We start from the raw sequence: 122,114 nt of genomic DNA on the forward strand, positions 1-122,114 counted from the left end.
CAATTCATTCATGCTTCCAGTTTTTGTGGTTATAAATAAGCGTATGAGAAGTCCCTGTGCATTTACAAATGATGTCTTCTTAATTTACTTCTAGAATGGGCCTGGTGAACACACATATTTCTAGTTGTCTTAAGAAATCATATTACTTACTTTCTGTTGCTCTGATAAAATATCCTGACTACATGAAATTTAGAGGAGAAAAGTGTTCTTTTTCTTATAGATCCAGAGGATTTGAGTCTATAGCAAGCCTTTCTCTGTCCCACCTGCCAGCTCCCAATTAACTACATGGAGACTTCTTATTAATTATGAATGCTTGCCCTTTTGTTCCTAATAGCTCTTATAACCTATGTTGACTCATTTCTTGTAAATTACTTGCTGCCACAGCTCATGATATGCTCCCTCATCATTCAGTACTCTCTCTGCTCTGAAAACCCTTCCTCACTATTGGACATTTAGCTTTTTATTAAAGCAATAACAGTGACATCTTCACACAGGGTAAAGGAATATTTAACAACATTTCCCCTATTTTCATTTAAATAAAAAGGAAAGGTTTTAATTCTAACATACTAAAAAAGTGAGGTGTCAATGGCCACTGGAATGCTGGTCTAATCCCCAACAGGATAGCAAGGAACAGTGGGACTCTGGAGAAAGGGTCAAGAAAAATCACCCTGTGATTGATTTGGTTGACCCAACGGAACCACATCCAGGTGAGGTTTGGTTTCTAGAGCTGGAGGATGTACTTGTCACCCTCACATGGAGTGCAGTTTAGCTCTAACACCTTACTTGGCCAGCAGGCTCATGAGGTAGGTAAAAGTATTGGTGTCCAGTCTCAGAGGAAGCACTGAGTTGTAGGTGACTGCATGGGATCAGTAGTGGTTGTAGTAGTACAAGTCTGTGTGCATTGGTGATCTCAGTCAACACCACTTTCCCTTGCACCTTAGCTACTGTAATCATGTCACCAGTCAGGATGCTAGACACATTGTCCAGGTAGATGGGACAGTGGGTCCTATTTGCAATACTGATGACACAGTGAGTGGCTTTGGTGTCCAGCTCCTCTGGACAGCTGATATCAAATCCCTCTGGGCCTGTGATACCCAAATCTAGAGCCTCCTTAGCACCCTCATCCACAAGCATCCAATTTTCAGCATGGACTCTGGGGATCATGTCAATATCCCTGCAGGTATGAAATACTAAGTAGCCCCATGTCTCAAAGCTTGTACAAATCTTTATAGGTCATGAACATCTGGAAGAAGTTGAACACCTTCTCCCTAACCAGTGTCTCCATTTCTGCCTTCACCATAGGTGCCCACAAGGTGAGCCCCACATGGAGGACATAGTCACAGCAGACCTTGAGGTCAGTCAAACTCCTGCGAGTCTCATAGGCTTCCACAATGGTCTCCTTGTCTGGAAGGACATGTCCAATGATCATGGTGCTGCCACCAATGAGTGCTGCATTGGTCCAATGGTAGAAATCATCCACATACATTGCATTTATGATGTTCTGGTGTAAGTGGATGCCGGTGTCAGTCATTCCAGAGGTCATCAGTTTCCTAGTAGCATCAATCACCTTGGCCCCTCCAGGGATCATGAGCTCATGGCCCACCTGCTGGATGATGCCATCTCAATGTAGGCATCATCTCATGGGTTCAGTCATGGTTTACCACAATGTGTCCATTAATGAGAATCTGTGCACTGGTTGAATTGGCAAGTATGTTCTCCTTAAGGATGCTGCAGCTATGTGGGTCCCTCTGGGTCTGGTGGTGCTGCAGATGCACAGGGTGGGAGCAGCTCTAGAGCATTGACTCAGTGGCCACCTTGTGTGCCTGGAGCTACAAACCAAAGTGGCCTAATCTGCATTTCTTAATTATACTTTACATCTTCAAATGAACTACATAAGCCTAACACCCCAAACAAGAGTAGAAATATACATTAAGTATAACAAAAATAATTTTAAATTTATATGAATGTATTAAATCTATACCAATGTGATATATCTGAAGTTAATAGTTGTCTCTTTATCCTTTATTTTGTTTCTATATCCCCCCAAACAATGACAAACATTCATGACCCATCAAATAACCAAAGCCACATACCCCATTTATTGGGAATGTGGGTATTGTGTTCACCACACTGCTTCCTATTTTCTTGGGGTGCTGGCAATTTAAGGGATGCTAAAAATTTTGAGATAATGGTATAGTACTGTCTAGAATAGTTTGTGATGCTAGACCATCTCAGCCAGCAGCCTTGAAGCTCTTCTGGTTGTAGAACTCTGAGGAAACTGCAACAGAGGTACTCTAAGAGGCCGGATCACATGGGCCACTCATTTTAATTGGGGACTGGGCCCTGTGCTCTGAACACATACAAACTTTCAGCTGTAATATACATATTTGATTAAAACAAGTATAGACTGATGTTGTGCATTAGCCTGCCGAAGATGACGTTTTTTAATGTTTGAGCAGGTAAAATATACATCACATGTGTTGTAGTTTTTCTAGGTTTATTTCTTTATGCATATAGACAGGTTTTTCAAGTGGTCTGCCTGATCAAATCTGGTCTTCTTTAACCTTGAATGAATCCACAGCCTTTTGTTTTCTATGAACACTAAAGCACAATGCACTGTTTACTTCCATTTTGAAGTTATGACTATTTTAAACATATAAGTTGGTTTAATTTAGTGGTTTCCACAATCCAATGTCTGTCAGCAGCTATAGTTTGTTAATCAGCAATGAAATAATTCAAAGGCAACACATAACACAGGATCCAGATTCCCTGTGCATTTCCCATCTCTATGTGCCTTATTCTTTCTTATTACTTTATTCTTTTTTAACTAACTATTCATTTTATGGTTGTCTGTACTCCTTTATTTTTTTCTTATGCCTAACCTCATTGTTAACCACACTGTAACTTATTTAGAGTTTCTTTTTCTGTGCATGCTTTACTGCATATTGGTAATCTTTTCTGTCTGCATCAGCAATGTCTTGAATCGCCAAACAGGTGAGTTTGTGGCTCAAGTCCAGAGTGGCCAGGAAGTACATTTCTGTATCATAGGCTGTATGAGAGAATTCAGTATTAGGAAGTCACATTTGGCTCCTTTTTCATCTGTTTTGAACCTTTTTTTAAAGCTTTCTATTGCCTCATGTGCAAATATGTGCCTGGACATTGGGTGACAGAGACTTCTTGTTAATTATAAAAACTCGGCCAATAGATTAGTCTTGTTTTTAACTTGCTCTTACAACTTAAATTAACCCATTTCTACTCATTTCGTTTCTGCCCTGTGGCTCATGATCTGTTACCACATCTCCCACATCTCTTACTTCCTCCTCACACAGGTGGTGACTCTGCTCCTTTCCAGCATTCTGTCTGCCTAAAATTCTGCCTAGTTACTGACCGTTTAGCTTTGTATTAAACCAATCACAGTGACACACCTTCACACAGTGTAAAAGGATATTCCACAGCAGGATTCTGTCATGGGATGGAAGGTGGATTCAGGGAAACTCTCAGGAAAAGTGTGGAGGGAGGAGAAGGAAAATTGTTGATGACATGTTCATGCACACAGGAAGAAGAAAGAGAACAGCAAGTGGGGTCAGGCTGTCGGCCATCAAAGTTGGTTCCCTCCCTCCTAGATTAACTGCATTCAGTAAGGTTTAACCTCTCAAAGGTTCCACAAGCTTCCCAAACAGCACCACCAATTAGGAGGAACTGTACAGATATCATAGTCTGTGGAGGACATTTCTCTTTCAAACAACAGCAAGTAAAAGTCTGTTTCTGAATTCCATTGACTCAAATAAGGAGAATGCCCAGCACCTCCTAGAAATGGACGCATGGGTTTCCATTAACTTAAACTGGGGAATGTTGTTCTTCATTCAGACCACTGCTGGGATCCTAGCCAACTCCTTCCTTTTTCATCTCTATAACTTTCCACTGTCCACTGCACAAGTGATGAGACCCACAAACCTGATTCTCAATCAGCTGGTCATATCAAACAATCTGGTTCTTTTCTCCAAAGGGATCCCTCAGACTGTGGCCACTTTTGGGCTGACATCTTCCCTGGGGGAGTCTGGGTGCAAACTTATCCTCTACTTACACAGAGTGGCCAGAGGGGTCACCCTCAGCACTACTTCCCTCCTCAGTGGCTTTCAGGCTGTTAAACTTCACCCAGGTACTTCTGCGTGGCTCAGTTTTAGAATTATATCCTCCAAATGTATTGGCATCTGCTGTTTCCTTTGCTGGACTTTACAAATCATGCTCAACCTTCATGTTACTATGACAACAGGTAGTTCAAAATATAGCAAAAACCTGAGTGCTAAAGGAATCTACATATACTGCTCCTCAACCAAGTCTGAGAGATTGACTTTCTTTCTAACAGGATCTATTTTATTCCTAAGTGATATCATGTGTCTAGTCATCATGGCCTGGGCCAGTGGCTCCATGGTCCTTCTCCTGCATAAGCACAAGCATCGAGTCCAGCACATCCACAGCCACAGCCTCTCCCCAAGGGCTTCCCACGAGGACAGAGCCACACGAACCATCCTGATCCTGGTGACCATGTTTCTCTCCTTTTACTCTCTAGCTTCACTCTTATCGATTTGGATAACCAATACTATGAACCCAAGCCATTGGCTACTGAACATCTCTGTGCTGGTGTCATTGGCATTCCCGGCATTCAGCCCCTTTGTGTTCAGTTTCAAGAATATGCATGTCCCTCAGTACTGCTGTGTATTTTGGAGAAAGAAGGCAAACCATCCAACTATGGTCTCAGAGATTTGATTCCATCCAGAGCCATTGTTCTCACCCTTCCCATGCTGTCATTCTTTAATACACTTCTTCATGTTGTGGTCACCCCCAGCCATAAATTATTTTCATTGTTATTTCATAACAGTAATGTTCTTACTGCTGTGTATCATCATGTAAATATCTATGTTATCTGATTGCCTTGTGAAAAGGTCATGTAGCCCCCAAAGCTTGAGAACCACTGCTCTGGAATGTGCCAACCTTTTTTTATTACTTTCCCATCTTGTCTGTGTTGTTTTTCTGTAAATCTTTGGGAATTGGTATTAATAAAAATGATAATTGTGCTTCATTCTGCATAGCAGACTTGAAACAGAAAATGTGATGTTAAATTCAGACACATGTTTGGCTATTCCTAAATAAACACACACATATGCATGCACACAATACACACAGTGTTGTAGACTAAGATTCTAATGTCAGCACTCGAGTTCTACCGCCTTTGATTTGTAGTTCAAATCTGTTTTCAGATACTTAGACATTCAGATGTCAGCCAGAGCTATATGAAACCCTCTCTCAATCCACATTCCCATTCAAATCAGCAGTATTCCTTGGGATAATAGCACATAACTGTAAGTCCTGCACTCGGGAGACAATGGCAGATGGATAAAGAGTTCAAGGTCATTTAAGCTACACATCAAATTCAAGCTTTAACTTAGTCTATAGCAAACTCTGTCAAGAAACAAGAAAAGCAAAAACAATAACCAAATTCAAACAACCCACTTGTGGATGAGAACTTGAAGCTATGTCTGCAGAGACAGATCAATGGATTAGGATTTCAGTACTATGAAGTGACTGAAATGTTGTAGGTCTAGAGACTACTAACTTATCTTCGGCTGGCTGTGTCCCCCCCCCAGTAAAGCCATTCCTTGTCCACATCTGTGTCTTCTTATGGAGTAGTTACCAGGGAAGATGCTTGTACATGAGTTTAAGCCAATAGAAAGTCTTTATTTGTTGTCTGGTGACTACACTGGATGTCTGGGATATACAAAAACAATTTTCTGGCTGACACACTTGACTTAACAAGAACAGTTACCTAGAAGTGGAAACTCAGAACCCACAAGCAAGATTAGCACATTCAGAGACTTCACCAGATGTATGAACTTTGATGGATTAGGCCTTTTTTATTACTTTAATTTTAAATAGCTAGCTTCACATATCAATCGCAGTTCCCTCTCCCTCCCCCATCCCGCACCTCCCATCATCCTCCCAGCCTCCCACCCTTTCCCCACTTCCTTCCACATAGGGGATATCCAGAGTCTGTCATCTCACTCAGGGCAGGGTACAGGCACTCCCCTAAGAGTCCAGGCTGAGAGAGCATCCCTCTTTGTGTTATGGACACACGAAGTCCATTTGTATGCCAGGGATAAACACTGATCTACTGCCCAGGACCCCATAGGTTTCCCAGGCCTCCTCACTGACTCTCACACTCAGGGGGTCTGGATCAGTTGCATGCTGGCCTCCCAGCAGTCGGTCAGGGATCCAAGAGCTCTCCCCCATTCAGATCAGCTGCATGGCCTACTCTCTATTCCTCTTCTCTCCCTCTCTTCTTCCCAGCTCCCTCTCCCCCTACCCCTCTCCGTGTTCCCCATCTGTTCAGAGGATCTTGCCTCATTCCTCTTCTATTTGGTACTATGCATATCTTTTAGGTTCTTTCCTGTTTCCCAGACTCTCTGTCAGTGGAAGTGCAGACTGGCACTATCCTGATCCATGTCTAAAATCCGTGTAAAATTATATGAGTGAGTACATACCATGTTTGTCTTTTTGTGACTGGGTTATCTCACTCAGGATGGTTTCTTCCAGTGCTATCCATTTACCTGCGAATTTCAAGATTCCATTGTTTTTTTTTCTGCTGAGTAATACTCCATTGTGTAAATGTACCACATTTTCTCTATCCACTCTTCAGTTGAGAGGCATCTAGGTTGCTTCCAGGTTCTGGCTATTAAAAATAATGCTGCTATGAACATAGTGGAGCAGATGCCCTTGTTGTATGAATTTGCCTCTTTTGGATATATGCCTAAGAATGGAATTGCTGGATCTTGTGGTAGATTGATTCCCATTTTCCTGAGGAATCTCCATATTGATTTCCAAAGTGGCTGTACGAATTGGCACTCCCACCAGCAGTGGAGGAGTGTTCACCTCTCTCCACATCCTCTCCAGAATAAATTGTCTTCTGTGTTTTTGATTTTAGCCATTCTGACAGGAGTAAGATGGTATCTCAGAGTTGTTTTGATTTGCATTCCCCTGATGGCTAAGGATGATGAGCCTTTGCTTTTACTTTGGCAGGTGGTATTGTCTATGTGGTCAGTTTTACAGCCTGAATGACACTCCCATCATGGAGTCAGTTGTGCTAAGGTTTGGGGACCCACTGAGTTCTGGAGTCCTACCCCAATATGAAGTAACATCTTGTGACTGTTTGATTGAAACCTTTTGAATCTGTTAACTTAGAAAACCACCAACTTCTACCAACTCAAAAGCTAAGAATGTCATCAGCGGGCATCTTGGGCCTGTAGAAAAGCCTTCCCTTTCTTGCTGTAACTATCTCTCTTGTGTACCCAACATTGTATTTTAAACTTGAATTTATTAATGAATTTCCTTGTTGTATAAAATTAAAACCTTCATAAACTGCTTCCATGTTGACACATGGACTTTGAGGTAACATATTCCTGGCCCATGGTCACTCAAAATGGCTACAGAATTAAACTATTGATTAGGTTGCAGTTTGTTTTTTACACTTATACTGTTTTGCCTTTTTGCGGGGGAGGACCACCCAGCTCCCAAATAAAGCACACACAGAGGCACTGATTTTTAGCTATGAATGCCCAACCTTGGCTTGGCTTGATTCTTGCCTGCTTTTCTTAAATTATCCCATCACTCTTTGGACTTAGGGCTTTAATCTTTTTCTATTCATGTATACCTTCTCCTTCCTTCTTTTTCCATGTCTGGCTGTGTAGTTGGGTGGCTGCCCCCTGAAGTCCTCCTCCTTCTGTCTCATTCCCTGATTCATTTTTTGCTTCCAGATTTCTCCTCATATTTGTCTTCTCTGCCTTCCCGCCCTGCCTATTCCTGTCTCCTGCCTTGCTATTATCTGTTCAACTCTTTATCAGATCATCAGGTGCTTTAGACAGGCACAGTAACACAACTTCACAGTGTTAAACAAATGCGGCATTAACAAAAGTAACACACCTTAAAAATAATATTTCCCAACACTTTTATTCACTTCAAGATGAGAGCTGTGGTTTTGTGTCCACAATTATGATACCACAATGTTGGACTCTGAGAATGATCTATTTTTCACCAGAGGGATCACCTTAATAGAAGCCAGGTACCTTCATGAACTAATAGAATGCAGGCCATCTGGTGAATTTCCTCCAATGGATTGTTGAAGAGTTATTCCAGGACTGTGGACTTCCTTTGGTTTGGCTGAAGGTATAATTTGTTTATTCTCTGTTGGTTAATCAAGGATCCTAATTTGATAGAAAGCTTTTATTGGTATGTTTTCCAAGTACTTGCTTTAAAATATCAAGCTTGTTTGCTTTGGTGTGAATATTTGGTTTCATTTTGGAAACACTTGTTTGTTTGCTTGCTTGCCTGCTTTTAGATCTCTAAAGGCACTTTGCATTTTGTTTGGTTTAGGAACATTGAAGGCATATTGAGTTTCATTTTGTTTGTCTTGGTTTTCTTTGTCTTTGAAATGTGTTTGATTCATTCTCAATTGGCCTGTGATCCTGACCTTACTCCTCAAATGCATCATTCCACATGCAGGGGGATTACAAGCTGGCACTCCCCTGATCCATGTTTAAAATCCATAAATGAGTGAGTACATACCATGTTTGTCTTTTTGTGACTGGGTTGCCTCACTCAGGATGGTTTCTTCTAATGCCATCCATTTGCCGGCAGATTTCAAGATTCTATTGTTTTTTTCTGCTGAATAGTATTCCATTGTGTAAATGTACCATATTTTCTCTATCCACTCTTCAATTGAGGGGCATCTATGTTGCTTCCAGGTTCTGGATATTACAAATAATGCTACTATGAATATAGTGGAGTCGGCATCCTTGCTGTATTAATGTTCATCTGATGGGTATATGCCTAAGAGTGGAATTGCTGGACTTGTGGTAGACTGATTCCCATTTTCCTGAGGAATCTCCATACTGATCTCCAAAGTGGCCGTACAAGTTGGCACTCCCACCAGCAGTGGAGGAGTGTTCCCCTTTCTCCACATCCTCTCCAGCATAAATTTTCGTTGGTATTTTTTACTTTAGCCATTCTGACAGAAGTAAGATGGTATCTCAGAGTTGTTTGGAGTGTTCCCCTTTCTCCACATCCTCTCCAGCATAAATTTTCATTGGTATTTTTTACTTTAGCCATTCTGACAGAAGTAAGATGGTATCTCAGAGTTGTTTTGATTTGCATTTCCCTGATGGCTAGGGATGTAGAGCACTTTCTTTAGTGTCTCTCAGTCATTTTAGTCTCCTCTATTGAGAATTCTCTATTTAGTTCTGTACCCCACTTTTTAATTGTATCCTTTGGTGTTTTGGAGACTTGCTTTTTGAGTTCTTTGTAAATTTTGGAGATCAGTCCACTTTCTGATGTGGGGTTCATGAATATCTTTTCCCATTCTGTGGATTATCTTTTTGTCTTGTAGACTGTGTCTTTTGCCTTACAGAAGCTTCTCAGTTTCAGGAGGTCCCATTTATTAATTGTCAATCTCAGTGTCTGTGCTACTGGAGTTATGTTCAAGAAGCGATCTCCTGTACCAATTTGTTCAAGGGTACCTTCCACTTTCTCCTCTAAGTGTTTCAGTGTGGCTGAATTTATGTTGAGGTCTTTGATCCATTTTGACTTAAGTTTTGTGAATGGTGATAGACATGGTCTATCTGAAGTCTTCTCCAGTTATGTCAGCATCATTTGTTGAAGATACTTCCTTTTTATATTGTATAATTTTGGCTCATAAGTGTTCATACATGTATGGATTAGTATCAGGATCTTCAATTTGATTCCATTGATCCACCTATCTGTTTTTGTGCCAACAGCTGGCTAATTTCATTAGTGTAGCTCTATAACAGATCTTGAAGTCAGGGTTAGTGATGGCTCCAGAAATGCCCTTATTGTACAGGGTTGTTATGGCTATCCTGGGTTTTTTTCCATATAAAGTTAAGTATTGTTCTTTCAAGGTCCATGAAGAATCATGCCGGTATTTTGATGGGGATTGCATTGAATCTGTATATTGCTTTTGGCAAGACTGCCATTTTTCATATGTTTATCCTACCTATCCAAGACCACAGGAGGTATTTCCATTTTCTGGTATCTAATTTCTTACTTTAAAGATTCAATGTTCTTATTACACAAGTTTTTCACTTGTTTGGTTAGAGTTACCCCAAGATAGTTTATGTTATTTGTGGTTATTGTAAAGGGTGATGATTCATAATTTCTTTCTCAGCCCGTTTATGTAAAGTAGTTCTGCTCGTTTTTTAGTTAATCTTGTATCCTGCCACTGTGCTGAAGGTGTTTATCAGCTGTAGGTGTTCCCAGGTGGAGGTTTTTTGGTCACTTATGTAAACTATCATATCATTGCAAATAGTGAAAGTTTGACTTCTTCCTTTCCAATTTGTACCCTTTGATCTCCTTTTGTTGTCTTATTGTTCTAGCTAGAACTTCAAGTACAATATTGAAGAGATAAGGAGAGAGTGGACAAACTTGTCTTGTTCTTGATTTTAGAGCAATCTCGTTACGTAGTTTGACGTTGGCTGTTGGTTTACTGTATATTGCTTTTATTATGTTTAGGTATGTTTCTGTTATTCCTGGTCTCTCCAAAACCTTAATCATGAAGGGGTGTTGGATTTTGTCAAAGGCTTTGTCTGCATCTAGTGAGATGATCATGTGGCTTTTCTTTTGCAGTTTGTTTATATCGTGGATTACATTGATGGATTTTCATTTGTTGAATCATCCCTGCATCCCTGGGATGAAGCCTACTTGATGATGGTGTGTGATTATTCTGATGTGTTCTTGGATTCGATTTGCTAGTATTTTATTGAGTATTTTTGTATTAGTGTTCATGAGAGTTATTGGTCTGAAGTTTTCTTTTTTAGTTGTGTCTTTGTGTGGTTTGGCTACCAAGGTAATTGTAGCCTCATAGAATGAGTTTGGCAATGTCCCTTCTGCTTCTATTGTGTGGAAAATTTTGAAGAGTACTGGTAGAAGCTCTTCTTTGAATTCCTGGTAGAATTCTTCAGTGAAACCATCTGGACCTGGGCTTTTTTTTCAGTTGGGAGACTTTTGATGACTGCTTCTCTTTCACTAGGGGTTATAGATCTATTTAAATTGCTTATCTGTTCTTGATTTAATTTTGGTAAGTGATATTTATCCAAAAAATTATCTATTTCCTTGAAATTTTTTAATTTTGTGGAGTACAGGTTTTCAAAGTATGACCTGATGATTCGCTGGATCTCCAAAGTGTTCATTGTTACATCTCCCCTTTCATCTCTGATTAACATGCTCTCTCTGCCATTTGGTTAGTTGGGATTAAGGTTTGTCTGTCATATTGATTCTCTTGGAAAACCAACTCTTTGCTTCATTGATTCTTTCTATTTATTGTGTTCTTTTTTCTACTTTATTGATTTCAGGCCTCAATTTAATTATTTCCTAGCATCTACTCCACCTTCTTTTTGTTCTAAGGCTTTCCGTTATCACTTTTCTCTAGTTTCTTCATGTGGGCACTTACTGCTATGAACTTTCTTCTTAGAACTGCTTCCAAAGTGTCCCATAAGTTTGGGTATTTTTGTCTTCATACTAATTGAATTCTAGAAAGTTTTTAATTTCTTTTTATTTCTCCCTTGACCCAGGAATGGTACAATTTTGCACTGTTCTATTTCCATGAGTTTTTAGGATTTCTGCAATTTGTGTTGTTGAATTCTAAATTTAAACCATGGTGATCCAATAGGATACAGGGAGTTATTCCAATTTTTTGTATCTGTTGAGGTTTGCAATGTTGCTGAGTATGTGGTCAATTTTAGAGAAGGTTCCATGTGGTGCTAGAAGAAGGTATATTCTTTTGTGTTTGAATGAAATGTTCTATAGATGTCTGTTAATACCAATTGGGACATAACTTCTCTTAGTTCCTTTGATTCTTTGTTAAGTTTCTGTCTGGTGATCCTGTCTCATGGTGAGAGTAGGGTGTTGAAATCTCACACTATAAGTGTGTAATGTTTTATGTGTGATTTGAGCTTTCATACTATTTCTTTTACAAATGTGAGTGTCTTCGTCTTTGAGGCATAAATGTTCAGAATTGAGACTTCATCTTGATGGACTTTTCCTGTGATGAATATGAAATGCCCTTCTTCTTCTCTTTGGATTGACTTTACTTTGGAGTCTAATTTGCTAGATATTAGGATAGCTACATCAGCTTGTTTCTTGGATCCATTTGATTGGAAAAATCCTTTCCCAACCCTTTCCTTTGAAGTAATGTCTGTCTTTGATGTTGAGATGTGTTTCTTGTATGCAGCAGAAGGACAGATTCTGTCTTAGTATCCATTCTGTTAGCCTATATCTTTTTACAGGTGTGACCATTGACTTTGATGGATATTAATGACCATTGATTATTAATTCTTGTTTGTTTTGAATTCATTGTTGTTGTTGGAATTCTGTGTGTATTAACCCCCCTCCACTTTTTCTTTATCTATTGCCCATGTTTTTGTAAGTGTAGTTGTCTTTCTTGGGTAAGAGTTTTCCTCCAGTACTTTCTATAGGGCTTGATTTGTGGATATGTATTGTTTACCTCAGGTTTTGTCATAGAATATCTTGTTTTCTCCATCTATAGTGATTGTGATCTTTTCTGGGTATAGTAGTCTTGGCTGGCATCCATGTTCCCTTAGCATTTGTAGAACATCTATCCAGGACTGTCTGTCTTGCATATTTTCCATTAAGAAGTCAGGTGTAATTCTGATAGGTCTGCCTTTATATGTTACTTGGCCTTTTCCTTAGCTGCTCTTAATATTTTTCTTTATTCTGTAAGTTTGGTGTTTTGATTATTATGTGGCAAGGGGACTTCTATTTGTGGTCCAATCTATTTGGTGTCCTGTAAGCTTCGTGTACTTTCATAGGCATGTCTGTCTTTAGGTTAGGAAAGTTTTCTTCTATTATTTTGTTTAATATGTTTTCTGTATCCCTAAACTGTATTTCTTCACCTTCTTAGGTTTAGTCTCTTCAAGGTGTCCCACATTTCCTGGATATTTTGTGTTAGGGATTTGTTGGAGTTGAGATTTTCTTTGGTCAATGACTGTATGTCCTCTGGTGAGTCTTCAACACCTGAGATTCTCTCTTCCATCTGTTGTATTCTATTGGTTATACTTTCATCTGTAGCTACTGATTGTTTACCCACTTTTATATTTCCAGCATCCCCTCATTTTGTGTTTTCTTTATTGTTTCTATTTCAGCATTCACGCCTTGAACTGTTAGTTGTTTCTGTCACTTTTTTGGTTGTTTTTTTTTCTTGGCTTCCTTTGCATTCTTTAAGAGATTTGTTAATTTCTTGAATTTCTTGGTTTTTGTTTTCCTCCATTTCTTTAATGTATTTTCTCATTTCCTATTTGAAGGTTTCTATCTTCTTCATAAAGTTGTTTTTGAGGTCCTTCTCTTCTGCTTCTTCTTAGGATGTTCAAGTCTTGATTATGTAGAGTTCCTAGATTCTGATAGTGTCATATTGGTCTTTCTGTTCTTGAGTGTGTTCTTATACTGTCATCTTCCCATTCCTTCTTCAAGTGGGTGCAGGTGGGATCTCTCCCTCTCCTCTCATCTCCTAGTGGGCATAGGGGACAAGACTTCAATGATGGTAGTTCTGGGTTGTCTGGCCTCTCATGGTGTTCTCCTCACTCAAGCGGAGGGCATGGGGGTGGGCAAGATTCAAGAGGAGGGCATTGGGTGGAGGGTGGAGGGCAGGAGACATAGGGAGGGCCAACACTGAGGTGTGGCCAGACTCAGGGTGATCTGTCCTGCTGTGGCAGGTCCTCTATACATGTCACAGACCCAGGAGGTTCCAAGGAGGGGAAGGGGAGAGTTGGGCTTAAGCAGAACCCACATTCACCTCAAGCAGAGGGCAGAGGGTTTTATTGATTCTTGTATTCTTTTGTTTCTACTTTATTGATTTCAATATTGATTTTGATTATATCATGCCTCTACTCTTTTTGGATGTGGTTTCTTCTTTTTGTTCTAGAGATTTGGGATATGCTGTTAAGTTACTAGTATGAAATTAGCTCTGATTCTTTTTGCTGTGTAGGTACTTATTGTGTAGGTACTTTATTGTGCTATGTTTTGCCTCTTAGAATCACTTTCATTTTTTCCATGTGTTTTGGTATGTTTGACATTGGTTTTCATTCAATTCTAGATGGTCTTTAATTTATTTCTTAATTTCTTTATGGAGTCATTTTTCATTCAGTAAAGAGTTGTTCAGTTTCCATGAGTTTGAAAGCTTTCTGTTGTTTCTATTGTTCCAGCTTCAGTCTGTGGTGGTCAGGTAGGATTCAGGGTGCTATTTCACTTTTCTTGAATCTTTTGCTTTATATCTGAGTATGTAGCCAATTTTGGAAAACATTCCATCAAGTGCAGAGAAGAAGATATATTCTTTTGTCTGGATGTGAAATGTTCTGAAAATATCTGTTAAGCACATTTTGTTTATAGTCAGTTAGCTTTAGCATTTGTCTGTTTAGTTTTTATCTGAGTGGCCTATATATTGGTGAGAGTGTGGTATTGAAGTCTTCCACTGTCAGCAGTGTGTGAAGGTCAATGTATGATTTCAGATATAGTAATGTTTCTTTGATGAAGTTTGGAGGCCTTTATGTTTGTAACATAAATATTAAGAATTGAAATGCCAGTTGGACAATGGCAGTGCATGTCTTCAATCCCCACATAGAGGCAGGCAGATCACTATGAATTTGAGGCCGTCTTGGTCTACAAAGTGACTTATAGGCCAGCCAGAGCTGAAACCCTATCTAGAAAACCAAAACCAAAACAAACAAAAAATTGCAATGTCCTCTTGGTAGATTTTTCCTTTGATGAGTATATAGTGTCTTTCCCTATCTCTTCTGATTAGTTTTGGTTTGAAGTCTATTTTGTCAGATATTAAAATGGCTATGCGAGCCTTCTTCTTACATCCATTTGCTTGGAAAATCTTTTTCTGTCCTTTTACCCTGAGGTTATGTCTATCTTTAATGGTACGGTGTGTTTTTTGCAGCAGAAATATGGATCCTGCTAATTGCATCCATTCTATTAGTCTGTGTCATTTTGTTGGGAAATTGAGACTATTGGCACTGAAAAATGTCAATAAGCATTGTTCATTGATTCCTCTTATTTTGTTGTTGGTGCAGTGGTGGGTTGGTGATGGTAGTGCTCTCTCTCTCTCTCTCTCTCTCTCTGTGTGTGTGTGTGTGTGTGTGTGTGTGTGTGTGTGTGTGTGTGTAATTCTCCTCTTTTGATTTGCTGGTCTTGGATTATTTATTCTCTGTATTTTCTTTGGATGGAGTTAACCTCTTAATGTTGGTATTGTCATTCTAGAGCATTCTATAGGGCTCACTTCACATAAAGACCTTCCTCCAGTGTGAACTCTTTCATGTTTAATAAACTAGAGTGGTAACTAAAAAATATCTTACATTCACTGCATTCACAAGCCCTCTCTTCAGTGTGACTTCTCCAAGGACTTCCCACATTCATTACATTCATAAGGACTATCTTCAGTATGAATGCTTTCATTGATAAGAATAGATTTGTTGCTAAATAATTTTCCACATTTATCACACTCATGAGATCTTACACCATTGTGAATTCTCTGATGTAAGAAGAGATGAGACTTCTATGTGAAGGATTTCCTACATCCGTTACATTCATAAGGTCATTTTCTACTATGAATGATCTGGTGCTTAATAAGTGACCATTTTTCCAAACACTAGGTGGAGCTCAGGGAATCCTATGAAAGAGAGAGAAGGAACCAGAGAGGTCAAGGGCACCATAAGAACATGGCCCACAGAATCAACTAACCAAGGCTCATAGGGGCTCACAGAGTGAAGTGACAATCAGGAAACCTGCATGGGTCTGACCTTGATCCTTTGCAAATATGTTATGGTTATTAGTTTGGTGCTTTTATGGGACTCCTAACAGTCGGACTGAGGGTATCTTTGACACTTTTGGCTGCTTTGGGAACTCTTTTCCTCATATCGAGTTGCCTTGTCCGGTCTTGATATAAGAGTATGTTCCTAAACTTATTGTAACTTGGTATGCCATGTTGGGTTGACATTCCTGGGAAGTCTGCTCTTTTCCTGATGGGAAATGGAGAAATAATGGATTCAGGGGTGAGAGGAGGTTGGTGGAAAGACCAGGAGGAGAGGAGGGAGGAGAAACTTGTAGTGGAGTGTAATATATGAGAGAAAAGAATAAAAATAATAAAAAGTTTAATACAAAGGATTTCCCACATTCACACACTTGTAAGAACTCTGACCCATGTGAATTTTCTCTTAAAGAGATCATACTTCCTACTAAGTAATTTTTCATATTTGTCACATTGGTGAGGTCTTATTCCCATGTGAACTTCTTTGTGGGTAATAAAGCTAGGCCTTTGCCTAGAGGATTCGTTGCATTCTCCATATTCATATGGCTTCTCTGAAGTATGAACTCTTGATTAAACACTGAGGCTAGTGATTGTACTGTAAGATTTCTTACATATACTGCACTGACACAGTCTTTCCCTGTTAATGACAACAGCATGTTGGCAGCTCAACCCAAATGTTGCATCAATGTGTAGTTCCAATGCATGATGCTGGTTTTTTTTGGCCAAGTACAAAAGTTCTCTTGAGACTGAACTACATTTCAAGGAGGGCCTCATAGGGAGAACAGCCCTTGAGAAGTCAAAACTATGATACTCTGGGAAGTAATATTCTGCTTCCCCCAAAAAAATTGGTATCCTCCACCTCTGCTCCATGTGAACATGAGAGGAAATACTAGTTAACTGCCTAATGCATTTTAGAGGAAGATAACCCACAGGAAAATGTGTGACTGATAAACTCATGAACTGAGCACATGGAACTATCTACAAAATCAGGGATCTAGGTTCTGATGCAGGGTGGAGTTGCCTAGAAATTTTTGCTTTATTTAAAAATAGAGCCATGGAATACAAAAACAGGAAGAGGGTCTATAGTTTGTTCTACTGGAACAACTGTCAGCTGGGTATTATCTTCTATTGACATATTCTGGGTCCAAGAAAATTTGACAACAGAACAGCTGCCCTTTAAGGACTGTATTTGTATAGAGCAAAGGAAACAAAAGTCACAGGAAAGAGACTACCTACAGAACTGGGAACTGTGAGAAACCATGCTGCCACTTCTGAAAGTCTTCAAGTCTCCACAGTGACTGGAACTTACAAACAGAAGCCTCTACAGCTGCCTATTACCAGAAATCCACTATTAACTATAGGCTTTGCCATTTATGGGTGTTTTATGTAAACAAAATCACACGGCAGCTCTCTGGTTTCTTACACTGAGTACAATGTTTTTATTATGAACGCACATATGTGGGGTATACACCAGACTTCACCCCTTTAATTGCTGGAGAAATATTCAGTCATATAGATAAGTTGCAGTTTGTTCATCTGCTTACCAGTTACTGAGAAAACATTTCACTCTATAGCCCTGGCTGACCTCAGACTCATAGTCTTACTATTACTACCTCCCAAGTGCTGGCATATGCTCTCATGTTTGGCTATATAATGCTGTCATAAACATGTGCAAATTTTTGTATGGATATATACATAGGAGTAGATATGCTTGGTCATGTAGCAAGTCGGTATTTATAGGAATGTCTAGATTGTTTTTCAAAGCAATTGTCCTCAGGATGGCAACAAATGGGAACCAACACAAAACTGTTGGGTTGTACTTAGCAATGTACTTAAAATGTACTAACTAAAATGGACAATGTACTAATAAATGTGCTTAAACTCTAAGATATTTGGTGATATTTTCTTTCATTATTTGATTCTTCAGCATGAACTAGTTCCCTCATTGGAACTGAAAACCAACAGAGATGCCAATGTCTAAATCTAATGGCATATTTATTAAGATATCTTCAATGTCTTATTGTGTAAAATTGAGATAAATGACTTATTTGATAGTAATATCACTTAGTAAGTTTTTAATGAAAATATTTTGTTATCACAGTCATGAGGACTCCCCCAAAAGGACTAAGCTTTGTTTCTGACATGGAGCCAAAATACAAAAAAAATTTGTCTTCATTGTTAGTGAACTTGAATTGTTTTCTATATCCTACCTAAGTTATAATTATTCATGGACTATCATAACTAAGAAGCAAGAGTCTCTGTATGATATGAATTTATTTTCAGGTATATATTTCTCACATTTCTTTCTCTAGCATATTCTTCTACAAGGTTCTCTGGAAGTAAATCCTGTTCATGTTCTTAGTCATCTGTTATCCACGCAATTTGGTCTCTACATTGTCCCAAATATGTTATACCTTCAGTTTTCACAGATACCCCCCTTTTTCATCTTTCTCCATTTCATCTTGACTCTCCGCTTTTTCAGTATAATTGTAATCCTCTGACATATTTTCGTTCAGTAGGTTTTGCTCTCCCTTCTTCTTCTTTAAAATGCTTTCCCTTCTTTTTGTTCTAATAACTGAAATATAGAAATTGTATTGTTGAGTTTAGAGTCATTTGAGTATAGAAGTGAAGACAAATGGGTGAGGGGGAATCATGGGAAAAGAAAGGCATTTTCAGAGAATAAAAAATGTTACTTATAAAGAGAGTCTTTAAATTTCATTTTGGTTTAGGGTTTTTTTGGAAACAAAATTTTACAATGCATCCGAAGCTGGCCTTGACTTCACCATCCTACTACCACCTCCCAAGTGCTGTGATTCCAGGTGTAAGCCACCACACCCTCGGCTGAAATTTGAATTTTAAAAGTACTACATTCTGTGTTCAAGCCTTTCAAATACCCAATAATAACCCAATGTAACAAAAAGACACTGTAAAATATTTTCTGTGAGTTACAAAGGCTGTCAGCCTCAGTAGGCATCAATCATCCCTTCTGCTCTTAGTCTCTGTCTCTTTCTGGATGGGTACATCTACCATTGTTTAAGAATGAAGTGAAGGATGTTGTTGCATTTGGACCAGACACCAAATTTTACATGTTGAACCTGAAAGCTTTTACAAAATCAAGCTTATGAAGTATTTATGTCATCCACTCTTCACAAAGACATGAAGGCACCTATCACAAGCCTGTGTCTCTGATAGGGTCCATCCAGTGGGAAAAATGACTTCCATTGTTTGGACCTGAAACCCATTTCTACCCCAGCCTGAGGCAAATGGCATGTCAGCCTGTAGATGTTATGAGTGCAGGATCAATGCACCAATAATAGGTATGTTCAAGTGAATATTACATTCAAAATAAAGGTTTCTTTTTAGATTTGGCCCACATTAAAAATCAAGAAATTGTGGACAGTCACCCACTGGTCCCTGGGGTTCAATGAGAATGGTTCATTTCCACATAAGCATTCAACTTTCTTAGCTCAGACTCTACTTGATCCCAGCTACATTTTTTGTGGGGGGAAACCCAGCCACCATTCCCAGCCTTGGATCCGACAGGACAAAGTACCTGAGCCGATGAACTTCCCCAGCTCCTCATTCTCTGGGTGTGGTTCAGAAGACTCATCCTGGCCTTCATCTTCAGAGGCCTCCTTTTCATCTAAAAGTGGAATCTCTAGATTCTCATACAACATTGCAAGCTGCTGTTTTTCCTCAGCTTTCACCAGCCGACTAGAGAGATGAATGTGAGGGCAGATTTTTTTAAACAGTGAATCATCCGGTTATATACTTCGGGTTTTATGTTTTATTTATATGTATGTGTATAAGACAGAGGGGAGGTGGTAGCAGGTGTCTGTGAAGACCAGGGAAGACAACATCAGAATCACTGGATCTGGAGTTACAAGCAATTATGAGCCACCCAACCTGGATGCTGGAAACTAAACTCCAGTCCTCTGCAAGAGCCTGGAATGCTCTTAACCCTGAGTCATCACTCCAGTCAAGATACAGAATTTTTTTGACTCAAGAGGAATTGCTTATTTGTGAAGGTAGATGGAGAACAGAAGCAAAATACACATTTATGTGAGACTTCAAATTTCTGATTTGGCCCAGCTGATTTGTATCAACAAATACTCTGATAGTTCCAAACTACATAACTAAACAGGACTGAATGTGAGTGACATACTTAGACTAGATACAAAATTCAAGGAATTTAAAACAGAAACCAGTATTGATGCAATATGATACAACATAAAATTAATGCCAAGAAAGCCACAATGAACAAAGTATCCAGATTTTAAATATATGTGGGATATTATTAATAGTTCCTCTTACAGTGTGGGGACACCAGACCTTGAGCAGAGACCCACTTCCCCTTCAGCCTGGGAGTAGGCAGCTGTAAGACAATGTTTACTAAAACATGTTTACTAAGAACAATACAATGCCTGGGGCAATAAGGTCCTGGAAAAGGCCTGCCCACGGAAACCGCCCTGACCTCGACTTTGTCCAAAGACTAATCGCCTCTTCTGACACGCCCAGATCAGTTTTTGGTGTCAGAGCAGAACCAGCCAGGGTAGAGGAGAGAGCAGAAGCTTCTCTGGTGGAAGCCTTTCTTAGGAAGTTTTCTTGAACCTTTCTGGGGCCTGCTTAAAGTTTTCTTTATATCGTTGAACGAGTCTCTGTATTGTCAATCCCCGACACCCTCCGCACGTTCTCGGACACAGGCGGCACAGCAGACGCGACAAGTTCCTCTTACAGAGCCTCTATATCCTGGCTTCACCCATCACAGATCCTGTACTTAATTGGAGCTGAGGACACAGATTGGTCAGCAAACAGCTTGTCACGCAAGGGTGAGGACCTGAGTTCAATCTCCAGTATCTACATAAAGAGTCAGATGTGATGATGCACACTTGTAACCCAACAGTGGGCAGGCACGAAGCTCATTATGCCACCCGTCTAACCTAATCGGTGAGCTCTAGTTCCCAGAGATGTCAGAAAACAAGATGGATGGCACTGAGGAATGACACCCAAAGTAGACCCTGGCCTCCAGCTATGGACATCAGCAACTCACTCATACAGAAAGATGTCATTTTTTAAACTGGGGCTATTTTGGAATTGATATTTTATAATACTGCATTAAAATAGCATTCATCCTTGTGGTTTCAATGAGAAATGGCCCCCATAGGCTCATAGGGAGTTGCACTAATAGGAGGTGTGTCCTTGTTTGAAAAAGTGTGCAGGGCCTGGCAGGGGGTGGGGGGATAAGGAGGTTTTGAGCTTTGAGCAATAGAAACCCTAACTAAGACAGATATCAGGGATTGGGGTATTGCTGTGATAGGCCACACCATGTTTTTGTTTGAAGGAATGTGGGTTTGGGGACTTTGGGTTAGGATTGCACTGGAATGCTTTAAGCATTGCTTATTGGACCATACTAGTAAAAGCATGGAAGACGGTGGTGCTAAAGGTAATTTGAACTACAGGGGACAACTCAAGAGTTTTCAGGGAGTAGAATGTGGTGAATTGAATGAAAAACAAAAAGCCCATACAGAGTAGCACTATTAGGAGGTGTGGCCTTGTTGGAGTACATAGGAAAAAGTGTGTCACTGGGGTAGGCTTTCAGGTTTCAAGAGCTCAAGGCAGGCCCATTGTCACTCTTTCTTACTGCTGCCTACAGTATCCAGATTTTGAATGTGCAGCTCCCTCTCCAGCACCCTGTCTGCCTGTGAGCTGCCATGCTTCCCACCATGACAATAATGGACTAAATCTCTGAACTGTAAGTAAACTCCCATTAAGTACTTTCCTTTATAAGATTTGTCATGGTCCTGGTGTCTCTTCACAGCAAGAGAAGCCCTAAGACAATCCTGATTAGTGAAATTTTAAACATTCCCTTAAAATTTATAGTTGAAGTAGTGTCCCCCCTCTTGCCACTGTCAGTCTGAATGGATGGCAGTAGAAATGGATGGCAGTGTTTTACTTTCACCTGGCATACTTATCTGCCTAGCTCTATGTGTCTTGGGTAATAAAAAAATACTTGGATGATTAACTTAATTGTATTCTGAGGAGCAGTGGTAAAGGAAAACTAGGGGGATAATCCTAGAAACAGGCTTTAAGATGGTGACAAAAAACCTATTCTCACAAAATAATTCATTAAATGCAGTAAACATGGTGATTCAGAAAGAATGAGGTAAAAGACCTGCTAGCGGCCTGAAAATCCAGCAGCTGACACCAATGGAGCCTTGGCCCCTCACCTATTGGGAGAAGTGAGTACTGGGCCTTCTCCTGCCCCTCCCACCCCTTGGAGGCCCTTGGCTGGGGTACATAGGTTCTTCCCACCCACTAAATCCCCCGAAGACCTTCTGGTCCCCAAATGATCATCCAGCATCATCCACCAGGAAAGAGACCTAGGGAAGCCGCCCACAGCGAGAGCTAGAGCCATTGAAACCTTGCTTCCACATACACCAGTAGAGACCCCGACTGCACCCACTGGAAGAAGAAATGGGAAGACAACAGCATAATAATGCATTCAACAACATAGAGAGTAATATGACACCATCAGAGTCTAAAGGTTCTACACCAGCAAGACTTGAACATCCCAACACTAATAAAACAGAAGAAAATGACCTTAAAAACAACTTCATGAAGATGAAATAAGAACTCAAAGAGGAAATAAAAAAAGCCCATAAAAGAAGTGGAAGAAAAGACAAAAAATGGAAGAAAAGACAAACAAAAATGGAATAAAGAAATCACTTAAGGAAAGCCAAGAAAAAAAAACAATCAAACAGGAGAAGGAAATGATTCAAACAGTTCAGGACTTGAAAACTGAAATAGAGGCAACAAAGAAAACAAAAACTGAGGGATTTCTGGAAATAGAAAATCTGGCAACAGATAATCTCACATTACCAAAACCCAAAAAAGGGAAACACACACACACACACACACACCACCTCCTGCAGGGGGAGATCTTAGGTACCTGTGCTGCTGACTACGACTGCTTTTGGCATGGCTACAGGTGCATAGGGACATGGGAAATAAAGGGCTGTGCACCAGGACCCTCACAATCTTTTTCGGGGTTCTAGTCGGGTCTTGGAAGTCACTGAGACCAACCTGGGATGCCGGTTTCCCTTATAAGTACCTTCCCACAATAAATAGTCACCCATACCCTTCATCAAAGTATACAATTTATATTTCAGTGACAACCAACAACAACAACTACAAAACTAACAAGAATCAACAATCAGTGATCATTAATTTCTCTTCATGTGAATGGTCTTAATTCAGTCATAAAAAGGAACAGGATAACACAATGGATACAAAGACAGAATCCATCATTATGGTACATTCAAGAAGCACACCTCAACTTCAAAGACAGACTTCACCTCGGAGTAAAGGGTTGGGAAAAGATTTTTCCAATCAAATGGACCTAAGAAGCAAGCTGGTGTAGCTATTCAAATACCTAACAAATTACACTTCAAAATAAAATTAATCAAAGAAATCAAGGTCATGTAATGTTCGTCACAGGAAAAGTCCATCAAGATGAAGTCTCCAACCTCAACGTTTATGCCACAAATGCAAACGCACCCATATTTGTAAAAGAAACATTACTAAAACTCAAATCACACACACTTGTAGTGGGAAACTTCAACAGCCCACTCTCACAAGGAAATAATCAAAATGAGGACTGAAATCAATGAAGTAGAAACAAAGAAAACAATACAAAGAATCAATGAAACAAAGAGTTGGTTCTTTGAAAACATCAACAAGATAGACAAACCTTTATTGAAAGTAACCAAAAGGCAGAGAGTGAACATGCAAATTAGCAAAATCAGAAATGAACAGAGGGATACAACAATGGCACTGAGGGAAACACCTAGAATCATCAGGTCATGCTTTGAAAATCTGTACTCCAAAAAGTTGGAAAATTTAAAGGAAATGGACAATTTTGTGGATAGGCATCACCTAAAAAAATTAAATCAAGTACATATAAGCAATTAAAAAGACCTATAACCCATAATTAAACAGAAGCAGTCATCAAAAGTCTCACAATTAAAAAAAGCCCATGGTCAGGTGGTTTCAGTGCAGAATTCTACAAGAAATTCAAGGAAGGGCTAATATCAATACACCTCAAAGTGTTCAACACAATAGAAGCAGAAGGGACATTGCCAAACTCTTTTAATGAGGGAACAATTACCTTGGTACCCAAACCACACAAAGACACAACTAAGAAACAAAACTACAGACCAATCTGCTTCATGAACAATGAAGCAAAAATACTCAAGAAAATACTGGCAAACAGTATCAAACAACTCATCAGAAAAAAATCATCCACCATGATCAAGTAGGGTTCATCACAGAGATGCAGAGATGGTTCAACAGATGAAAATTTGTCACTGTAATCTACCATATAAACAAACTCAAAAAGAAAAACCACATGATTGTTTCATTAGGTGCTGAAAGAAATTTGACAAAATACAAAACCACTTCTTAATGAAGATCTTGGAGAGATCAGGGATAAAAGGAACATATGAAAACATGATAATGGCATATACAGTAAGCCAACATCCAACATCAAACTAAATGGAGAAAAGCTCAATGTGATTTCTATAAAATCAGGAACAAGACAAGGTTGTCCACTCTCTCCATATATCTTCAATATTGTACTTGTAGTTCTAGCTAGAGCAATAAGACACCAAAAGGAGATCAAAGGGATACAAATTGGAAAGAAAGAAGTGAAGCTTTCACTATTTGCAGATAATATGATAGTTTACATAAGTGACCCAAAAAAATCTACACGGGAACTCCTACAGCTGATAAAAACCTTCAGCAAAGTGGTAAGATACAAGATTAACTTAAAAAATCAGTATCCCTATTATACTTAGACAGTAAATGTGCTGAGAAAGAAATCAGAGAAACATCCCCCTTTACAATAGCCACAAACAACATGAAATACATTGTTGTAACTCTAAGCGAACAGGTGAAACACCCGTAAGACAAGAACTTTTACTCTTTAAAAAAAGAAATTAAAGAAGATACCAGAAAATATAAAGATCGCCCATGCTCTTGGTTAGGTAGGATCAACATAGTAAAAATGGCAATGTTGCCAAAAGCAATCTACAGAATCAATGCAATCCCCATCAAAATACCGCCACAATTCTTCACAAACCTTGAAAGGACGATTCTCAACTTTATGTGGAAAAACAAAAGATCCAGGATATGCAGGAGAGGACATGGAGAAAGGGGAACACAACACTGCTGGTGGGAGTGTAAACTTGTACAGCCACTTTGGAGATCAGTATGGAGATACCTCAGGAAAATGGGAATCAGTCTTCCACAAGATCCAGCAATTCCACTCTTAGGCATATGCTCAAAAGATTCACATTCATACAACAAGGATGTCTCTTCCACTATATCCATAGCAGCATTATTTGTAATAGCCAGAACCTAGAAGCAACCTAGATGCCCCTCAACTGAAGAGTAGATAGAAAAAATGTGGTTCATTTACACAATGGAGTACTATTCAGCAGAAAAAAAAAAACAATGGAATCTTGAAATTTGCAGGCAAATTGATAGTGCTAAAGAAACTATCCTGAGTGAGATAACCCAGTCACAAAAAAGAAACATGGTATGTACTCACTCATTTATGGATTTTAGACATGAATCAAGGGATTGCCAACATACAAACCCACTGCCCAAGAGTCTGGGAAAAGGAACCTTCATCCAGTGACTGATGGAAGCCGAGTCAGACACCCACAGCTAAACACTGAACTGAACTCCTGGAATCCAGTTACAGAAAGGGAGGACTGATGAGCAAAGGAATCAAGACTAGGCTGGTTTAACCCACAGAAACAGCGACCTGAACAAGGGGGAGCTCTTGGACCCTAGACTGATGGCTTGGATGACAGTATGGAACTGATCCAGTCCCCCTGAATGTGGGAGGCCTAGGCAACCTATGAAGCCCTGGGTAGTATTTATCTCTGGCGTACAAATGGACTTTGGGTGCTCATTCCACAATGAGGGATACTCTCCCAATCTGGACTCTTGCAAGAGAGCCTAGGCTCTGCCCTAGATAAAATGATAGACTCTGGAGATCCCTCATGGAGGGCCTTACCCTCACTGGGGATCAGAGTGTTGATTGGGAGGGGGACAGGAGAAGCCTGGTATAGGAGGCGGTGGAGGAGGAGAGGGAGCTGGGATTGACATGTGAAGCAAGCTTGTTTCTAATTTAAATTTAAAAATTGAAAAGAAAAGAAAAGAAATGTCCTCCTCTGACACTAAATAATTTCCTTGTGTATTTCCTCCCTTACTAGTTAGTAATAGGTCATATGGCATATACTTACTATATCATATAGGAGATCATTAGTCCACAAAACAGGGCAATGACAAAACTTATACTCGAAACTGAAATTACTTGAACAAGACCAGGTCTACGTGGAATTATTGCTAAAAAATGGAAAGAAAAGAAGGTTGTTACAAAAAAGGAAACAAGCACTAAATTGGAAACAATTTTACAAACAGCATTCCTAATTTTGAAAAATACTGGCATTAGAGGCATCCCATTTAGGGCTCAGTGCTCCAAATTCTCTTAGTCTCTGTGCATCGTTCAGTTGTGGGTCTTCATATTCTTCCTCATCTATTGTAAGATGATTGTCTGATAAGGGCTAAGTGATGCTCCGATCTGTATGTCATTTTGTTTCTGTTCCTTGAGCAGATTCACAGTAGTAGGTTTTCAGATAGGACCAACGACCCATCAAGTATCTGGTCCTTAGCAGCGTCCAGGATGGGCTCCATCTCATGACATGGGACTTAAACCCAATCAAAAAGTTGTTGGTTAGTCCCATAACATTAGTGCCACTATCACACCAACATGTCTTGCAAGCAGGTCACCATTATATAAGTAGTATTGCAGTTATCATAGCTGAGTGACCCTGATGATTGTGCAGGAGAGGAGGCAGAAAGATTGTAAAAGCCAGATGTGACACATGACCCCTGGAGACAATAGAGCTGATATACATATGAACTTACAGATACTGGGACAGCAGGCACAAGGTCTATCCAAGTCAGGAAATGAGAAGAGGAAGTGGACACAAAGTCCCACACCTCTCCAAGAACTTATTTGCAACCGATATCTGTTAGGGAAGGGAAAACCAGTTCCCTCCAATGAAGTGCCACTGTGCTATATCACCCACACTCCAAAGCAGGCCCCATGCCCAGGAGAAGCTGGCCAATGCAAGACATACTTACTCAGTGTTTTTGTCAATGTGCTTTTTGATTGTTTTCTTTGGGTATTTTTTTTGTCTTGTCTGGTTCGGTTTTGTTGTTGTTGATGATAATTTTGATTTTCAGTTTTAGATTTTGGGGACTTGGCAGGTTTTTGAAGGACAAGGGAGGAGGGGTGGGAGAGGGAGCTGGGATTGACATGTGAAGTATTCATGTTTCTAATTTAAATAAAAACATATATTGAGGAAAAAATAAATTTTCAACAAATTCTGAGGCTATCTCTCTGTGTCACTTTTGCAGTGATAGATGTGATCTCTCTCTCCTCTTCTCTGTCTCTCTCCTCTCCTCTTCTCTCTCTTCTTTCCTCTTCTCTCTCTCTCCCCTCTCTCCCCCCTCTCTCTCCTATCTCCCCTCTCTCTCCTCTCTCTCACCTCTCCTCTCTCTCCCCCCTCTCTTCCCTCTCTCTCCTCTCTCTCTCTCCTCTCTCTCTCTCTCTCTCTCTCTCTCTCTCTCTCTCTCTCTCTCTCTCTCTCTCTCTCTCTCTCTCTCTCTCTCTCTCTCTCTGCTTCCTGTCCTGTGGATGTCAACTGTTATGCCTCCCCTGACATTACAGAATCTGCTTTGAAGCCTTAAGCCAAAATAAACTCTTCCCCCTATGAATTGATTTTGGCCATGGTACTTTATCACAGCAACAGAAGAGTATGACGAGGACTCTTCAAGATACTGATACTCTCTATAACACCTCCATTGAGGAGATACCCCCTCATTATTACTGATCTCACTTGAGGGTCTGTCTTGCTACCTAGCCTTATCTAGGATTCAATCTTAGAATTCTAAGAAACTGGAGAAAGAAGAGAAGAGACCCAAGGAATGAACATTTCTCCCTCCTTCTCCTGCACCTCCTCTTCCTCCTTCTTCTTATTCCTTGAATAAACATCATTTTTTCCAAAAAAAATACTGCCAGGCATTCTAGCACATGCCTTTAATCTCAGACCTAAGCAGGGAAAGTCAAGAGGATCTCTGTGAGTTCCCAGCCAGCTCAGGCTACATAGTGAGATTCTGTCTCAAAAGAAAATGTTAACATAAAACTGCAGAGTCCATATGTACAGAAACAATTATAAGGCTGAAGTGATAGCTCAGCAGGTAAAAAAGCACCTGCCCCCACACCTAAAAACCAGAGTTTGATGCCCCTACAGAGTGGAGGAGAGAATCAAGTCATGAAAGATGTCCTCTGATGTCCATCTATCCACAGGCACCATACACACAGACACACAAGCACATTTTAATTCATTAATAATGCAATCATTTTAATTTGTTTTCAATTCTACTTCTCCAAACCCAAGATTTTCTTCCTGTGGTCTCCTCCAATTCGAGCCCTCATTCTTTTCTTTTTGTTTGTTTGTTTTTGTTTTTTCGAGACAGGGTTTCTCTGTATTGTTTTGGAGCCTGTCCTGGAACTCCCTCGGTAGACCAGGCTCGGTCTCGAACTCACAGAGATCCACCTGCCTCTGCCTCCCGAATGCTGGGATTAAAGGCATGTGCCAGCACCGCCCGGCCAAGCCCTCATTCTTAAACTATGTATGTCACTATAACAACACCTATCACCTATAGATTTACTGACCCATAGCAAACTGTAATCTGTAGATAAATTGACTCCTTGCCCATAGATATACTAACCCTTGATAGTAACCCAGCACCTACCATGTTTCATCCTGGCTTATGGTATCAAGGGGTAAGATGTTGCAATAAAAGGAAACTACAGGGCAATTAATGATGGAACCCAGATACCTTCATTCCACGAGTTGGACCTGGGAACTGCAGAAAGTGCCACAAACTCAGAAGCGGCCTCTGTAGTCTCAGGTGTATCAGTATTCTGTGATGTTCCTGATATTTAAAAATAAAAAGAATGATTTTTGTACAGATTTTAGAAAAGCAATTGATAAAGTATGTACAGACACCTGTAAAGCCTAACCACTTGGGGTGACTACCCTTTGTGCCACACTTGACTGTTTTTCCCTTCCTGTTGCTCCACTGGAGCAGAGAAGGGAGTACTCCTAATATAACTAAACAATGCCCTGACATTTAAAGCTCAGCAGAGTCAACCAAGCCTATGAAAATGACAGGAGTGTAAAGAAAGTACTAACTACACACATGGGATATGAGGTGTATGGGGTCCACTCTAGTCCTGCCATACTTCCGGTATGCCTTCAACTGTTCACCTTGAAACACTGCAGGTCGGGGGTGGGGGGAAGATCATGGGCTACTGATCGTTTAGTTATAATAATAACTGAAAACGGGCCATTAGCATGGGCAAAGGAGGCCTTAGTCGTCTTGTGGAGAGACAATGACTAAAGCAGAGTTGAGAAACAAGAGGCAAGAGCTTGAGGTGCTGAGTTGAGGAAATTCTTATGTGATGTTTGGTACAAGTAGGGGGTGAGAAACAGGTGTAGCTTTGCAACTGCAGAAGCCCACCTCTCCTGCAGCCCCAACAAGTAAGTCTTGATCACTTAAATATGCTATTTAAAATGCATATTAAAGACACGAGTCATGATGGAAAGCAGAGAGTCAATGCATTAGAAAGTGGAATAAATAAGGGGTCCAGTGACCCCCAAGTTCATCTTTGGAGTAGTAATATCTGCAATAGGTTTAAATCAAGGCAAATTTGGAGCCAGGGGTATGTGCAATTAAGTAGTCCCAGTTGAGGTGGTCCTCCAAGAATTTTCTCGACTCTGGTCCAAGAAGGTGGGTGATGCAGGTTAGATTGACAGATGCCCCTTAGAGATTATCATGTATAAGAATCTAACCCAGAGTAAAAGATAAAAACACAATGGAGGTAAAGGTACCAGGCTTTCATCTGCCTTCCCTTCCATCATTATAATAAGTCCCAACCAGGTGTGGTAGTAGATGTCTTTATAATTCTAGCACTAGGGAGACAGAGGCAGGTATAACTGTGAGTTCCAGGTCAGCCTGGTCTACATAGTGAGTTCCAGACTTTGCCTCAGGAAAAAAAATACTAAAATAATTTTTTAAAGTAAACACTATTCTTATTTTGACACTCTGGGTAAAAAGTTAAAGCATTTTTTAGAATAAGAACCTCCGTAGTATCCCACTGAAGTTTCTCTCCCTTTGCCATGGCAGCTGGCACATCAACAGTAAGCCTTTAGTCTCTGTTCATTCCCTCTGCTGCACGAAGAATTTAAGGCAGCCTGATAACATGCAAGTATCATACCATGGAAACTTTTAAGAGGGAGAATTATGCTTTATCTGGTGGAACAGAAGTCTTCAGAACTGCACCACACACCGTGTGGCACGAATAACTCACTGTGGTAGTCTCAGTGTGAACGGTCCCCCATAGCCTCATCCATTTGAATGCTTGGTCCCTAACTGATGGAGTATGTAGGACAGATTTGAAAGTGTGGACATGTTGGGGTAGATATGTTACTGGGGGGTGGATTTTGAGGTTTCCAAAGCCCCACAAGGTCTGGCCTCCCTGTCTCTGCCTGCAATTTGTAGATTAGATGTGAGCTCCAGCACCATGCCAGCCTTCCTGCAGCCACACTCCAAGCCATGAGGACAATGGACTAATTCTCCAAAAGTGTAAGGAAACCCACAATTAAATGTTCTCATAAGTTACTTTGGTCCTTGTACTTTGGTCCTCACAGCAATAGGACAGTAACTAAGACATTCACCTAATACACCTCTTACCCTGCAGGGCAGTTCGTCTCAGATCGATCCTTTCCCTTGAACCTGTCTCCTCACTTCTTCCGTCTCCACATCTATTGACGTTGCTTGTATACTTTCAAAGCAACTTTTTGTCTCATACACTTATTACCTTGTGTGCATGTGTGTGGCTTTTTGCACTCCACGCAATTCATGTGGAAGTCAGAGGTCGACTACAGGGAGCCCACTCTTTCCTTCCACCATGTGGGTCCAGGGAACCAAACTCAGAGAGTCAGACTTGGCAGCAAGCACCTTGCTCCACAGAGCCATCTTCCAAGAATCACCTTCTGTAGAAGTTATAATCGTTACCAGTTTCCAAACAAGATTTTGGCAATAACGCCAGGAGGGTGAGGCAACAGGGTTGCAAGTCAAGGCCAGCAGTGGATCATGGAATTAAGTTCAAGACCAGCTTGGACAACTTAGTGAGTGAAACCCTATTGGGGCTGGATAGAAAAACAGGAAAATTGTGGGACATGAAAGGGAAAGGGTGCTCTCACTCTGTAGTCTGAGTAAAGGCCGTGGCCAGCTGAGAAGTAAGCACTCCAGTACAATTTATGCTTTTATGAAAGCTGTCAACCAAGCATCAACATTCCTTTTATGTATACATATTTCCTGTTAAAATAGCAATGACCTAGGCTTACAGCCTGGATGTATATGACCTTTGGAAGGACCCGCATTCCTTCCCTAGACCCTGGAGAACTTGGTTTACAGTAAAGATTTCCTACCTTCCTGTATCCCTGTGGCCTTGGTTCTTACCTTCTCAACAGTAATCTTGTCAGGTCTCCCTCAGAAACCATACAGTGATAAGACAGCAATTTCCAATGCTACCAAAACCCTACGTATGACTAATGTCAAAACTCTCCCTCGAGGAATCTCTACCCAGACTTGGGTATGTCTCTCTTCTGAGCTCCTTTCTTTCTCCTGGACCAATCATAAAATACCTTTAATAAAATCAACTCCCTTGACTGAATGGGCTACCACTAGAATGCTCGTGGATGTGTTCAGCACCAAAAGTACAAATACTGATGTGAACTGAGGCAGAGTCCCTAAAATTCTAGGGCAACTCCACAGGCTGATGAAGGAAAGTGGGGAATAGTACCTCCTTCGCCTATACCCCGAGTTACTGATACTATCTTAAAATAGTAACGATAGAGCTGAGTACAAAACTTAGTGGTAGAATACATGGTCCAACATGTATGAGACCCTAGGTCCAAACCCCAGAACATATAAGCACAGTTCTGAAACATTCTACCCACTTTCAACCTCAAAGCTGAGAAATTTGATCATTGTTTCAACACATTTCCCCCATTATGTGTAAGTCATACATCTGTCCATATAAACAAGAGCCAAGAGTTCCAGGAGAACATTGGGCACCTACTTCTTTCCTCTAGCTATTGGACCTATAGCTGAGAGCTGAAGCTCGTGGCTCAGCAAACCACTAGCACTAACTGAAAATACAGGTTGGTGTCAAAGTTGAGATGAGAACACAAGCCTTCTCATGCCCAGATACTAACCCAACCTTTGTGCTCTGATGGTAGTTAAGAACAAGCAAGTGATGTAGTTGTATCCATGCTTTAAGATTAGTGCTGCATTTGGGACTGATGGGTGTATTCATTGTATTATTTTCTGTATTTTGATACTTGGACATTTGAGGGCCTTTCTGACCCTTCATACACTACCAGACCCAATCAGTTAACTCCTAAAGATGGTAGAGATCACTTTTCGCATGCAATCAGACCGACTCAAAGCCAGTGAGCAACCCCCCACCTCAAATGACTTCCTTTGCAAGTAGTTAGCTTGCAGACTGCTGGTCAGTTGCTCTCATCACTCCAGGGCCCAGTATCAGACAAACTAGGAACAGCCATTGAGCCAACTGAAATTATTCAAACTACTACTGAAAGGCCTCTTCTCTAGCCTAAGCTTTGCTTGTGAAAATAAAAATAGAGTCTTTTTTGTCCACATGTCCTTATTCCCTCTCTTCCTCTTGATCCACCTTCCACATTCCATTAAGTGACCCTCCTGCTTGGCATTTGTGAGCGAAAAAAATCTTCCTTCATCAAGCTGAACAAGAATTCCTGAAAAGTAGCCACAATGACAAAGGCCAGTTGATAACTTTTATGATGGGGAGAAGTTGGAATGTTACAAAGTCACAGCCAGATTATGTTGGACCATCTCTACCCCTAAAATAGCCATTATTGTCCTTCTCTGGCATGACTTGATATCTTTCTGACCATTAGGTATATCTTTGAAATGAACAAACAGGCAAACCCCTAGTTTCCACCAACCACGAGGAAAAGAATGCTGCCAGCAGACATCATCTGAGGCCTGTAGCCTCAATGTATTTAAAAAGTGTCTTGATCATCCTTGTTCTAGGAATATAAAAAGTTCACGAGACTGTTATCACACTGGAACATGGAATTTGAGATAACCTGAGTTCCCCGACTATGGATACTCATATTTGATTCCATAATGATCTATCTTTGAGATTAGCATTGTTTCTTGCATTGTCTCTTTTCCATGTCTGAATCCCCAAATACCTGATTCAACCAAATCCCAGGTAGATTATAAAACAATGTGGATGAGTCTAAGTGTAGATCTCATCCCTCTCCTATGAATGCTTCTTTTTGCAGTAGATGAAAACTATTACAGAGACCCAAAACTATTTATAATGCAAATGTTAGGTGACTATCGGGTGTTCAACCCCAACTGGTACATATACGATGCAACACCTACACATAAGACTCAGTGAATATCTTGGAATATGGGGCAGAAAAATAGAGACAAAGAACCAGGATGCTGCTGGGAAATAGTGTCTTCTAGACATTACAGGGAAGCTGTAGCCATGAAGTCTCAACTATATGGCTGCCTAAACAATACCAGTTGACATACCAACCTGGACTGGAGACATTTCACAAATCCCAGCCCATAGATGTACAGCTACACGCAATCAACAGCTATGGAGATAGGCAGAATCCGAATTTTCCAGGGACCAGTCTCCTTAATGGTTATCCAATCTCAAGTGGTCAGCCTTAGGCAAATGTGCATATGAAAAGCACTAAATGAACTCAGTCCTCTGTGTGTGTGTGTGTGTGAACAATAATAATTTCAAAAGAAGTGAATTTTATAGGGAGTGACAGGGGAGCACTAGAGGAATTGGAGAGGAGGAAGATGGAAATGATGTAAATACAATGCTCATGTATGGAATTCTCAAAAATTAAAACTTATAACTATAAAAATACAAAACAAGGGGTCGGCTCCTGGCAGGCAGTTATTTAACCGGTGTGAAAAGGCCCAGAAGGAACCTCTAAGGTAGGAAGGACAGCAAGGCAAATCTAAAGAGGACTCTGCGGCAAGTGGTCTTGGGAAAGCTCCAAGAGCAAAGAAGCTTCCAGAATGTCCGCACTGGGGCTGTGAGGGCTGGTGGCATATTCTGTATCACCCAAAGGGATCTGGAGTTCATACTCAGCCTGTGCTTGTGGGCTATAGCCTCTCTGCAGATCCCTGGTGAACACTAGGTGGCACCATCACACATAGGACTATTCAAAGGGAGTGACTTATCTACTTTGCACCAAGGTCCTGACTAGACTGGTGATCACACATGCTGGCACCCCCCAGAGCCCTACATCACACCCACCTGCACTCCAATTCCCTCGACTCACCTTTTTTGGTCCAGGATTCTAGGATCTTCAGAGTTGGTCTAGCTAGAAGGCCATTGAAGGGGACCCAAGAGAAGACACTGGTTTAAGACAGATAATTCGGAGAGATAACTTGGTAATAGACAAAGGAAACACAGGGTTTCCAGATAGCTAAAAATATAAATGTTAATAAATCGAAGCCAGTATCTAGCAGATATATAAGATAGTTTGCTAAAGCATGGTATCTTATTTGTATCCGCTGCTTTATTTCGTGACTGTGGGATTCCAAAACATAACACCTTAGTTTTGCAGTCATGGGACCTGAGAAACTCCCTCCAAGACTAAGGGCTTGAAAAGACAGAGTTGAAAGCTATTGTACTTTATCACAAAGACAGAAACCTGGGACCACTGAAGCCATCAGTAATGGCCTTTCTTTGGACACAGATGACATTGACAGAGCCTTTCCCTTGTATAGAAGTGGAATTTCATCAGGCTAGGTTCCACTGTTTTAAGATATATCATTTCTTATTTTTTGTCATAGTTATTATTGCTTGGTTTTGTTTCTGTTTTTTAGAAAGAGTGGCACTAATTATCCCTAGAGAGCCAAGAACTGAAGAGAGATCCACCTGCCCGTGCCTCCTGAAGGCTGGGTCTTAAAGTGTGAACCACAAAGTCTGGCCAAATGATTTCTTATTAACTTTGAACTGAACCCTGCGGGCTAGCTTTCAAAGTGCAGGAAGAGGCTATGTACAGTGATGGGGGAGGAAAGACACCCAGCACTGGACCTTGTGTGCTACAATACTGATCTCCCATGATCTATCCACTGGTACAACAGTGACACAAGATAGATATGCCACATTCATGTCTGGCGCCCAAGGAGTCCAGAAGAGGTGCCCTGGAACTGATGTTACAGACAGTTATGAGTCATCATGTGGGTGCTGGGGATCAAACCTGGGTCCTCTGAGGAGCAGCTTGCACTCTTAACCACTGACCCATCTCTCCAGTCCTGACTTTACATTATATCCGTATGTTTGTGCTGTCCCCAACCTAAGTCAAACACGCTTCTTGATGCAGTAAGTAGTGGTTAACACACAGATGTACGACTGTTCAAACTGATAGGAATAATACCTGTAGGCACTCAGTTCTATTTGGGGTGCCTGTTATTAACACACACATGCACACGCACTCATACACATACACACACATGCATACACACACACACACACACAGGCTTACAGAATTCTGGGGAGAGGAAAGGCAGAAGACAAGAGGCATGTTGTGAAATGCTATCCTCTGGACATGGCTGTTGCACAAACAAGCTCACAGCAGCTGTGATTAATCTGCACACAAGTTAGTTAAAACTTCCAATCAGAGGAAGAATGGCTTCCAAGGCCCCAGCCCAGCTGAGGATTTTATTGGACGTTGATGTTTGTTAAGGGATGGATAATCGCTTCATGATTGTGGCCCATGTTAGGTTCCCGATACCAACGAGCACTAACTGAACTCAGAGGGTTGGAAAAATTAAATAAAATTATAATAGGAAGACATGAAGCTTGCGGGAGGGAGTGTAATGAGAGTACTGTACAGAGGAGGAGCGACAGACAGGGGAGGAGTGAGTGTGGTCAAGATAATTGTATAAATGTATGAAACTTTCATAATAAACACAAGCCTGGCGTTGGTGGCGCACGCCTTTAATCCCAGCACTCGGGAGGCAGAGGCAGGTGGATCTCTGTGAGGTCGAGGCCAGCCTGGTCTACAGAGCAAGTTCCAGGACAGTCTCCAAAACAATACAGAAAAACCCTGTCTTGAAAAACCAAAAAAAAACCCACAAATTTAAATCTACAAAGATGACTGTTTTTTGTTATTTTTTTTCCAGAGTGGAGGACCAAACCCAGAGCCATACTTTTTGTTCTTAAATTAAAAACCACAGCCCAGGAGACAAATGGCACAGTAGTTCTAGCACTTCTCTGGACATCACTACTAGCAAATACTCAAGGGGTATTCACACACACAACACACTTACATACCATACACACATATACCACATACACATACACACATACACCATATACACACACCACACACACATATACACGCATGTGTACACACATACACCATACTTGCACATACACACACACCATATATTTATACACACACCACACCACACACACAGGCACACACACATACACCACACATACACACACACACACACACTGCACATACTACACACACAATACACCACATATACACACTACATACACGCATACATATATACTACACACACACAGACACCACACCATACCACACACCACACACACACCATACACCCAGCTCTGAGCATCACCTCAATAAGCAATGCAAGGACTTACTTGCTGGTCCTGAGGTTCCAGCTGTTCCTCGAAATATTTTAAGGGCATCTCTGGGTTGTTCCATAGGAGTTTTAGTTGTTTGTAACTGTCTACTCCCTTGAAAAGAAAACTTGTAGCAGTGAAATGTAACTAACTTCTCTTTATTTCCCTGGAAACCAGTCTTTAGTCCCCCTGAAACAAGAAAGGTCATTGCTGAAGCTACCTGGTGAGCCTGCTGTCTTCTCAGCAGGAGGAACATCATCTGCATTAAGCCAGCAGACATGAAGCAGGCATTCCAACAAAAACCAAAATAAAAATGTGGAAGAACTCTGAACCTTGTTCATCGTTCTAACACTACCAGTTCTTTTTCATACATAAGAAAGAAATACTTCTCTAAACAGCCCAGCAATTGGAGCAGTGAGATGCTCTGCCTCCCGAGGAATGTTTGGGTTCTGATTTAGAACCCCTAGTGTGAGGTCAGCTTACCTTGCTGCCCTGGAATTCCTTCTGGGAACCAAAGGAGTCAAGGAGACTGACTAAATGAGCCAGGTGTCCTCTATATAGTAAGGCAAACAGGAATGAGATCAGGTTTCTGCCATCATGGAGAATGCAGATTAGGGAGGAGGAGGGCAAGAATCTTGATTCAGTGTGATAAATCAGAAGAAAGTGACAGATGCTATCTGCAGTGTCACACATGTGTAATCCCAGCATTTAAGAGGTAGAGGTGGACTTGCCCGGCGGTGGTGGCGCACGCCTTTAATCCCAGCACTCAGGAGGCAGAGGGAGGCGGATCCCTGTGATTTCCAGGCCTGGCTGGACCGACAGCCTCCAAATCAATACAAAGAAACCCTATCTCATAAAAAAAAAAGAGGTAGAGGTAGAAGGTTCAGCAGTTTTAGGTCATCCTTAGTTATGTATCAAGTTAGAATGCTCAAGGCTTGCCTGAGCTACATGAAACTTTGTCTCAAAACAAGCAAATCACAAGAAAACATTAGACAACAGACAAGGCTCCATTTCTGAAAAAAAAACGGTCTGGATTCTAAACACTTTTTAAAATCTATTCTTTCACAAATTCATATAATTACAAATATATATACATGATATATATACAAATATACCATACATAAATGTACAATTATATAATTTACCTTAAACATAATTCTGCCAACTCTTTTAAAACTTATTTTAATATACATCACTTCCCCCTTCCCTTTCTTCCCTCCAGCTCCTCCATGTCCCCCACCCTCAAACTGATATTTTCTTTATCTTTACATATAATGTATTAGTATTATATATATATATAATGTACATACATGTTATACACACGTATAGATAGAAGATAAATGAGATGAGAGGCCAAAAGTTAATAGAAGTCTAAAAATCTTGGACCCCTGAGCTAACACAAAAAGAAAGAGAACTGGAAGAAAGAATTTACATGACTAGGGACCTGAGTCCAGTTCTTGGAAAAAGGGAGTTCACCACAAGCTATATCAACATTCCTTTGTTCTGAAGAAAACCAGGTAACCACTAACTTCTGGTTGAAAAATCCCACGGCCCACAGAAGAATTGGCAAACTCTTCACCCCATGTCCCTGCCTCATGCTGCTCAAATGTATGGTTATTGTTTTACTTTGTACTTTGTATAATGCCCTTAAGTAACCATGGAAACTTTGTAATCTTGTGGCTTTTAGTCTTGGGATTTTTTCCCCTTAAAAAACCCCTTATGACAGAGGCCAAATGCTCCTCCCGCAGCTGCTATGTCAGTTTTCTGGACCAGGTCTCTGCCCTGGCTTGTAGTAGTGAGCCGGCTCCTTGGAGGTCTTTTGGGGGGTCTTACGAACTAGGCATAACGATAAATAGATAAAAATAAATAGTTGATATAGATAGATAGATAGATAGATAGATAGATAGATAGATAGATGATAGATAGATAGATAGATAGATAGATAGATAGATAGATAGATAGATAGATACAGAGAGCGAGAGACCAAAATATAACATGTTGAGTCTGTTTTGCTGTGTTTATGATTAAACTGTGGGGCTAACCACATTGTATTAGATAACTGTAGGAAGAGAAGTCCTGAGTGAATGAATGTATGTTATTGACATGGGCACAGCCATTCAAACCTCAGAGCCTCAGACAGATTGATAAATGACAGTCCTCCCGACCTGCAACCCCGTCCCAGAAGGGTAAGGCTCAGGAACATGGCAAAGCCTTCCTCTGGTCCAAGTGTGGATGTTGACTGTATATGCAGAAAATGTCCACCAGCTTTCTTCACCCGGATAGTTATGACCTGAAGACTGCTCCCCTCCAGAGACTTCACCTACCAAAATCAGAAACATTTGTCTCCTTGATTCATCCACATAATACAAACCCTGCCTCCTTAACTGTATAAAATAGTCCTATCTCCTTCCTGTTCAGCTGTATGCATTAGTAAGTTCACCACTCAGTTCAAGCCCAGACCACCTAATACCAGCTTTTCTGCACGTCCATTGTATCTGCTGTCTTCATTCCCTCACTGATCCAAATCAGGTTTGTCCCTGGAGCTGTGCTAACTTCATCAGATAAACAATTAAGGGGCACATCCCTAGCTAATTCTCCTTCTCTCAGCAGTCATTAGCTGCCTACAGCTCTTTGTCTGGGGACAGGATCTTGGGAGATTTTTTTTCTCTTCCTTGTTGGTGTGTATATTGATAACGCCATTTCTAGGAAAGATGATCTCACAGCAGACTTCTTGGTATTCTGCTTCTTACAAGTTCTCTGCCCTTCTGCGATGTTTCCTGAGCCATAGACGCAGGGACTGTGGTATAGATATATCTACTGGAACTGGAATACTCACCATCCATTTATCTCTGCAGTGTGTCCAGTGTCCAGTTGTGGTTTCTCTGTAATGAATGGTCTCTATTTGCTGTAAAGAAAATCTCCTTTGGTGAGAGGGGATAACTATAATTATCTATGGGTACAAAGCTAATATATAGAATATAATTAGGAATTATCCTAACCTAGCAAAATGGCAGTAGCACATCTAAGACAAATGACCTCATTAAATCCAGGTAGTTGGCTAGTACTAGTACCAGACATGTTTTCCTTCCTGTTGAGTGGGCTTCAAATCCAATTGTATGCAGGTCCTGTACTGATAACCGTATATGCTGTGAATGTTTTGTTCAGAAAAACATCCTTTTACAACATACCTCCCCATCCTCAAGCTTTTACATTCTTTCTATCCATCTTCTCTGATGCTTCCGGAGCCTTGGAGGAAGTGATATAGATGGTCCATTTAGGACTAAGCACTCCACCATCACTTATTCTCAGTATGTTGACCAGTTATGAGTCTCTGTATTAACCCTTGCCTGCATAAGCTTCTTTGATAAAGGCTGAGAAAGAAAGCAGGCTGAACAAGCCATGAGGAAGAAAGTAAATAAGGAACGTTCCTCTATGGCATCTGGCCCAATTTCTGCCTCCAGGTTCCTGCCCTAAATTCCCTTGTCAGTCCTTATTTATTGCTGAAGACATCATACACTCAGGACACAGGATTTGAATGATTCAGGCAACCATCTGTAATGAGATCTGATGCCCTTTTCTGGCCTGCAGACAGACAAGCACTGTTTACATAATAAAAAACTAAATCTTTTTTTAAAAGAAAAATCCTCCAGTCTCCTCCAAGGAGAATACACCTGAATGCAGATGCTCCCTAAAGGCTGCTGCCTACTCTGCCTGCATAAAGGTTTTCTCTGTGTGATGTCACAAGGCAGGGTGGTTGCCTGGGTAAAATAGTATCTTCAGAAGCCAAGGTTCTCCACCCTTCACAGATTGAAGACCAGGCATCTAAGGACACCCCCCCCACACACACACACACACTGCTACTTCTCATGTCAGTCTACAAGACCAAGGTAATTTGCTTCATCTCTGAAGTGATGACTTAATCCTTCCACCATTTAAACATCTCCCTAAAATTGCAACATACTCTTTCTGTGGTCCCACTTCACATTCAACCCTACCATCTCCTTTCTATAGAAGATAGAAGCAGATAGGGAGAACTCATGAGTCTTGGCCTAGAGGTCAAGCTGCACAAAGCCTAATCAAGAACTCAGTGCAAACTGGGGGTGTAGCTACGTGGTAGAACATTTGCCGCCATAAATGCTCTGGGTCTGATCCACAGAGCCAAAGGAGCAAACCAAAGGATCTATCATTGCAATAATATGCCACCAAACACCCACAGTGTGAAAGCTATTATTCTGGCCAACAGAGCACAGGGCTAACAACATCCCAACTCTCATGGAGTTCACAACCTTGTATGCTACTGGGGAATAGAGCCAAAGAAAAGGACCAAAAATAAAGGGTTATAAGTGGAGTTTTCCTGCGTCATGACAACTCCCAAATAATTACTCAGAAACTTCATATTAATTGTAAATGCTCAGCCAATAGCTCGGGCTTCTTACTAGCCCTTACATTTAAATTAATCTATTATTTCTTTTCTATGCTTTGCCATGTGGCTCATGGCTGATGGCTCCTCTGACTCAGCCCTTCTTCTTCCCATCATTCTCAGCTCAGCTCTCCCCCCTAACTTTATCCTGTTCAGCTATTGGAGAGCCGGCTTCATTATTAACCATTGCGAGTGATAACATATTCACCGGAGGCTTATTCCACAGCAGTAGGTTACATGGTGGCTTGTGCTATGACACAATTTTTCAGCATTGCAACGAGATGAAAGTGAACTGGCTGGAAGGTCAGAGAGGGTTGCTGAATAACCTAGGAGCTGGGGCACAAATGATAAGGGGAAGAGGCAGCCCTGTCAAGTGTTTGATCACTCAGAGGAGAAGTGAACCTATTTGCTTTTCATGACCTCCTGATTTGCATGTTTCTGTCTTGGTTTTCCTTCTTCCTAAAGAATCATCACAATTTATTTCAGTGCAGATCCCCTTTGGTTCTCCTGGGTTATCTCATCTTCATTTCCAGAAAGATGTTACTTTTCAAGGCAGAATTTTCCATTTGAGATTATCCTGCCTCAACCTTCTGGGAGAGTAGGATTATGAGACAGAGCTGGAAACTCTGAATGACATTTCTAATGAGTAAAGAATGGGACTGGAGCAGTGGCCCAGAAATTAAGAACATTTTCTGCCCTTCCAGAGGACGTGAGTTTGGTCTCCAACTCCCACATGGTGGCTTACAACTATCCATAACTCCAGATCCTGAGTACCAGAGGATCTGGCATCTTCTTCTGACTTCCTCAGGCAAGTATGTAATGAATATACAAAATCAAAATAAGGGAATCTTTTAAAACAATTCTTACATTGTATGTATCCTTAGCATTAAAAAAGCTCTTTACTTTCCATACTTTGGAGTGTTTCTTCAGGAGGTACTCACTGGGAATTGAACCCAAGGTCCTTATGCAAGCTAGTAAGCATATGGCCATTTAACTATATCCCCACCCCTTTGTGTAGTTTTAGTGTCTATGTTCACATGTATATGCATGGTTAATTCTATGTATACCTATGCACATGTGTGTAGAAGTAACTTGGTGTCTTTTTCAATAATTCTCCACTTTATTTTTTAATAGAAAAGTTTGTTGAGTACACTGCAACAGGCCAGCTGACTGGACAGTAACTATACTATCACCTACAACTGCTGTCTTATTGCACAGGACAGGGTCTCTCATTGAACCTGGAAGTTGCAAATTTGACTACACTGGCTAGCCAGAAGACCCCAGGGAACCTCCTGCTTCCATTCCCAGTTCTGGGATTATGACCACACACTACTGCATTCAGATTTTCACATGGGTTCTGGTGATTTGAACTCAGGTCCTTATGCTTGTGCAGGAAGCAGTCTCCAAGAGTCATCTCCACATGTTCCCCTTGGTTTTTTTTTTTTAGATAGTCTCACCATGTTACCCACACTACCTGTGAACTCACTCAATAGTCTAGGTAATCCTGGAACTTGCAATCCTCCTGCCTCATACCCCCAAGATTACAGGCTTGTAATCTCAGCATTTTTAACCTTCCATTGCCTTCTGATTGCCATCCTTCCTCCTGAAGTCACCTGCCAGTCACATCATTGTTACTTTAATGTGTCTGTTTTACATTGTCTGTTTGCATAGGTTATTTTATTGCTATGGTTCTTTGCAGCTGCCTATGATTAAATTTTTACATCATTGCTGTCTACAGTTAACTTGTTGTCTTTCTACAGCCTGAAGACATTTCTATCAAACGCTGCAGTACATTCATCATGGAATAACAAAGGATAAATCACTGTACACTCAGTTTTAAGTGTTTTCTTCAGAGCCACTTTGTTTTGAGGACAAGTCAAACCTTTTCAGGGCTCAACCTCACCTCAAAGTTACTATCAACACTTTCACATAATTCTTGATCCCAAAGATATGAAAAACTCCCCTTCCTAATATTCTGCCCCCTAAATTATGCCAGTCTTCTGTTTCATTGTGGAAGACTACCAGTTTGTTTCCCCAGCTCTGCCAACTCCTCCTTTCTTGGTCAGTCATCCTACAGAATCTCATTCTCCATGTGAGTTCTTCCCTCCTGTCCCTAGTGCTGTATCTTTAATATACACTGCTCATTGTATTTCCCTTTAAAGAACGTATTACTTACTTTAAATATAATTGCTATGTCTGCACATATTTGAAAGTCAGAGGACAACTTGAGTGAGTCAACTCTCTCCTTTCACCATACCAATCCCAGATATTGAACTCAAGTCATCAGGCTTGGTGGCAAGCACCTTTGCCTGCCAAGTCATCCCACGAGCCCATCACTCACTTTTTCATTTAGTATTTCCTTTACCAAGTTTTCAATGGCAAGGATGTTGTTTAGTGATGAGTATGTTCCAAGTCTCACAACATCCGCATCTAGTAGGTGCTCTGGCTCAGCTGAGCAGATGAAAGGAGCAAGTCTTATCTGTCCCGACATTGCCAAAAAACTACACCCTTCTTGTGAAGCGTGCCTGCTAAAATACTTCAGTCTACGTGGAGTGACTGTGGAGGGAAAGCAGTGACTATTAGTGTTCAGGCATCTGTACTGGCTTGTCCTTGGGGTTCTGACAGGATACGCCCTCAGCTGCAGACACTAAAAGCACCACCTATGCATATTCACTAAGCTCCCATCCTTCTCTCTCTCCATCTGTCTTCCTTTCTCCCCCCTTTCCTCTCTCCCTTTCTTTCCTTTCCCCTTTTTATGATTCCTTTCCTTAATACAAAAATAAATAAAATAAAACCCTCTGCTTGAAACTTGTCACACTGCATCTTTCTCACACGTGCTACTTTTCTTAAATTACAACAGTGACCAATAGAGTACAGTAGGGAAGGAGGCAAAGGTAATGTTGGGATGATTAAATTTGTGAAGGGACCATCTCCAGGATGAAATGTGTTAAAAGATAGTCAAACCCCCAAACCCCCAAGCCTGGAACAACACTCAAGCTGTCCATTTGTCCCTCATTCTCTTTGGCTCCCAAGCCTTTCATCTCATTCTCTGTCCCCAGCTTTCTCATTCTTGTCCTTAGGCAAACCTCACTTCTACTGTCTCTACAGCATAGCATACAATAAGAGTCAAATGCTCAGGCTTTTTGTCAAAGACACCTTGAATCTCAAGTGACCACGGACTGAAACCATCTGCCAAAATGAACTTATCTTCCTTTCCCTTGGGTATTTTTGTCACAGCAATGGGAAGCTAATACAACAATCAATGAGAACAGTGCGGGATGTTTCAACAGAAAGTAGAGGGTTCCCAGAACATCAATGAAGGGACTGTGGGAGACGGAGGGCATAAACGTCAGTGGTAGCCACAAGTATACAAAGATCAGAACATAAGATTTATTAAAATGTGTTAGAATCGAAACTCCGGTAAGCCCAGCTTCAGGTGAGATTGGGTCTCCGGGGAGACACTCCCCATCCCCTGCCCAACACCCATCCCCTCTAGCTTCCGGGGCCACTCCTGGCATCCAGAAGACCCACCCACACAGGAAAGACATCAGCCCTTCCAGCCCCCAAACTCCGGGGAGCCCAGCTTCAGGTGAGATTGGTTCTCCAGCGGGGACACTCCCCATCCCCTGCCCAACACCCATCCCCTCGATCTTCCGGGGCCGCTCCTGGCATCCAGAAGACCCGACCACACAAGAAACACATCAGCCCTTTCAGGCCCCAAACTCTGGCAACCCCAGCTTCAGCTTAAGCTGCAGTGTCAGCATCCGCAGCTTCAGCTTCAGGAAGGAAGGAGACCAGTGGAGACGGAAAGACCCCACCAGCACCGACTGGAAGAAGAGATGGGAAGAAGACAGAATAAGAGCTCACTCAGCAATAGAAAGACCAGCAAGACTCCACCAGAATCTAGGGAACCAACACCAGCAAGACCTGAAAAGCACTACATAGACGAAGCAGAGGAGATAGACCTTAAAAATTATTTTATGAAGATGATAGAGACCCTCAAAGAAGAAACGAGGAAATCCCTTAAAGAAATAGAAGAAAAAGCAAACAAAAAATCCATGAAATAGGGGAAAATTTCAAGAAATAAACAAATCTCTCAAAGAATCTAAAGAGCACCAAGAAAAAACAACCAAACAAATGAAGGAAACAACTCAAACAGTTGAAGGATTGAAAGCTGAAATAGAAAAACACAGAACGAGGGGATGCTGGAAATAGAAAAGCTGGGTAAATGATCAGGAACTACAGATGCAAGTATCACCAATAGAATACAAGAGAGAGAAGAGAGAATCTCAGGTGTTGAAGACTCATTAGAGGATATAGAGTCGTCAACCAAAGGAAATCTCAAAACCAACAAATCCCTAACACAAAATATCCAGGAAATATGGGACACCGGGAAGAAGCCAAACCTGAGAATAATAGGTATAGAAGAAGGTGAAGAAATACAACTCAAAGGTACAGAAAACATATTCAACAAAATCATAGAAGAAATCTTCCCTAACCTAAAGAAGGACATGCCTATGAAAATACAAGAATCTTACAGAACACCAAAGAGGCTGGACCAGAAAAAGAAGTCACCTCGCCATATAATAATCAAAACATCAAACCTACAGAATAAAGAGAAAATATTAAGAGCAGCTAAAGAAAAAGGCCAAGTAACATATAAAGGCAGACCTATCCAAATTACACCTGTCTTCTCAATGGAAACAATGAAAGCCAGAAGATCCTGGATAGATGTCCTACAAAAGCTAAGGGAACAAGGATGCCAGCCCAGACTACTATATACAGCAAAGCTTGCAATTACCATAGATGGAGAAAACAAAATATTCCATGACAAAGCCAGATTTAAACAATAAGTATCCATGAATCCAGATCTACAGACAGTGCTAGAAGGAAAACCTAGATCCAAGGAAGATAACTACGCTCACAAAGACACAAGCAATATATAATCCCACTTTACAAAACACCGAAAGAAAAAGGGAGGAGAAACTACACAAAATAACTTCACTATCAATAAATCAAGCACAAACAAGAATCATCAATCAATAGTCATTAATATTAGTAATAGGGTGGGAGGCTGGGGGAGGGATGGGGGGTTGCGGGAGGAGGGGGAAGAGGGAACTGGGATTGACATGTAAAACAAGCTATTTAAAATTAAAATTTTAAAAATTTTAAAAAAATGTGTTAGAATCATAAATAATTGTGCTATAAAATAATTTAGATTCTGAGGAAGAAAAAGAACACGTTAAGATTTGTAGATGATGGACCCAGAGTGTGGAATTACAGCTGGAAACAATGGGTATCCTGAGTCAAACCTGTGTTTAGAGGGAAGGGACAGAGCAGTCCAGATGGGAGAAAGTTACGAAAAAAACAAAAGCAGTCACCTTGACAGGATTCAATGGGCACAGTTGAAGCCTGCAGGTAGGCAACCGAAGAAATAATTCACATATCTGGATGGAAGTGGGTAGGGCAGGTTTCAGTTAGTGGAGGGGTGGAAGACAAGTTAAAAGGGCAATGATCTGAACCATATATAAATCATCTGGAATCAAAATAAGAAAAGGGATCCTGAGAGTGCAGGGCATAATACTACCAATAGTCTTGACAGCCTAGTGCCACATCAACGTACATAAGAAGTGCTTCCAGGGTGTGACACAGTGATCTGGGAACTCTGGAGGTGCTAGAGATTAGAACCTAGACCATGCACCTGCATGAGCTAAGCAAGCCCTCTATCCTGTACTACACTCTTAGCCCTGGAACTTTCTTTTGACTCCTAGTGTAGATTCACCATGGAAGGCCCATTTAAAAACACCTTTAAGAGATAATACTGCTTGCTAATAAGGTTATAAAATAAGATGCCAGAGTGCTTATAGACTATTGCATAAAATATACACAATCCCTTACAAGTCTATAAATCTAAAAAATGGGGCTTCTTTAAGATATTAAAATGCAAGGTCTGTATCATTTTGGTAGTATTATTGTAAATACATTTTTCGCTCTCTTACATAGGCCACATTACTATTTTCTCCACGAGTCACTGCAAAAATCACAATAAAAAGCCTTCGATTACGTTTTTCCCATAACATTCATTAGGAGACTATCAAACCCTGCAAAGGAGGGCATTAAATATTACATCCCAAGTTACCTGAAGCTTTAAGAGCCAGAAGTGAACACAGCATTTTAACACTAGTAATATATGTATATGGTGTGTGTGTGTGTGTGTGTGTGTGTGTGTGTGTGTGTGTGTGTGTGTGGCTAGTGACAGACAACGTGGGGAAGAGCTCAAGTTCCAAAGTCATAAAAACCTCAGTTTGAATCTTGGCTTTGCCACTTCCTTGTTCTTCGACCTTGAACAGGCTACTTCTCTTTTTGAAACATCAAGTTTTCCATCTATAAAAGGAGTCAACATAGTGCTTGTCTGGTGGTTACTGTACTTAAGAAACAGATTAGATGATACTGCAAAAGCCCATGCACAACACAGTGCCTTAAACACAGTATGTGCTCAGTGTGCTGTAACTAATATTGTCTTCTTCACAGAGTTTTCTCAGTACCTAAGTTCCTTGCTTGTGCGCGTGCACACACACACACACATATACGCATGCGTGTGCACACACACACATATACACATTCACATATACAAACATGTGCATTTGCATACATTTCTTCTGTCCAATTACTTCTAGTTTCCTCAAAATTAATGTTCTTATCTATAGGAACCACTGGAAGTCCTAGACCCTTGAGTGCTAGATGAAACTTATATGCCCCAAATTTCTACCCAATACCCTTGAAGACATCCAGAGACGATCTTCGCCTGAGTCTTTTCATTCCCTTTGCTCCTTTCTCCTCTAAGGGAACTTCCTCACTACAGCTGATGGAAGCAGGCAGAACTCTTCCTAAATCCTCCCTCCCACCAAGAAATCTTTTCATACAGGAAAAGATATGAAAAAGGCTAACAATGAACTCAGAGGGTACATTAACAACTGGTGTACCAATGAGCACTAACTTCCAGCATGTCAAAGAACAAATACCCTTGTCTCTGTTTTAACAGGAGAATTTCTGAATCTACATGGGGCAGTCCTTACACTTGCTCAAGTTCACACTACCCTGTTGTTTGTAACCCTCAAAGCTGGAAGCAGTAGAATTCTATGGAACCCAGGATTCAGTGGTTTCCCAGGTCCTTCTCAGAGGTGTTCACATTCCAAAGAAATCTTGGTTCCCATGTTAGTGGAAATTCTTCAGGACACAGGAACCAGGAAACTTCGTTTTTCGTTACTTAGGATTTATTATCAAATCTTTATTATAAAAACACTGAACAAAAGTGAGAAAACACAGTGGTTAAAAAACACAAACTCTGGAGCCAAACACTCTCAACTGTACCCTTACTGGATGTGTTCATTGGGTAATTTACTCAAGATCTCTGCTTCTTTCTATTTATCATTTGTAGAACTAGGATAGCAACAATGCTTGCTTTATATAGAACTGAATATAGGGAACTGAATAAGTTAATATTTTTAAAAACATTTAAAATGAAGTCTAGCACATGGTAAGTGCTTATGTAGTTATAAAACAAAAAGTAAATTAAAAAATAAAATAAACAAATTAACTAGGTTAATTTCTCCATGGATCTAAGAGGTCTTTATCCAAACACACATTTGTAGATCTTACAACAGATGTTTATATACAAGTATGTCATTTTTTATGGTTGTTCATTCAGTTATGTATATTGCCAGTGTTCACAATTATAATTTATGGTGATTGCCTAAAAGAATTATAAACTAACTGCCCAATAATTCATTGATAAGTACCAATGAACACTGACACACTAGATTATTAACTATTACTTTCTGTTTCAAAACTCAGTCTCATATTTCTATGCAACAGCCTTTCTATCTTCTATCATTAGTGATCTCCTTTACTAAGCTTTTCTAAAGAGGTTAAACCTTGATCAACAGTAGCACCCCACTCAATACTGCACTAGTTTTTTTTCTTAAATTCAGATTTAGTATTCCACATTCTACCACTTAAAGAGCACCTAGACCCTCCCTTTGTAATAGCAAAATTTGTTTCTATAATTATGCACAAAACGTTAACATAAAGCTTTCCATCTAATATTCCAGGCAGTGTCTTTCCAGCCAAACCACAATTCTTGGCAGAAGACTTTCACCTTAATAATGCACACTGATCTACAAATAAGACCTCTTGCTAGAAAGCCTCATTCTCCAATCATGTTCCTCAAATATGGATTCTTTGCGGACCATAGAAGAAGCTTAAGAGCTTTTCTCTATAATCTCCTGACAATAGAATAAGAGCCACATAACTGCCGTAAGGTTTTCCCTAGTCTTTTCACTCATGTTACTCATAAGGTTCCTTCAAAAAAGAGATTTCCTGCTGTATAATAAAGACAGTCTTACGGAATTCTTACTGAAAAACTTCCCTCTTGGTAATACTTACAGGCTTTTATTTTCTCCTAGTGTTGTATGTTTTTATTGCATGTTGTAAAACACAATAAAAGAAAAGTCTCTGATCAATTCAGTTACAGTTTCTCTTCACTATGATTTCTCTGATGTTGAAGTAAGGCCGAATGACCACTAAAGGCTCTTCCGCACTGATTACATATAAAGCGCTTCTCCCCACTATGCATTCTCTGGTGGATAATCAGGGACGAGTTCTTACAGAAAGCTTTTTCACAGTGATTACATTTGTAGGGTTTCTCTCCAGTATGATTTCTCAAGTGTACAATGAGGGAAGAACTCTCATTAAATGCCTTCCCACATTCATTACACCTGTATGGTTTCTCTCCAGTATGAGTTCTCCGATGTGCAATAAGGTGAGAGCTACAATTAAAGGATCGTTCACATTGATTACATTTATAGGGTTTCTCACCAGTGTGAATTCTCCGATGGGCAACAAGGTGACAGCTCTGACTGAAGGATTTCCCACATTTATTGCATTCATAGGGCTTCTCTCCAGTGTGAGTCCTTTGATGCCTAACAAGGTGAGCCATCTGGCTACAGGATTTCCCACACTTATTGCATTCATAGGGCTTAATTCCAGAATGGATAATTTCATGTTTAGTCAGGGCTGAGCGTTCTCTGAAAGCTTTGCCACATTCTTGACAGTTATAGGGTTTCTCCCCCGTGTGAGTTCTCTGGTGAGCAATAAGATGTGAACTCCAACTGAAGGACTTGCCACACTCAGTACATTTATATGGTTTTGCTCCAGAGTGCGTTCTTTCATGTTTACTAAGGGCTGAATAATCTCTAAAAGCCTTTTCACATTCATCACATTTAAAGGGTTTCTCTCCGGTGTGCATTCGCATATGGGCAATAAGATGGGAACTCCAGCTAAAAGACTTCCCACATTCAGTACACTCAAAGGGTTTCTCTCCAGTATGAGTTCTCTGATGTCCAATAAGATGTGAGTTCCAGTTGAAAGATTTCCCACATTCATTACATACATAAGGTTTCTCTCCGGTATGGATTCTTGTGTGTACAATAAGGTGAGAATTCCAACTGAAGGCTTTCCCACACTTGTTACACTCGTAGGGTTTTATTCCAGTGTGAGTCCGTTCATGTTTAGTAAGGGCCGAACGATTCCTAAAAGATTTTCCACACTTATCACATTCATAAGGTTTCTCTCCAGGATGAGTCTTCTTATGCTGAATAAGGTAAGAACTCCAAATAAAAGATGTTCCACATTTGTTATATTCACAGGGTTTTTCTGTGGTGTAAGTACTTGTATGTTGAGCAAGTAATGAGTCATACCCAAAAACTTTCTCCCATTCATTGTATTTATATGCTTTTTCTACACTACCAATTTTTTGATGTTCCATAAAGGATGAGAAGTAAAAGATATTCTCATATTCTTTATAGTTATACTGGTTTCCTCCAGTTTGAAGTCTTGGGTATTCATTAAGTGATGGGCTCTGGTTAAAGATTTGATGGCATTCCTTATATTCATAGAGTTTTTCTCCTGTATGTACTCCTTTATGATCACCAAAATGTATAATATGATTGAAAGACTTCAAAGCATCAGTACATTTGAAAAGATTATCTCCAGTTTGCATTCCTGCAGGGTAAACAGGCTGAAGAGACTGACAGAAGGCTTCGTCATAATCATTATTTTCACAGGTAACCTTATCTGCATACATTATGGCTGAATTACATCTCCAACTTTCAAAATGTGCATCAGGTTTATAGAAATGTTCTAATTGAGAAACTCTCTGAGACGGAACCCAGTTTAAGCTTTGGCTGTACTCTGTGCCAAGTTCACAGAATTCAGAACCCCGTTGAGAAAGTACTTGTTTTTGCATGAAGACCATTTGCCTCATACCTGTACTCTGGTTCATGTGACACATTTCTAATTGGTCTTTACATCCCAAAACTCCTAGCCTGGAGAGCCAAGGATCATCCCATATATATCTTTCTAATGTCATTCCATTGGATTGTCCTTCCTCAAAAATACTCTGTGCTGGAACCAATGCTTTGCTTTCAGCATTTCTCATCCAGTCTGAAACAGAAGCAGGGGGAGCTGTTAGTGCATAAGGATTCACTGGTGAGATTCATTATTCATACTATAGAAAAGGCTAGAGTGTGTTTCATTTTCAAGTACAGACATGAAAGCCAGAGAAATATCAACAAGAGAATAGCAAAAAGTAAGCAACTGCGAACTACAAAAGAAAGTACACAGTCACAATAATAAAACCACAGAGGAGAACTTTTACATGAAAAGGAACATCTACAGGAAAAAAGCAAACTATACAGGACTGAGATACTCAAGCCTTGCACATTACCAACTGACTTGCTTAGTTGGTTCAGCCTTAGCCAACTTCTGAGAATCAAGAATATGAAATGCTATAAATATTATTACACCTTATCATGCTCAGGGCCTTAAAGTAGACTGTACCAACTTCTCTAGATAGCTTCTAACTAGTATCATTTCTAGTGAATATGTGCTTTCTTTATAGGGACCTGAAGTATGGGGAATCTCAGTCACATGCCACTACTGCCTATATGACCAACATTGAAGAAGCACACTGGATACTGACTTAAGCTCACCCATGGTTCCTAGTAGACAATTTCACAGATCATCACAATTTCTTGCTAAAAGTATACAACTCCATTGTGAAAACACCAACAGGAACTTATATTTAGCTTCCACTGGACTTTATACTTTCTGTTCTTTTTACTGTAATAAATCATAACTCTGATGGTAGTGAGTTTCAAATTATATAAGTCATCCTAGTGAGTCAATGGAAGCCCTGGATACCCCTGAGAAAAGGACAAGAAGGGAGGGAGGAAGGGAGTCAGGGATGGAAGGGGAGGGAGGAAGGGAGTCAGGGAGGGAGGGAGGAAGGTAGGGAGGCATTAACAAATAAGCATGCAAGCCTTTGGCAATTAATATTTACTTCATTAAATAGAGCTATAATTTCCTTCTGTACCATAATGTCTTCCTGCTTCCCATCTTGATATTGGTAGGAGGTTATGAGAAAGTATCAACAAAAGATTTCAAGCCAGGATATTATTTACAATAAACTGCTACTACAATATTTATTGTTGCAAAGTCTAGTCAAGACTCAAACACATAAGACTTGGCAGCTCAAACAGAAATCTTATCACAGTTTAAAGATTCCCCTAAAGAAGTAATTCCTGTGACCACTACAGAAACATTTTTAGAGCAGTGACAAAAGAAATGGTCTTGAAATATGACACAGTATTTAAATAACATTTCAGACTTTTGTGATGAATAAATGTCAGAGTTTTCAAAACCAGCAAAATGCCTGCCAAATTGTGTGTGTGTGTGTGTGTGTGTGCGAGCGTGCTTGTGCACGAACAGAAATGTGTCATCATGGCTGGGTTATCAGTCCAATAATCAAGAGACTCTGTATTAATGTTGTACTATTATTATAATATGTTATTACATACTTAGTGACTTACACAACAGACTTATCTTAGAGTTCTAGAAGTCAGCAACCCAGAACAACCACTATCCTATCTGTCTGGGATTCTCTGAAGACTCGCAAGAAAGGCTTGTCTTTGGTTTGCCAAATAGGGAAACACACAGTCCTAACAATTTCTGGCAGGAAGCTGAGGCAGAACATGCCAGTGAGACTAACAATACAATAACCAAAAGGATAGAAAAAAAATTTAGTAACAACATGCATAGAGGCTTTATGAGTGACAACTTTTTTGGTTGTGATCCTAGTCTTTAATGGCTGAGCCATCTCAGAGATAACTTTCTTAACAGGACATCAATAGTGAAGACACTAAGATCAACACTTAATAAAAAGAATCTCATGAAACTAAAAAGTTTCTGTAAGGCAAAAGACACAGTCAGCATGACAAAACAGCAGCTTACAGAATGGAAAAAGATCTTCACCAACCCACATCTGACAAAAGGATAATTTCCAAAATACAGAAAGAACTCAAACTAGACAGCAACAAACCAAATAATCAATTAAAAAACAGATAAAGATTTAAATAGAGAATTCTCAACAGAAGAATCTCAAATGTCTGACAAACACTTAAGGAGATGTTCAACATCCTTGGCTATCAGGGAAAGGTAAATCAAAATGATTCTAAGATTCCATCTTACACTTGTCAGAATGACTAAGATCAAAATCACTAGTGACAGTTCATGCTGGAACATATGTGGAGCAAGGGGAACACTCCTCCATTGCTAGTGGGAGTGCAAACTTGTATACCCACTTAGGAAGTCAATGTGGTAGTTTCTCATAAAACTGGGAATCAATCTAATACAAGACCCAGCAATACCACTCTTTGGCATATAGCTAAAAGATGTTCAATCATACCACAAGGACACTTGAACAACTATGTTCACAGCAGATTTATTTGTAATATCCAAAACCTGGAAACAACCTAGATGTCCCTCAACCAAGGAAAGGACAAAGAATATATGGTATATTTATATAATATATGGTATATCTGGATTACTACTCAGTTGTTAAAAATACGGACACCAGGATATTTGAAGGTAAATGGATGGACCTAGAAAAAAAAATCCTGAATGAGATAACCCAGACCCAGAAAGACAAACATGGTATATACTCATTCATAAGTAGATACTGGCTATAAAGCAAGGGATAGCCATACTACAATCCACAGACCCAGAGAGACTAGGTAACAAGAAGGATTCACGGGGGTGAAGATCCTGGATTTCCCTGGAAGGGGGAAATAGAAGAAATTTCATGAGTGGACTGTGGGTAGGTGAGGATGGGAACATGCGCATCAAATTGGGTTGGGGGGGGTATGGAAAGAGATTATGGAAAGAGGGGCATTTCAGGGTCAGGAAAAACCTGATACAAGAGACTCTCACAGGAATCTACAAGGATGACTCCAGCTAACACTCCTAGTAATAGCAGATATGTAGCCTGCACTGGCCATCTCCTGTAACCAGACAAGAATTCAAGAGGAGGGAGTGGAAAACCAACCCAGCCACATAACCTTTGACCTACAGTCTGTCCTGCCTATGAGATGTGCTGGGTATGGGTGGCCTAAAGATTGAGAGTGGTCAGCCAATGGTCAATCTAGCCTAAATCTGATATCCTGAGAGTAAACGCACCCTGATACTGCCTGGAGCACCAGGATTCACAGACTGGACTACCCAGAGACTTGGATAGAACCAAACAAGACTGGGAGTGGGGGGAAATGTCAATGTAATGATGCCTACTGATATTCTGCTATACTCAGATTGGTGCCTAGTCAACTGTCATTAGAGAGGCTTCATCCAGCAACTGATGGAAACAGATGCAGACCCACAGATAAACATTAAGCAGAGCTCAGGAAGTCCTGAAGAAGAGGAGGAGAAAGATTTGTAGGAGCCATAGTGGTCAAGAATACAAGAAAACTCACAGAATCAACTAACCTGGGCTCATAGGGACTCAGCGAGACTGAACCGACAGCCAGGGAGGCTGCATGGGACTGAACTGGGCCCTCTGCACTTGTACAGTTGTTCTCTTGTGGGGCTCCTAGCAGTGGGAACAAGGGCGGTCTCCAACTCTTTTACTGACTTTTGGGACCCTGCTTCTCACACTGAGTTGCCTTGCCCACCCGTAATAGATAAGGCGGTGCTTAGTCTTACTGCTACTTGATAAGACATGTTTTGTTGATACTCATAGGAGACCTGCCCTTTCCTAAACAGAAACAGAGGAGTGGATGGGGTGGGGGTTGGGACTAGGAGAGGAGGGAGGGAAAACTGCTAGTGGAATATAAAATAAATTAAAATAAAGAGTAACAACTTAGGTCACATGAATATACATAACTAATTAAACTGTCAAAACCCAAAAAGAGAATCCAGGAGACAAAAGACAAGCAACTCTTCACAAAGACAATTCTCAATAATATTATAAGCTTATTACTCATCAGAAATAGGGAAGCTAAAGTGGAAAATTCAATCAACCATGAATTTTATACCCATTAAAATTATCAAATGATTACCAGATAAAACCTTGGAATTTGTTGCTAACAAACCTGCCCCACAAGAAATGTTAACAGGAGCAGCTGGGGAAATGGTTGACAGGTTCAATTACCAGCTCCCAACTATCTAGAACTACAGTTCCAGGGAATGCAATGCCCTCTTCTGGCCTCCGTGGGCTTTTTCAATGTATATACAGGAGGTACACACATACCCATAAAAAAAAAAACAAAGTATTTTTAAGCAAGCAGGAGATAAATGCTAATAGGAGCCAAAGGGAGGGCTCAGAAATTCAGAAAATACACTGCTCTTGCAGAGGACCCAAGTCCAGTTTCCAACACCCAAGTCAGATAGCTCAAAACCATCTATACTCTGGGCACCTACAGTCATGTGTGATAGATAGTGAACACAATTAAAAATATAATTTTTAAAAGAAAGAAATGCTAAAAGAAGTTCCTTGGGCTGACTTGGGAAAAAAAAACACACTCAGAAATAATTCAAAGAACACTAATAAGGAAATCATACAATAACAAGACAGTAAATCACATGTTTCCCCTTTTTTCCTGTTTTATGAAGACAGGGTCCCCCTATGTAGCCCTGGCTGTCCTGGAACTCACTATGTAGAGCAGGCACCCTCAAACTCATAGACATATGCCTGCCTCTGCATGGAATTAAAGGCCTGTACCCCCACACCCAGCAAAATTACATTTTTTTTATTTCTAACATCTCCACCTGATTTTAAAAATGAAACAGCACTTGAAAGGTGGCTCAGTGATACCTGCTACCAAGCCTGACACCCTGAAACAGTCCTATGATAGAAGGGAAAAGCTGATCCTGCAAATCATCTTCTGACCTTCACTTGGGGACCCACCGACTCCCACTCCCACCCCACCTCCACACAAATGACAACTGAAAATGAAAAAAAGTTAAACATCACTACCAATGTGTGTTGATAACATGCAATACATAAGTGTGTAAAAGAGGCCAAGCTATGCAAAAGCAAAGTTTTTAATACTAACAGGATTGAAGGTATTAATCCAGACAAGATTATAGACATGTTAATTATAATCCTCAGCACAACCCACTAAGACAGTAACAACAACAACAAAAAAATCATAAAAGAGGGAAAAGAGAGTAAAAGATTATCTGTCTATTGGGAAGTAATAGTGAGTAAAGAATAATGAATATATATGAAATTTCAACTTAAAATACATTTTATTTAGCTTTAACTTTTTTTTTGAATCATGTGGTCCTGCTGCCTATATTCAAAAACTATTTTTGTTTGCTTGTTGTTTTTGTAAGTGTCTGAAGCCAAATTTGGAAATTTAAGAAGCAAATTTTGAGTAGGTAAATAAATGAAAACTTTTCTTAGAGAAGGTACAGCAAATATGAACAGAAACTGCAGTCTTAGGACTGAAGCTCTGTTCTGAACCAGGAGCAGCTGGAAAGAGGAAAGTGAAGGGAAGGGAGGGACCAGGAGGGGAGAGGGGAGGGAAAGGGGGAAGGGGAGAGGAGGCAAGGGAAGGGAGGGAAGGCAAGGGAAGAAGGAAAGGGAAGAGAAGAAAGGAAGGGAAGAGGAAGGAGAAAGGGAAGAGAAAGGAGAGGAGAGGAGGGAAGGAAAGGAGAGTGGAGGTGAGGAGAGGAGCGGGGGAGGGAAGAGGAGGAAGGAGAAGAAGAAGGAGAAGGAAGAAAAAGCAGAAAGAAATCTCCCGAGAGGGGATTCTGAGTGCATTAGAAGAGAGTTCCTCTACCCTTAGCTCATTTATCAAATCCTTCGATGCCCGGGCCTCACCTCACCTGGGCAAGTGCTTTGAGGATACGCTTGTTCCACTGACCACGGCTCTTCTCCTTGTTCCAACAGGTAGATGACTTCAGGCTTAGCAATCTGGTTCCCTGCGTGGAGGAAAGACATGTACTTTTGGTGACAATGCTTTGGAGTTGCCTCTTCCTCCTGTGACCCCTCACTTAAGCAGGGCATGCACAATCTTCTCCCTTTGTATTTTGTGTCAGGAATTTCATCTCTGAATCTTACAGTTCAATATCATCTCAGCTCTTCAGAGACTTTCAGAGAATAGCTGAAGACACTATGGAGGAAATAGTTTTATTTATCTGCCTTACCCACAGAGAGTAGGTGTCCATAGGTCTCCAGCATCACGTCACGGTACAGAGTTCTCTGAACAATATCTAGCTGCCCCCATTCTTCTTGGGTGAAGGCCACAGCTACATCCTTGAAAGTCACTGGTTCCTGAAAGAGCACATATGATCCTTCTCAGCCTGTGGCAAACCTTTCCAAATTTTCTAAGGATGGGACGAGGTTGAAGTCCTTGAGGACAGGAGACAAGATATACAGGATATACTAGATGTTATCAAGTTTCTAGCCAGGTGTGGTGACTCACGTTACTCCCCACACTCAGGGGGCGGAGATAGGAGGAATCTCTGAGTTTGAGGCCAGCCTGGTCCACATAGTGAGTTATAGGACAGTCTGAGCTATATAGAGTCTATCTCCAAAAAGAAAAAAATACATAGAAAAGTCTAGCTGATATGTGTCAAGTTTAACTGAGTACTATCCAGGGTCCTATATTTGGGATATGCTTGGAAGGAATGAAATACCAGAGCCTACAGAAAAAAAATATATATATATGCTCATCAAAGACTTCTAAAAGCTCCAACCCAGAAGGAAACAAGCATACACATCATTAATTAAATTGTCAAGAGTCAAAAGAGAAATTTGGAGGCAGTGAAAGACATATAGAGAATCTTCAATATAGTCCCTAGTTTATTTTTGCATGAATTCTAATTACTATTAATAATAAAAACCCAGAGACAGATATTGGGGTTAAATAAAGCTGAAGATCTGAAAAGCAAAGCAGCCAGCCACTAGCGAGTTCTCACCTTTACAATGCTCTGACAAAAAGGACGACCCTGTTCTCAGATTGCATCTCCAGACTGCATCTGTCTCCACCAAAACCTCACCCTGCACTGAGCTCCTATCTCCTCCTGCCTTCTATTCCTCTCTGGTGCTGTGATTAAAGGCATCAGATCCCAAGTGCAGAGATCACCATTGTGTGAGCGCTGTTTCTCTTTTAGACTGGATAAATTTCCTGTAGCTCAGGGTAGCACTGAATAACAGAGTTCTGTCTGCCTCTGTCTCCCGAGTGTTGGGATTAAAGGTGTGGGTCACCACTGCCTAGACTCTATGGATAACTAATGTGGTTAGTTTCATTTGTTAGATCATAAACAAAAAATCACCAGTTTATTTCTTATTAGAAACCAACTCTGGTAACAATGACCAGTATGAACAGGAATCCCATCTTAACAATGCCCTGTTAATACATGGATACATCCTTAGTAGAAAGAGACCGTCTGGACCAGAGAGCTTGGGTTGGAAGAGTCCTTGCTCCCATATGTTGATCTGGTACCTGGAAGGTGGAATCTACCATCCCTACCACAGGAGAAAGTTTCCATTCACTGGTCACTTCCATCAAAGGGATGAAACTCAGGGTAAGCAGGATGGCCCAGAAAAAACAAAAAACAAAAACAAACAAACAAACAAAAACAGTTGAGTTAGGAAAAAAATCCAAACTGGCTGGCAGAAGAGCATCCACCTATAATCCCAGTTTCTTGTCAAGGACAAAAGCAAAAGGATGAGTTGAGTTCCCAGGTTCAGTGTCAGCCTGAGCAACAAAGTGACAAAATTAAATATAGAAACCAGGCAAGGAACAGTCCTATAATCCAGGAACTCACAACACTAAGGCAAAAGGATCAGAGTTCAAAGCCTGCCTGGGTTAACCAGTAAGAACATGTTTCTATGCATACAAAAACTCCTAAGGGTAAAGGAAAACAGAACCTAAAAAACTAGAGAAGATGCTAGCCTAAGTCTGATACTTGCAATTATATATTTTATACTGCTAAGAAATAAATGCAATGGCCAGGCGATGGTGGCGTATGCCAGCACTCGGGAGGCAGAGGAGACAGGAGGATCTCTGTGGGTTCGAGGCCATCGTGGTCTACAAGGGGCCTGGACAGCTATGGCCACACGAGAAACCCTGTCTTGAAAAAAAAAAAACAAAAGAAAAATCAGTGTGTGTAAAGAGAGGCCTTTTCCTTGCCAACCGATATGGTTCCCCACCCCCGCCAGTCGCCTGGGCTCTGCCACGTTGTAGTCCCCAAATAACACACAAGATGCTGTATTAATTATGAAGCTGTTGGCCTTGCTTGTTTCTTACTGGCTAGCTCTGACTTAAGTATTTAACCCATCTAAGTATTTCTCTTACTGGAGAGAAGTTTCAGACATCTTACTTCTCTGGTGGGCTACATAGTGACTCCCTGTGTTTCTCCTACCCAGAGTCCTCCTGGACTCCTAGTCCCACCTATCTTCTTCCCTATTGTCCAACAGTGCTTTATTGACATATACACAGGACTTCCCCCATCAAGTGTGAGACTCCAGTGTCTGGGCATCCTCGAAGTGGAACATGGGGTGCTTCCTTCACAGGGCAGAGGGTATGAGTTGTAGACCACAATCTCCAGATCCTCTACCCACTTCTCGGACCCAGCAACCCATCTACACACAAGGGTCAAGACTTGAATGTGGCTCCCTGGTTACCTCTACCATCGATACAGAACCAAGCCTAAGACAAACGTGCTGGGCTGGTATGTATTTAATACATCAGATCCATTCTCAGGGTTCTCTGATTCATTCTCGTCCCTCTGCTGCTGTTACCTAGATACAGCTTTTCCCCAAGCCCTCCTTTGCATCTGTTTATGACACCTTAGAAACAACTTGTCACCTCTCATCTGAGCCCCTTGCTGCCTTCACTTCAGTATACTGACTTTTTTTTTTAACTCTGCCCAATAGAACTGCATTCATCCTACCTTCCTAAGATGATTGGCTTAAAACAAAAACCTGATTCTGTAAAGACGGCCTTATCCCTCAAAACTCAACTCCTGTCTGATTGTGCTGCAAGGATCTCCTTACAATGTCAAACCTCAACTCCTGCACACACCCTGACACACTCGGTCTTGCTGTATGTAGCCCGTCACTGCTGCTTATCTATACTGAAGAATCTGGGGACAATGGACATACACTGATGAGTCTTCTTTTCAGCAAGCTCTTACCAAGATCCCTGCTACTTCGAGACAGTTAAGCTCAGATGTGGATTTCCACCCCCAACTTTCCAACATGGAGCACCTCAACATGATGAACATACCACACCCCCTTCTCATAAACCCTCCCCAACCTCAGTGACAAGGTCAATTCCCTACGTTTCTCGCTGCAGATCTTCCCAGATCTGTTTCCTTCAGATTCCCTGTTGTTTCTACAAATCCAGACAGGGGTGTAACAATCTAAGGCAGTTATGAAAGGGGCAAACTGAGAGACCACGCTTACTAGCAGAATGCTTCCAGCCCTTCTCTGTCTCATATTACCTAACCCCTACGGGGTGGTGGCTTGGTCTTCTTGTGGGACTCCTAACAATGGGAGCAGAGGGCTGTCTCTCACTCTTTTGCCTACTTGTGTGACCCTTCATCTCCTACTGGATGACCTCATTCAGCCTTGATGTAATAGGATGTGCCTTGGCTTGTGGTAGCTTGTTATGCTGTATCTGGTTAATGTGCCTGGGGGGCCCTGCTCTTTTCAGAGAAGAGAGGGGTAGGGTGGATCTGGAAGGGAGGGGAGGAGAAAAGGTAAGAGAGGGGAAATTGGGGTCAGGATGTAATATATGAGAGAAGACTAAAATAGACAGACAGATAGATAAGTAAATAGATATGAACAAGCAATGAAAACAAAACAGCACTTGTTCCTCTTCCAGAGGACTCTGGTTCAATTCTCAGCACACATACAGAGGCTTACAACTGTCTTTTTCTCCAGTTCTAGAGAATCCAATGCCCTCTTCTGCCCTGAGGACATCAGGCACGCATGTGTTGCATGCACATATATGCAGGCAAAACTCCTATTATAACCGATAAAGTGTTTTTTAATTGAAGGAAATATCCCATCCAATGAGAAGAATGGACCCGAAGCACCATGAACTTCCCACATTCCTGCCACAATGCTAACCAACCAAGGGGTAGTACACAGGCCTCCTTGTTCCACACTCGCACCCCCTCACAGGTAGGCAGGACTGCAGTAGGGCAGGAGCCACGTGCAGAAGGACCACAGAAATGTGTCTTCTCTCAGCTTAAATGATACAGCAAAGGCAGGAGAGGAGTCAGCCTGGAGACAGCTGGGGCAAAGGCTTGTGCTCAGGACAGCTTGACCAGCTACTCTACCCTGTGGGTAGTGCTACCAGCAGCAAACTTCCCACAGGCCCTCTAGGCTCAAGAGTGTGGGAGGCTCTCAGACTGACCAATGAGCCGAACCGTCTTCAGTCTGGCAAAGAAGGTGGCAAGGCCTGTCACTTTGCACGAAGGAGACTGAAGGCAGAACTGAGTAACTGATCCTAGCACACAGGCCCATGGAACCTTGAGACCGGTGGGAAAGCTGGAAGCAGCGATCAGGAGGTGAAACTATGGGGCAGTAGCCCAGCAAGACTCTCAAGCCGTCCCACAGACCTTTCTTGGTGACAACAGATAGAAGGCAGGAACATCTGCCATATAGGTAAAGACACAATAGGGGTGGACAGACCTAAATCCAGATACCAGATTGAGCCATCTTTCAAACAACTGTAAGGGCTCTTTTCAGGCTCTCATCTTGGAATACAAAACAGAAGAGGATGCTTCAGTACAGGCTGTTCTAGAAAAGAAGGATTCATAGGCTGTGAAGAAAAGATGGACTGAAATGAGCGAGCAGAAAGAGATCTGTGGTGGTGGAAAGAGATTCCTGGGCTCCCAACTCCACAAAGACTATGACCCACAGGAAGAAAATCAGACAGTAGTTCATCTAGGAAACCTGATATCCAGCAAAAGACTCCAGAAAGAATATGAAGGATAGAACTACTTTTAAAAAGAATACAGGGTATCTTAAAGGATGCAAAATCCACTGGCCATAAACAAAGACATCCATTTGAGAAAGCATCAGTAATCATTTTAACTGGTAAGATACCCCAAGTTAAGACAAACAGAAGATAACTCATGTTATCATATATATGATTGTATATATTTGGGACCCAGAATGCATGGGGGAAGGGTGGTTGCTAGAAGTCTGGGAGTTAAGGAGGATGAGGTAAAGCCAGGAAACAGTAAGTAATACCAACCTCACTGTAATCAAAGTAATGCGCCTTTTGACCTCACAATAATAATAAAGACTTGATGTTTAGTGTTAGCAAAGATTCAAGATAATTGGTATTTTTCTCCTGGAATGAACACTGAGTGGTGGCTTCAGGCTTAGGAGACCACCATGGTGACTAGCCATCAAAAAAATAGATTCTACCTCCCAAGGGCCAGCACAATTCTGCTTCTAAGGTCATGCATAAACAAGCAGTTACACATGTACACCAAGTGAAATAACAGAACACTGGCAAGGATAACACGCGTAGAGGTCTTAGAAGCCCATTCATAAAAAGATTAGATTGTAATTTGATGAAGGGTAGTACCTAGCGGCACAAAAAAAAAAATAACAAATCTGACCTGTTTATGTCTACCAATGAGAACAGAACTCAATATTTGTCAAAGCAGGCTATTTGAAAACTACATGTAAGGCTGAAGAGATGACTCAGGGGTTAACAGCACCGGTTGCTGATGCAGAGGACCTGGTTTCAATGCCCAGCATCCACATGGCATCTAGCAGCCAGCAGTAACTCACCATAGGAGATGCACTGCCCCCTTCTGGCCTGCACAGGCATTGTCTGTACACGGTCCACAGACAAGCATGCAGATAGGACAGCCATACACATCAAGTTTTTTAAAAAGTCTTTCAAAGCTACTTGCTGAATTGTTTAAGAGACTGCGTGACCTTTATAGTCTACATATAAATATGAACTCTGTATAGAAGGAATTCCTCCACGTTCATATTGCTCTGACAGATTCAAGACTATGCTAGGATTGAAAGTAACGCAAATATGGTAAAACGGCATCGACGGGGTCTTTTGTGGGAATGCTCTTGGTTTTTTGTTTTCTTGTTTTTTTGTTTTTGGTTTTTTCATTTATTCCTCAAGACAGGCTCTCTCTATGTAGCCCTGGATGACCTGGAGCTCAATATACAAACCAGATTGGCCTTGAACCCCCAGAGATCTATCTGTCTCTGCCTCTCTACTAGTGTTATCTAAGGCATGTGCCACCAAACCCGGCTACAGTAGCTGTTTATTCAGAGATGGTGTTTTAATTACTCTTTTCCGTAGTTACAGAACTTGTCAAAAAAATCCAGAATTAAAATACAAACATCAAACTAGGCCTGTAAAGACAGTGAGCCCCCCAGGTGAATGTATCATGTTGGGATCACACAAAATCAATGGGGGAGAGGGGCTCACCTCAGGGATAGCCTACAACTGCAAGTGAAAGGCCCGCAGCCGGAAGTGATACTGGACAGCAGCAGGCAGCAGTTTCTATGGAGATGGAGTCCTCACCGCCAAGAGCAGGGAGGAAATGCAGGGTTCATCATTCCCTGAGCCACTGGGGTGAGATTGCAGAACACAGGTAAGGCTCACACGCCCAGCTTATATTTCCAGTCATATGGTGGAATGGCTTGCAGAGATGCCTCGCTCAACTTCTTATAAACATTCTTGCATATGTACCATGTGCCTCTACCTAGGCATTTTCAAGCCCTTCCTGGGCTGTTTACACACTCACATTTAAACCGCAGGCTTAAGGTTGATGAACTAGGTCTTAGCTGTCTGCCTAGAAAGGCTGCTAAGTATCTAAACACCTCAAGTTTGCTCCTTCATGGAACCCGTGGCATTCATAGGGCTTCCTACATGGCCTTCCATTATTCATACTTTCTGTTTTGCTTGGGGGCCACTTTATACTTTTATTAGCACTGTGTGAAATGTGACATGTGCCTTGGCACCGCTGCAGAATCAGTTCTCTGCATCCACCAAGGATAACTGGGTGGCACGCACTCCACCGGCTGAACCATCTCACCAGCCAGTCTCGTTTGTTGTTGCTGGTCCAGGGACTGACGTTCATTTTATATTTACGTATGTGTGTCTGTGTGCATGTATGGCACTGTGTGCCGGTACCAGCCACACCCAGAGCAGGTTATCACATCCTCAGCAGCTGGAGTCACATGTAGTTGTGAACCATCTATCATGGATGCCGGGAACCAAACTCGGTAGCTCTGAAGTGCAGTAGTGCTCTTAAGCATGGAGCCAACTCTCCAGCTCCTGCCTTTAAAAAAAAACAAAACAAAAACAAACTCATAGTTCTCCTGCTATGGCATCCAAAGTGCTGAGACTCCAGGCATGCACTACAAGCTCTTTGCAGAGAAAAAAAAGTCAACCTTCACACACAATGAAAGATTAGTACACACCACTCATGTTTGCCAAGTATATCTGTCATGCAGGAATTCTCAGTGGATCATTACAGATAGCATTTCCACATTTGGACAGGCTCCCTAGTTATTTTTAAGCAAAGCGGGATATTATCATTAGTATTACTTCCCCTATTCCTTGAAGGAACAGGATCTGGGGTCCAGAACAGGATGAAATTTTACTGACATATTTCCAAGAATGAATTCAACTGAGAGATGAACGTTTCATGTTTCCACCAGGTGAAGGCTTTATTTCAATAATTATTTAACAAGGAGAGAGCCATAGTGGGACAGCAGGTCCACTGCTTTCCTCAAAACCTTGCTCAATTAAGAAGTCATAGGTGTGAGTTCAAAGTCAGCCTGGTCTACAGAGTGAGTTCCAAGACAGACTCCAAAGTGACACGGACAAAGTCTGTCTTGAAAAACAATAAAACAAACAAAAATGTCATAGTAATGAATGCCTTTAATCGCAGCACTTAGGAGGCAGAGGGAAGGGGACCTCTTGAATTTAAGGTCAGCCTGGTCTAAATAGCAAGTTCAAAGCTAACCAGGACTACACAGTGAGATCCAATCTCAAATAACAAAAACAATTCAAAATTCAAGTCCAAGTTTCCAACAGGGAAAATTCCAAAGCAGTGACCTGGTAAGGGGGCCAGGAGCATGTTCTCAGAAATCACAACTCTTCAGACATTACAAGGTGTTGTTATTTTAATTGCTTTATTTTTCTCAGCAACAACTAGCCATTTTCAGAAACTGTCACATAAGTTAACCATCAAGTACAGCACAGGGATTAATCAGGCTTCTTCATAGCATCTAATTATAGCTAATTCTGTTCTCCTGACACTGAGTTGGGGCCCATCTAGTCTGCCTAGCCTACTTTCACTGCTGGCGATTTTGTTATAAGATCTGAAAATGATGTTCACATTGTGACAGCAGTGAGCCTTGGCCACCAAAGTTCTGATGCCAGATAACCGTCACCCGGCATCACTCCATCCAGGCCCTTCCGCTTCTCGGGGACAGGGGTCTGCCATGTGGTGACAGCACACACTCAATGCAGCTCACCTGTCAGCTTTGAGTAGGAAGATTTATTATTTTCTTTTTAATTTGAGGGAAGGCACAAAGTTAAATAGAGATGTTGCTTTAAGAAGTTTTATATCTTAGTATCTCACATTTGCTTGCTTCATTGCTTCATTATTTCACCTTACAGATAAAAGACCTAAATATTCAAATTACTTTTCCTACCTCTCATAGCAGGGAGTAAACAGAATAAGTGCAAATTTGATTTAATTTTTAAAAATAAAACTTCTAAAACTTAACGCTTAGAAACATCAAAATTTAGTAAACTGAAAATCAATAAAACAAAGAAATTACTGTGCTGAGTCATGAAAAGGAACTCTAGGGCATTCTGAAATATGAACTAACCCATGGAGGCTAGCAAGACAGCTTAACATTTAAACGCACACTCGCATTTAAACACACCTGTTCTATCAGGAGGACCAATGTTCTGATCCCAGCCCCCATATCAGGCAGCTCACAAATATTCACAGGCATGCATGCACACACTCTAAAAATAATTTTTAAGAGGTTGAGGAGACAGCCCAGAGGAATGTCTACTCTACCAGTAGACCAGAGTGCACAGACATACAACCAAGCACATAAATAAAAAACATTTTTATTATACTGATATATCATCACAATCCCAGTTTTATGTAATACAAAAATGGAAATTACTATCTGTAACATGAATAATAAAAACCCAAAGACAGATACTGGGGTTTAAGCTGAAAATCAGAGATGTAAAGCAGCTCTTACCTCTACCTCAGACTGAATGGGCTGTCCTGTCCTCAGTGTGCCTGGAGACTAAACCTTTAATCCTGACTTTGTTTCTTGTTTTTGTATCTCTCAAATCCTTCAATTAAAAGTGTATGATTCCAAGTGCTAAGATCACTACTGTGTGAGCTGTTTCTCTTTAGAGCTGGATCAATTTCATGTAGATCAGTGTAGCCTTCAACTAATACAGAGAATCTGTCTGTCTTTAAAGTCCTTGGATTAAAGGTGTGTACCACCACTACCTAGCTCCTATACCTAAGTAGTGTGGCTTGTTTCCATTCTGCAACACCAGGAATTAAAGGTGTGTACCACCACTGCCTAGCTCCTATACCTAAGTAGTGTGGCTTGTTTCCATCCTGAAACACCAGGGAGTAAAGGTGTGTACCACCACTACCTAGCTTCTGTGGCTATCTAATGTGGGTGGTTTGAATCCTGAACCCTCACACAAGCTTTAATAAACTATAAATGACATATCATCACAATACAAAGTAAATAAAATTATTTCATAGGTAATCTTTTTAATTCACAAAGTGTTCAAATTCTTAAATATACCCTTGGTCTTACTACTTGGTGATTAAGAGTGAGGCTATCACTCCTTTCTACCAAGGAAGTGGGTTGTTATTATTTTGTTCTTAGCAATTGTTTTTAGCATAGAAGTGGTAATTTATACTAAGTGATAATTGTATTATATCTTCCTGTTCTGAACATTTAGTAATACATTTTCCATTTTGTGACGTTTTTAAGCTATAAAAGGCTATTTCATTGTAGCTCCAACATGCATTTCCTGAGATTGGGGTATCTTTATTTATACTTATTATTGATTTCTTTTCCAATCCAAATGATTTCTCACATAAATTTTTCAGTTTTGTACTAGGCTAAAGTTATCCATCTTTTATTTATTCACAAACCTTTGCACATGTCCTTTATCTCAATAGATCTGTGACATATATTATGAAAACTTTTGTCCTGACCAATATGTTAGAAACATTCCTGACTGCTTTGCTGAATGAATTAAGACCAATGAATTGTATATTAAATGTGATTTATATGTTATTTATTCTAGCATAATCTGGTTGTATTCTTTATATATTAAAAGAAAGTATTATGTGTAAAAAACATTTTTATTAATAAATAAATCTTTTAAGAGGGGAGGCTAGCAAGATGGCTCAGTGAGTAAAGGCCCTTGGTGCCCAACCTGACACCCTAAATTCAGTCTTTGGGACCCACATGACAGAAGGAGACAGTAAAGTCTTCAAAGCTGTCCTCAGACCCCCACGCACACCTCCACATGTACATCTCCACACACATACAGAAATAAATGAATGTGATTTTTTAAAAGTTTTTAAAATTAATAACCCTTAAAATAACTCTTCCTTCCAAGTGAAGGAAGCCAGATTCAGAAAGTCATATGTTATGATTCCAGTTAAATACCCAGAATAGGAAAATTCATAGATTTGGGAAACTGATTAGTGGATACCAGGGACTCAAGTAGGGAGAAAGGGAGTGACCACTAACACATACAAGATTTCCTCTTGGGATGATAAACATGCTCTAGAATTAGAGGTTTAAAACACCATTCTATGCCTATAATAAAAACCAATGAACTGTACAACTTTTTAAGTATATTAATCAACTTTCTAGTATGTGGATATTATCTCAATAGTTATTAATTTTTTTAAAAGAAAAGACAAAAGACAAGTGGCCTCTTCTGATGAAGAGACAGCGGTGACACTACTGCCACAGTGTTGCGGCATAATCCTTCTGTACGCTCTGAATACGTCTTACGCTCACTCGTTAGTAAAAGCTGATTGGCCATCAAATGAAGGATGATGGGAGAAAGAAAAAGGGCAGACACCAGCCAGCCACCAAGGGAAAGTGGCCTTTGGAAGCAGCTCCCGAGATGGGAAAACTCCACCGACACCACATCAACGCTGTCCTCCTGTCCTCTGAGTTGCGACCCTAGGTGCTCTCGTAGTCCCAAGGCCCGTGTTGGACTCCCTTGTATCTCTCAGATCTTACCCTCCTCTCCAGCTCCCTGATCAGACCTGAGCCTCTGACAGCCTCTCCACTGCATACACCCTTCCAGCCACCTTCTGGCTCACAGTGCCTCCTGCCACCAACAATCCTGAGGCTCCTGGCTCTGCAGTGGGCATGCAGGTCCACCTGGGTTCTTCGTAGGCTCTCCTACCTAAAATGAGTCTACATGCAGACACCAGTCATACAGTACACCCTAGCTGTCAAACACACCTGTGCAGCAGGGCAGGCCAAACCCCTGCTTACCAGGAAGCAGCCATCTGATGCCTTCCCTTTACTTCTTGGTGCATTCAAGGTAACCTCCACCTCCACAACTCCGTACGCCTACTGTCCTCTATGCAGACTCTGTCCCGTCTCCCTAGGCATCAGTGACTGGGGTGCAATGGAACTTAGGGATTCCCTCCATGCCTCAGGCTTCTGGGACCCTACAGAGCGTGTGGAGCCCCATGGGAGCTGTTAAGTGTCATTACCTGAGCGAACCACCTTGGAAAGTGGCCTGTTAGGTCCTCAGGCTAAAGGCTCCCATCTGTTCTTGTTTTCACAGCTAGCACGAAGTATACTGCACAGCATCAGCCTGAGTCAGGTTCTGAACACATGAGTTAAGAACAGGGGAAAGGGCCAGGGGCTTCCGGCCAAAATGGGTATCATCATCTCTCCCAAAACAAGTGATGACACAGCTGTGCCTTGGCTCTGTGGACAGGCAGAGTGACGGCAAGGCTCTGTGTATCATGGAGAACGGACTGGATTCCCCTACCTGCATTCTGGAATTGCTAACTGGCTGCCTCCTCTGGCTGCTGGAGTTACGGAGCCACATGAACTAAGGTAGCCAAGCGAAACCAGGACTGTCACCCTTTGGGAACACAGTGACCTTTCAAGAAAAAGCAGAAGTTGCATCTCACCTGAACGTGGGCTGCCGGGAGCCCAGCCGCCCTTCTTCCGTCCTCCTCAGGGCTGCCCTCTAAGTGGCACGCTGGCTCCTGAGGGCACAGAGCTGGGAAAGACAAAAGAAGTCACAGAGGTGCCTCTTCCTGCTGGAAGTTCATGTGCCCTGTGCAAATGAGGAAGGCTAGGCCCTGCCCCTGCTCCTACCATCCCAGTCAAGGGAGAAAGCTACTTCTTCACCCCACAGATGGGGGAAATGGGACTCGGAGAAGGGGATGACATGGGACTACTGACTGACCTACGCTGTGAAGCACTATCTCTGAAAACACTTTCACAGCCTTTCTGGGTCTGAGCCCTAAGTGTCTTGACATTAATTCTCACATTATCTGTCCTAGAGATGACATCATCACTTTAACCCTACAGTCTTCTGATCCCTCTTTATTGAGAGCTGGTCTACAAGCGCCTGTTGTAAAGAACTCCTGGGCCACCAGCTCTGACAGACCACTGAAGGAAGAGGGTATCACACGGCAGACAACACAGCGGAGGGTACAGGTTGTTGACTCACCCCAGGAAGCATAAGAGTCAGCAGCTGCCATCCCCCAAGACTGCTCCATGAGGGTACCTGCAGAGAAGGATCGGGTTGTGACTGCGACCAAAGCCCAGTGACAAAAGGCAAATGGAGCATGGCAAAGCCCTGCACAGAGTCCAAAGGTGTAGGTGACATTTCTCTGTGCCTAATAAGTTCTTATAACTTAACCATTTCTTTCAATCTATGTGCTGCCCCGAGGCTCATTTACCTCATGTACATATTTCTCATCCTGCATCTCATGGCGTCTCTTCTGACTCCGAGACTCCACCCTTCTTTCTCCCAGGGTCCTGACTGGCTGTCCCACCTACACCTCATGCCTGGCTGACAGCCAGTCAGCTTTTTTATTTCAAGACAGAGTTTCTCTGTGTAGTCTTGGCTGCCCTGGAACCCACTCTGCAGACCAGGCTGGCCTTGAACTCACAGAGTTCTGCCTTTTTTATTAAACCAATCAGAAGGTGCCTTGGCAAAAACATAACAGATTATACCACAACCCAAGGGCATAGGACAAATGCAACATAACCCGGATCTGTACAGGAAACGCACTTATGAAAGATGATTTAACAACGAGGCAATTAAAACCAGAACCCTTTAAATGGCTGAATATATGATAAGATGTAACATTAGCTATTTTTTATACTGCCTTGATGTCTACGGTGATGAAATTTTAAAAGATAAAAAAATCGCATAGCACTATTATTTTACAAAAAAACAGATCAATGGTATATAAGGGAAATACAATAGTCAAGGTGGAAAATGCAGAAGTAAAAAACATTTTGATTGTATGTATTATATGACTGTCATCTAAAGAGTCCCATAAATTACTCATAGAGGTCCTTTTCAGACGCTGATCATCATATACACAAAATTTATGTTGTCTCGTATGAATAAATTTCCCCTTAACCACTAATCAATTCTAATTTTGTACTAGGACAACTAGGCCTTCTATTATCTCTCCAAACCAGCAGTCCCTTCTCAGCCCTGATTTACAGTGACAGTAGGTCGCCTGCAGGGAATGTGCAGAAATCACGATTTGGACTCACCCCAGGAGGGCCATGGGTTGATGACTGCCATCCCTGAGGATTAATCAGCCAGGGTCCTGGCCAGCACTGCAATTGCCAACCTAGAGACAAAGTGAAAAAAGACAAAATTGGCCCTTTTTCGAAAAAGAGCCAGTGAGAACAAACAGAACCCATGCAGAAAGGTTAACAAAAGTCCCCTGAGAAGCATGATTTTTCAAAAATGCATCTCCAACAGAATAGAGGAGTTAGGGAGATGAGCTTGTCACAAGCAAGACGATCTGAGTTCCACGTTAAATACATATGTCTGGTGCAGTGAGTGGCGAGCATGTAATACCAGCACTGGGAAGACAGAGACAGGAGAATGCCTGGGGATTCCAGACCAGTCAACAGAGTGGAATCAGAGAGGTTCAATAAGATACCCCGTCTCAAAAGCCAAGATGGAGACCCAACAGCAATCTCACAGTCAACACGGAAATGGGAGCAAAATGGCAGGGTTGGCCAATCCTGGTTAAGGGTTTGAAAATGGGTATGTCACTCTTCACCACGAGTTCCACTTACATGGACTCTTCTGTTGATGTAACAAAAATGCTGTAAAACCTGCATACAAACGGAGTGACTCCTAAATGTATGCCAGAAGAGTGTTTTTTTGTTGTTGTTGTTGGGGGGTTGTTTTGTTTTGTTTTGGTGGGGGGTAATGAAAAATTCTGGGACAGGAGGGAGTGGCAGCTGCATACTGTACTGTACTGCATACATACTGCATAAACAACAAATTCACTGAATCCCACACTTTAGGATAAAGCGTGACCGTTGTGCAAAGTGTCAAAGCCAAACAACAAAAGCCACCTGCCAAGACCTTCCAGACTCAAGCCTATCGGTCCCCTCCTGGAGTCGCCTCGGAGACAAAAGTCCAGAGTCCGACCCCACCAACACACGGATGGATACCGGCTCTTTGTGTGAGCCCTGTCGGAGAGATGTTTGGTACTAAGCACGCTCACTGGGGCTCTGACACCCCAGGGTTTGAGCCAAAACTCAAAAGGCAAGCGAGTTGCAAAGACTCCTGCAAACACACACTCGGGAAAACTCACGGCGAGCAAGTTGCCTGAACCCTGCACGCACTCGCACACAGCACACCCGCCCCCCACCCCACCCCCCGTGTCGCTTCAAGTTTAAAAGAACCCGGGCCCTGGCCAAGTCAGGTTTGACGCCCTCGGTGCATCTTGGCTTGGAAGGGGAGGGGGTAAGAGCCGGCCGTTCGTTACCTCGTCGCCTGGCCTCGGCCACCGGGTGGGTGGCTCCCAGGCGCCGGTCTCAGCGAGCTCCCCGCCGCCTTACCTGGCTCGCAGCCAGCGGCCCCCGAACCCCTGCGCTGCACTGGGCGTCCCGCTTCCGTCCTGCACCGGGACAACGTCCCAGGCCGGGCTCCCAAGACCCCGGAGCCGGAGGGTCGCGGGCAACGGGGGGGAGCACCGAGTCGGCGACGAAAGAGAGGGCGCCCGATGTTCCCCGGAACTGAGCCAGCCCCGACCCCCCCCCGGCGCGCCGCTTCTCCCTGACCTTTCCCGAGACCCAAGAGTCCCTCGGCGACAACTGCATCGGCAGCACAACGGCCCCGAAAGAAGGGCCTCACGCCAGCCCCGGACAATGGCTGGCCGCGCCCCCCAGAAGTAGACCGGGGCGCGACGCGAGGGCTACTGGGAGTTGTAGTTCCAAGGAGGAAGGCTCCCGTTCTTGTGCCGGAAGCCAGCCGAGGCCACTTTGGGAGCAGCACCATCCCAAGTCCGGCCTCTGCAGCAGCAAGCACCCAGTCTCTTCGGTTCCGCGCGTGTCCGAGGCCCGAAAGAGTGGGTGGGTCTGTCCTGAGGGGGTTCACTCCCTCCCTGAGAGCCTGAACAGGGTGGCCGGCTAGGAAGCTCAGTCTGTCTCTCAGTAAAATGGCATTTCAAGGTAGCCACTTTCAAAGTCAGAGCTTGGTGATGGTCAAAGATCTCTACGAAGCACCTCCTTCACTCTTCACAAGATTGAGAAAGTGGTTGTTATTACACCTATTTTTTATAGATGAGAAATCTAATTCTGAGTGTCCCCTTCCTATGGAGTCCCACTTGCCTGTGAAAAACATCAGGGGCTGTCTCCCATATCTTATAGGAGTCTAAATTATCAAAGTACTTGGTGGTGTTTCTCTGAGTCAGCATTTATTGAGCAGTGATCAAGGATACAACAGAAAAGAGTCAATGAAACCTCTGCCAAGTCAGACCTGTTTATGGCCCGTGTATTGCCTATATGGAGGGCAAGATCACATCCAAGAAATGCAAATTTAGGCATGCACTAGCAACATGAAGTTATGGATCGCAGAGAAGCAATGGTGGTCCCAGAAAACACATTAACCAACAAAAAGGTGCTTAGAATGGTTCTCTCTGTTAAGAGGAGAGACTATGCAAAAGGTGAAGAGTGAGTTATAAGATAAATGGCTAAAAGTTGTGGGTCTAGAGATTGGCAGAGATTGACTGGAAGAGGAAATGACCTTAAACTTCTAATCCTCCTGCCTCCAAATCAAGAGTACAGGGGTTAGAGGCATGGGTAGTTTTATGCAATGCTGGGGAATCAAACGCGAGACTTTGTTTGTGCTAGGCAAGCACTGTGCCAACTTAATTGCATCTCTAGCTGAGAAATCCAGCTTTTCTGTTGTGAGCTAAGATAGAGCACTGGAAAGTTTAGGTTTAGGTGAGGAAGTGGTGACATTGTATGAGTATTTAATGAATACACATTAGTTAGTTGCAATAGAGAAAGGAGTTCAGGGGATCAGGTATGAGTGTCACTTAGAATTCTGAACCTCAATGAGCAGGGCAAATATCAGAGACAGTTCCAAAGAGGATAGAGGATAATTTAAAAAGGCCTGTGAGGAGACTGCTTCATGAACATAACACCAGTAGCACAGACACTGAGATCAAAAATTAATAAATCGGACCTCCTGAAACTGAGAAGCTTCTGTAAGGCAAAGGACACAGTCAACAAGACTGGGAAAAGATATTCACTAACCCCACATCTGACAAAGGACTGATCTCCAAAATTTACAAAGAACTGAAGAAGCAAGTCTCCAAAACACCAAAGGATCCAATTAAAAAGTGGGCTACAGAACTAAATAGGGAATTCTCAATAGTGGAGTCTAAAATGGCTGAGAGACACTTAAGAAAGTGTGCAACATCCTTATCCATTAGGGATATCAAAACAACTCTGAAATACCATCTCACTCCTGTCACAATGGCTAAAATCAAATCACCAATGACAGTTTATGCTAAAGAGAATGTGGAGAGGGAGGAACACTCCTCCACTGATAGTGGGCGTGCCAACTTGTACAGCCACTTTGGAAATCAGTATGGAGATTCCTCAGGAAAATTGAAATCAATCTACCACAAGATACAGCAATTCCACTCTTAGGCATATACCCAAAATATGCACATTCATGCAACAAGGACATCTATTCCACTGTGTTCATGGCAGCATTATTTGTAATAGCCAGAACCTGGAAGTAACCTAGATGCCCCACAACTAAAAAGTAGATAGAGAAAACGTGGTACATTTACACAATGGAGTACTACTCAGTAGAAAAAAACAATGGAAACTTGAAATTTGCAGGCAAATTGAAGGCACTAGAAGAAACCATCCTAAGTGAGATAACTCAGTCACAAAAAGACAAGCATGGTTTGTACTCACTCATATATGGATTTTAGACATGAGGCAGGGGACTGTCAGCCTACAGTCCCCCTGCCAGAGAGTCTGGGAAACAGGGAGGACCTTAAGAGAGCTAGGAATGGTACACCAGAGAAGGGGAATGGGACAGGATCTCCTGAGTGGACTGGAAGCATGGAAGAGGGAACAGGGAGCTGTGGAAAATGAGGGGGAGAAGAGAATGGGAGAGGAGGATATAGGGGAGCAGGAAAGTTGAGTTGGCAGAAGAATAAAGGAGAGCAAGATGAGAGATAACCAAAATAGAGGGAGTCATTATAGGTTTGAGGAGCGATCTGGCACTAATGAGATTTACAGAAATCTACAAGGATGACACACCAACTGGCAATCTGAGCACTAGTGGAGAGGCTTCCTTACATACCCTTCCCCGATGAGATTGATGACTACCTTGTATGCCATCCTAGAGTCTTCATCCAGTGGCTGATGGAAGCAGAGACAGACACCCACAGTTAAACACTGAACTGAACTCCTGGAAACCACTTGCAGAGAGGGAGGAGTGATGATCAAAGGGCTCATGATCATGCAGGTTAAACCCACAGAAACAGCTGACCTGAACAACGGGGAGCTGCTAGATCCCACACTGATGACTGAGAGGCCAGCATGAGACTGATTCAGACCCCCTGAACGTGGGTGTCAATGAGGAGGCCTCAGCAAGCTTTAGGGTCTCGCTTACTAGATCTGCATTTATCTGTCATCCAAATGAACTTTGGGAGCACATTCCACATGGAGAGACGTCCTCTCAGCCTGGACACATGGGGGAGGGTCTAGCCCATCTTCTGGACAATATAACAGACTTTGGAGATCCCCATGAAGAGCCTCACCCTCCGTGGAGAGTCAAGTGGGGATTGGATGGGGGGGCCGTTGGTGATTGGCAGGAGGGGGGCAGGGGAGAAGGAGAGGGAGAGGGAGCTTATTTCTAATTTAAATAAATAAATAAATTATAAACCAATAAAAGACCTGTGAGTTGGGTTTGTAAGGGTAATATTGGCACTCAAAGGGAATGCAAGAAAGGAGTAAAACCTCCTACCATATGCAGATAAACTAAGAAGGCTACTAGGTGGAATAAAAGGACCAAGGTATTGATACAGACCACCGGTGGACAGGAATGTGAGCTTGGGCAAGAATACAGAACTGAACAAAATAGCAACGTAAGGGTGGTAAACCATAAACCATACCTCTAGTGATCAGAGATAGAAACCATTCAAAAGATGCTTTTGGGGTAAATTCACTTGATACAAAAGCCTGATGAACTGCATGTGATCCAAAGAACACACATAAAGGTAAAAAGAAAGAACCAATTCGACAAAGTTGTCCTCTGACTCCACATGCAAGCCATGGCATGAACACACACACACACACACACACACACACACACACACACACACTTAATGAATACAGAATAGGTATATTCAAGTAAGAAGACAAACTACAAAGTCTGTTATTTCAACAGGTAAGTATAATTTTCAAAAATGACCATCATCCCCATATTGAAGTCAAAAATAGATGGAAAACGATGGCTTAGCACCTTATCAAGGAAAGGTCGCCTGACAACCCTCGTTAAATCATCAGGTCTGACATGTCGGAGGAGAGAAATGACTTCTGAAACTTACCCTCTGACCTCTACATAGTGATTTGCCACTTGCATGTCTAAAAATATGGACAGACACATGCACACCAATCTGTCAATCAATAAATATTTACAATTTAAAAGAAATAAATAGAACAGCAATAGCTTCACTTCACTATTATTGCAGCCTATGGTTATTTAACTTTGATTTTAAAAAGTTTGATCTTTTCTTAGAATTCAGAAAATAATGAAAGTTCACAGTCTGTAATTGATGGATAATTATTTTTTAATACTAGCTTTATTGGGACGTGACTTACAATATTGTACAATTCATCCATTTATATTATGCAATTTTCCAGAGGAGGGAGCAGACCTAAAATCTCAGAACTCAGGAGGCTAAAGCAGTAAGGTCATTGAAGTGAGTCAGTTGTTCCAACAATTAAGACAACTAAGATAATACAGCTTTACAGACCAGGAAAATAAGGACTTACACAGGTTTCTGTGTTTTGCCATGATCCCCATGGTATGGACAGCGCCCTCTATCAGCAGGAAGCAGTTTGGAATGAGCAATGTCCAAATTCCCAAATATTGTTTATAAATGTTTGTTTTCATTTGAATGGGGTTGCTTCTAATTGGTTAACAATCACAACCAATCTCTTTTTGACAGGTAAAAGGGGAATATGGTATGGAAATGAATACTTTGTATTGGTATGGTTTTTCATTTATTGATACAAATTCAAGGTCAAATTTGTGATATGTATATTTCTCCTATTGTTTAAGTATTGTGTTTATACTGATCTTTTAAAATGTAACGCATAATTAAATACAGACTACAGATAGTAACTTATAATAGTCAGAATTTATAGTTAGGTAAGTTAAGTTTTCTAGATATACTGAAATATATTTGAGATAGATAGACAGTCTTCAAACCTTTCAAAGACCTTCAGAAAATGGCATTTAAAATGATTTAGGGTTTTTCTTGACAATGAGAAATGTCTGCTACTGGCACCACCAATTACGTCTAAGAGGAACATGGGCATCGAAGAAACTCATTATGGAGTTTGCTTTCAACATGGCAAGATTAGCCATTTGGGCAAAAAAACCTGCTCTTTCCTAGGCTGTTTGACTGTTGCTGTATAATCTGGACATACAGGACCCACAAAAAAGTCACTACTGAATTGGAACCGTCTTAAAGGGTTCCTGCTTAATGGAAGAGTCTGCCAGACTTTCTGCAGGACACAGAAAAATGACTGACAGACTGCCAATGCAGATGGACAACTTGAAATTTCCTGCTTTGCTGAGAAGTCTTCCAGACACACTGTGGCCTATGGGCTAAAGATGGATGCCCCAGCATTACAGAGGAACTTCAGGCTGACTGTCCAGGTCTCTGTCAATCCTAGTGTTTATATATTATGCTTCTATGATGGAGTTGAAGACAGATTGTTGTAGTTATAGTTTTCCTTAGTTATGATAAAAGATAAGCTACATATAAGACTTTAGACTCACAAAGATAGGATAGATGATATTTTCTTTAAATCTTACTAAATGTTAATGGACAAAATATTGTAATTATGTTCTTACTTGATAACTGGTCTGTTATATATAATTTGACTATGTTAAAGTTAAAGCCTTTCTTTTTATTTAGACAGAAAAGAGGAGATGATGGGAAGTCACTGTGCATATGTCAGTAAAGCATTGTTGGCCAAAAGGAAAGCAAGATAGATGGAACTAGGATTTGAGGAGGATTCTGGGAAAGAGAGACACACAGGCAGACAACATGCAGACCACCAGAGTAAGAGGCCTGGACCCTTTTCTCTGATAAGAGAAATACTTAGATTAACAATTATGGGTTAAATACTTAAGTCAGAGCTAGCCAGTAAGAAACAAGCAAACTGCCAACAGCTTCATGGTTAATATAGTGTCTTGTGTGTTATTTGGGGACTGCGACTGTGACAGGGCCTAGGTGGCTGGCAAGGAAGACTACACTCTACAGACCACTACAAACTTGAAGGCAGTCTGGATGATGAGAAAAGAGCCTGTTCCAAATAAGTACATAAAAAGAGATGGCAATGTAGTGGACATCAGCACGTTGGTGGAATCTTGCAACCATTTCCAAATCATTTTTAATGAAGGACAGGTGCAGTGTGAGTACATGGATGCAGATGCACACAGAGACCAAGGTGCTGGACCACCTGGAGTTGGATTGGCAGGTGGCTGTGAGTTCCTGCCATGGGGTCTGACAACCACCTGGGTACTCAGGAGAAGTGAGAGCTCCAAACTATTGAGTCACCTCTGCAGTCTCAACAAAATCATAGTGGACTCTCAACACCCCTAAGAGAAAAGCTTCACACTTTAGTCTACACTGCTCGCCTCCAACCTGCCCTCCACAAAACACAAGAAACCACTAGTCAGACATATGTTACTATGAGTTTGATTCATCATAATATTGCTTGAATTGAATATTAAGAGATTTTCTTGGTCTTGTTTCCTTCACTTGTGTAACATTTTCAGTACTCATCCATATATTAAACAGTATTCAATTTCTTCTTATATTTCTTAGACATTGCAAATAATATCCTAGTGATGGGGAATTCACACCAAACATTCATAAACTGACAAACATTTACAATGCTTCTGTTTTAGTGTGTAAATAATGCCTCTCTGGAGATCCATTTACAGTCCTTGCAGTCATGTTTTCTTTTTCATGGTTACATATATAAGAGTGAGATTACTAGGTAACATGGAAAGTCTGTGAAGGAACTCTCAGTGAGAGATTCACTCCCCAGGACTGCCCCTCTCAAAAGGAGAAAAAGAAGTCAATGATCTATCTGCCTATGAATTCCTCGCAGCCAAAACAACACATGATCACCATCAACACTTCCTCACTATTTTCAAACCTTTGCATTTTTCTATTGTGTGTATGCATGTGGGGGTTGTGTGTGCTTCAGTTCACAAGCAGAAGTCACACAACAACTTAGTGATTCAGTTCTCTTCTCCAGCAGGTGGGTACTGTGTATAAATCCCACATCGCCATGCTTACATCTAAGTGTTTGTACACGCTGAGTCATCTTGCCAGGTCCCCTTTTCAAATGACCAATTTTAGTCATACATATGAGAGAAAAACCAGTTAACACCTATATTCCCACCAACTAAACCCAACACTCATTAGTGTTTTGCTCTAAGTCTCTCACTTTTATCTTGATCTGAATTTTGAATCCCTTTCAATCTACACTGAAACACTGACCAACAATCACATGGCTGGTCCTGGTGACTCCAACAATGTCTACATCACAAAGTTGTATGGTGTGGACCCATGGAGACACCTTCTCTGGGGCATCTCACTCTCCCTATCCTGTTGTGCCTGGTGGCCTTGCCTGAGCTAGGATGGGTGTTCCTCTCTGGTTTCAGCAAGATGATGTAGCACTTGGGGATGAAGATGCCGCCCAGAAGCCCAGCAGTGGAGGCAAGGATGGAGAAGATCTCTACAGCCACAGTGGACTTGCCCCGGGCACTGTGGTACAGGGGCAGGAAGGTTGTCCAGACACTGCAGAAGAGCAGCATGCTGAAGGTCAGGAACTTAGTCTCATTGAAGACATCTGGTAGACCCCTGCCCAGAAAAGCCACAGAAAAGGTTCCCCCTGCCAGGAACCCCAAGTAGCCCAGCACACAGAAGAAGACAGTGCCAGAACCCTCCTGGCACTGGATGACGATGTGCTGGGGCTCAGAGATCATATCCCTGTCTGGGAATGGTGGAGAGGTGGCCAACCAGACCGCACAAAGAACAACCTGAATGAAGGAAGCAATGAGGACCACTGCGGTGGAAGCTCTGGGGTTCAGGCAACCCCGGATCCTGCCCCCAGGCTTGGTGGCTCTGAAGGCCATGACCACTGTGAGAGTCTTGGCCAGAACGGAGGAGACAGCCACCGTGAACACCACAGCAAATGTGGTCTGACGGAGGAGGCACGTGGTCACACTGGGGCGTCCAAGGAACAGCAATGCACACAGGGCACAGAGCGAAAGAGACACCAGGAGTAAGTAGCTGAGGGTTCTGTTGTTGGCCCTCACCACAGGGGTGTCCCTGTGCTTCAGGAACACTCCCAGAACCAGGACAGCAAGACCAGACAGCAAGAGTGCCACCAAAGCCAGCATGAATCCCAGAGGTTCCTCAAAGGCCAGGAAGAGCTCTGTCCTGGGCAGGCAGTGGTTTCTACCGTGGCTCGAGTACTGCTCCTTGGGGCACAGAAGACATCTCTTCATGTCTATGGGAGACACACAGACACATTTCTGCAATAGTATAACAACTACACCAGCTCTAAAAGAAGTTACCCTATGAATTAACTGCTCTTATTGTCTTACGACAGTTCATTTATTTATTTGTCTTGATGACATGGACTCTGATAGGTGATATTACGAGCACAGGCACAAAGATAAAAACTGTACAGATTACGCTGTTTTATGTGAAGGTTTCTCCATTGAAACAGGTTCTCATGCAACTCAGGCTGCATAAGCCATGAATTCCTCATCCTTCTGTCACAACTACTTAAGACCTGTGATTGTGGCTCTGTACCTATACCTAAATGTGAGTTTCTGAGTGTGCAGGTCTCTGTGTGTACACATGTAGGTGGAGGTCCATGCATGTGGGGACAGAGATTGTCATCAGATACAATTTCTCAAATATTTCCCTTACCTTATTTTTCTAACCAAACTGATGTGTATATTGTGGTGTGTGCATAACTCTGGGCTTGGGCATGCCTGGCTGTGCAAGAACAACCTTCAGGAATTTGCTGCTCTCCTTCGACTATGTGGGTCCCAGGCCCTGAACTTACACTGTCAGGGTTGCCAGTAAATGCTTCAACAGATTTTCCAGTTCACCAGTCTCCCCAGTTTACTCTTTTGTAATTACTTGGTTTACTTAGCTTACTGAGAGTTTTCTCTGTACATGTTGATGGAAATCGTCAGTGCCTGGCTCCTGTGGAATCAGAAGATGTCATTATTTCTCCTATAAATGGAGTTACACTTGGATGTGAGCTGCCATGTGCGTGTCCCCAACTGTACACCCACCTCTCCAGAACCCTTTTAACCTTACTTATTTATAGAGGATCACTCATTGAAACTGAAGATCACTGAGTTGACGATACTGTCAGACAACAATACCCAAAGATCTTCCTGTATCTGCCTCCTGATTGCTGCGACTGAAGGAAAGTGACACTATCCTGGTCTCTTTTGTGAGTTTCTAACAGTTCATATCTTTTCAATAGAATCAGCCACAAATCACATTAACAAATGTTTTAGAGCCCACCAATGAGACCAGGAAACCAGAGGAGCCAGTGAAACCAGGGGAGCAGCTGTTCCAGCGGCAGGATCAGGTACACCCGGCCCTACTTCTGGGCCTGTGTTCCAGTGCCTGGGGATCGCCTGGGAACTGCACAGAGCTTCAATGCCGGTGTAAGACAAACACCCCAGACTCCCGTAATTCTCTCCCACCAACGAAACCAGGAAACCAGAGGAGCCAGGGAGACCAGGGGAACAGCTGTTCTGGCGGGATCAGGTACAACAGGATCCAGCAAAGGGTCCAGGGGATGAGGTGGGAGGCTAAGTGCCCCAGATTCCTGTTCTTCTTCTCCACTCATGAGACCAAAACGAGGACAATGAATAGAACAACTACCAGATTATTGGACTTGCTAGCACCCACCAAAAGGGAATTCTGGTCCCCTAACCACCAGACCAGTAAGGAGATCTTTCTGCACCCACTAGATGAAGAGATGGGAAAGAGACAATACAAAAACACACTCAGCAACAGAAAAGCAGATATGACACCACCACATTCTAGAGAATCCACACCAGCAAGACTCCAACGTCCCAATGCAAACGACGCAGAACAAAATGACCTTAAAACCACTTTCACGAAAATGATAGAGGCCCTAAAAGAGGATACAGGAAAATCCCTCAAAGAAATGGAAGAAAAGACAATCCAAAAAATGCAAGAAATGGAAAAAAACACAAACCAAAAAAGGCATTAAATGGAAGAAGAAACAAACCAAAAACGGCAGGAAATGGAAGAAAAAGCAAACAAAAAAAATGCAAGAAATGGAAGAAAGAGCAAACCAAAAAATGCAAAAAATGGGAGAAAGAACAAACCAAAAAATTCATAAAAGGGAACAAATGGACGAAAAGATAAACCAAAAATTACAAGAAACAATGCAAACACTGCAAGAGTGTAAAACTGAAATAGAGACAAAAAACACAGTCAGAAGAAAGGCAGGAAATAGAAAAGCTGGGCAAATGGACAGGTAGTACCGATACAAGCATTAACAACATAATAGACGAGATGGAAGAGAGAATCTCAAGTGTGGAAGATAGACTAGGAGAAATAGATTCATCCACCAAAGAAAACGTTAAGTCTAACAAATCCTTAACACAAAACATCCAGGAAATATGGGACACCATGAAAAGACCAAACCTAAAAATAATTGGTATAGAAGAAGGAGAAGAAAACCACCTCAAAGGGGCAGAAAACATATTCAATAAAATCATAGAAGAAAACTTTCCCAACCTTAAGAAAGACATGCCAATGAAGGTAGAAGAAGCTTACAGAACACCAAAGAGAGTGGACCACAAAAAGTCCCATCACCACATAATAATCAAGACGCCCAATATACAGAATAAAGAAAGAATATTAAGAGCAGCTAAGGAAAAAGGCCAAGTAACATATAAGGGCAGACTTATCAGAATTACACCTGACTTCTCCATGGAAACTCTGAAAGCCAGAAGGTCCAGGATAGATATTCTACCAACACTAAGAGACCATGGATGCCAGCCCAGACTACTATACCTGGCAAAGCTCTTAATCCCTATTGATGGATAAAACAAGATATTCCATGACAAAACTAGATTTAAGCAATACATATCCACTAACCGAGCCCTACAGAAAGTTTTGGAAGGAAAACTCCAACCCAAGGAAGTTAACTACAACCAGAAAAACATAGGCATTAGAGAATGCCTCTCTACCAACAGCCAAAAGAACAAAGGGGTGAAATTCCACACATAATTCCACCAACAACAACCATTGCAAATTGAAGAAGGATGAGCAATCAATGGTCATTAATATCACTCAAAATTAATGGCCTTAACTCACCCATAAAAAGACACTGTTCATCCCATTTGGGTCATAACTTCTATTAGACTCTTTGCTTCTTTGTTGAGTTTCTATCTGGTATTCCTGTCTAGTGGTGACAGTGGGGTGTTGAACTCTCCCACTATAAACGTGTGTCGCTTTATATGTGATTTCAGTTTTAGTAATGTTTCTTTTATGAACGTGGATGCCTTTGTATTTGGGGAATAGATGTTTAGAATTGAAACATCATCTTGGTGGATTACTCCTGTGATGAGTATGTAATGGCCTCCTTCATCTCTTTTGATTGATCTTATTTTAAAGTCTAATTTGTTAGATATTACAGTTGCTACCCCTGTTTGTTTCTTGGGTCCATTTGATTGGAAAATCATTGCCCAACCTTTAACTCTGAGGTAATGTCTATCTTTGGGTGAGGTGTGTTACTTGTATTCAGCAGTAGGATGGGTTCTGTCTTCGAATCCATTCTGTTAGCCTGTGTCTTTTTATGGGTGAGTTAAGGTCATTAATATTGAGAGATATTAATGAACATTGATTGCTAATCCTTCTTTGATTTGGAATGGTTGTTGCTGGTAGAGTTATATGCGGAATTCCACCCTTTTTTTCTTTTGGCTGTTGGTAAAGTGGGATTATCTAATTCCTATGTTTTTTAGGTTGTAGTTAACTTCCTTGGTTTGGAGTTTTCCTTCCAGAAATTTCTGTAGTGATGGGTTAGTGGAGTGGACATGTATTGCTTGAATCTGATTTTGTCATGAAATATCTTGTTTTCTCCATCTATAATGATTGAGAGCCTTTCTGGGTATAGTAGTCTAGGCTGGCACTCATGGTCTCTTAGTGTTGGTATAATATCTATCCAGGACCTTCTGGCTTTCAGAGTTTCCATGGAAAAGTCAGGTGTAATTCTGATAGGTTTGCCTTTATATGTTACTTGGCTTTTTTCCCTTAGCTGCTCTTAATATTCTTTCTATATTCTGTATATTTGGGGTCTTGATAATTATGTGGTGGGGTGACTTTTTTGTGGTCCATTCTATTTGGTGTTCTGTAAGCTTCTTGTTCCTTTATGGGCATCTCTTTCTTAAGGTTGGGAAAGTTTTCTTCTATAAGTTTGTTGAATATGTTTTCTGCCCCATTGAGTTGGGTTACTTCACTTTCTTCTATACCTATTATTCTTAGGTTTGGTCTTTTCATGGTGTCCCATATTTCCTGGATGTTTTGTGTTAGGGGTTTGTTAGACTTAAGATTTTCTTTGGTTAGACACTAATCAATTAAGACACTTGACGTAGGTCACCACAATATCATCACCATCATTATACTTGATTTTGGGCATCTGGGAAAAAGACTTAGAGCATTATCCAAATGTGTGTAGAAAGTTAAAAAAAAGATTTTCTTTGGGTGATGAATCAGTGTATCCTAGTGTATCTTCAACACCTGAGATTCTCTCTTCCATCTCCTGTATTCGGTTGGTTATGCTTATATCTGTAGTACCTGACCATTTGCCCAAATTTTCTATTTCAATCCTTCCTTCAGATTGTGTTTTTTTTATTTTCTGTATTTATGTTTTCACACCTTACACTGTCTGAATTGTTTCCTGTAATTTTTTCTTTGTCTTTTTGTCCATTTGTTGCATATCCTGCATTTTTTGCTTTGTTTCTTCTTCCATTTCTTGCATTCTTTTGCTTTGGTCTTCTTCCATTTCCTGCCTTGTTTGGTTTGCTTTTTCTTCCATTTCTTGCATTTTTGTTTGTTTTTTCTTCCATTTCTTTGAGGGATTTTCCTATATCCTCTTTTAGGGCCTCTATCATTTGCATGAAGTTGCTTTTAAGGTCATTCTCTTCTGGTTCATTTGCATTGAAATGTTGGAGTATTGCCAGTGTGGAGTCTCTAGAATCTGGCAGTCTCATATTTGTTTTTCTGTTGTTGAGTGTGTTTTTCTATTGTCTCTTTCCCATCTCGTCTTCTAGTTGGTTCAGAAAGAGCCCCTTACTGGACTGGTGGTTAGGGTATCAAAGTTCCCTTTCCGTGGGTGCTAGCAAGACCAATACTCTGGTAGTTCTCCTCTTCCTGGTCCTAGTCCTGGTTCCATGGGTGGAGAAGAAGCACAGGAATCTGAGGTGCATAGTCTCCAACCTGGTCCCCTTGTCCCGCTGGTCAAACAGAAGACCTAGGATCTGGGGTGGATGGCTCCTGTCAGGATGAGATGCTCTGTGGCATTCTATAGGCAGTCCCCAGGCACTGCAAGGCAGGCCCAGATGCAGGAGCCTTATTTACCTGGATCCCCTGGTCTCATTGGTGGAAGAGAAGACCTGGGATCTGTGATGTGTGGCTCCTGCACCGATGAAAAACTCTGTGGCAGTCCCCAGGCAATCCCCAGCCACTGGAAGGCAGACATGGATGCAGGGACTGGTTTACCTGGTCCCTCAAGCTCCACAGGTCCCGCTGGTACAGCTGGTCCCACTGGTCCGGCTGGTCGCTACTCATATGATGTTTTTAATGTAAGCAAAATTCATCAGTGTCAGCAGCAGTCATGACCTATTAAGGGACCACTAAAGCTTACAGAAGTGGCTTATTCTGGTTCCTTGACCAGGATGTGTCAAGGATGTGCAGTGTTGGCTAGAAGAGCATTCATTATGCAGCAAAATTAGGGTGCATTGACTTTCCTGTGTCAATACACCATTTACCTAAGGACAATTATAAGAAAAGTGTCTGGCCGGTACTCCACAGTAAAGCAGAGGCTAGGCAGCATCAGTAGATGGATGGGTATTTTGAATGAGACTGATACCATTAGGCACATATATTTAATTGATTAGTTCTTAATTGATGAATTGTTGGTAATGTATTAAGAGGTGTAGCATTGTTGTGTGAGGAATGTCAATGAGGGTGGCCTTTGAAAGTTCAAACTCCCACACAAGGCCCACTGTCCATCTGGCTGCTGATTGGGGATTAGAATGTAAAATTTTACCGACTCCTTTCAGCCATGCCTGCCTGTCTGATGCCATGCTTCCTGCCATGGTGGTCATGGACTCAGCCCCTGAAACTGTAAGGAAGCCCCAGTTGCATGTTTTACTGTTAGAAGATGTCTTGGTCATGGTGTCTCTTCACAGCAGGAGAACAGTAACTGAGACAATGGGCAAATGCTGTAGGCTCCTGTTAACTCCTCAGATGCCAGCTCTACATGTCCTCACCTTTGTGGTCTGCAAACTGTCCCTCTGGACAAGGACTGCAATCAAAACAGCACTGGGGGGCTCCCAGCCTAGGCACTTGGATGAACCCTGGAAGGCAGCTTTCACTGCACATAGAGGTGGGCACCTAGGAACAGAGAGCATATGTCACCGGTGACTCTACAGGAACACAGATGCTTGGCCTCACCCTGAGAACCAAAACAGGAGAGTTTCCTTCCTGCTCCTTAATAAGAGACTTTACAGAAAAATGTCTATCCCTGGAGATGAAAGACAGGACAGGGTCCTTTGAGTGTAAGAGAAAAGGGGCTACATCTGGCTATCTTGACAAAGTGATTAGCAAGCATAAAAGAACAGTTTGATGTGTTGTCTCTTCTGTACCTCTGTGGCAGCCTCCTCAACAGTTGAAGGTATGGAGTCTGGAGAGAAGGCTCACATGTTCAGACCACAGGCCGCTCCTCCAGAGGAACAGAATTCAAGTCACACCACACATTTAGCAACTCACACTAACTCCAGTTTTCAACGATACACTACACTATTCCAGCCTGCACAGGAACCAGGCATGCATACACTACATAAGAATACATGCGGTTAAAATTCCAAGAATGCAAAATAAAACCTAAAAAAGAACTAAAAGTATTTGAAGCCCTTACAATAATCTATAAGGTGGCCAAAATTTACTGATGCTTTTAGATTTCTCTTTCACTGAAACTCCGGAGTGCCTACTGATTACTTGATGGACTCAAGTCTAACTCAGAAGACATGACAGTCAATATTCCTTTTCTCAATCTCCTTTTGTGAAGCTGCTGAGGTTTACAAGTGTCACTAATAAAAAACTAGCACCCAGATTTAGTAAGGGACATATTGTAGGTACTGAATCTCTCAACATACACACACACACACACACACACACACACACACACACACAAACACACACCATTACACAATTATCACAGCACCCTCAGTGGTCCTCTTATTTACCTTGAGCCTGCCAAGGAAGACTCAGTTTCTCTTAGCATAGCTCTACTTCTAGGCAAGGATTATCAAGGAAGAAGTGTGGGATGCTGATATATCGGCCACAACAGAAGACAGCAGAAAACCCTCCCCAGATCAAGGCCACTGAAAGGTTCTTCAAAAGAAATCTACAAATACTTACCATGTGTTCTTTATGAATGAGAATTCTAAGTATAGGAACCTCATTCTCATGTGGAAAGCTTTAAGAGCACCATTGACTGGAGATGCCATCAAAACTAAGACAGGCCAAGTGTCAGACTAGAGGATCTTTGTCCACTCTCATGAGGCAGAAAGCTGAGGTATTTCTATACACCAGAATCCACATACAGACATACCTATGTCAACACTGCTTCTAATTTTGTTAATAAATATCTGGGTTTCAATCTCCTATGTTTCCAAAGGCTTCTGGGTTGGATCATAGGATACCCGGTAGGGGTATTTAAAGAATGATGGGAAACTAATGACTATGGTAGCTGAATTTAATTGACCACCTCCACAAGATCGTAGGTAGTGGCACTAAAGAAGATGTAGCTTTGTTCCAACAGGTGTGGATTTCTTGGAGAAAGTGTGTCCTTTTAAAGGTGGGCACTTGGGGCTATCATATAGGCTTAAATCACCCAGTGGACAAGTTCACTTCCTGTTGCTTGCATGTTGAGATCAAGGACTTTCAGCTCCTTTTCCAGCACCATTTCTGCTTGCCTGCTGCCATGTTGCACCAAGATAATGGAGTAAAATTCTGAAAATGTAAGCTGCCCCAATTAAATGTGTTTCATTTATAAGAGATAGTATGGTCCCTTGTAGAAGACTGTAAGCTGTTTTGCATTTGTTTATGCTGTGGAACATTTGAGTAATGATTGAAAATGCAGGGCATTCTTGTAACTTGCATTTCTTTAACTTGGTCATGCGGTGTTATTTTGTCTGTCTACAACAACTATTTGGTCTAATAAAGTGCTGAATGGCCAACAAAAGTAAGGCAGGAGAAGGACAGGTGGTGCTGGCAGGCAAACAGAATAAACAGGAGGAGAAATCTGGAAGTAGAAAATGAGGAGAAAGAAAAATGGAAGGAGGAGGACACTGGGTTACAAACACCCAGCTACACAGCAAGCAACAGAGAAAGAAGTAAAGAAAGGTATGTAGGAATAGAGAAAGTTAATTGACCAGAGGCAAAGAGTAGATGGGATAATTAAGTTAAAAAACTCTGGCCAGAAGTAGGGTAATCTGAGACTGCGCATTGATAAGAAAGAATAAGACCCCCTGGGCATTAATTTGGGAGCTGGGTGGTTGGAGCCTCAAAAAGCAAGGACTCAAAAGAGTAAGAGTGTAAAACAATAGCAACCAACAACAGTGGTCATGGTGTCTCTTCACAGCAATAAAAACCCTAATTAGGACAGTAATTGGTACATGGCACAGGGGTATGGATGTGACAGGCTTGTTGAATATAGGCTTTTTTTGAAGAAATACAGACTGTGGGACAGAGGATTGGTAAAGGAGTTGAAAGCTGAAAGTTCTGCTTAATGGGCCATACTAATAGGAGCATGGAAGACACAGTGCTGAGTATGATTAGATGAATTGTGGCCTTGCCTCAAAAAGCTTCCCAGGGGAACAATATGAATGTGTGGCATAGACCTTGGTCTTATGTTATTTAAGTGAAGAATGTGGCTACTTTTTGCCCTTGTCCAAAGAGTCTGCCTGAGGCTGACATGAAGACTTTTGGATTAATTGGTTTGGCAGCAGAAATCACAAAACAGGTCATATAGATTCTGTTGAATGTTTGCTAGTATGCCATTATAGGCTGGGAGTATGTGATTTGTTTTTGAATTTCATTTTACAGGACATTACAATTGAGAGTTTGCATGAACCTCAGCAGACACTTTCAACTGGAACTTTGAACCATTATTTCAACTGTAATAAATGGTAAGAACTTCAGAAATTGGAACAAATGCACTTTACATAGGAATAATGTTACAAGCTTAGGGGAACATGGAGTAGAATGTGGTGGTTGAATGTAATTGGTCCACATAAACTTACAGGGAGTAGCACTATTAGGAGATGTGGCTTTGTTGGAGCACGTGTATCGTTGTTGAAGGAAGTGTGTCACTATGGAGGTAGGATTTGAGGTCTCATATATGCTCAAGACATGCCCAGGTCAAGATGAGGGAGTCAAAGCTCCTTCTCAAGCACCATGACTGACTGCATGCCACAATGACCCACTAGCATGATAATGGACTAAATAAATGTCTGAAAATGTAGGTCACCTAATTACATGATTATTTTTGTAAGAGTCCCAATGGCCATGGTGGCTCCTCACAATAATAAAAACCCTACCCAAGACAACACCTCTCACGAAATCAATGCATTAATTCCTCAATGGCTTCATCATTTAATGAATTATGTACATACTGGAAAGAGAAGCTGGGAATCAGTTGGAGGGAGTGAGTCACTGGGACTATGCACTGGTAACATGTAATTTGTTTACCTACCTACTCTATTGAGCTAGCTACCTCCCCACATCCTGTGTCCCATGAAATCAGAAAACTCTTCCACCACACACGCCTGCTGCCATAACATACTGCCTCAAACACTCACACACACACACACACACACACACACACACACACACACACACAAAGCAATAAATGTATTGGACCATTGATATCTCAATCCAAATTGAAATTAAATCTTTTCCTCATTCCAAACTCTTTCTCAGGTTCTTGTTATAGGTGCTGAAATAAACTAACTTAGCAAGTAAATGGGGTGTCTGTTGCGTCCATTCCCCACATGGTTTCTGGGAAGGTGTTTAAATTAGGGTGTCATTATCTTCCTCTTTTCAAAGCAGGTCCTGAACACAGACACTGAAAATACTCCCAAGGGAGCAAGAGCTGCAGATTCTCATTGCATTTGTGAGGCTGGTAGACATATTGCTCATTTTTCTTGGTGAGTATGGTGTAAATTGCTATATGTGTTTTTGTAAATCTATCTGGGTTCTTGTTCATGTAAGGACAAACGCATTTGGAGGACCAAGGTTAATGCTGAGAACCATTCTCAATGGCTTCTACTGTGTTCACTAAAGCAGAGGCTCAAAGTAAGACTCAAACTCATGACAGGGATATTCTTACTAGCTAACATGTTATGGACATTTCCTTGTCTCCATCTTCCAAGGATGAAACTACAGGAGGGACACACTGCCCACCCAGTACTCTGGAGACCGAGAGTCTGGTCCTTGTATTTTCACACCAAATACTTTAATCATTGAACTGTTTCCCACATCCCAACTATTATATTTGAAATTTTTGCTTATGAATCAATATCATTCAGAGAAAACTTTTATGAGGTAATCAACATAGCCAGTTACAACAGACTGACACAATCCAGAACTGCATTATCTTCATGCACATGGTGCAATTAGGACTCCTAGAATTGGAATTTCCTATGATTACAATACACTATGAAAATAGACAACTGTGCATTCAGGCAACTCACTTGAAGATCCTCCTTCAAATGGATCATCATTTTATTCTCTGAAAACACTAAGGGGTCTATTATTCCTACATTGACCAAGTGAAATACACCATCGGTGGTCTTCTGCCCTTGGAAAATGTCAAATTTTGTCACCATATCTCCATTAGCATCAAACATAATTTCACTTCCATCAGGAGTTTTGAAGTGCACCTTCCTGAGGGCATGAAGAAGCTGAGGAAGGAAGGGAGATATTGTAGACCAACCAGGATCAGTCTGAAGTCTTGTCCAAAATATCACATGCAATGAGAGATGTCATTCCAACCATGGACTGGACCCATTAACTGTGCTATTTTTCAGGAACTCGGGAAGATATTTTAGCTTTCAGAAAGTACTAATTCATAAAATTTAATCCACATCATTTTTAAAAATTGTACATTTTCCCTCTCACTATCTCTAACCCTGTCTCTGAGTGTGTGAGTGTTGTATGGGTGGTGCTTGTGTGTGTGTGTGTGTGTGTGTGTGTGTGTATACAGCTAATTTGTGTTATGGAATCCAGAGAAGAATTATCAGGAATGTTCCCTCCTTCTGCTTCCAAGTGATACTAAGTAATGAAAATTATACTTGGGGACAAGTGCCTTTACACTCAAAAGCCTTAAAATTAAACCCACAAACAGGACAATGTGGTGGCTTCTCCAGCATCTCATTTGGCCTTGAACTACTATCTTCAGATTCCGTGTCACATTCAGTAGACACCAAACCAGAGCAAGACTTCCATAGACTGGTCCAAGCCCACCTAGACTACATTATTACTCTGTCCAGTCCTGGACAATTCATCAGTGCCAACCATATGGGTCTTATATTTCTCTTCATTCTGAGGTCTTGACACATATTGACCCTGCCTTCTGCAATGACATCACTTCTTCCCATGGTGGGACTTCTCATCATCTTGTTTGGAATTCATGTTTCCTGACAGAGATGACTTCTCTAGCCTGTCACTTCCATTCACTTACTCCTCATTCCATCTACCTTATGTCTTCATCATAGAGTACACACAGACATCTCAACACTCACATATTTTTGTGAGAGGATCTTGCTGTGTAGACCAGGTTGCCTGCAACATCCAATGCCCTAGCATGACAGGTATTGTCCAGCAAGAAGCCTCCTGTTAGTTTCAATCTGTTACCCTCAGCCAAAATGTATACAACAACCACTGTCCTTCAAGTTTACAATGATATGTACCTTCACCAGACACATAGTGGAAATTCAGGTCATCTAAACAATGGTAATAAAAAAACCCTCTTTTGCCACCACTCTCACTGTTGACTTCATCAGTGAGCACCATATCTTCCAGGGGTCGTCTTACAAACCTGAACTTATAATACACCTGATTCACTTGCAAAAGATATACAGATAGGTAAGTAGATAGACAGACAGACAGACAGACAGACAGACAGACAGACAGAGAAAGACTGGGTATGATCAAAATGTGTTCAACACATGTATGAAAATATCAATACTATTTTAAAATAGAAAAATAAGTGAGGTCTTGTGAGATGGCTCTGTGATCAAAACACTTGTCATAAAACTTGAGGATGGAAATTCAAACCGCATAACCCAACTAAATGTCAGGGCTATGTAACAGCCCATTTCTAATGAGAAGGTAGAGAGAGTAGACTATGTAAGCAGCTGAAGCAAAGGCTCGTAAGCATGGACAGACAGAGAGAGAGAGAGACAGGGAGAGACAGAGAGAGAGATACTGAGAGAAAGTGTCAGCAGCTGAGAGAGATTGTCAAGGTGGGAGAGAGAGTGTGTGTGAGTTAGCTGTTGAGAAAGAGTCCTTGAAGCATCAACCTTGATATCAATCCACACACCTATGAACACCTGATTTTTGATAAAGGAGCTAAAACTACACAATGGAAACAAGAAAGTATCTTCAACAAATTGTGCTGGTGTAACTGAAAGCTGATATGTAGAAAAGTAGAAATTGATCGATATCTATGCACAAAACTCAAGTACAAATGGATCAAAGACCTCAAAATAAAACCAACCATACTGAAACTGATAGAAGGGAAAGTCGAAAGCAGCCCTCTATGTGGTGGCACAGGAGACCACTTGTCGAATATAACAACAATAACACAGACCAAACGACAAATGGGACCTCTTGAAACTAAAGAGCTTCTATAAGGCCAAGGACATGATCAACAAGAAAAAATGGATCCCTACAGAATGGAAAATGCCTCAACATCAAACCCAACATCTGACAAATGACTGATGTCAAAAACATACAATGAACTGAAAAAAACTAGACATCGAATATCAAATAAAAAATGGGGTACAGATCTAAAAAGAGAATTCTCAACACAGTGATTTCAAATGACCAAAAGACACTTAAGAAAATGGTCAATATCCTTAGAAATCAGACAAATGCAAATCAAAACAAATCTGAGGTACCATCTTACATTGATCAGAATGGCTAAAACAAAAATCTGCTCAAAGCTTAAGCTGGAAAGGAGGTGGAGAAAAGGGACCACTCCTGCATTGCTGATGGGAGTGCAAACTTGTACAACCATTTTGGAAACCTGTATACTGATTTCTAAGAAAATTGGGAATCATTCTACGTCAAGACACAGCAACATAATTCTTGGGCATATACACTAAGGATGCTCATGCATACCACAAGAACATTTGCTCAACAATGTTCATAGCAGCATTATTAATAATAGCCATAACATGGAAACAATCTACGTGCCCCTCAACCAAAGAATGGATAAGGAACATTTATTACATTTGCACAATGGAGTACTACTCAACTTTAAAAAATGTATTCTTGAAAGTCGCAAGCAAATGGTTGGAACTAGAAAAAAAACATCTTGAGTGAGGTAACCCAGACCAAGAAAGACTAATATAATATGTACTCACTCATAAGTGGATGCTAGACATAAAGCAAAAGACAACCAGCCTACAGGCCACAAACCAAGAGGACCTAAGTAACAAAGAGGAACCTAAGAGGCATACATGGACAGACCTAGGAATGGGAAAAAGGGACAAGATTCTCTGAGTAAACAGGGGCTACAAGAGGTATAGAGGAGGATGAAATGATGGAGAGCAGGAGGGTAGAGGAGTGAGGAAAATATATAACTCAATTAAAAATATACTCCACTAAAAGATGTAGTACAAACACACAAACAAACAAAAAAAACAAGGGGAGACAGAAGAAGACCAGAACAAGTTGGCTACCAAAACTAGACACATCAACAATTTCGAGATTTTAGTGAGAACCCCTGCCAAAAAGAATAACATAGGTGAGTGATTGAAAGGTGATTCCTCATCATTCTCAGACCTTCCCATGTGAGTGTGCAGGGCCACACCGCGTGACTGCATACACACAAACCAATGCCCAGAAATATTTACCATACACGTCAGAAAGGAAAAATAAAAAATGGAATTTGACACGAATTTGAAATCCTGATATGCAGCATGAATATAGTAAACCCCTTACACTGTTTATAAAAGTAAAAATTTAGGAAATTAATAAAATGTCCTTAGTGTTATCTGAAATATTAATTTTAGTAGATGTCCTCTATTTGTTAAGGAAGGAAATACACAAGGACTAACTCATCTCAGATTATAGAGACACCTTGGAATCCTTATTTATTATTCCTTTTAAGATGCTTCTCTGTTTCAAGTATGAGGAATCCTGGCTAAAGCATACAGTCAGCCTCAGGTCAACAGTTCAGTTTGAACCAAAGTCCTCTTCCCCATCGATCCCTGAATCACACACTGCACACATGCCTCTCTCACCTGCCAGGGATGGAAGTCCTGAGAGTCTGTACCTTTCCCATGCTGGTGCTCATCATCTATCATGTCCTGCAGGGCATGGGCAATGTTGTAGACACCTGTGTAAGCAGCATCCATCTTACTAACTTCTTGGAAAGGGTACAGCTGGTTTTTCAGACTCTCATTCCCTGAGCACAATTGTATACCCTCTCTCACTGTGCTGCTCTGGTGAGGCCATACACAATTTAAGGTGGACTCCCAGAACTTCTTTATGAACATATCCTCTGGGGTCTGTCTGGGGCGCAAGTTGGCAAGGACCTCGGGAAAGCCAATAGCCCTGCTGCTGTGATACAGAAGGCCAAATATGCTATGCAGTAACTTGGAAACTCCTGGAATGCTCAGGGCGAGTGACACATGCATAGTGTCCTTGATGACCCAGACCTGGCCTGAGACAGGGGTGCCCACTAAGTAATGCAGACTTATTTGGAAATTGACAATGTTTAGAAAAACCAGAACAGCTCTGGCTGTGCATTTTTGCATCTTCAGGAAAAACTCTTCTCTCTTCTTCAAGGACTCATGGAAAGAGACATAGATTGTGGACTCAATACACACACCAGCTGGGCTCAACTCCTGATTGGCCAGAGAGCTGGCATGCTGCCCAAAGTCATCATCATGGGCCAGAATGATCACCCAGGTCCACTGAAAGTGGATTACCAACTGAGTCACTGCACTGAAGGCCTTGAGGTCACTAGTCAGGGTGCCCAGGATAGATGGGAACTGAATGTTGTCACTGATGCTGGGTAGTGAGGATCCATAACTGACCTGTCAAGAAAGAGACAGGAAATACAAGAGTGGATGAAATTGGAGCTTCACATGTGGGCTGATGGTCTGGATCCAATGTAGGAGGGAGTGGAGACCTGGGTCTATAGTTAAAAGACCCTGCTAGTATTATGGAGGACCAAAGTTTGATTCCCAGGATCAACATCAGGATCTGCACATCTGCCTGTTTCACCAGCTCCAGGAAATCAGATACCCTTTCCTGGCTGTGTACAAGATCTCTTTATATACTCAAAAAAAAAACACACACACACACACACACGAATGTATATTAAATTTTAAAACATACACAAATTTCAGGAAAAGATTTAGGCCTCCTGCCTTAAAACTGTGCTGGTTCTGAAAGCTGCTCTGTGCCACTCACTGGCCAATAATCCCAGACACAGCCCAGTGGCTTCTGGAATGAAGGCTAGAACCACAGATTTACATGCTCTACTCTAAGAATGTGAGGTTGAGTGAGAGACCCTGCCCAATAAATGAGGCAGAACAGTGAAGGCAGGATTTCTCATGTCATCCTCATACCTTCCCAAATATATACACAGGAGTGCACACCTGACCACATACGCCTGCATGTAGAAACACATATGAGCCCATAGGCGTGTACCACACACATATGTCCTTCACCTGACCCCTAATATTTTATTACTACACTTTGGCTAGACTTGATCTGACTCTCTTGTTTTCACACAGCTGTTAGGTTGTTGTTTTTAAAGTGTGTGTGTGTGTGTGTGTGTGTGTATCTGTCTGTCTGTCTGTCTGTGTGTCTGATCTGTGTGTGTGTCTGCGCTGTGTCTGTTTGCGTGCATGTGAAGATAAGAAGACAAATTTCAGGAGGTCTCCTTCAAGTAGGAATGCTGGGATATTATACCAATGGGCTTGACAGGAATGTCTTTTTACAGAAGGATGAAAATATTCTCAAATCTACTTTGGGTATCATGCTAAAAAAGCCACTAAAATGTTCTCCTTCGATGGATAAATTTTCCTCAAGTCACCTCTTAAAATTATGAACTGAAGAGATGATTGCCAGATATGGTCACCCTTGTGGGAATGACACTGATGCCTGGGTTACAGGGAATAGCCTGTAGACAGGAGCAAGTGGAAAGAGCCCAATTACCTAGATTCAAATCCCAAGTATGTACATCCAAGCAAAGTTCTGATATGTTGGGGGTTTTTTGTTTGTTTGTTTGATTGATTTTCCTCTGAGAGCTTAGGTATATGTGTATGCAACCAAGCCTCAAAAACATAATTTTAATCCCCAAATTCAACATAGTAGCAGTAAATAATTCTAAAGTTGCGCTCTAATGACCACATGAACAACATTGCACTGGAGTTGAGTGTTTACATGAATACACAAGCACACAAAGACAAACATATAGACATATAGGTATAATAAGAAGCTGAAGAGTTGGAGCAGTAGTTAACAGTATTAGCTACTCTTTCAGAGGACCAGGGTTCAAATGTCAACACAATTGTGGCAGGGGCGAAATATTTGGACCTCCAGGCCTAGGGAATCCACTGCCCTCTTCTGAATGTCTGTGGGAAACTGGGGTGTGTGTTTCTGGGTATGTTTATGGTGTTACATATGTGTATTAATATATTTATATATATATAGAATATAAACTTACACTTTAAAAAGAAAAATTTATTTTTAAAATAATAATAAGAACAATTTTTCAGTTATCTCATCATGAGAAAGATGACAGTTCTCTCCAAGTAATTTACCCATGGAAGAGAATTATGTTGGGCATAGAGAAACTTAGAATGGAGACTATCTCCACGGTAGAGATGCTCACTACCATGAACAACACCATCATTGTCACTATCATCAGTAACTAACTGCATCACATTTATGACCGAAGAAATCTTGGAGTAACTTACCTGGGGAAACCTGTACAGACCCAGAAGACTGGCCATGGAGACAGACCTTGTGGCCCCAATGAGGGCCACCTGAGGAGAACCATGCTGGCAGGTGTAGTTGGGGATGGGCTCCTCCTGTCTCGTGAGAAAGCTGAGCGTCTCATGGATGACACCATGCACTGAATCCCCAGAGTTTCGAATGGAGAAGCCCAGGGTCAAATTGGGCAGCAGGTCAGATCTCCTATTAATCTCCTCGATGGCAAACACAAAACTCTGGGCCACTGGGTAGCCCCACTGGGAAACACTGAGGTATAGAAAAGCCCACATTATTATTCATGGTGTGGTAAGGGGAACAATAAGAAGCACAGTGACTCAAGATATACAAGGGAAAACATGTAACTCCAAAAATACTTGCACACAGGAGTTCAGTTCAGAATAATCAAAGGGGAGCCAGACACAGTAATCAGATGGGGTGGTTTCAGAAGACAGGAAGGATAACTGAACATCTATTGAATGATCTGGGTACGAATACACAAGAGTTTGATCCCAGCACTCAAGAGAAAAGACAGTTGGATGTACATGATTGGAGACCATCATGGATTACATTGCCAAATGAAGGAATGCAGAGCTACACAGAAAGACTGTCTCTCAAGAAAACAAAAAAATTCTATTGCATTGTATGATTGGTTGCAATTAATAGTTAATAGGAACTGATTGAGTAGGCATGTGAGATGTTGTCTTCGGGACATGATGCACGAATGTGAGCCTGTCAACAGTCAATCCTTCATTGGAAAATTCTTTGTGTGGCCTTAAACTTCCCTGTGGAATTATTGACCATTGATGTATGTTGGGGGAAAAACACTCATTTCTTTCAGTCATATGTCAAGCAGGTGAAACCACAAACTCTAGTGGACATTTCCATACATGCATCCACACAGAATGTCCATGCTAAAATCAATGGCTTGCAGCTGGGCAGTGGAGATGCATGCCTCTAATCCCTGAACAAGAGAGACAGAGGTAGGCAGATCGTTTTTAACTTGAGACTATCTTGGACTAAAGAGTGAGTTCCAGACCTGCCAGTGCTACACAGAAAAACCTGTCTGACAAAAAAAGAACATCAATGGCTAACAAACAAGAAGCCATGAATATGGAAAAGGGACCTGCAGAGAGGATGAGGAGGAGGGAATTACAGATGAGAAAGGAAGGAAAGGCAGGCTGAGGGGATGAAAACTAAAGGAAAGCACTATAGAAACATGAAATTAATGAAGTACACATGTGAAAAATTTTTAAAGCAGATACATAAAAGTAATTCTAAAAGGCCATAATGGGTCACATTTCTATAGTGATATATGTGTGTGCATATTTGTGCTTCAATAATAATTAAAGCAGAATAGGCCATAAATTTGAGAGGGTGTATCATATGAGAGATGTTGGAAGGAGTGTAGGGGAAACTGTGTGCATACATATATACATACATACATACATACACACATACATGTGTGTGTGTGCGCGCACGCACGTGAAGGTGCGCATATACAGATATACAGAGAGAGAAACAGCCATAGATATATAGATATGGAGAGAGAGAGACAGAGACAGAGAGAGAGAGAGACAGAGAGAGAGACAGAGAGAGAGAGAGAGAGAGAGAGAGACAGACAGACAGAGAGAGAGAGAGAGAGAGAGAGATAGGGGGCTGGTCAGACACATAATTACTTAGTAGCCCTGCCTGGCCTGGAACTCACAGAGATACAACAGCCTTTGATCTTTGAGTGTTGGGATACAAAGAAAGTAGCAACACACCCAGTTGATGATGTTGATGTTTATTAAATTTTTCTAAATATTAATGTTAAAAATACGTATGTTTTGTTTTGAGGCTGTGTCTCCTTATTACTGAGCATGATTTCACACTCATACATTCCCTAGAATGGTGATGAATATATTCTTTAATGTAGAGGTATGCATGCATATATAATCCAGAAGCTGACTTCTAGTATTTTCTTCACAAATACTTGTGTAGGGGACTTGGGTTGTAGTATTTGTGCTTCCCTTGGAGGGTAAAGATTGATAATTTGTTGGTGAGCTTGATTAATCACACTATAACGAATGTGTATGGTTACATACATCATCGCACTCAACACATTCATACAACCGTTGCTGATTGGCTTTCAAATAATGTGGGATACAGGTAAGGTGGCAGCCCTCAGGTTGTGGAAGCAGTAAGATAAGGAATTCTAGGCAAGCCGTACCTATCAGTACCTGTAAAGATTCTGGCATTGTGCTGGCCTGCCCCTATCAACTGGAAGAAGGCACTCAGGCAGTACCCTGGTCAGCCCATGGTTCCATGATTAGTCTGCTAGAAGGTGCAAAGGACCCCTTTAAAAGACAGACGCCTGCCCACTTAATCTCTCTTTCCTACTCTCTTCGCTGCTTCCTTTCCTGCTCCTCTCTTTCCTGTTCCTCCATTTCACACTCTCTTTCCTGCTGTTCCTCTGAGGCAGACATGACTTTTCCGGTATCTCTATTCTCTTCAGTCTTCTCTGTCTCTGTGTCTTTGCTCTGTGTCTCTTTACCTCTTTTCTCTGTCCTTGTCCCTGCCTCCCCTTTCGAATAAAACCTCTCACATAAATTCTGTCTGCCTGGCATCTTTGTCCCTCAGGCTCAGGCACCCTTGCCTGCCATGGAATCTGCCAAGGTTCACCATGTTGTTTATTTGTAAGAGTAACACAATCTATTAAAAAGGAAAACATCAGGAACAAGACAGTATGGCCAAAGGAATGCCTCATGCTTATAATCCTATGTATAAGGGCTACTTTGAACTACATATGGAGTACTAGACTTGCCTGAACACCAATTGGATAGTGTCTCAAAAATAAATGAATACATGTAACTGATGTTAAATATGAAAAATCTATAGTAAACATCTCTTGCATTTGTGGTTGAATACATAATGATGGTAGTTACTTTAGAAAACACTAAAATCAACTCTTTTTGACTCACATCTCATTATGTACCCAAAGCTTGATTGAAACTAGTAATACTGCTGCCTCAGCTTCCTGAGTGCTAAGATAGACATGTGGTCTATGCTCAGCCAAAGCAGCAATTACAAGGAAATAAAGCTAACCACAATCATTTAAAATAAAAGACAGTAATCTAAACGATTATGTGGAAAACTACTGCATGCAACAGGATGCTGGGAAAGCAGGAACAAAAATATCCTAAAGTGGGATTGTGGATATGGCTCAATTTGTAAACTTGATCTCCAGCACCTCATAAAAAACTCAGTGTGGTGATCCGGTCCAATTATCTCAGTACTTGAAGGGGGAAGGAGTAGGATAGGAAATTCAATGTCTTCTTTGACTACATAGGGCACTGGAAGCTCCATGACTCTTAGAAAAATAACAGGCAAAAGGAATACAGTAAAGAGGAATCACAGAGGCTGGTAACTGATGAAAATGTATTGTTTACACATGAATTCATTTAACACACACACCTGTCTAGACACGATTTTAAGAACCAGGATATAGAAAAGAATCAAGACTCCAAACCTGACCAGGGGAAAACATGCACTACAGTTATTACATGAAGAGCCTATTTTTAAGTTTGCTAAAAACAAGAAAGACAGACAGAGTTGATGGAAAGGAGAGCAACATAGCTCTTACACATATACACAGAGAATTGCAGTGCCCATCTAGTTGGGATTCTGAGAATCGAACCTTGTGAAAGATTCACACAACCATGAGAAACCACTGTGGGAATTCAGAGACCATTACCACACATCCAACACTTACCCTGAAGTACGCAGTCCTACCGGTGGGACAGTGAAGTCAGGAAGCATACTTTTAGAGAATGGAAAGATGGAGAAGCTGCCACCCAACACTACATCTCCAGGACGGTCAAAGCGGGGCCTCTGCCTTGGGAAAAGCCAAGCTCTTGGTCCACAAAGAGCAGACCCAGACAGACAGACAAGGACAACAGGAAGGAAGGTACACAGCCACATGCCTGATACGGGCAAGAGAGCCAATGACAGCACAGCCCCATATGGGGCAATGGCTAGTAGTGAAGGGGGCTTTTATCTAGGAACTGCCCTTGATGAAGGACCTGAGGCTAAGATCACACTGGGAAAATTTCAAGAAAACAACGGGCAGGCTGTGGCCAGAATCTGGGTTATGAAGTATGGGAGGTGGGTGGCCTCTAGATCCGAGAATCATTGAAAGTTTTATCTCCTTCTCCTGAGACTTCCCAGCTTCCTTAAACCCAAGATCACAACTCTGGGCACCATCTGCAGACTACAAGAAGTATGATAATGGATCTGATGGTCTCCTTGGGGAATTGCAAGCCCAGGAGCAACTGTACTTATGAAACTGTTTTGTAGAGAGAACCCGGGGAATTACAAGAAGCTAATAGACCAGGGGAAAATTATAACATTTTTAAGACACCTTTCACACTCTGTAGACCCAGCAGAGACCCTACATGTTTGGGAACTTTGTTGATCCACCAATCCATGTTCTTGGTGACCTTTGCAGTTCCTTAAGGATTTCATGCAGAATTGGACAAACACACAACCAATAGCAGAAAACAATGAACATCTAGGTCTTTATAGAGTCATGAATAAGCATGCCAGTTACTGTGTCTTTTTTCTATAATTTAAAACAGAAGCCAAGGCTAGCAAAGTAGGTTTCAAGATTCAGGTCAATTCACTGAGAATAAAGCCTGATAACCTATGTGATCCCAAAAACAGACATGAAGTCAGAAGGAAAGAACCAACACTACAAAGTTTTCCTCTGATACCACTTTCAAGGCAACACACACACACACACACACAAACACACATACACCACATTCACACACTGTGTACAAAATAGGTACATTCAAGTAAGAAGACAAATGCCATGTCAGTTATTTCAACAGATAAGAATAATTTTCTAACCCAACCATAATGGCTATATTGAAGCAAAAAGAGACAAAAGGAAGACTCAGCACCTTACCAAGTAAAGGAAGCCTGACAACCCTCATTAAATCACCAGGACCAACATCACTGGAAGAGAGAACCTCCTTTTGAAATGCTACCTCTGACCTACACATTGTTCTTTAGCACTGCCATGTACAAAAACATGGACAGACACATGCACACAACAATCTATCAACCACCAAATGTATAAAATTAAAAAACAGCAATACTCCAGTTCACTGATACTTCAGCCAATACTTACTTAAATTATGTTTCAATACTTAGAGCTCTTCTTAGAAATCAGAATATAATGGAAGTTCACACTTCATAATTGATACATAACACTTTTAATATTACCTTTATTGAGATATAATTCACAAAGTGTACAAATCATCCATTGACGGCAAACAACTTTGCAGGTATGATAGCACACCTAAAATCCCACCACTCAGGAGGTAAAAGCAAGAGGATTGCTATAAGTCTGAAGCCAGTCTGCTTGGTATGGAATGAGCCTGTCTCCAATAAATAAAAGGAAATAACAGTGTGGTGGACTTTAGCACGTTGGTGAGGTCTTACAACCATTACCAAATCATTTTCTTTTTTTTTTATTTTGCAGACATCTTTTATTGGTTTTACTAAAACTTTATTATAAAGATCCCACAAATAAAAAAAATCATACAGGGAAATTGGTCTGTACATTTCATTCCTACTATAGATACTGTGAAGCTATGGATATTCACATTTGGGTGATCTTAATGTCACTAAATCTAATGTCCAAATTTCTCAGTTCTTTGCCCTAGAATCAACCTGGACTACCTTTCACATGTTCCCCCCATTCCATGCCTCCTGGAAACCTATGGTGACCTGGCTCCAGCCTCCCAGGACTTGTGCTGCTTTGACATTTGAACTTTCTCAATCCCTTCTTGTCTGTGTCCTGACCATAACAAAGCAGTATCTTGGGATTTCACAAGGCCACACTAAAGTTGATATTCTCACAATAACCAGCCTGTAGGCTTTCCTTCAGTACTACCCGGAAGTTTCTTTTGTAAGAGGCTTGACTCTTAGATGTCCTGCCTGTGTCGGTGCAGAATATTCAGTGCTTCTCTGTGCACATCAAGCCAAAGATGGCCCTGGAAGACATGGAGGAATGGGGACATGGGAAGGGAATCTGAAGGCAACCGCATAGCAGCACAACTGTAAGGCTTCATAGAAACTCCCCCACCCCCACCGTGCTAGTTCACAGATCCTCTGATGGCTTATTCCTCCAATAAATCAGGCTATGTCCTTCTGCAGTTCTCTCCAGGGCACTGGTAACCAGCACGTGATGTGTCTTGGCAAGTTTTCTCCCTCTCCCAGCAGAAAACCCTAAATTATAACTTTATCCAGTGCCCATCTCTGTCTTAACTCAGGTCACATAGGCTGAGTCACATGATGTAGAACTCCTCCACTAGCACACACCAAAATATACGTCTATGCTAGAAAGAAACTTCGGTCTTGTTCTTTAGAACTAAGGAAGAACTGAGGGGCATTCCACCTTAAGGCCCCATCACGTTGTCTGCAGGATGACCCTACAACTCCCCTGATGTTCCAGAATGCGAGGCTGTCTTTCCTTTCCAGACCCCATTATTCTGTCTGTGATACAAGGCTATAACTCTCTTAATGTTCTAAGGACTGAAGGAAACTGAAAGCGTCTTCCCTTTCAGGAGAATCATGACACTGTTCATGATGTTGCTCTTCAGGGTCTCTTCAGGGCTGCCCATGGCCACAATGCTGTAGCTGTCCTTACACAACTCACCCAAGAGGTCATTTCATTTCAGCCTTCCTTTCTATGAACTGCTTATCTTATAAGCTATAACATTCCTTTCCCCAGATAGTTAAAGCACTGGAGACAGAAGGAAAGAGAGAGAAGGAGATGGGAAAAAGGAAGGGGAAGAGAGAGAAAGAGACACACAGATAGAGAGAGATAGAGAGACAGAGACACACACAGAGAGATATCCTGACTGGCAAGTCTACACCTGAAGTGTAAAAACACAGAATACATTTGGGATATTCTTTAATATAGCTCAGTGGCTAAGATGCTCATCTCCTACATTCAAGAAAAAAAAACACCAGTGTTGGGTAATATTTCTTCTCAGCAAGGATGAATTATCCTCACTCTGGGGGTTCCCTGATAGGCACACCTAATAAGCTTTTGTTACTTTTTACATTTTTCATTTTTGCTTTCATTAGTTTCCTGTAGAGCTTCTCCATACACCTTTAACTTCATTAAAGCTCATCTTCAGAAATGATCTTGCACCAAAGAGTGCAGACTTCTCTCTTTAACAGGCCTTGGAAGCTGGAAATGCACAGCCAAGGTGACAGAGCTCGTTAAGCATCGATGACATCCTTTCCCTCTCACTCATCACTCATTTATTTCCTGATTGCATTAACGCAATGGGTGGCACCACCTCCCCGTGGATCAGTGAGTCATTCCCTCTGGGTGTCTCAGAAGATGGAAGGCAGGGTGCGCAGAGCCTGAGCCTTGTGCCCCACATAGACAAAAGACTAGAGCACTTATCAGCCGCAACACCAAGCTTCTGTCTGTCCTTTCCCTCCCCTGCTATACTGCCAGGAGCCATCGGAGTGGTAGAGAGGTCCCAGAAGAGGGTGCAAGGAATATACAAGGTCTGGAGTGAGCCAGGCCATGATGGTCAGGAGAATCTAGCAGCCTGATTGACTAGCAGACAGAGTCCTTCTTTATTTATCCTGAATTCAGTAGGTAGGGATACATTTGTGCTGTCCCAAAGCATTTGGACATGCATTTCACTTCATCTTGCCCATCTCTTAGTCATCATTAATAAACTATGGCAGAACAGAGTTACCATTTCCAATCATTTTTCCCTCAAGTTTTGACATCATTAATAAACAGTTATCATTTTTACTCATTAACTCTATAGCCCAATTTTTAAGAATCTAGAGGCATATGACAGCCTGTTCTCAGGGTAGTAGCTTCTGTGGCTACAAGGACACTAGACTACAACAAAATTTCCAAGCCAGCCCTGGAAGACTGCCATGTCCCATGCAGTCTATTATTAACTCTGAATGGTCAGAATGCCCAAAAAATGTCCTCAGGCCAAAGCTGCTGCAGTTGTTACTCAAACTCTGGCATAGCACAATGTTTACATATAAAACTGGTTTATATATCTAACCCTGGCATTCTGTTGTTCTTTCGTCATGCGACACCACAGTGGCTCTGGTGGCTCTGCATGTGCTAACTTTTCTAAGACTGGGAGGTCCTGACATCTCACTCTTACATCATCTTTTTTACATCACTCTTTGTTCATCAATACATCTCTGTGTAGGGTTGAGATAGCTTCAGTTAATCTAACTTTGTTGCTGTGTATGCCACGTAATTGCCTGAGTGTGTAGTGAGAAGAGGCTTGCCATCTGAACTGCGGCCAACTCCAAATCTTGTTGACCTTTTTAAGTTTACTTTGTTTTGATAATCTTTTTTATATCATTTTTATTTTAATTTTAAATAGCTTGTTTTACATGTCAATCCCAGTTCCCTCTCCCTCCCCTCTTCCCGCACTCCCCTTCCCCCGCTCCCTCCCACCCTATTGCCAAATCCTTCCACATAGGGGATATCTAGAGTCTTTCATTTTACTCTTGGTAGGGTCAAGGCACTCCCCTAAGAGTCCAGGCTGAGAGAGCATCTCTCTTTGTGCTATAGGCACATGAAGACAGTTCGTATACCAGGGATAGACACTGATCCACAGCTCAGGGCCCCATAGGTTGCCCAGGCCTTCACACTGACACTCACATTTGGGGGGTCCAGATCAGTCCCATGCTGGCCTCCCCACTGTCGGTCTGGGGTCCAAGAGCACTCCCCTGTTCAGATCAGCTGTCTCTGCTGGTTTTGCCAGGTATGGAATGAGCCTGTCTCCAATAAATAAAAGGAGATAACAGTGTGGTGGACTTTAGCACGTTGGTGAAGTCTTACAACCATTACCAAATCATTTTCTTTTTTTATATTAAACAATTTTAGTTTTAAATTTAATATCAATTTGAAACCAGGTTTCTTCACATGTCAATCTCACATCCCTCACCCTTTCCCTCCCCTCCTCCCACCCCCACCCATCACCCACCCAATACCCCCTCCTTTCCCCAGGGAGGGTGAGTTCTTCCATGGGGTGTCCATAGTCTGTCATTTCATCCAAATCATTTTCTTATTAAGCATGAGTGCAGTATGGGTACATGAAAGCAGATGCACACAGAGGCCAGGGTGTTGGATCCCCTGGAGCAGGAATTACATGTGCCAGTGAGCTGCCTGACATGGGATCTGACAACCACCTGGGTCGTGTGGAGGCTAAGTAATCTGAACAATTAGAGTCACCTCTGCAGCCTCAACAAAAAATGTTTAAGATATCAGCAGGCCATAAAGAAATGCTGCACCCTGTAGTCTACAGTCCTCATCGCCTATCACCCCTCTGCAAACCTCAGGAAGCTATTAGATTACTATATGTCTTTATGTTTTGCTTCTTTGAGGATTGGAATGTTAAAACACATTATTTTCTTTATCTAGCTTCCTTAACTCTTAAGTGACATTCTCAGTGTTTAACCATATAATAAACAGTATTATTTCTTTTTATATTTATTGTATTACAAATAATATCCTAGTGATGAGAAATCCAAACCAAGCATTCACTAACTACAAACACTGAGATTGCTTGAACATAAGCTACATGAATAAAGGTTCTCTGAAGATGGATTTACAGTTGTGCACTCATTTTCATTTGGGGGGGTATATATCTAAGAGTGGGAAGCTAAATTACATGGTAAGTCTGTAACAGAATTGTAAATGAAAGGTTGAGTCCCATATACTGGCGCTCTGAAAAATAAAGAAAGAGATCAATGATCTCCCTGACAATTTGTCACACCCTCAGCCATCCTTGATACCATCAGCAACAGCCCATCACCCTTTTCCCGTTATTCCATTTATAATTTGTGTATGCATATGGGGGAGTGCTTGCTTCAGTTAGCCAGGAGAACTCACTTCCAACGCCTGGGTTCTGAGGGTCAAACTCAAGTCATCATGCTTAGTGATATTTGTACAAGATGAGGCATCTTCCCAACTACCCTTTTCAAACTGAGTTAATTGTGATGAACTTTATCAATGCATAGAGACAGTAGTAAACAACCATCTGTATGTTCACTATCAACTGATAGTCATAAGTTTATTGTTCAAAATGTCCAGCTTTATTTTGATATAACTTTTAAATACCATTGTTGAATCCTGGAACAATGAGTCAAAATCACTTGGTTGATCCAGGTGACTCCCCAAAGAACTAGATCCCAAAGTGGTGTAGTATGGACCCATGGAGACACTTTCTCTGGGGCATCTCACTCTGCCTATCCTGTTGTGCCTAGTGGACTTTCCTGAGCCAGACAAGGGTGTTCCTCTCTGGTTTCAGCAAGATGATGTAGCACTTGGGGATGAAGATGCCGCCCAGAAGCCCAGCAGTGGAGGCAAGGATGGAGAAGATCTCTACAGCCACAGTGGACTTGCCCCGGGCACTGTGGTACAGGGGCAGGAAGGTTGTCCAGACACTGCAGAAGAGCAGCATGCTGAAGGTCAGGAACTTAGTCTCATTGAAGACATCTGGTAGACCCCTGGCCAGAAAAGCCACAGCGAAGGTTCCCCCTGCCAGGAACCCCAAGTAGCCCAGAACACAGAAGAAGACAGTGCCAGAACCCTCCTGGCACTGGATGACGATGTGCTGGGGCTCCGAGACCACATCCCTGTCTGGGAATGGTGGAGAGGTAGCCAACCAGACCCCACAAAGAACAACCTGAATGAAGGAAGCAATGAGGACCACTGCGGTGGAAACTCTGGGGTTCAGGCAACCCCGGATCCTGCCCCCAGGCTTGGTGGCCCTGAAGGCCATGACCACTGTGAGAGTCTTGGCCAGAACGGAGGAGACAGCCACCGTGAACACCACAGCAAATGTGGTCTGACGGAGGAGGCACGTGGTCACACTGGGGCGTCCAAGGAACAGCAAGGCACACAGGGCACAGAGGGAAAGAGACACCAGGAGTAAGTAGCTGAGGGTTCTGTTGTTGGCCCTCACCACAGGGGTGTCCCTGTGCTTCAGGAACACTCCCAGGACCAGGACAGCCAGACTACACAGGAAGAGTGCCACCAAAGCCAGCATGAATCCCAGAGGTTCCTCAAAGGCCAGGAAGATCTCTGTCCTGGGCAGGCAGTGGTCTCTGCTATCGCTCGAGTACTGCTCCTTGGGACACAGAAGACATGTCTTCATGTCTATGGGAGACACATAGACACATTTCTGCAATAGTATACCAACTACACCAGCTCTGAAACAAGGCATCCCAAGAATTAACTGCTTTTACAGACTTTCAGACAGTTCATGTGTATATTAATTAGTCTTGGTGACCAGGACTCACATGGGTGATACTAAAACCACAGGCACAAAGGGAAAAACTGCATAGGTTACAGTGTTTTATGTGAAGATTTTTGTTTTCTCTCTTGAAACAGGGAGTCATGCAACTCAGGCTGCATAAGCCATGAATTCCTCATCCTCCTTTCACAGTTTCTTAAGTTCTGTGATTATAGCTCTGCACCAGGATGCCAAAATACGTGAGTTTCTGTGTGTGCATTTTTTATGTGTACACATGTAAGTGGAGGTATATGCATGTGGAGACAGAGATTATCATCAAATACGATTTCTTAATCATTTCACTTACTTTATTTTTCTAATCAAACTTATGTGTATATTATGGTGTGTGCATGACTCTCTCTGGACTGAGGCATGCCAGGCTTGCAACAACAACCTTCAGGAATTTGCTGTTCTCCTTCGACCATGTGGGACCCAGGAGCTGAACTTACGCTGTCAGAATTGACAGTGAATGCTTCAGTTCACTAGTGAATGGTCCAGTTCACCAGTCTCCGCAGCTCATTCTTTTGTAATTACTTGTTTTATTTTACTTGCTGAGTGTTTTTTCTGTACATTTCTATGGAAACCATGTGCATGGCTGGCTCCTGGGGAATCAGAAGATGTCATCATTTCTCCTATAACTGGAGTTACACTTGGATGTTAGCCGCCATGTGCATGGCCCCAGCTGTGCAGCCACCTCTCCAGTCCACTTTTTACCTTATTTATTAAGACAGGATCCCTCATTAAAACTGATGATCACTAAGTTGATGATACTGGCCGACAACATTCCCCAAAGATCTTCCCGTCTCTGCCTCCTGAGTGCTGGGACTGAAGAAAGGTGACACTAGACATGGTCTCTTTTGTGAATTTCTAACAGTTCATTTCTTTCCAATAGGATCAGCCAATAATCATGTTAACAAATGTTTTAGAATGGCATATGGCCTCAAAACACATGTTTTGAAGGCCTGTCCTAAACACAAATATATTTTCTATTGGGTAAACTTGAGAGGATGTAATAAACGCCAAATGACATCACCAGTGGAGAACCTACTACCAACGGTTGCTACCCTAATTAAAAGAAGAACTTGGAGCTTGGATAACAAGACTTTAATCTCAGCACTTGAGGGACAAATGCAGACAGTCTTCTATTAGTTTAGTGGCAAATGAGTCAACTCCCACAATTACAAACCAGCCAGGGCTGTATGGTGAGACAGTGTCTCAAAACCAAGCAACAAGCCCAAAAATAGTTACAAGTACACACACACACACACACACACACACACACACACACACACACACACACACGACAAACAGACACCATACAGTGAGTGGAAGACTGTGGACTGTGCCAGGGCAAGAGTGAGGACTCACACAAAACCAACTCAAATGATGACTTGGCTTTTCATTTCCAGCTTGCAGAACTGTAATGGAATATGTTCCATAGTTCAAACAGCTGCGCATGTTGTGGACTATTGCCATTCAACCCCTGAGATGAACTCCACTAATACATAGGAAGAAGATCATCAAAAAAGGACAACTACCATGCAATTCCACTCATAGGGGGTTTTGAATGTAAGTAGCTTAAGGTGGTTCCTTGACCAGGGTTCATGTATGTGCAGTGTTGGCTAGAGGAGAATTCATTATGCAGCACAACTGGTGTTCATTCACTTTCCTGTGTCAATACACCATTGACCTATGAACAACTATGAGACGAGATTTCTAGCCGGTACTCCACAGAAAGCACAGACTAGGTACCATCAATAAACGAATGGGTGTGATACTTTGGCTGAGAATGATCCCAATAGGCCCATATACTTAATTGTTTAATGCCTAATTGGTGAATTGTTGGGAATGGATTAGGAGGTATAGCATTGTTGGATGAGGAATGTCAATGAGGGTGGCCTTTGAAAGTTCAAACTCCCACACAAGGCCAATTCTCCATCTCTGTACCTGCCTGCTGCCTGGGGATCACAATGTAACATCTCAGTGGCTGCTCTACAGCCATGCCTGCCTGTCTGATGCCATGCTTGCTCCCATGGTGGTCATGGACTCAGCCCCTGAAACTTTAAGGAAGCCCCACTTGCATGTTTTTCTGTTAGAAGATGTCTTGGTCATGGAGTCTCTTCACAGCAGGAGAACAATAAAGGAGACAATGGACAAATGCTGTAGGCTCACAGTGTCCTGTTAACTCCTCAGATGCCAGCTCTACATGTCCTCACCTTTTTGGTCTGCGAACTGTCCCTCCGGGCAAGGACTGCAATCAAAACAGCACTGGGGGGCTCCCAGCCTAGGCACTTGGCTGAACCCTGGAAGGCAGCTTTTACTGCACACAGAGGTGGGCACCTAGTAACAGAGAGCATAGTGTCACCGGTGACTCTACAGGAACACAGATGAAAGACCTCACTCTGAGAACCAAAACAGGAGAGTTTCCATGAAGGCTACTTAATGAGAGGCCTTCCCGAAAACATGTCTATCCCAGGAGATGTCAGACTGGACAGGAACCATTGAGTGTAAGAGAGGAAGGGCTACATCAGGTCTCTTGACAAACAGATTAGAAAACATAGAAAACCAGTTTGATGTGTTGTCTCTCCAGTCTCTCTGGGGCAGCCTCCTCAACAATTGAAGGTATGGAGTCAGGAGAGAAGGCTCAGTTGTTCAGAGCACAGGCGGCTCCTCCAGAGGAACAGAATTCAAGTCCAAACACTCATATAGCAGCTCATACTAACTCCAGTTCCAGAGGATACAGTGCCCTAGTCCGGCCTGCACCGGTACCAGGCATGCATATGCTATATAAGTATACATGCTGGGAAACTTCCAAAAATACAAAATAAAACCTAAAAAAGAACTCTAAGTATTTGAAGTCATTACAAAAGTCCATAACCTAGGCAAAATTTTCTGATGCATTTTTTCTCTTTCACTGAAGCTCCCGACTGCCTACTGATTACTTGATGGACTCAGATCTAACTCAGAAGACATGACAGTCAATATTCCTTTCCTCAGTCTCCATCTGTGAAGCTTCTGAGGTTTACATGTGTCACTAATAAAAAAGTACAATCCAGCTTCAGTAAAGGACATATTATAAGTAATGACTCATTCAACACACGCACACTCACAAACACACACACACACACACACACACACACACAAACTATCACAGCACACTCAGTGGTCCTCTTATTTACCTTGGGCCTGCCAAGGAAGACTCAGTTTCTCTTAGCATATCTCTACTTCCAGGCAAGGGTTATGAAGGTGGAAGTGTGGAGTGCTGACATCTCTGCCACAACAGAAGACAGCAGAAAACCCTCCCCAGATCAAGACCACTGAAAGGTTCTTCAAAAGAATCCTGCAAATACTTGCCATGTGTCCTTTATGCATGAGAAACCTAAGTACAGGAACCTCATTCTCATGTGGAGAGCTTTAAGACCACCATTAACTGGAGATGCCATCAAAACAAAGTCAGGCAAAGTGTCAGACTAGGGGACTCTTTGTCGACTCTCATATGGCAGAAAGCTGAGATATTTCCATACACCAAACTCCATATACAGACACACCTATCTCAACACTGCTTCTAATTTTTTAAATAAATGTCAGGGTTTCAATCTCAACTGTTTCCCAAAGGCTTCTGAGTTGGTCCACTGGCTACATGATAGGGGTATTTAAGGAATGATGCCATCCAAATGACTATGGTGGCTTGAGTGTAAATGACCCCCATAGCTCAAAGGGAGTGGCATTACTAGGAGACGTGGCTTTTTTGGAATAGGTGTGGATTGGCTGAAGAAAGTTTGTCCGTGTCAAGGTGGGCTCTGTGGGTTATCTTATATGCTTAAGTAACCCAGTGACCCAGTCACTTCCTGTTGCTTGCAGGTCAAGATCTAGGACTTTCAGCTCCTTCTCCAGCACCATGTCTGCCTGCGTGCCGCCGTCATATTGCACCAAGAAGACAATGGAGTAAAACTCTGAAAATGTAAGCCACCCAATTAAATGTGTTTCCTTCATAAGAGATGTCACGGTCTCCTGTAGGATATTTTAAGCTGTGCTGCATTTGTTTATGCTGTGGAACATTTGCTTAATGATGCAAACATGCAGTACATTCTTGTATGTTTCATTTCTTTAACTCGGTTATGCTGTGTTATTTCGCCTGTCTAAAACACCTAAATGGTCTAATAAGGTGTTGAATGGCCAATAAAAACAAGGCAGGAGAAGGATAGGTGGGGCTGTAGGGAACAGAATAAATAGAAGGAGAAATCTGGAGGTAGAGAATGAGGAGCAAGAAGAATGGGACCGCCGAACCCCGCAGAGGGACCTGGAATCAGGAGAAAGCAGCCACCATCATCAGCCGCAATTCTGGTCTTGCCCCTCAATATTATAGCAGAGGGGGGGGGAGAGTGAGGGAGAGAAGGAAAGAGAGGGGGGAGAGCGGGAGGGAGGGAGAGAGAGAGAAACACACACACACAGAGACAAAGAGTAGAGGATACATCCCTAAACCCATACCCACCAGGAGGGGAGACTCCCCCTATGCCAACTGGAAGAAGAGGTGGGAAGAAGACAGTATAAGAATATATCCAACACTAAAGAAACCTATATGACACCGCAAAAGTGTCGAGAGTTTAAACCAGCAAGATCAGACCATCCCAGCGCAGAAGAAACAGAAGAGAATTACCTTAAAAACAACCTCAAGATAATGATAGAAACCATCAAAGACAATATGAGAAAATCCCTTAAAGAAATGGAAGAAAAAAATCAAAAATGCAAGAAATTCACAAATCTTTTATAGAAAGCAAGGAAAGCCAAGAAAAAAAACAATGAAACAGATGAAAAAGAAACAATTAAAACAGGTCGTCCTGAAAACTGAAATGGAGACAATAAGAAAAACACAAACTGAGGTAATTCTGGAAAATTAAAGGCTGAATAAACGATCAGGAACTACAGATGCAAGCATAGCTAACAGAATACAAGAGATGGAAGACAGAATCTCATGCACTGGAGATAAATTAGAGGAAATAGATTCATCGACAAAAGAAAACCTTAAATCCAAAAAAAATCCTTAACACAAAATATCCAGGAAATATGGAACACTGTGAAAAGACCAAACCTAAGAATAATAGGTATAGAAAAAGGCAAAGAAGCCCAGCCTAATGGTGCAGAAAACATATTCAACAAAATCACAGAAGAAATCTTTTCCAACCTGAAGAAGAAGATGCCTACAGGAAGGACACACTGCCCACTCTGTACTCTGGAAATCCAGAGTCTGGTCCTTGTATTTGCACACCAAATACTTTAACCATTGAACCATCTCCCAATACCCAGCTTTTATATTTTCATTTTTTGCTTATGAGCCATTATCATTCAGAGAAAGAACTTTTATGAGATGAACAGCATATCCAGTTATAATTGACTGACCCAATCCAGAACTGCATTGTCTTCATACACATGTAACAAGGGGACTCCTAGAATTGGAATTTCCTTATGACTTTAAGATACTAGGAAAATAGTCAACTGAGCATACAGGCAACTCACTTGAAGATCCTCCTTCAAATGGATCAATATTTTATTCTCCGAAAAGACTTGAGAGTCTATCATTCCTACATGGACCAAGTGAAATACACCCTGGGGGGTCTTTTGCCCTTGGAAAATGTCAAATTTTGTCACCAAATCTCCATTGACATCAAACATAATTTCACTTCCATCAGGAGTTTTGAAGTGGACCTTCCTGAGGGCATGAAGAAGCTGAAGAAGGAAAGGAGACATTGTAGACCAACCAGGACCAGTCTGGAGTCTTGTCCAAAATATCATATGCCATCAATATGCAGTGATAGAGTCATTTCAACCATGGACTGGCCCCATTATCTGTGTTATTTTTCAGGAACTCAGGAAGATGTTTTAGCTTTCAGAAAGTAATCATTCATAAAACTAATCCACATCATTTTTAAACATAGTACATTTTCCCACTCTCTTTTTCTCTCTCTGTCTCTGAGAGTGTGGGGGTTGTGTAGGTGGTGCTTGTGTGTGTGTGTGTGTGTGTGTGTGTGTGTGTGTGTACAGCAAATTCGTGTTATGGAATCCAGAGAACAGGAATGTTCTCACCTTCTGCTGCCAAGTGGTACTCAGGAATCAAACTTATACTTGGGGAAAAGTGCATTTACCCACTAAGATTTCTCAACAGCCTTAAAATTAAACCCACAAACAGGGTCTCATTTGGCCTTGAACTACTGTCTTCAGCCTCCTCATCACATTCAGTAGACTCCGAACCAGAGCAAAACTGGTCCCAGCCCACCTAGACCACCCAATTACTCTGTCTGATCTCTGACAATTAATCAGTGCATCCCATGTGGGTCTTATATTTCTCTTCATTCTGGGGTCTTGATGCATATTGTCCCTGCCTTCTGCAATGACATCACTTCTTCTGATGGTGGGACTTCTCATCCTCTTGTTTGGAATTCATGTTTCCTGACAGAGATGATTTCTTGGGCCTGTCACTTCCATTCACTTACTCCTCACTCCATCTACCTTATGTCTTCATCATAGAGTACACACAGACATCTCAACACTCACAGATTTTTCTGACAGGATCTTATATTGTAGACCAGGTTGGCCGCAACATCCTAGCATAACAGGTATGGTCCAGCAAGAATCCTCCTGTAAATTTTAATCTGTTACCCTCAGCCAAAATGCCAACAACTATCACTGTCCTTCAAGTTTACAATGACATGTAACTTCACCAGACACACAGTGGAAATTTCGGTCATCTGAACAACGATAATAAAAACAAACCCCCTCCTTGGCCACCACTCTCACTGTTGACCTCATCAGTGAGCACTATAGCTTCTAGGGGTCGTCTTACAAACTTGAACCTATGATACCCCTGATTCACTTGCAAAAGATAGATAGATAGATAGATAGATAGATAGATAGATAGACAGATAAAATAGACAGACAGATAGACTGATAGATAGTTAAAGACTTGGGCATGATCAAAATGTATTCTACACATGTATGGTAATATCAATATTATTTTTAAAATAGAAAAATAAGTGAGGGTTTGTGAGATGGCTCTGTGATTAAAACATTTGTCATAAAACCTTGAGAATGGGAATTCAAACCTCAGAACCCAACTAAATGTCAAGGGTATGTAGCAGCTCATTTCTAATTACAATCTGAGAAGGTGGAGAGAATAGACCATGTCAGCAGCTGACGCAAAGGCTCATAACTATGGACAGAGAGAGAGAGACAGGGAGAGACACAGAGAAAGATACTGAGAGAAGAGCCAGCAGATGAGAGAGAGAGATCATCCTCAAGCTGGGAGAGAGAGTGTGTGTGTTAACTGTTGAGAAAGAGTCCTTGAAGCATCAACCTTGATATCAGTCAACACACCTATGAACACCTAATTTTTGATAAAGAAACTAAAATTATACAATGGAAAAAAGAAAGTATCTTCAACAAATGGTTCTGGCATAACTCAAGGCTGATACATAGAAAAATGGAAATTGATCCATATCTAATGTCTTGCACAAAACTCAAGTCCAAATGGATCAAAGACCTCAAAATAAAGCCAACCACACTGAAACTCATGGAAGAGAAAGTCAGAAGTAGCCTTCGATGTGTCGATGTGTTGGCACAGGAGACAACTTGCCAAATATAAAAACGATAACACAGATATAACAACAAATGGGACCTCCTGAAACTAAGAAGCTTCTGTAAGGCAAAGGACATGATCAACAAAAAAAATGGATCCCTACAGAATGGAAAATACCTGAACATCTAATCCAACATCTGATGAATGACTAATGTCAAAAACAATGAACTGGCCGGGCAGTGGTGGCGCACGCCTTTAATCCCAGCACTCGGAAGGCAGAGGCAGGCGGATCTCTGTGAGTTCGAGGCTGGGCTGGACCGATAGCCTCCAAAACAATACAGAGAAACCCTGTCTCATAAAAAAAAAACAAAAAACAAAAAAAAACAATGAACTGAAAAAACTAGACATCAAATATCAAATAAAAAATGGGATACGCCTCTAAACAGAAAGCTCTCAACACAGTGATTTCAAATGGCCAAAAGACACTTAATGAAATGATCAACATCCTTAGTCATCAGAGAAATGCAAATCAAAACGAATCTTAGATACCATCTTACATTGATCAGAATAGCTAAAAACAAAAATCTGCTGACAGCTTAAGCTGGAAAGGAGGTAGAAAAAAGGGAACACTCCTGCATTTCTGATGGGAGTGCAAACTTGTACAACCTTTTTGGAAACCTGCAAAATGGTTTCTAAGAAAATTGGGAATAATTCTACCCAAGACACAGCAATATCATTCTTGGGCATATACACTAAGGATGCTCATTCATACCACAAGATCATTTACTCAAAAATGTTCATAGCAGCATTATCAATAATAGCCAGAACATTTAAAAAACCTACATGTCCCTCAACCAAAGAATGGGTAAGGAACAATGGAGTACTACTCAGCTGTAAAAAAAAATTGCCATCTTGAAAACTGCAATCAAATGGTTGGAACTGGGAAAAGACATGTTGAGTGAGGTAACCCATACCAAGAAAGACGAATATAGTATGTACTCACGCATAATTGGATATTAGACATAAAACAAAAGACAACCAGCCTAGAGTCCACAACCAAAGAGGGCCTAGGTAACAAAGAGGAACCTAAGAGACACACATGGATCAGCCTAGGAATGGGAAAAAAGATAAGATTCTCTGAGTAAATAGGGAATGCAAGGGTATAGGGGAGGATGAAATGGGGGAAGGCAGGAGGGTAGAGGAGTGAGGAAAATGTATAACTCAATTAAAAATTACTCCACTAAAGATATAGTACAGACACACAAACAAACAATAAACAAACAAAAAACAGGTGGAGACAGGAGATGGCCAGAACAAGATGGCTACCAAAACAAGACACATCAACAATTTCTGGATTTCAGTGAGACATCCTGCCACAAAGGATAACATAGGTGAGTAATTGAAAGGTGATTCCTCATCATTCTCAGACCTTCCCATGTGAGTGTGCAGGGCCACCACTGGTGCCTGCATACACACAAACCAATGCCCAGACATATGTACCACACCCCAAAAGAAGGAAAAATAAAAAAATGACATTTGATATGTGTTAGAAATACTGATTTGCAGCATGAGTATAGTAAAACTCTTACACAGTTTATAAAAGTATAAATTTAGGATATCAATAAAATGTCTTTAGTGTTATCTGAAACATTAAATTTTACTAGACATCCTCTATTTGTTAATTCAGGAAATACACAGGAATTTAGTACTCATTTGAGACTAAAGAGACACCATGGAATCCTTGTCCATTGTTCCTTTTAAGGTGCCTCACTGTTTCAAGTATGAGGAATCCTGGATGAAGCCTACAGTCAGCCTCAGCTCAACAGTTCAGTTTGAACCAAAGTCCTCTTCCCCATCCATCGCTGAATCACACACTGCACACATGCCCCTCTCACCTGCCAGGGATGGAAGTCCTGAGAGTCTGTACCTTTCCCATGCTGGTGCTCACCTTCTATCATGTCCTGCAGGGCATGGGCAATGCTATAGACACATATGTAAGCAGCATCCATCTTACTAACTTCTTGGAAAGGGTACAGCTTGTTTTTCAGACTCTCATTCCCTGAGCACAATTGTTGGACACCCTCACTCACTGTGCTGCTCTGGTGAGACCATACACAATCAAAGGTGAACTCCCAGAACTTCTTTATGAACATATCCTCTGGAGTCTGACTGGGGCGCAGGTTGGCAAGGAATTCAGGGAAGCCAATTGCCCTGCTGCTGTGAAACAGAAGGCCAAATGTGCCATGCAGTACCTGGGAAACATCTGGAATGGTCAGGGCGAGAGCCATGAGCATAGTGTCCTTGCTGACCCAGACCTGGCCTGAAGTATGGATGCCCAGTAAGCCATACAGGATTATTTGGAAATTGACAATGTTTAGAAAAACCAGAACAGCTCTGGCTGTGCATTTTTGAATCTTCTGGAAAATCTCTTCTATCTTCCTCAAGGACTCATGGGAAGAGACATAGATTGTGGATTCAATACACACACCAGCTGGGCTCAACTCCTGATTGGCCAGAGAGCTGGCCTGCTGCCCAAAGTCATCATCATGGGCTAGAATGATCACCCAAGACCACTGAAGGTGAATTACCAACTGAGTCACTGCACGACAGGCCTTGAGGTCACTAGTCAGGGTGCCCAGGATAGATGGAAACTGAATGTTGTCACTGATGCTGGGTAGTGAGGATCCATAACTGACCTGTCAAGGAAGAGACAGGAAATACAAGAGTGGATGAAATTGGAGCTTTCCATGTGGGCTGATGGTCTGGATCCAATGTAGGAAGGAGTGGAGACATGGGTCTACAGTTAAAAGACCCTGCTGGTATTACAGAGGACCAAAGTTTGATTCCCAGGATCAACATCAGGATCTGCATATCTGCCTGTTTCACCAGCTCCAGGAAATCAGATACCCTTTCCTGGCTGTGTACAGGATCTCTTCATATACTCAAAACACACACACACACACACACACACACACACACACACACACGAATGTATATTAAATTTTAAAACATACACAATGTTCAGGAAAAGACTTAAGCCTCCTGCCTTAAAATTGTGCTGGTTCTGCAAGCTGCTCTGTGCCACTCACTGGCCAATAATCCCTGACACAGCCCAGTGGCTTCTGGAATGAAGGCTGGAACCACAGATTTACCTGCTCTCCTCTCAGAATGTGAGGTTGAGTGAGAGACCCTGCCCAAAAAAATGAGGCAAAACAGTGAAGGCAAGATTTCTCACATCATCCTTATACCTTCCCAAATATATACACATGAGTGCACACCCGACCACATACGCCTGCATGTAGAAACACATATGAGCCCATAGGCGTGTACCACACACATATGTCCTTCACCTGACCCCTAATGTTTTGTTCCCACACCTTGGCTAGACTTGATCTGACTCTATTGTTTTCACACAGCTGTTATGTTGTTGTTTTTAAAGTGTGTGTGTGTGTGTGTGTGTGATCTGTGTGTGTGTGTCTGTGTGTCTGTGCATACACACACGCATGTGAAGATAAGAAGACAAATTTCAGGAGGTCTTCTTCAGGTAGGAATGCTGGGATGTTATACCAATGGGCTTCACAGGAATGTCTTTTTCCAGGAGGATGAAAATGTTCTCAAATCTACTTTGGGTATCATGCTAAAAAAAGCCACTAAAATGTTCTCCTTCGATGGATAAATTATCCTCAAGTCACCTCTTAAAATTATGAACTGAAGAGATGATTGCCAGATATGGTCACCCTTGTGGGAATGACACTGATGCCTGGGTTACAGGGAATAGCCTGTAGACAGGAGCAAGTGGTAAGAGCCCAATTACCTAGATTCAAATTCCAGGTATGTACATCCAGGCAACATTATGATAAATTGGAGTAGTATGTTTGTTTGTTTGTGTGATTGATTCATTGATTGATTGATTGATTGATTGATTGATTTTCTCTGAGAGCTTAGGTATATGTGTATGCAATCAAGCCTCAAAGACATAAGTTTAATCCCCAAATTCAACATTGTAGCAGAAAAATTAATCTAAATTTGTGCTCTGATGATCACATGAACAACATTGTACTGGTGTTGAGTGCTTAAATGAATACACAAACACACAAGCACACAAACACACACACATACAGACATATAGGTATAATAAGAAGCTGAAGAGTTGGAGCAGTAATTAACAGTATTAGCTACTCTTTCAGAGGACCAGGATTCAAATGTCAACACAATTGTGGCAGGGAGGAAAAATTTGTACCTCCAGTCATAGGGAATCCACCACCCTCTTCTGAATGTCTATGGAAAACTGGGGGGGGGGATTGTGTGTATGTCTATGATGTTACATATGTGCATTAATATGCATATATATATGAAATATAAACTTACACTTTAAAAAATAAAAAAATTATTTTTAAAATAATAAGAAGAAAATTTTTCAGTTCTCTCATCATTGAGAAGGATGATAGTTCTCTCCACGTAATTTACCCATGGAAGAGAATTATGTTGGACATAGAGAAACTTTGCAAGGATACTGTCTCCACAGTAGAGCTGCTCACTACCATGACCATCACCATCATTTTCACTATCATCATTAACTAATTGCATCACATTTATGACCGAAGAAAGCTTGGAGTAACTTACCTGGGGAAACCTGTAAAACCCCAGAAGACTGTCCATGGAGACAGACCTTGTGGCCCCGATCAGGGCCACCTGAGGAGAGCCATGCTGGCAGATGTAGTTGGGGATGGGCTCCTCCTGCCTCGTGAGAAAGCTGAGCGTCTCATGGATGACCCCATGCACTGAATCCCCAGAGTTTCGAATGGAGAAGCCCAGGGTCAAATTGGGCAGCAAGTCAGCTCTCCTATTAATCTCCTCGATGGCAAACACAAAACTCTGGGCCACTGGGTAGCCCCACTGGGAAACACTGAGGTAGAGAAAAGCCCACATTATTATTCATGGTGTGGTAAGGGGAACAATAAGAAGCACAGTGACTCAAGGGATACAAGGAAAAACATGTAACTCCAAAAATGCTTGCACACAGGAGTTCAGTTCAGAATAATCAAAGGGGAGCCAGACACAGTAATCAGATGGGGTGGTTTCAGAAGACAGGAAGGATAACTGAACATCTATTGAATGATCTGGGTACGAATACACAAGAGTTTGATCCCAGCACTGAAGAGAAAGAAACAGTTAGATACACATAATTGGAGACCATCATGGATTACATGACCTAA

General features: G+C 41.7%; 4 protein-coding genes, 1 long non-coding RNA gene and 1 pseudogene across 8 annotated transcripts; 1 reads left to right on the plus strand and 5 right to left on the minus strand.

The window, feature by feature from the left end:
• Nucleotides 1–779: 779 nt before the first annotated feature.
• On the minus strand, nucleotides 780–3,035 carry LOC101828967 (annotated as a pseudogene).
• A 14,258-nt stretch (nucleotides 3,036–17,293) lies between these two features.
• On the minus strand, nucleotides 17,294–37,467 carry CUNH19orf18 (chromosome unknown C19orf18 homolog). 3 transcript variants are annotated; one of them, XM_021223912.2, is made up of 7 exons: nucleotides 37,266–37,467; nucleotides 36,801–36,896; nucleotides 34,456–34,497; nucleotides 28,865–28,960; nucleotides 26,197–26,299; nucleotides 19,437–19,597; nucleotides 17,294–18,458 (listed from the first exon to the last, which is right to left on the minus strand). In XM_021223912.2, the coding sequence occupies exons 2-7, from the start codon at nucleotides 36,862–36,864 to the stop codon at nucleotides 18,307–18,309; spliced, it is 618 nt and encodes a 205-aa protein (XP_021079571.1). In that variant the 5' UTR covers nucleotides 36,865–36,896; nucleotides 37,266–37,467; the 3' UTR covers nucleotides 17,294–18,306. The 3 variants fall into 3 exon arrangements, with proteins under 3 accessions (XP_021079571.1, XP_040590194.1, XP_021079570.1); XM_040734260.1 differs by lacking the exon at nucleotides 37,266–37,467 and adding an exon at nucleotides 37,003–37,240; XM_021223911.2 differs by lacking the exon at nucleotides 37,266–37,467 and having other exon boundaries at nucleotides 36,801–37,115.
• A 3,082-nt stretch (nucleotides 37,468–40,549) lies between these two features.
• On the plus strand, nucleotides 40,550–52,401 carry LOC121135475. Of its 2 annotated transcripts, XR_005872578.1 has the most exons (4): nucleotides 40,550–40,669; nucleotides 41,907–42,014; nucleotides 51,271–51,326; nucleotides 52,163–52,401. It is a non-coding gene; the product is annotated as an uncharacterized LOC121135475 (long non-coding RNA). The 2 variants fall into 2 exon arrangements; XR_005872579.1 differs by lacking the exons at nucleotides 51,271–51,326; nucleotides 52,163–52,401 and adding an exon at nucleotides 42,963–43,946 and having other exon boundaries at nucleotides 40,553–40,669.
• Nucleotides 48,459–73,052, minus strand: LOC101826861 (zinc finger protein 606). The gene is made up of 7 exons (XM_005087744.4): nucleotides 72,938–73,052; nucleotides 71,405–71,484; nucleotides 70,341–70,397; nucleotides 69,793–69,884; nucleotides 57,748–57,874; nucleotides 57,427–57,522; nucleotides 48,459–51,705 (listed from the first exon to the last, which is right to left on the minus strand). The coding sequence occupies exons 2-7, from the start codon at nucleotides 71,433–71,435 to the stop codon at nucleotides 49,730–49,732; spliced, it is 2,379 nt and encodes a 792-aa protein (XP_005087801.1). The 5' UTR covers nucleotides 71,436–71,484; nucleotides 72,938–73,052; the 3' UTR covers nucleotides 48,459–49,729.
• LOC121135450 (vomeronasal type-2 receptor 26-like) lies at nucleotides 71,449–101,937 on the minus strand. The gene is made up of 8 exons (XM_040734229.1): nucleotides 101,729–101,937; nucleotides 97,962–98,244; nucleotides 95,271–96,068; nucleotides 91,491–91,700; nucleotides 87,003–87,126; nucleotides 80,034–80,950; nucleotides 72,716–72,970; nucleotides 71,449–71,484 (listed from the first exon to the last, which is right to left on the minus strand). Exons 1-8 carry the CDS (start codon nucleotides 101,935–101,937, stop codon nucleotides 71,449–71,451), a joined length of 2,832 nt encoding a protein of 943 aa, XP_040590163.1.
• A 6,356-nt stretch (nucleotides 101,938–108,293) lies between these two features.
• Nucleotides 108,294–121,557, minus strand: LOC121135472 (vomeronasal type-2 receptor 26-like). Its single transcript, XM_040734256.1, has 5 exons — nucleotides 121,522–121,557; nucleotides 118,794–119,594; nucleotides 114,807–115,052; nucleotides 111,545–111,668; nucleotides 108,294–109,192 (listed from the first exon to the last, which is right to left on the minus strand). Exons 1-5 carry the CDS (start codon nucleotides 121,555–121,557, stop codon nucleotides 108,294–108,296), a joined length of 2,106 nt encoding a protein of 701 aa, XP_040590190.1.
• Nucleotides 121,558–122,114: the final 557 nt, after the last annotated feature.

The sequence above is a fragment of the Mesocricetus auratus genome, unplaced genomic scaffold, assembly GCF_017639785.1.
Source record: "Mesocricetus auratus isolate SY011 unplaced genomic scaffold, BCM_Maur_2.0 Super-Scaffold_100038, whole genome shotgun sequence".
Classification (NCBI taxonomy): domain Eukaryota; kingdom Metazoa; phylum Chordata; class Mammalia; order Rodentia; family Cricetidae; genus Mesocricetus; species Mesocricetus auratus.

What these genes read in the sequence shown, in the direction of transcription:
- CUNH19orf18 (XM_021223911.2), bottom strand. Translation starts at nt 37,062, where the DNA reads ATGTCTGCTGGCTTAATGCAGATGATGTTCCTCCTGCTGAGAAGACAG. An exon ending in GTCCAACTCGTGGAATGAAG is followed by an intron (nt 26,300 to 28,864) that starts GTATCTGGGTTC and finishes TCCATTTTTTAG; the next exon opens with CAATAATTCCACGTAGACCT. An exon ending in ATGATCTCCTATATGATATA is followed by an intron (nt 19,598 to 26,196) that starts GTAAGTATATGC and finishes TCATCTCTCTAG; the next exon opens with TCGGCTGGTGAAAGCTGAGG.
- LOC121135472 (XM_040734256.1), bottom strand. Translation starts at nt 121,557, where the DNA reads ATGGACAGTCTTCTGGGGTTTTACAGGTTTCCCCAG. An exon ending in AGGACTTCCATCCCTGGCAG is followed by an intron (nt 115,053 to 118,793) that starts GTGAGAGGGGCA and finishes TTCCTTCTTCAG; the next exon opens with CTTCTTCATGCCCTCAGGAA. An exon ending in CTCAGTTGACTATTTTCCTA is followed by an intron (nt 111,669 to 114,806) that starts GTATCTTAAAGT and finishes CTCTGTTACTAG; the next exon opens with GTGCCCACCTCTGTGTGCAG.
- LOC121135450 (XM_040734229.1), bottom strand. Translation starts at nt 101,937, where the DNA reads ATGTGGCTGTGTACCTTCCTTCCTGTTGTCCTTGTCTGTCTGTCTGGG. An exon ending in AGGACTTCCATCCCTGGCAG is followed by an intron (nt 91,701 to 95,270) that starts GTGAGAGAGGCA and finishes TTCCTTCCTCAG; the next exon opens with CTTCTTCATGCCCTCAGGAA. An exon ending in ACAGTTTGCAGACCACAAAG is followed by an intron (nt 80,951 to 87,002) that starts GTGAGGACATGT and finishes TGTCTCCCATAG; the next exon opens with ACATGAAGAGATGTCTTCTG.
- LOC101826861 (XM_005087744.4), bottom strand. Translation starts at nt 71,435, where the DNA reads ATGGCAGTCATCAACCCATGGCCCTCCTGGG. An exon ending in TCCCGGCAGCCCACGTTCAG is followed by an intron (nt 57,875 to 69,792) that starts GTGAGATGCAAC and finishes GTGCTCTTTCAG; the next exon opens with GAACCAGTGACTTTCAAGGA. An exon ending in TCCTCAAAGCACTTGCCCAG is followed by an intron (nt 51,706 to 57,426) that starts GTGAGGTGAGGC and finishes CTTCTGTTTCAG; the next exon opens with ACTGGATGAGAAATGCTGAA.